General features: G+C 43.1%; 2 protein-coding genes across 2 annotated transcripts in view; one reads left to right on the top strand and one right to left on the bottom strand.

Annotated features, from left to right (window-relative positions):
• The first annotated feature begins 38,114 nt into the window (after positions 1-38,114).
• Positions 38,115-111,301, top strand: PLA2G4A (phospholipase A2 group IVA). Its single transcript, XM_075286696.1, has 18 exons — positions 38,115-38,144; positions 55,293-55,397; positions 59,235-59,316; positions 60,518-60,666; positions 65,834-65,947; positions 66,374-66,411; positions 68,694-68,838; positions 69,821-69,957; positions 74,384-74,606; positions 79,865-79,979; positions 85,032-85,169; positions 87,657-87,746; positions 89,251-89,316; positions 104,220-104,462; positions 106,858-107,042; positions 108,243-108,438; positions 108,831-108,988; positions 111,032-111,301. Exons 2-18 carry the CDS (start codon positions 55,365-55,367, stop codon positions 111,152-111,154), a joined length of 2,235 nt encoding a protein of 744 aa, XP_075142797.1. The 5' UTR covers positions 38,115-38,144; positions 55,293-55,364; the 3' UTR covers positions 111,155-111,301.
• A 31,179-nt stretch (positions 111,302-142,480) lies between these two features.
• Positions 142,481-144,179, bottom strand: part of LOC142218171 (flavin-containing monooxygenase 5-like) — a 23,326-nt gene continuing 21,627 nt past the window's right edge. Inside the window, exon 9 of the mRNA XM_075286703.1 lies at positions 142,481-143,392. Within this exon, the coding sequence (XP_075142804.1) occupies positions 143,038-143,392 (355 nt within the window). The 3' untranslated portion in view covers positions 142,481-143,037. The remainder of the gene's footprint in view (positions 143,393-144,179) is intronic.

The raw sequence follows: 144,179 nt of genomic DNA, 5'->3' as shown, positions 1-144,179 counted from the left end.
GCTTTTAATCCTTTAACTACTTGCAAAATTAAAAATATGGCACTAAATGAAAGATTCATTGGAAAAAAAAGTAATTTTTACGTCCCAATGTTAATAAAATCTGTGAAACAGATGTGAGGCCAAAATGCTCACTCTACCCCTAGAAAAATTATATGAGGGGTGTAGTTTCCAAAATGGGGTCACTTTTAGGGGGTTTCCACTGTATTGATACTTTAGGGGCTCTGCAAATGTGACATGTCACCTGAAAAATATTCCAGCTAAATCTGCCCTTCAAAAGCCAAATAGCCCTCTTTCCATTCTGAGCCCCACCATGTTCCCATACAGGAGATTATGACCACATATAGGGTATTGCCATGTTCAGAAGAAATTGTGTAACAAACGTGGGGGGCTTTTAATCCTTTAACTACTTGCAAAATTAAAAATATGGTGCCAAATGGACAATTCATTGGAAAAAAAAAGTAATTTTTCATTTTTACGTCCCAATGTTAATAAAATCTGTGAAACAGCTATGAGGCCAAAATGCTCACTAAACCCCTAGATAAATTCTATGAGGGGTGTAGTTTCCAAAATGGGGTCACTTTTAGCAAGCGCTGTGCAGTTAAAGCACACAGACCCCATAGACTATAATGGGGTCCGTGCGCTTTAACTGCACAGCACTCCTCCTAAACACTCTCCTCCTGCTATTCGTGGACTTGGTGACTCTCCTTTAGTCGAATAGTGGTTTCCCCTGAAACAAGCATTTTTTCCATAGACTATGATGGGATTCGATATTCGATCGAGTAGTCGAATATTGAGGCTCTACTCAAAACGAATATTGAATCTCGAATATTTCACTGTTCGCTCATCTCTATTTAGCAACAATCTGATCAATAACAGAAATTGTCCATAGATGGACAGCTAGAAATGCATACAGTAAGACATTAACCCTGTCATAAAAACATGCCCTATTACAGTTAGTTTCAGTTTTTATTGGTGTTATTTCTCACAAAGTAACGTCCCTTTCCTAATAGGTCACACCTCTTTCTCATAAAGAAATTTAAGTGTCTAAAAACTGTCTAAGGCTGGATTCACACAGGGTTTTTTGGCCCGGATTTTGATGCGGAATCCGCCTCAGAATCTGCCTCAAAAACCACCTCCCATTGACTTCAATGGGAGCTGTTCACTTCCTTTTTCCTGCTCACGAAAAAAAGAAGCGAGCTGCCCTTTCCTGCCACGGATTCCGCAGCTGAATCAGCCACGAGCGTCCAGGGTGCGACACTCCCTCCCGATAGGCCCATTCATTTGGGCCTAATCCAGAGTGGAATGCCGCGACAGTCGTGGCTAGCTGTGGGAGGTTTTTTGGTCCACGTAAAAATCCGGGCCAAAAAAAATCCTTCTGAACCCAGCCTTAGGCCTCACACAGCGGGCAGCAGAAACAAAGTATTGCGGAAAGAACCTCTGTGGACTTTCTGTTTCAATTACACCTATAGGGAAACTGCCAGCATTTCTGTAGGTATAGCTTATATGCTGTGATATCCAAATACAGTTTTAGAAATTGCAGCATGTCTGTAGTACTTATTTTTTCACCTTGTAGTGACTGTAAAATGCTGCGTTTACGACACGTGGCGCCCCAGCCTAAAACACTTTAAAAAAAATGTGGCTTCTGGCATGATAGACAGTTTTTGGAGCAGTGAATAATGCCAGAATGCTGTTGCATTTTGCTTCATAAATCCCCATTGTATATATTTTTTTGTTATTATTTTATGTAGCAGTCACTTTTGTGTGTGAATGACATGTTATTTATATTGTGCGGGAACATACCACTACAGTGATAACCAATTTAGGGCTAGTTCACACGGGGACATGGACGCTGATTTTGACAGCTGATTTCGCGGCCAAATCAGCCTCCATAAAATGTAGCCCTATGTGAATTGCTAGCTTTTTTTTTTCTGCTAGCTTTTTTTATTGCTAGCTTTTTTTGCTAGCAGAAAAAGAAGCAACATGACCTTTCTTCAGGCGTTTAACGCCTGAAAAAATGAATAGGAGTCTATGGGGCACTGAAAAAACTGCTAGCGGTTTTTGGTCGCTTATTTTTGCAGCTGTTTTGGCAAAAACAGCGACTGAAACCGCTAGCGGTTTTTTTATCATGTACTTTTTGTAATGCAAAAAAAAAAAAGCTTAAAAAAAACAGTGACTGAAAAAGCGTCAAAAACAGTGTCAAAAACAGCATCCAATGCAAAAAACAGTGTGCAAAAAAAGCGACGCTGAAAAATCAGTGACAAAATCAGCTAGGCTTTTTTCATGTGTGAACTAAGCCTTAGGTGGTTTTCTTTATGTTTTACACATAAGCACACATGGAAACCTATAAATACAAATATGGCTACATACAGTATATAAAAACACATACATATATAGACACAACTACATATATAACAGCAACACACATGGATGTCATAAAGTTAATAACTAACCTAAATAGATTTCAGTAAGACGATACAATATAAAAACATTGGCTTCCATTTGGCTTTAAAGAACTGTCATGGCTTTAGAGAACGAGGATTTCCTAAGCAGTTGAAACACGTAGAAGATAACAGTAATTCCACAAGATATACCAGTTGTTTCCCATGGAAAAAATGACATCTGAACTTGGAAGCATTGGAAGGGTTTTATTATCAGGGTCTGAATTCCTGTTTCGTTGTGTTTCATGTTCTTTCTGTTAAAGTAATTATGAGATCATACTCTCTAATCTTGCTCATACACCTAAAATACATTCCTGAGTGTTTGCTGTAATGAAGCTTCAGGGTAGGCTCTGCCACTAAAGTGTTAAAACATCCTATGAATGCAGCAGTTTACACAATGATCCATTTTCATCTTAACTTTTAAAGGTAATTAAACTATTGCACAAAATAGACCTTTAACCTTCTCCAGCTAAAGGCCAGTTGTCAGCGAGTGTTTTGGTGCAATTCCTTGACATATATTCTAGATTGTCTTCCTGCCCAAGGCCAGAATTCTTTTACATTTACCTTACAATTAAAGCTATTACTATGGTACATTGCGTATCATTGCTTGTACATTGCGTCTAAGTTCCATTAGTACAAATAAAACTACAATGGATGTCAACACTTAGTTTCCCCACTGTGGGACTATTAAAGGATTATCTTATCTTAAAGAGGACCTTTCACCACTTCCACCAATTCAACTTCTTGACTTGGCGGTCTGGTCTTTGGTGTAGACTTCTACTGCAAATTAAGCGAAATGGTCAATAATGGTCAGGGGATACTTGTAGCCTTGGAGAGACCCTCCCCCAAGGTAAGGTGATCCATTGAGAACAACAGGGGCAGGCTTCTGATCAGCACCATTGAAAGGCCAGCCAGGCAGTGTTCTGTAATTCCGAATGATAATATTACTATGGAAGCCAGGTGAAAATCATTTTAGGCCCAAAGTGTTCCCACTTTTCATATATCCACCTCAGCCAACCATATCTGCCACATAGATTCTAGTTCTGTAGTCAGCTGCACCTGGTGGCGTAGGCACTTGTCATATACAAACACTTGGTCTTGCCACTGCCTATCCCCCCTATGGAACACAATGTTTGCAATGTTGTGTCACCTGACATTGCAGTGTTCATTGTGTCACTTCAGCAATCTGTGGATCTGAAACTTGCTGTACTCATCATTTTTCATCTGCCCAAGGCTCCAGGAAGTCCTCCCACATGGGTTGTTACTTACTGACACATTACTTTCATAGCCTGAGCATAGTCTGAGATTTTGTCAACCTCACACTTCTTATCTGTAATCCTGCTGATCGCCTGTACAGGTCCTCCAACAATATTTTTTCATTGGGAATATTGCAACCTACCATTAAACTCATTGCATCTTAAATAAGTAATTTCTGAGGTGGACCATCCAGCACTGCTCTAGCTCCTCTGCACCTAGCAGTTTAGAGATGCCTGTATTGTCTGTGAGCAGTGATCACTGTACCTGCCAAGATATTCAAAAACTTCTCTGTCACCATCAACACTAGTACTAGCACCTCCATCATAATTGGCCTATAATTATCTGGGTTTCAGCAACTCCCCAATCCTTTGCATAGGATTAAGCATAACAAGGGGTACAGATGTTCAGTCACACTGTAGCAGAGAAGATGTGATGGCATGATGAGCACCCCATTTAAAAAGCCAAGCTAGAATAGCTGTATCATGTTTTTAAAGTTTTCCTGTCTGATATCATATTAAGAATTTTATGAGTTCAGCTAAAGATTGAGATAATTTTATCAGTCCAACATATTTATGAGCTAAACTCAATCTCTGTCCACTTAGCTTAATTACAGCTCCCTATTTTACTGAACAGTGTGACATTTTTTATTAAAGGATGTCATCAGATTACACCATAGAAACTGCACACATCGTTACATAGATTTCTTAGACCTGATGAAAATTGTATATCTAGTTTGAATATTCATGTCAGAAAAGCTGTGTAATACTATTTAAAATGTTTCTTGCCCGATAGTAAAATGAACATTTTATGAGTCCTGATAAAAAGTGAGAGGTCTTGTCCAGTGTATTCATGTGCTAAATTCTGGCTGGGCTTCCATAACACCTCTGCAGTGCCATAGGCTGGTCCCTCCATGCCACATTGATGCTGTCATTCATGCAAAAGAAGCCCCGACTAAGTGTTGAGGGCATTTACTGTACATATTTTCATTTGGCCAACATTTTTGTGTTAAATATTTTTTTAATTAAATTATTCTAATTTTCTGAGATAATGACTTTTGGGTTTTCCTTGGCTGTAAGCCATAATCATCCATATTAACAGAAATAAACACGTGAAAAGGTTCACTCTCTTTGTAATGGCTCACTATAATATTTTTAATATTTTTAATATTTTTTTTAATATTTTTACTTTTTCAATTGAATTACTAAAAAAAATTATAAAAAACAAAAACTTGAGAGTCTTCAGTAGTTGATACCTTTTTTAATGGCTAACTAATAATGATGACAGATTACACTGTTTCGAAGCTCTCGGCTTTTTCTTCAGGTATATCTAAAAACAATTTCTGAAGGATGCATATTTATGTACAAGAGGACACTCAGGAATAGAATTTTAGGAGGGAGGGAGGAAGAAGGTTATTGGTTATTGCTACATAAACAATTCATCATTTTGCAATGTTATTATCAGTTCAGAGAATGTCTTTTATGGTTTTCTCAGTTCAGTGATTTCTGCAGGATGCCATGAACTCATGTGACAGATTCATCCCTTTCTGGAGAGTGTCAAACAAGGTCATCCATCTCTGTTTCCATGATTTAAAATTCACTCTTAAAACCAAAATTTTCATGCCATTGGTGAAATGATCTTAATTGCAGAAATGTTTTGACAAGGGAAGGTCCGTTCATTGTTCTCTAATTGTATGGCGATGTGAGTTCATCCACATTCTAAGCTTCTGGCCCGTCTCTCCAACATACAAATTTTCAGTGGAATACGGTGCATATTATTAAATACACTACATTAGGTGTTTTACAGGTGAACATACCTAGGATTGTATATTCCCTGTTAGACTTTGGTACCTCTAGCCTGTCAGTGGTCAAAATGTGAGGGCAGATTTTCCACTTTTTCTGTCTGCATGGAAATGTTCCTGTGTTAGTTGTAGGTGACAGTGAGCTGCTAATCACCATATTCCTGAGATTAAGTGGCTGTCTATAGCACAGGAGAGGGGGATCAGGAAATATGGATTTTAGATGTTTGTCTTTTTGCAGTAGTGGATATAGTTTGCGTGTAATTCCTCTCAGCATCTCCAGGTGTGGGTTATATGTGACGACCAGGGGCACCTGATTGTTTTCCTGTTTGGTATTGTATTTTAATAACTCTGATCTTGGTATTCTGGTGGCCCTGGTGATTTGGTTTTCAATTGTTCTTGAGTGGTAACCCTGCCCCAAGAATGTGTTTTGAGGCCCCCAAGGTGTTTGTCTCTATCTGCAGGATCTGAACATATGCGATAGTATCTGATAGCCTACCTGTGGACAATGGAGTTCTTTATGTGTTTCGGATGAAAGGTATCCCATATTAGGTAGGGCGGTCAATTGGTTTCCGATACAGTGATGTCTCAATTTTGTTGTCCTGTATCTTGATGACTGTGTCCAGGAAATTTATTTCAGAGAAGGAGTAATTCAGCGTCAGGTTGATCGTGAGATGGAACTGGTTGAATTGTTCATGGAAGGTTTTCAGCTGTTCCTCAGACCCGGTCCAAATGATTAGGATATCGTCAATGAAGCGATAGTAGGCCCGAGGCCTGGTGGATCAGGTGGATAGGAAGTCACTCTCAAGCTTGGCAATGAAAAGATTAGCACAATGTGGCACCATTTTGCTCCCCATTGCGGTGCCGGTCTGCTGTAGATAGATGCAGTCACCAAAAGAAAAGTAATTGTGGGTGAGGATGAATTTTGTGAGTTTCACCACCGATTCAGTGTTCATACCTCGCTTTTCCATGAAAAACTGGCAGGCATTTACACCATCTGGATATCCTCACTCCATAGGGAGAGACCACCATATAGGTGTGTGGAGTCTTATTAAGCCATGAGCGTTCCACTGCAAAGGAACATGGGAAGAATATGCAAATCTGACTTCCATGATGTAATTAGGATGTCAGTGCCTCAAGTGTGCACACCAATAGAGGGTGCTGACTGAGAATGTGCAAGTCTAACTTCCATGATGTAATTAGGAAGACAGAGTCTCTCACTATGGAATGACGACATCCCCTTAACCCTGTCTTCTAAGCCTCTCACCTCTGCCAGGTCAGTCCTCTCTACGCCAAGCTGATAAGATGCAAATACATCGAAATGGCTGTCCTTGGCTGAGAAGACTGTATCTGATACAATCCCAACATCATTGTAAACAAAGGCCTCTGAGAAGGTCGGCATGATGTTAAAGGGAACACCCTCTATAGGCGTGTTTGACTGAGACTCTGTCTTCCTAATTACATCATGGAAGACAGACTTGCACATTCTCAGTCAGTGCCCTCTATTGGTGTGCACACTTGAGGAACTGACATCCTAATTACAATATGGAAGTCAGATTTGCATACTCTTCCCATAGTATTTATCAGTACAAAAAATATAAACCATGACTCAAGGTAACATAGGTAAGATGAAGGCTGTTGTGGTTCAGATAAGACTAATTTTGTTCCCTTTTTTCCTTAGTTGATTTTACAGAGGTGATTCACTTTAGCTGACATCTATAACCGAAAGTCACCTCAACGACTTTAAGGCTGAGACCACACATTATGGAAAAGCTGCTTTTTTTGCAGATTTTTTTTTTTTTTTTTTGAGCCAAAGCCAAGAATGGCTTCAGAAGGAATGAAAATATAAAGGAACCAGTTATACTTCTCCCTCCCCCTAAATCCACTTCAAGCTTTGGCTGAAAAAGAAGACCACAACACAGAAATATTCGCAACAAAAACACTACTTGGGGCCTCAACCTAAAAATGAATTGTCAGCTATTATCCATTGAGCTATGTATAAAAAAAGAAGCGGCTCTCCCTCACATTTCATAGGTTCATACCTTGAAAATGCCTTCTTCTGAGAGCATGGTAACTTTATTTGCTCCTGTGAACATTGTTTCGTAAAAAAGCCAAAAAAAAGAGAAAAAAAATTATACTAGCATATAATTACTAAATGCACAAACATATCAACAGCAATCACAATTTATGATGTCCAATGTAAACTATAATGTAAAAATATAGCATTTTCTTTTTATCGAGCTACTCTATATTTGACTACAAGGACTATTCAATTAAGTTCAGAGTTCGGCTGGGGGGGGGGGGGCAAAACTGTATAATCCTATGGCAAAGCAGGGAGCTGATAGAGCTCTGCCATAGAGGACCGACGGCCATTCACTGCATCATGGCACCTGGGCCAGTCCTTTAGGGAGAAACTTTGGCTGCTCCATTCATCATGGGATCGTGGTATGGTGAGTAAAAGGTTTTCTGGTAAAGGAAAGGGGATCGTATAAGGGAGCAAACTATTATTTATGGGGGGGCTATTATTTATAGTGGAGGAACTGTTAAATATAGGGGGGCTATTCTAATGGAGAACTATTATATACAATATACAATATTTCTTTTTTACCTTCAGGTGCATACCGTATATGAAAAGATTTTTGGGGTTACCCACTCTAGAGCAAGCAATGTACAACTGTCCATGTGAAAAACGTAGGCTCTCCAAATTAATGCCGGCTACTTTAAGTGATTGACCTTTTGCTTTGTTTAGGATAAGTTCACACGGGGGTTTTTTGGACCGGAACCTGAGGTGGTCCAAAATACGGGTAGCTGCAACTGGATGCTGGTCGCGCACTCTGGATTAGGCCCAAATGAATGAGGGAAGGGAAGGGAATGTCTTCAGGCGGATGCCGCGAGCTGAAACGGCCTGAAGAATGAACATCTCGCTTCTTTTTCCAGGAGCCGGAACAAAACGGGAGCCGTCGTATTGGTCAGGATTTTGAGGCGATACGGCCTCAAAATCCTGACCAAAAAACCCTCTGTGAACTCACCCTTAGGCCGGGGCCCCACGGACCGGAAATGCCGCAAATTGCCCGCGGCAGAAACGCCGCGGGAAAAATCGCGGAGTTTTACAGTACTTGCAAAGTGGATGGGACTCATGCGAATCCCATCCCCACTTTGCTGAAAAAATCACAGCGCAGACTCCGTTTTGAAAATCGCAGCATGTCAATTATATCTACGGAAATGCTGGCAGCTTCCCCGTAGATATAATTGTAACAGAAAGTCTAAGAAGGAAAACTCAGTGAAATTTCTGTTCTAAGCGCTGCGGGAAAAACCGCGATGCATGCACGTTGCAGTTGTTACTGCAGCGCTTTTGTGCTGCGTTTCTAGCCCATGCTTTAAAGTCATAGCAAATGCAAGACAGATTGGGAACTGCAGACACTTAAAATTGAAGGGCATGTTGCTTGGAAGCAATACCTGACACTGATAAGAGATATAATAGGAGGAATAGTAAATACAGTGCAGCCCTCACACAGGGTCCATTCACACGGAGGAAAATGACGCTGTATTTGGTGCTGAATTTTCAGAGCTGAAAAAGAGCCTCCCATTGATTTCAATGGGTTTGGCTAGCTTTAGCTTTTTTTTCCACTCGCGTAATTTTCTGCTAGCTGAAAATTCAGCAACAAATACAGCTCCATTTTCCTTTTTTGGCACTGATTTTGACGCTGAATCCACATCAGAATCCACGTGCAAAAAACACCTCCCCATACAGTTCTATGGGTTCCACTTGCTTTTATTTTTCCACTTGCAGAAAAAAAGCTTCCTTCAGGCGGATTCCGCCTGCAAAAACCAATGCAGTCAATGGGTGGTGTAAAATCCACGTTGGGGATTTGGGCGCAGAATTGGCAAAAACAGCACGGAAAAAAACGCTAGCGTTTTTTTTCAGGGTCCATGCATTGTGCTGAAGGAAAGAAAAAAAAAAAAGACTCAAAAAATGCTCCAAAAACCACTTAAAAAACATTTCTTAATTCCTGAAGCGATAAAAAACTCAGTTCTAGCAGAAAAACCCCCCCATTGAAGTCAATGTGAGGCTTTTTTTTCAGCGCTAAAATTCCACACCAGATTCCTCACCATTTTCCTCCATGTGAATTGATCCATACTATGACCTGAAGGAGTTGGCATCTCAGTAATGAAAACCCCCTCACAGGCAGACTTGTGTAGTTGCCCATAGCAACCAATCACAGCGCAGCTTTCACTTTATCTCAGTAGCTTCATTGATGAAAGCTCCCTGTATAGTAAGCAATAATGACAATCTTACTATCAGGCAAATTCCTCCTGACCAATATGGCTGCTCAGTAAGACTGCTTGCACACTACAGGATTTTTCACGGGTCTCTGGGCTGTGGATTCTGCAGCTCCATAGCTGCAAAATTCACAGCTTTGTGCACAAAGAAGTCTATGGAACTGCAAAATCCATGGCCTGGAGGCCCGTGAAAAATACTATAGTGTGCAAGCAGCCATTAAGGATACCAGACGTGTTTTGTCAGTGCATGCGTGTGAAAGTGTATGTGTGTGTGTGTGTGTGTGTGTGTGTGTGTGCACATGTGTTTGGTCCGTGTATGCATGTGATAATTGGGTATGTATGCGTGTGTGCATACACATGTGTGGTCCATGTATATATATGCATGTATGTGCGCATGTTATCCATGAATTTGAATTGTGTGTGGGCATAAAGGGGATGGTTTATACTGTTTAGGGTCAGAAAGGTGGCATTATTACGGGGCGTTCACACTCGCGCCCGTGTCCGCCTGCCGGGTCTCCGTCCTATTCACCAGAGAAACTGCACAGGGGACGGCTTCCCAGCAGTCATTTTTAAAACTCATTGATTTGAATGGGCTTTAAAAGCAAACCAGCGGTGTCCATACGCAGCCTCTCCATGGGCAAAATTTTTTTGGCCGGACACAAAGTCGGACATGCAGGACTTTTGTCCGGCCAAAAAAAAATGGTTCCCTGTGGACAGGCTGTGAATGGACACCGCTGGTTTGCTTTTAAAACCCATTCAAATCAAAGGGTTTTAAAACTGAGCGCCGGGAAGCCGTCCCCTGTGCAGTTTCTCTGGTGAATAGGACGGAGACCCGGCAGGCGGACACGGGCGCAAGTGTGAACGCCCTCTCAAAGGAGCTGCCACTGGAAATATGGTGGAATTGCTGGTATATCAATTGTGTGTGGGCATAAGGGAGGTGGTTTATACTGTTTAGGGGGCAGAAAGGGACATTATTAAAGGGGCTACCACCTGGAAATATGGCTGCATTGCTGGTATATCAGCACTTGGGGCCACACTTTTAATTATGCCCAGGCCACAGTTTGTCTAAAAGTGGCCTTGCATTGGTTTTTACCTATAGTTGCCCAATGCATTGCATGACCCTCATCTGTATATTGATGCAGTGCAAAGAGGCTGAGTTGCAATACATTAAATGGGATGCTTGCAGCAGCATGGCCAGCATTGTGATCACTGAATAAAAGAGTTATTTAAGTTTACTGGAGAAGGGCCAAGATCATATTGTAACATTTTGTAGATAAAAGGTAGGTCAAGCCAAGTATAAAACAAACTATTTGAGCAACTCTGTGTAGGTGTGCTGAGTTATGCAGCGGCGATGGTTATTTTAAGTATACTGGTTTGCCAACATTTTCCTACAAGGGCATTTCATCTTACACCAGCTCATTTGCTGAACAAAAAATGAATAGCATTTGATATTTTAGATGACGGAGGCATGACTATGATGGGAATACACGGCTCATGGCTAGCAGGAGGTGTGGAAACTGGGGAACACCGCTGTGCTACACTGTTTCTGTAACACCCACAAAAGTAAATAGGAGCTAGGGAAAGAAAATTGTGAGCACTGTGCAGATTGTGAGTTACAGACACAGTATAGCTCACTGTGCTACACTGTTTACATAACACCCCTATGGGACTTATAGTAACAGCGTAGAACATCTACAATCAGGTATTTTCTGTAACTCTCAACAGCCTCAGGTGGCGGAAGATACGGATGTTCTTAGTTCAACCATGAAAGGCTGACATGAGAATATCCCTTTAAGAATCATGAAGATTATAATTGCTATCAGTGGCGTAACTACCACCATAGCAGCAGAGGCAGCTGCCACAGGGCCCGGGACATTAGGGGCCCAGTGACAGCTGCTACCGCTGCTATCATTATTCTCGGAGGTCTTTTCGGACCTCCGAGTATAACGATCGGGCCCCCCTGTTGGTGGAATACTTTCCACCAACAGGGGGCCCCGAATCTGCAGCAACAGCTGACACACAGGAGCAGGGGTGAACCTGGGCTTTCTGCCGCCTGAAGCAGCGTCAGAAAGCCGCTTCCCCCCCCCTGAGAAGGGGCGGAGCTGAGGGGGTGGGGTCGCAAGAAAGGATGGGGCCGAGATAAAGGGGCGGGGTCGATCGGAAAGGGGGCGTGGCCGAGCGGAGCAAGCGGCGTTCGCAGGCAGAGAGCAAGCAGGGAGAGGACCTGCTCTCTGCCTGAGTGTGAGGGGCGGCCGCTGGAGTAGCACTGCGTCCAGCAGGGCCGCCCCAATACACCGCTCGTTTCCCGTGTCGGGCTTGTCCTGGACTGGCTTAGGTCAGCAAAAATGCCGCCCTCCCGAGGCCCTGGCATAGCGCTGCCTGAAGCGGTCGCTTCAGGTCGCCTCATGGGAGGTGCGCGCTGCACAGGAGCTGCAGGTCTGGCTCCTCTCAGCGCTTCAGGACGTCCCCCTCTCTCCCCCCTCCCTTTCTCTGCCTGTCCTCTGCCCACCAATGAGAGGGCTGAGGAGAGCCCAGGAGGCGGGGCTTATCCCTGCCGAGCTCCTGCTGTCCTGCAAGAGAAGAAGAGGAAGAAGCTGCTCCAGGAAAATGAAACTAAAGATACACAGGTACATACTGGGGTTACTATACTTATTAATATCAGGCATTTGGGGGGATTACTTTTTTTTTTAGTAACTCCATGTGCCTCATATTAATAGCAGTTAACCCCATCATGTCCCTCACATTAACCCCTGTGTGCCTCACCATAAGAGTTACTGATATGTGAGACATACAGGGGTAATAATAATGAAGATACTTTATTATTACCTCCATGTCTCTCACATATCAGTAACTCTTATGGTGAGGCACACAGGGGTTAATGTGAGGGAGATGATGGGGTTAACTGCTATTAATATGAGGCACATGGAGTTACTAAATTGTAATGCACATGACCAGATTTTTTATCCACAATTGTCCTGGTATAGCGGTCAGCGGGTGACGTGACAGTATTTAGTCCTGTAGGCGCCACTAAGGGACATAATACTGTGTGCAGGGGCCACTATTGGGTATAATACTGTGTGCAGTGGCCACTATTGGGTATAATACTGTGTGCAGGGGCCTCTAAGGGACATAATACTGTGTGCAGAGTCCACTATTGTTCATAATAGAACGCGCAGGAATGCGTAGGAGGGACTCGGTCGAGATCTTCGGTGTCGGGGTGGGGGCCCCATGTCAAAAGTTCGCCACGGGGCCCCGCCATTCCTAGTTACGCCACTGATTGCTATATAGTATGTGTCCAGTGGAGAATACTAATGGAAACATGTTAGGTGCATCTACTGTGAACTGTAAATCCAATAAAATTTTACAGGCTTACCGGTATAAAAAATACCATAGTCACAAGATATATGCTTTATTTATTCAGACACTGGTCAATAGAGACAAACAAATCGATTCGTCATGAACCGATTTTGTTTCAAAATTTAAAAAAAGTTTTGAATTCCAGTGAATTTGCAACTTTTCAGATTTCTTTCAGGTCAATCTCTTAAAATGTGGTTTTCATTTTACAGATCAGAACGAGAGAGAAAAGGAGGGTCATGTGCCCCTGGCCCTGGCTGACTGTCCTTTAATGCTCAGTGAATCTCAAGGGAATACAAAAAACCCAACTATGAAAGCTGTAATTTTGTGGGGATAGAGATGGCAGAGACATCACATCAGAGGTCAGACAAAGAGAGAAAGTAAACAAAACACAATACAGCGGAGATGATTAGTTTATTTCATAGTGAGAAGAGCTAAATTATATTTAAAGGGTTTGTCCAGGATAAAAACTAATCCCTACACTAATGTAACCCCCTCCCCCCTCCTACTTTCTAAATAACATAACTTATCAAAAATTTATATTTACCCATGTCAGTAAGAGGGGTTAATGTGGAAGTTACATAGCAGGAAGCTGAACCAAGTAAACAAATGCAGAAGATACCAGGAGCTCCCAAAGCTACCCAGAAATCACTCTAAACACAAATTCATAGAATGTGATTTTAGGGAGAGAGATAAGAGTCTTAGTACAGTAAAATCACTGGGTAAGGCCAGGATAGCTATTGGTGCCAGTGCGCTGCATCACAATTCTTACATTCAAGCAGCTTTTTTCCAAGTGACAACTGATACACATAATTGTCTTCTTTCCTATGGATGCAAATGCAAGTCAGCATTTTACATCAGCGTTTTACACTTCATCTCAGGCTTTTGTAACGCAGATGGCACACAAAATTACTGTATTTCCTGCCACAAGTCAGCATTTAACACCAACTGTTACTACCTAAGGGGCAATTCACAGGGAGTAAACACTGATTATGGCAAAATACACGTGTAACAATCAGACTCCCATTGACTTCAATGCCATTTTTTACACGTGGGGGGGGGGGTGTATGCATTGATGCATCCCAACCTTACATACATCAGCAAAGGGATATGTACAGTTTGGACAACCAAGTTCAGCTATACCTGGATTGTATCTTTTCTCGGGCAGATATCCTGAGTCAGGATCCCATGGACTTCTTGTTCGGCAGATTAGACCAGGGACAGTTATTGGCCCTGTTTGCCATCAAGGTACTGTCTTGTCCACCTTTCAGTATACTGTCAAAGAGAGTATCCAGTATGGCAGCTCACATTCTCAGAGCACAGCATATAAAACTGGAAAACATCTGTGAAAATGAATCAGTATTGGACCGTCTGGATTTTCACACACCTCCAACTGATGCCAGTGGTGCTAAGAGGGAAGAACAGTGAATTATTTCTCACCAGCCAATGTTTGCCTATCCTACTACTTCTATCAAAAGGACCTGGCTTGCCCTCTTCTGCTTTTTGTTATGTTTTTTTTTGTTGTTGTGGTTTTTAAATAGGCTGTTACCTGCTGGGTAACAGCTCAAGTCAGGACATAACGTGCAGCATCCCCTAGAGCAGGGGTAGGCAACCCTTGGCACTCCAGTTGTTGTAAAACTACAACTCCCAGCATGCATACTTGCTCTGCTGTTCATGGAACTCCCATGGAAGTGAATGGAGCATGTTGGGAGTTGTAGTTTTGCAGCAGCTGGAGTGCCGAAGGTTGCTGAACCCTGCCCTAGAGGCCTGTATGGGCGAAGGCACTATATTGTATGCAGGCCTATAATGGGGCCGTTACTGTATGGGGCCTGTAATAGGGAACTTTTTTTATGGGGACTGTAGGTGAGTAAACACATTAGATAGTGTAGGCTACTTTCACACAATCTGTTTTGCAGGCTATAAAAAAATGTTGCACAACTAAGTGTTTTTCTGATTTTTCATCTGTGTGCCATTCATGGATACAAGTAATAGGAGCTATGTAGCATCTCACCAAAACCACCACTATGCAGTGGATGTGGATGCTCCTCATTCCTATAACTTGTATAGAAGTACGGGTGCACACACCACCTATCCATAAGCAGCTTCTGGCACCCAGGAGCTGCTAGAACAAATGATTTGCTGACCCCAACAATACTAGGACATGCCCCCCCCCCCCATTTATAGATTTAAAAAATCCCTTATTTGGCCCTAACATAGTACACAATCCCTTTTTTTGGCCCCCACACAGTACATGACCAACTTTTTTTGGACCTTACTTAGTATACGATCCCCCTCTTATTTCCCTTTTTTGCTCCCCTTTGTTGTAGCCCCAACAGTATATGACCCTTGTTTTAGCCCCCTACATCATTGGATAATTTTTTTTGCTCCCACATAATATATGACCACCTTTTTTGCCTCCCCTACAGTATATGCCCCCCCCCCCCCCCCCCGCCCTCCTTTTTTGTCCCCTTCCCATAGTATATGACTTCTGTCTGGCCTGGACAGGCGCGTAGATAGGTGAGTAAAAATTATTGGCTGCCACCTGTTGCAAAAATACATTAAGTAGCAGCCTATTAAAAAAAGACTGCCGTCCCCGTTTCAGGCCTCATGGAAGATGCGTAACAAACCCGTTTAATTTACCGTATATACTCGAGTATAAGCCGACCCAAATATAAGCCGAGGCCCCTAATTTTACCACAAAAAAACTGGGAAAACTTATTGACTCAAGTATAAGCCGAGGGGGGAAATACAGCAGCTTCTGGAAAATTTCAAAAATTAAAATGGTCAGAGTTTTTGGGTGCAGTATTTGCTGGGTGCTGAGGAAGGGGATGGGGTGTTTTGGTTGTCTGTCCGTCTGCCCCTTCCCTGAGCTTTAGGATTGAGGTTTTTTTCCCTCATTTGGAATTCAGCCTGGCTGAATATGGGGGATCTCCAGTGCTCCTATTAACCCCTTCCCGATAGAACAGGAGCACTGCAGATACCTATATTCAGTAGACCGGGCACTTTCAGACACAGGGATACCTAATGTGTTTGTGTTTCACAGTCATTTTCTACTTGTATATGTATTCTAGGGAAAGGAGGGATTTACAACTTTTATTTACTTTATTTTTTATTATATTTTTTTAAAGCTTTTTTTTCACTATTGTATGGGAGATTCTATACATTACTATTGCAGCTGTTTATAGACCCCTCCTCCACCAAAAAAAATAAAAAAAATTATTTTTTTTTTTTTTTTTTGCTTGACTCAAGTATAAGCCGAGGGGGGCTTTTTCAGCACAAAAACTGTGCTAAAAAATTTGGCTTATACTCGAGTATATACGGTAATCGGTATATCTATAAATATTGTAAAAAACTAGAGCAGCAATGACTCTGCAGAGAATGAGGAATGCAGTAGAAGAAAATAATAAATGTGGTCAACATGTAGTAACAATGAGCCTGCATGATGCTGCTATTACAAAGCCTATGACACTTTCATAAATGTTAGAAATTCCTTTTCCTCCATGTCATATAGCTTGGTTTATCTAATCATAAATATGCTGTTACAGCAGGGGTATTGCTGAAGTAATGATTCTTGTTCATATTGTTATCATTCATGCTTGATCGTTTGACTTTCATACAGTGTGTTTCATATATGTAGTTTTGCAGCTGGTGCATAGACATTGATATTGTGGTTGCTGGTGCAATGCAATGCAATTGCAATGCTGGTGCATAGACATTGATATTGTGTGCAGGGCTCTTTCAGTAGTTTTCTCCCATAATTCTCTGTTTCTGTTACTCCTCCCTTCTTGTTGCATCTTCTTCCTGGATATGTGTTATTCAGTCTGTACCACTGAGCAACCATCTTGTATAGCTCAGAAAGGAATTGTGTTTTGACCGTATGGCATATCATCTCTCAAGGTAAAGACAAATAAACTACCTGAAGCAACTCCATTGCATCTCTCCACATGCAACCTGGGAACGCTGGGAATGAAATGTCAGCGCGTTCTGCTATCTGCCATTAGCTTACATACGGGAATTACAATCTCACATCTTCAGAGATTTCTCTAACATGCATCTGTGGCAGAATAATAAACATACAATGATCGCAGGTAGGGAAAGCATTGCACCATAACATGAATCTGCAGAGATTCACTGTTAGTCATGTCACAGTAGGCACAAAATGGATCTATTTCTGCAGTCATGACCACATAAGAGACCCAAAGGTCATACTTTTAGATGGGGAAATTTCAAACCCAAAAGACAAGGCAAAGAATACCAAATCCATGTTTATTAAAAAATAGAATCACTGTTTTATTTTTTTATTTTTTTCAGTCAAACTAAAATGATAAAGGCAGTGGTAAATGATATGGTTACGTGTTGTCTGAGCTGGCGAAATCGTGGATGTCAATGAAATAGGAGTTTACTTTTACAGTACAAAAATTGTATGTGCTAAAGAGGAACAGAAAGCTGCCACATTGTTGCTCCAGCATTATAGGCTGTGAAATGCTAAAAAAGAAATGCGTTGTCAACAACAGAAGGGAGTTACAATTAACTTCCATTTAAAGAATGTACATACAGTGAAGGAAACGATTGATTTTGGAAGTTTGCTCACTGACAAAAACCATGAACAGTCTATAATTTTAAGGATAGGTTCATTTTAACAGTGAGAGATGTAATATCAAAAATAAAATCCAGAAATAAAATCTAGAAAATTGTAAAAAAAAATTATAAATGTATTTGCATTTTGCAGAGAGAAATAAGTATTTGATCCCTCTGGCAAACAAGACTTAATACTTGGTGGCAAAACCCTTGTTGGTGCGCACAGCAGTCAGACGTTATTACGGTTCTGTGTGTATATATATAAAAATAATAATTAAAACAAACAAAACCGCTAAACTGCAGAACACTTCAGCGAGGTCCACAAGCCCAGATGGGCAGCCGTATGCCTGAATATGAACCATCAGTTAAACTGCACTGGCAGTGATGTTGTGCGGCACCAATGTGAACAGGCTGCAAGAGACTCTCTCCAGTTAACTTCACTAGGAAAGCGTGCCTGTGTATAGCAGTTTGAGTGAAGCCAAATGAAGCCTTGCAAAAAGCACCTGCTAATTACAGCAGAGGAACCAGGCCTTAGCATATGCTTCACTCTGCTACACAATCAAGACTGCCAGGGGTTAACTTCACTCCTGGTCAGTAACACAAAGAACTCCTTAACTCGCTAGGAGCTGCAATGCAATTAGACAGTGAATAGGTTTTACTTATTCCCACTGGCAGAGCCAAGGAATCCTAACTTGGTCCCTAGACAGCTCCTACCATTCACAGGAACCTAACCTCTTGTCTCAAAGTATTTCCAGTCAAAGTGTGAGCACTGGGCAGGTGTTGTCTCACACTATATAAAGGCTAGTCCCCGCCCAACAGGGGCGGTGGCATGATGTCACCGATCATGCTCAGTATGGCAAAAATGGGACTTAGTCTCTAAATGTCTGAGCATGCTCAGTGGGCCAAAAGCTGGACTTAGACTCCAGACACCTCACTGCACAACGCCGAGGGCGAGGTTTGGATTGGCCCGCAGGTGGCGCTATGCACTGGATGGGAAGCCTGCGGGACCCCATCTTAACAGACGTTTAATAACAGACAAAAATGGACAGTAAAGGATCCATTAAATAGATCTGCTAAAAATACATAAAATAGCGGACACAAAACCATCAGTTAAGATCCTTCCTTTGTTATTTTTCACCCCATTTTTTGTGTTTATTTGGTAGCCATAACACCAAATGACGACAGAAAGAATATAAAAGCTCATTCTGGAGCAATCTTTGGAGAGGAGAGTATTGTCTCTGTGTTCCAGTTCTACTTGTGTTGCTGCTGTCATTTTTGAAAATGATTCCTTCACTCTTTGCTTTTTGATCAGGCTGATTTCCAGACTGATTGCCATCTTTAACCCCTTCCCGACATCTGCCATACTAGTACAGCGGATGTCGGGTGTTTAAACTATGGCGGCAGACACCATGCGCTAATGCCACCATACAGACACATTGCACTAATGCCCGCGGTCAGAGCCCACACTGATTGTGGGCATCAACCCTTCTGGCGCCTCGGTCAAATCTGAATGAGGCGCCATTTTCCCAGTGGCGTGTGGGCGTTGCCATTTTGCCAGTGATTCCCGGCCTCTGCAGCAAGCTCTGGGGCGGACGTCATGTTGGCATGACAGCCGGGAGCCTTGTAAAGGCTCTCTGGCCTGTCTGCAATGCTTTTCTTTTGCAGGCCTGCAAAAGAAATGACAATTTTTTTGCAATGCATTGCATTAGTGATCAGACCTCTTGGGGTTCAAGACCCTTAGGGGGTCTAATAAATGTAAAAATAAAAATGGTAAACAAATACAAAAAATTCAAAAGTATTAAAAATTCAAATCACCCCCTTTCCCTAGAACACATATAAAAGTACTTAAATACTGTGAAACACCTACACATTAGGTATCCCCATGTCTGAAAACACCCAGTCTACAAATCTATAGAAATATTTTATCTATACGGTAAACGCTGCAGCAGGAAAAATAGTCAAAAGTGCCAAACCGTTGTTTTTTCACAGTTTTTCCTCTGATAAAAATTGAATCAAAATTGATCACAGTAATAGCAATATCCAAAAATGGCAGAAGTAAAAAGTACACACAGCCCCGCAAAAAAAGACGCTATATACAACCCTGTATACGGAAGTATAAAACAGTTACGGGTGTCAGAAGATGACGACTTTTAGAAAAAAAATTTTTGACAGAGTTTTGCATTTTTGTTAAAGGTTTAAAATGTAAATAAAACCATATAAGTTTGGTAACTTTGGAATCGAACCAAAACATAGAATACAGGTGCATGTCATTTTGTCTGCACAGTGAACGCCGTAAAAACGAATCCCATATGAAAATCGCACAAATGCACTTTTTCCTCAAATACACCCCATTCTGAATTTTTTTCCAGCTTCCCAGTACATTTTACAGAATAATTAATGGTAGAATCATCAAGAAAAATTTGTCCCGTAAACATTAAGACCTGAAATGGCTCTGAGAGCAGAGAAATAAAAAAGTTATGGGGTTTGAAAGGGGGAGAGTCAAAAACAAAAAATTAAAATTGAAAAATGCCCACGGCGGGAAGGGGTTAAAAATCTGTCATCCACTGTAATAGTATAGAAGATGTCGGGAAGGGGATAATGTTAAAAAAATATAGTTCTCATCTGTCATAAGTTCATTATTAGAGATGAGCGAACAGTGTTCTATCGAACTCATGTTCGATCGGATATTAGGCTGTTCGGCATGTTCGAATCGAATCGAACACCGCGTGGTAAAGTGCGCCATTACTCGATTCCCCTCCCACCTTCCCTGGCGCCTTTTTTGCTCCAATAACAGCGCAGGGTAGGTGGGACAGGAACTACGACACCGGTGACGTTGAAAAAAGTAGGCAAAACCCATTGGCTGCCGAATACATGTGACCTCTAATTTAAAAGAACAGCGCCGCCCAGGTTCGCGTCATTCTGAGCTTGCAATTCACCGAGGACGGAGGTTTCCGTCCAGCTAGCTAGGGCTTAGATTCTGGGTAGGCAGGGACAGGCTAGGATAGGAAGGAGAAGACAACCAACAGCTCTTGTAAGAGCTAAATTCCAGGGAGAAGCTTGTCAGTGTAACGTGGCACTGACGGGCTCAATCGCCGCAACCCAGCTTTCCCAGGATCCTGAATGGAATACACTGTCAGTGTATTCCCGTATACCCGATATATACCCCGATACCCGTTCCAACGGTGTGCCCCCCCACCTTCACCCCAGAAATACCCTGCAAGTCCCCTAGCAATAGAATTGGGGCTATATACACCCACAATTTTTACTACTGGTATACAGTGCCATTGTCTGACTGGGAATTCAAAGAATATATTGGGAATACAAATACCCTCATTTCTTGCTACTGCCATATAGTGCCAGTGTCTGACTGGGAATTCAAAGAATATATTGGGGTTACGTGCACCCACAATTTTTACTACTGGTATACAGTGCCATTGTCTGACTGGGAATTCAAAGAATATATTGGGAATACAAATACCCTCATTTCTTGCTACTGCCATATAGTGCCAGTTTCTGACTGGTAATTCAAAGAATATATTGGGGTTACGTGCACCCACAATTTTTACTACTGGTATACAGTGCCATTGTCTGACTGGGAATTCAAAGAATATATTGGGAATACAAATACCCTCATTTCTTGCTACTGCCATATAGTGCCAGTGTCTGACTGGGAATTCAAAGAATATATTGGGGTTACGTGCACCCACAATTTTTACTACTGGTATACAGTGCCATTGTCTGACTGGGAATTCAAAGAATATATTGGGGTTATAAATACCCTCATTTCTTGCTACTGCCATATAGTGCCAGTTTCTGACTGGTAATTCAAAGAATATATTGGGGTTACGTGCACCCACAATTTTTACTACTGGTATACAGTGCCATTGTCTGACTGGGAATTCAAAGAGTATATTGGGAATACAAATACCCTCATTTCTTGCTACTGCCATATAGTGCCAGTTTCTGACTGGTAATTCAAAGAATATATTGGGGTTACGTGCACCCACAATTTTTACTACTGGTATACAGTGCCATTGTCTGACTGGGAATTCAAAGAATATATTGGGGTTATAAATACCCTCATTTCTTGCTACTGCCATATAGTGCCAGTTTCTGACTGGTAATTCAAAGAATATATTGGGGTTACGTGCACCCACAATTTTTACTACTGGTATACAGTGCCATTGTCTGACTGGGAATTCAAAGAATATATTGGGGTTATAAATACCCTCATTTCTTGCTACTGCCATATAGTGCCAGTTTCTGACTGGTAATTCAAAGAATATATTGGGGTTACGTGCACCCACAATTTTTACTACTGGTATACAGTGCCATTGTCTGACTGGGAATTCAAAGAGTATATTGGGAATACAAATACCCTCATTTCTTGCTACTGCCATATAGTGCCAGTTTCTGACTGGGAATTCAAAGAATATATTGGGGTTACGTGCACCCACAATTTTTACTACTGGTATACAGTGCCATTGTCTGACTGGGAATTCAAAGAATATATTGGGGTTATAAATACCCTCATTTCTTGCTACTGCCATATAGTGCCAGTTTCTGACTGGTAATTCAAAGAATATATTGGGGTTACGTGCACCCACAATTTTTACTACTGGTATACAGTGCCATTGTCTGACTGGGAATTCAAAGAGTATATTGGGAATACAAATACCCTCATTTCTTGCTACTGCCATATAGTGCCAGTTTCTGACTGGGAATTCAAAGAATATATTGGGGTTACGTGCACCCACAATTTTTACTACTGGTATACAGTGCCATTGTCTGACTGGGAATTCAAAGAATATATTGGGGTTATAAATACCCTCATTTCTTGCTACTGCCATATAGTGCCAGTTTCTGACTGGTAATTCAAAGAATATATTGGGGTTACGTGCACCCACAATTTTTACTACTGGTATACAGTGCCATTGTCTGACTGGGAATTCAAAGAGTATATTGGGAATACAAATACCCTCATTTCTTGCTACTGCCATATAGTGCCAGTTTCTGACTGGGAATTCAAAGAATATATTGGGGTTACGTGCACCCACAATTTTTACTACTGGTATACAGTGCCATTGTCTGACTGGGAATTCAAAGAATATATTGGGGTTATAAATACCCTCATTTCTTGCTACTGCCATATAGTGCCAGTTTCTGACTGGTAATTCAAAGAATATATTGGGGTTACGTGCACCCACAATTTTTACTACTGGTATACAGTGCCATTGTCTGACTGGGAATTCAAAGAGTATATTGGGAATACAAATACCCTCATTTCTTGCTACTGCCATATAGTGCCAGTTTCTGACTGGGAATTCAAAGAATATATTGGGGTTACGTGCACCCACAATTTTTACTACTGGTATACAGTGCCATTGTCTGACTGGGAATTCAAAGAATATATTGGGGTTATAAATACCCTCATTTCTTGCTACTGCCATATAGTGCCAGTTTCTGACTGGTAATTCAAAGAATATATTGGGGTTACGTGCACCCACAATTTTTACTACTGGTATACAGTGCCATTGTCTGACTGGGAATTCAAAGAGTATATTGGGAATACAAATACCCTCATTTCTTGCTACTGCCATATAGTGCCAGTTTCTGACTGGGAATTCAAAGAATATATTGGGGTTACGTGCACCCACAATTTTTACTACTGGTATACAGTGCCATTGTCTGACTGGGAATTCAAAGAATATATTGGGGTTATAAATACCCTCATTTCTTGCTACTGCCATATAGTGCCAGTTTCTGACTGGTAATTCAAAGAATATATTGGGGTTACGTGCACCCACAATTTTTACTACTGGTATACAGTGCCATTGTCTGACTGGGAATTCAAAGAGTATATTGGGAATACAAATACCCTCATTTCTTGCTACTGCCATATAGTGCCAGTTTCTGACTGGGAATTCAAAGAATATATTGGGGTTACGTGCACCCACAATTTTTACTACTGGTATACAGTGCCATTGTCTGACTGGGAATTCAAAGAGTATATTGGGAATACAAATACCCTCATTTCTTGCTACTGCCATATAGTGCCAGTTTCTGACTGGGAATTCAAAGAATATATTGGGGTTACGTGCACCCACAATTTTTACTACTGGTATACAGTGCCATTGTCTGACTGGGAATTTAAAGAGTATATTGGGAATACAAATACCCTCATTTCTTGCTACTGCCATATAGTGCCAGTGTCTGACTGGGAATTCAAAGAATATATTGGGGTTACGTGCACCCACAATTTTTACTACTGGTATACAGTGCCATTGTCTGACTGGGAATTTAAAGAGTATATTGGGAATACAAATACCCTCATTTCTTGCTACTGCCATATAGTGCCAGTTTCTGACTGGGAATTCAAAGAATATATTGGGGTTACGTGCACCCACAATTTTTACTACTGGTATACAGTGCCATTGTCTGACTGGGAATTCAAAGAATATATTGGGGTTATAAATACCCTCATTTCTTGCTACTGCCATATAGTGCCAGTTTCTGACTGGTAATTCAAAGAATATATTGGGGTTACGTGCACCCACAATTTTTACTACTGGTATACAGTGCCAATTTCTAACTAGGAATTCAAAATGCGCAAGGCTCCCGGAAAGGGACGTGGACGAGGCCGTGGGCGAGGTCGGGGGAATGGTTCTGGGGAGCAAGGTAGCAGTGAAGCCACAGGGCGTCCCGTGCCTACTCCTGTGGGGCAGCAAGCATTGCGCCACTCCACAGTGCCAGGGTTGCTTGCCACATTAACTAAACTGCAGGGTACAAACCTTAGTAGGCCCGAGAACCAGGAACAGGTCTTGCAATGGCTGTCAGAGAACGCTTACAGCACATTGTCCAGCAGCCAGTCAGACTCTGCCTCCTCTCCTCCTATTACCCAACAGTCTTGTCTTCCTTCCTCCCAAAATTCCGAAGCTTTACAGAACAATAACCCAAACTGTCCCTGCTCCCCAGAGCTGTTCTCCGCTCCTTTCATTGTCCCTCAACCTGCCTCTCCACGTCACGATTCCACGAACCTAACAGAGGAGCATCTGTGTCCAGATGCTCAAACACTAGAGTCTCCTCCATCTCCGTTCGATTTGGTGGTGGATGACCAGCAACCCACCCTCATCGACGATGATGTGACGCAGTTGCCGTCAGGGCATCCAGTTGACCGGCGCATTGTGCGGGAGGAGGAGATGAGACAGGAGTTGGAAGAGGAAGTGGTGGATGATGAGGACACTGACCCGACCTGGACAGGGGGGATGTCAAGCGGGGAAAGTAGTGTGGATGTTGAGGCAGGTGCAGCACCAAAAAGGGTAGCTAGAGGCAGAGGCAGAGGTCAGCAGCTTAGGCGAAGCCAGGCCACACCCGGAATCTCCCAAGATGTTCCAGTTCGTACCCAGCCCCGAAAAACTCCCACCTCGAGGGCACGTTTCTCGAAGGTGTGGAGTTTTTTCAAGGAATGCGCCGAGGACAGATATAGTGTTGTCTGCACAATTTGCCTCTCGAAATTGATTAGGGGCTCTGAGAAGAGCAACCTGTCCACCACTTCAATGCGCCGTCATTTGGAATCCAAGCACTGGAATCAGTGGCAGGCAGCAACGGCAGGACAAAGGCCGCCTGCCGTTCACGCCACTGCCACTGTCTCTGCCACTGCCTCTGCCTCTGCCACTGCCACTGCTGACTGTGCTGGCGATGCACTCCAGAGGACGAGCCAGGACACCACTTCATCTGCCTCCGCCACTTTGTTGACTTCTACCTCATCCTCCCCTGGTCCTGTCTTATCTCCTTCTCCTGCACCATCAAAGGCACCATCAGGCGTTTCTTTACAACAACCCACCATCTCTCAGACATTGGAGCGGCGGCAGAAATACACTGCTAACCACCCACACGCGCAAGCCTTGAACGCCAACATCGCTAAACTGCTGGCCCAGGAGATGTTGGCGTTCCGGCTTGTTGAAACTCCCGCCTTCCTGGACCTGATGGCAACTGCGGCACCTCGCTATGCCGTCCCTAGCCGTCACTACTTCTCCCGGTGTGCCGTCCCCGCCTTGCACCAGCACGTGTCACTCAACATCAGGCGGGCCCTTAGTTCCGCGCTTTGCACAAAGGTCCACTTGACCACCGACGCGTGGACAAGTGCATGCGGACAGGGACGCTACATTTCACTGACGGCACACTGGGTGAATGTAGTTGAGGCTGGGACTGCTTCCCAAACTGGCCCGGTGTACCTCGTCTCCCCGCCTAACATTCCTGGCAGGGACACGAGAAGAACACCCCCCTCCTCCTCCTCCTCTACCGCCTCCTCCTCCGCCACCGCCTCCTCCTCCGCCACCGCCTCCTCCTCCGCTGTTAGATTGACCCCAGCTACGAGTTGGAAACGTTGCAGCACTGGCGTTGGTAGACGTCAGCAGGCTGTGCTGAAGCTGATCAGCTTGGGGGACAGACAGCACACTGCCTCCGAGGTGAGGGATGCCCTCCTCGATGAGACGGCAATATGGTTTGAGCCGCTGCACCTGGGCCCAGGCATGGTCGTTTGTGATAACGGCCGGAACCTGGTAGCAGCTCTGGAGCTTGCCGGACTCCAACATGTTCCATGCCTGGCCCACGTCTTCAACCTAGTGGTGCAACGTTTCCTAAAGAGCTACCCCAATGTTCCAGAGCTACTGGTGAAAGTGCGGCGCATGTGCGCCCACTTTCGCAAGTCGACAGTAGCCGCTGCTAGCTTAAAATCTCTCCAGCAACGCCTGCATGTGCCACAACACCGGCTTTTGTGCGACGTCCCCACACGCTGGAACTCAACGTTTCAGATGTTGAATAGAGTGGTTGAGCAGCAGAGACCTTTGATGGAATACCAGCTACAAAACCCTAGGGTGCCACAAAGTCAGCTGCCTCAGTTTCACATCCATGAGTGGCCATGGATGAGAGACCTTTGTGACATCCTACGGGTCTTTGAGGAGTCCACAAGGAGGGTGAGCTCTGAGGATGCGATGGTGAGCCTTACAATCCCGCTCTTGTGTGTTCTGAGAGAATCCCTGATTGACATCAGGGATAACTCAGATCACACAGAGGAGTTAGGGATAGCATCCGATCCGTCACAGCTGGAGAGTAGGTCCACACATCTGTCCGCTTCACTGCGTTTAATGGAGGAGGAGGAGGAGGAGGAAGAAGAGTTGTCCGATGATGTGATGGTGATACAGGAGGCTTCCGGGCAACTTCGAATCGTCCCATTGTTGCAGCGCGGATGGGTAGACATGGAGGATGAGGAGGAAATGGAGATTGAACTTTCCGGTGGGGCCAGAGGAGTCATGCCAACTAACACTGTGGCAGACATGGCTGAGTTCATGTTGGGGTGCTTTACAACCGACAAGCGTATTGTCAAAATCATGGAGGACAACCAGTACTGGATCTTTGCTATCCTTGACCCCCGGTATAAAAACAACATCTCGTCTTTTATTCCGGTAGAGGGGAGGGCCAATCGCATCAATGCTTGCCACAGGCAATTGGTGCAGAATATGATGGAGATGTTTCCAGCATGTGACGTTGGCGGCAGGGAGGGCAGTTCCTCCAGTAGGCAACCAAGTTCTCACCGGTCCACACAAACGAGGGGCACACTGTCTAAGGTCTGGGACACCTTGATGGCACCCCCTCGCCAAAGTGCCGCCACGGAGGGTCCTAGTGTCACCAGGCGTGAGAAGTATAGGCGCATGTTGCGGGAATACCTTTCCGACCACAGCCCTGTCCTCTCCGACCCCTCTGCGCCCTACACGTATTGGGTGTCGAAGTTGGACCTGTGGCTTGAACTTGCCCTATATGCCTTGGAGGTGCTGTCCTGTCCTGCCGCCAGCGTCCTATCTGAGAGGGTGTTCAGTGCAGCCGGTGGCATCATCACTGACAAGCGCACCCGTCTGTCAGCTGAGAGTGCCGACCGGCTCACTTTGATAAAAATGAACCACCACTGGGTAGAGCCGTCATTTTTGTGCCCACCTGTGTAAAGCACCCCAACATGAAACTCCATGTCTGTACTCAACCTCTCCAATTCCTCCGCATCCTCATACTCATCCACCATAAGCGTTGCACAATTCTGCTAATACTAGGCTCCCTCCACCCTGATTTCCCCCAACTCTGCTGGTTAGAGGCTCCCTCCACCCTGATTTCCACCAACTCTGCTGGTTAGAGGCTCCCTCCACCCTGCTTTCCCACAACTCTGCTGGTTAGAGGCTCCTTCCACCATGAATTTGCCAAAACTGGGCTGTTTAGAGGCTCCCTCCACCATGAATTGGTCCAAACTGGGCTGGTTAGAGGCTCCCTCCACCATTAATTGGTCCAAACTGGGCTGGTTAGAGGCTCCCTCCACCATGAATTTGCCCAAACTGGGCTGTTTAGAGGCTCCCTCCACCATGAATTTGCCCAAACTGGGCTGTTAAGAGGCTCCCTCCACCATGAATTGGTCCAAACTGGGTTTTTTAGAGGCTCCCTCCACCATGAATTGGTCCAAACTGGGCTGGTTAGAGGCTCCCTCCACCATGAATTGATCCAAACTGGGGTGGTTAGAGGCTCCCTCCACCATTAATTGGTCCAAACTGGGCTGGTTAGAGGCTCCCTCCACCATTAATTGGTCCAAACTGGGCTGGTTAGAGGCTCCCTCCACCATGAATTTGCCCAAACTGGGCTGTTTAGAGGCTCCCTCCACCATGAATTTGCCCAAACTGGGCTGGTTAGAGGCTCCCTCCACCATGAATTGGTCCAAACGGGTTTTTAGAGGCTCCCTTCACCATGAATTGGTCCAAACTTGGCTGTTTAGAGGCTCCCTCCACCATGAATTGGTCCAAACTGGGGTGGTTAGAGGCTCCCTCCACCATTAATTGGTCCAAACTGGGCTGGTTAGAGGCTCCCTCCACCATTAATTGGTCCAAACTGGGCTGGTTAGAGGCTCCCTCCACCATGAATTGGTCCAAACTGGGGTTTTTAGAGGCTCCCTCCACCATGAATTGGTCCAAACTTGGCTGTTTAGAGGCTCCCTCCACCATTAATTGGTCCAAACTGGGCTGGTTAGAGGCTCCCTCCACCATGAATTGGTCCAAACTGGGTTTTTTAGAGGCTCCCTCCACCATGAATTTGCCCAAACTGGGCTGTTTAGAGGCTCCCTCCACCATGAATTGGTCCAAACTGGGTTTTTTAGAGGCTCCCTCCACCATGAATTGGTCCAAACTGGGCTGGTTAGAGGCTCCCTCCACCATGAATTGGTCCAAACTGGGGTGGTTAGAGGCTCCCTCCACCATTAATTGGTCCAAACTGGGCTGGTTAGAGGCTCCCTCCACCATGAATTGGTCCAAACTGGGCTGGTTAGAGGCTCCCTCCACCATTAATTGGTCCAAACTGGGCTGGTTAGAGGCTCCCTCCACCATGAATTTGCCCAAACTGGGCTGTTTAGAGGCTCCCTCCACCATGAATTTGCCCAAACTGGGCTGGTTAGAGGCTCCCTCCACCATGAATTGGTCCAAACTGGGGTTTTTAGAGGCTCCCTCCACCATGAATTGGTCCAAACTTGGCTGTTTAGAGGCTCCCTCCACCATTAATTGGTCCAAACTGGGCTGGTTAGAGGCTCCCTCCACCATGAATTGGTCCAAACTGGGTTTTTTAGAGGCTCCATCCACCATGAATTTGCCCAAACTGGGCTGTTTAGAGGCTCCCTCCACCATGAATTGGTCCAAACTGGGGTGGTTAGAGGCTCCCTCCACCATTAATTGGTCCAAACTGGGCTGGTTAGAGGCTCCCTCCACCATTAATTGGTCCAAACTGGGCTGGTTAGAGGCTCCCTCCACCATTAATTGGTCCAAACTGGGCTGGTTAGAGGCTCCCTCCACCATGAATTTGCCCAAACTGGGCTGTTTAGAGGCTCCCTCCACCATGAATTTGCCCAAACTGGGCTGGTTAGAGGCTCCCTCCACCATGAATTGGTCCAAACGGGTTTTTAGAGGCTCCCTTCACCATGAATTGGTCCAAACTGGGGTGGTTAGAGGCTCCCTCCACCATTAATTGGTCCAAACTGGGCTGGTTAGAGGCTCCCTCCACCATTAATTGGTCCAAACTGGGCTGGTTAGAGGCTCCCTCCACCATGAATTGGTCCAAACTGGGGTTTTTAGAGGCTCCCTCCACCATGAATTGGTCCAAACTTGGCTGTTTAGAGGCTCCCTCCACCATTAATTGGTCCAAACTGGGCTGGTTAGAGGCTCCCTCCACCATGAATTGGTCCAAACTGGGTTTTTTAGAGGCTCCCTCCACCATGAATTTGCCCAAACTGGGCTGTTTAGAGGCTCCCTCCACCATGAATTGGTCCAAACTGGGTTTTTTAGAGGCTCCCTCCACCATGAATTGGTCCAAACTGGGCTGGTTAGAGGCTCCCTCCACCATGAATTGGTCCAAACTGGGGTGGTTAGAGGCTCCCTCCACCATTAATTGGTCCAAACTGGGCTGGTTAGAGGCTCCCTCCACCATGAATTGGTCCAAACTGGGTTTTTTAGAGGCTCCATCCACCATGAATTTGCCCAAACTGGGCTGTTTAGAGGCTCCCTCCACCATGAATTGGTCCAAACTGGGGTGGTTAGAGGCTCCCTCCACCATTAATTGGTCCAAACTGGGCTGGTTAGAGGCTCCCTCCACCATTAATTGGTCCAAACTGGGCTGGTTAGAGGCTCCCTCCACCATGAATTGGTCCAAACTGGGGTTTTTAGAGGCTTCCTCCACCATGAATTGGTCCAAACTTGGCTGTTTAGAGGCTCCCTCCACCATTAATTGGTCCAAACTGGGCTGGTTAGAGGCTCCCTCCACCATGAATTGGTCCAAACTGGGTTTTTTAGAGGCTCCCTCCACCATGAATTTGCCCAAACTGGGCTGTTTAGAGGCTCCCTCCACCATGAATTGGTCCAAACTGGGGTGGTTAGAGGCTCCCTCCACCATTAATTGGTCCAAACTGGGCTGGTTAGAGGCTCCCTCCACCATTAATTGGTCCAAACTGGGCTGGTTAGAGGCTCCCTCCACCATGAATTGGTCCAAACTGGGGTTTTTAGAGGCTCCCTCCACCATGAATTGGTCCAAACTTGGCTGTTTAGAGGCTCCCTCCACCATTAATTGGTCCAAACTGGGCTGGTTAGAGGCTCCCTCCACCATGAATTGGTCCAAACTGGGTTTTTTAGAGGCTCCCTCCACCATGAATTTGCCCAAACTGGGCTGTTTAGAGGCTCCCTCCACCATGAATTGGTCCAAACTGGGTTTTTTAGAGGCTCCCTCCACCATGAATTGGTCCAAACTGGGCTGGTTAGAGGCTCCCTCCACCATGAATTGGTCCAAACTGGGGTGGTTAGAGGCTCCCTCCACCATTAATTGGTCCAAACTGGGCTGGTTAGAGGCTCCCTCCACCATTAATTGGTCCAAACTGGGCTGGTTAGAGGCTCCCTCCACCATTAATTGGTCCAAACTGGGCTGGTTAGAGGCTCCCTCCACCATGAATTTGCCCAAACTGGGCTGTTTAGAGGCTCCCTCCACCATGAATTTGCCCAAACTGGGCTGGTTAGAGGCTCCCTCCACCATGAATTGGTCCAAACTGGGGTTTTTAGAGGCTCCCTCCACCATGAATTGGTCCAAACTTGGCTGTTTAGAGGCTCCCTCCACCATTAATTGGTCCAAACTGGGCTGGTTAGAGGCTCCCTCCACCATGAATTGGTCCAAACTGGGTTTTTAGAGGCTCCCTCCACCATGAATTTGCCCAAACTGGGCTGTTTAGAGGCTCCCTCCACCATGAATTGGTCCAAACTGGGGTGGTTAGAGGCTCCCTCCACCATTAATTGGTCCAAACTGGGCTGGTTAGAGGCTCCCTCCACCATTAATTGGTCCAAACTGGGCTGGTTAGAGGCTCCCTCCACCATGAATTTGCCCAAACTGGGCTGGTTAGAGGCTCCCTCCACCATGAATTGGTCCAAACTGGGTTTTTTAGAGGCTCCCTCCACCATGAATTTGCCCAAACTGGGCTGGTTAGAGGCTCCCTCCACCATGAATTGGTCCAAACTGGGGTTTTTAGAGGCTCCCTCCACCATGAATTTGCCCAAACTGGGCTGTTTAGAGGCTCCCTCCACCATGAATTGGTCCAAACTGGGTTTTTTAGAGGCTCCCTCCACCATGAATTGGTCCAAACTGGGGTGGTTAGAGGCTCCCTCCACCATTAATTGGTCCAAACTGGGCTGGTTAGAGGCTCCCTCCACCATTAATTGGTCCAAACTGGGCTGGTTAGAGGCTCCCTCCACCATGAATTGGTCCAAACTGGGGTTTTTAGAGGCTCCCTCCACCATGAATTGGTCCAAACTTGGCTGTTTAGAGGCTCCCTCCACCATTAATTGGTCCAAACTGGGCTGGTTAGAGGCTCCCTCCACCATGAATTGGTCCAAACTGGGTTTTTTAGAGGCTCCCTCCACCATGAATTTGCCCAAACTGGGCTGTTTAGAGGCTCCCTCCACCATGAATTGGTCCAAACTGGGTTTTTTAGAGGCTCCCTACACCATGAATTGGTCCAAACTGGGCTGGTTAGAGGCTCCCTCCACCATGAATTGGTCCAAACTGGGGTGGTTAGAGGCTCCCTCCACCATTAATTGGTCCAAACTGGGCTGGTTAGAGGCTCCCTCCACCATGAATTGGTCCAAACTGGGCTGGTTAGAGGCTCCCTCCACCATTAATTGGTCCAAACTGGGCTGGTTAGAGGCTCCCTCCACCATGAATTTGCCCAAACTGGGCTGTTTAGAGGCTCCCTCCACCATGAATTTGCCCAAACTGGGCTGGTTAGAGGCTCCCTCCACCATGAATTGGTCCAAACTGGGGTTTTTAGAGGCTCCCTCCACCATGAATTGGTCCAAACTTGGCTGTTTAGAGGCTCCCTCCACCATTAATTGGTCCAAACTGGGCTGGTTAGAGGCTCCCTCCACCATGAATTGGTCCAAACTGGGTTTTTTAGAGGCTCCCTCCACCATGAATTTGCCCAAACTGGGCTGTTTAGAGGCTCCCTCCACCATGAATTGGTCCAAACTGGGTTTTTTAGAGGCTCCCTCCACCATGAATTGGTCCAAACTGGGCTGGTTAGAGGCTCCCTCCACCATGAATTGGTCCAAACTGGGGTGGTTAGAGGCTCCCTCCACCATTAATTGGTCCAAACTGGGCTGGTTAGAGGCTCCCTCCACCATTAATTGGTCCAAACTGGGCTGGTTAGAGGCTCCCTCCACCATTAATTGGTCCAAACTGGGCTGGTTAGAGGCTCCCTCCACCATGAATTTGCCCAAACTGGGCTGTTTAGAGGCTCCCTCCACCATGAATTTGCCCAAACTGGGCTGGTTAGAGGCTTTCTCCACCATGAATTGGTCCAAACTGGGGTTTTTAGAGGCTCCCTCCACCATGAATTGGTCCAAACTTGGCTGTTTAGAGGCTCCCTCCACCATTAATTGGTCCAAACTGGGCTGGTTAGAGGCTCCCTCCACCATGAATTGGTCCAAACTGGGTTTTTTAGAGGCTCCCTCCACCATGAATTTGCCCAAACTGGGCTGTTTAGAGGCTCCCTCCACCATGAATTGGTCCAAACTGGGGTGGTTAGAGGCTCCCTCCACCATTAATTGGTCCAAACTGGGCTGGTTAGAGGCTCCCTCCACCATTAATTGGTCCAAACTGGGCTGGTTAGAGGCTCCCTCCACCATGAATTTGCCCAAACTGGGCTGGTTAGAGGCTCCCTCCACCATGAATTGGTCCAAACTGGGTTTTTTAGAGGCTCCCTCCACCATGAATTTGCCCAAACTGGGCTGGTTAGAGGCTCCCTCCACCATGAATTGGTCCAAACTGGGGTTTTTAGAGGCTCCCTCCACCATGAATTTGCCCAAACTGGGCTGTTTAGAGGCTCCCTCCACCATGAATTGGTCCAAACTGGGTTTTTTAGAGGCTCCCTCCACCATGAATTGGTCCAAACTGGGGTGGTTAGAGGCTCCCTCCACCATGAATTGGTCCAAACTGGGGTGGTTAGAGGCTCCCTCCACCATTAATTGGTCCAAACTGGGCTGGTTAGAGGCTCCCTCCACCATTAATTGGTCCAAACTGGGCTGGTTAGAGGCTCCCTCCACCATGAATTTGCCCAAACTGGGCTGTTTAGAGGCTCCCTCCACCATGAATTTGCCCAAACTGGGCTGGTTAGAGGCTCCCTCCACCATGAATTGGTCCAAACTGGGGTTTTTAGAGGCTCCCTCCACCATGAATTGGTCCAAACTTGGCTGTTTAGAGGCTCCCTCCACCATTAATTGGTCCAAACTGGGCTGGTTAGAGGCTCCCTCCACCATGAATTGGTCCAAACTGGGTTTTTTAGAGGCTCCCTCCACCATGAATTTGCCCAAACTGGGCTGTTTAGAGGCTCCCTCCACCATGAATTGGTCCAAACTGGGGTGGTTAGAGGCTCCCTCCACCATTAATTGGTCCAAACTGGGCTGGTTAGAGGCTCCCTCCACCATTAATTGGTCCAAACTGGGCTGGTTAGAGGCTCCCTCCACCATGAATTTGCCCAAACTGGGCTGGTTAGAGGCTCCCTCCACCATGAATTGGTCCAAACTGGGTTTTTTAGAGGCTCCCTCCACCATGAATTTGCCCAAACTGGGCTGGTTAGAGGCTCCCTCCACCATGAATTGGTCCAAACTGGGGTTTTTAGAGGCTCCCTCCACCATGAATTTGCCCAAACTCTGCTGGTTAGAGGCTCAATCCACCCTGATTTTCAAAACAAATGTTGGTGCCAACCTCAACTTACTACAAGGGCCAAATTCACTGCTGGTGACAAGCTCTCCTCACTGCAAGTGCCAAATACACATGTTTCAAGGTGTTTTCCTACTGTCAGAGAGGTGGTATTGAGTGTGTAAAGTGTGTAGTTGTTAGGCTGTGATGTTGGGGTAATAGAGGGTCTTTGGTGTGTTAGATGCCCCCAGACATGCTTCCCCTGCTGTCCCAGTGTCATTCCAGAGGTGTTGGCATCATTTCCTGGGGTGTCATAGTGGACTTGGTGACCCTCCAGACACGGATTTGGGTTTCCCCCTTAACGAGTATCTGTTCCCCATAGACTATAATGGGGTTCGAAACCCGTTCGAACACACGAACATTGAGCGGCTGTTCGAATCGAATTTCGAACCTCGAACATTTTAGTGTTCGCTCATCTCTATTCATTATTATGAATGGAGCCATAAGTCCTGCATTCTGCATTAAGGGCCTGTGACGGATTTTATGAAAACAGATGTTAATGGATAACAGAACAAATTCCATTAAAACTAAGAGGTTGTTGATGGATCTGTTAGACCCGCTTCACATCTGTTTTCGGGGATTCCATTCCCCTAACCACATGAAATATGGAAACCACTTGAAGCCCATTATAGTCTAAGGGGTCTGCAGGTTTCCTTAGGTAAGTGTTTTTTTATGCAGATAGGTTTCTGCTGGGGGGGGGGGAGTACTCAAGCAGACCCCCGAAATGGAAACCCGAACTGGGCCTTTAGTGTCCATTGTTAACATTTTCCTATGGATGCTAATAATAGACACTAACAACGGTAATGGGAATACTGCATTAGAGGAAAGCTCTGAACCAGAATAATAATGTATTATAAAAATAATCAAACAGAATGTTTGACCACAAAATGATGTGACAGTAAAATAGAAGATTAATTTTAAAATTCCAAAAATGTTTACCTTTCAACAATAATCATTTTAACATCAAAGTAACAATCCCCCAAAAAACATCTATACTATGATCGATTGTAAAGAAGGCAATCCTCTGGTCCTCAGCTTGTCATGTGACCAGCGTTCAGATTATCCAACTGATGCTGCATATTGTGTGTGGACAGATCAGTTTTCTATTCATTCCCATATGACTGATATCAAGCATCTCTTAGGAATGAATAGAGAATCTGACCTCCTGTAACACCATAAGACACTATGCTAGTTGGACAGTTTGATTGCCGGTCACATGACATAGAATATACTAGAATGCAGTGGATAATTTGCGAGGACATGTGAATGAAGTCATAGCATGCAACTTTTTTTTTTTTTTTCATAAAATGTAGATTGTGAGCCCCACATAGAGCTCACAATGTACATATTTCCCTATCAGTATGTCTTTTTTTTGGAATATGGGATGGAAATCCACGCAAACACGGGGAGAAGATACAAACTCCTTGCAGATGGTTTTTTGTCCTTGGCAGGATTTGAACGCCAGGACCCAGTGCTGCAAGGCTGCAGTGCTAACCACTGAGCCACCATCTGGCCCCATATCATGCAACTTTTTAACAAGTTAGATAATATGTATAATATAATATAATTTTAGATTGTAACGCCTTAGGTGAAATCTCCTGTACATGCCAACGAGGGCAAGTTTCCACTGGTAGGCACATAAATTGCAGAACTTAATGCTGCCTCACCCAGCTTTCAAAAATAAAAGGAAGTTTTGCCAAAATCTCAATGCAATCTGATTCTTCCCATTAAGAAATGCCAATTTACTGTAAACTGGTTTGTTGACTGGAAAGTATTTGTCTACTAATACCATGTAAGGTAATAGAAAAACAAACAAAACAAAACAGTGGAATAGGAGCAATCTAAAAAATATAATATTTTATTGATGCCAAAACGTTTTTTGTTTTTTTTAAAAAAATTATAACTACTATATAATAACAACATGTATTGTTTAAAAACAACATGCCAGATAACAAAGCCTATATACAGAAACTCTACGTTTTGCTGTCCACTTGAAAAATCGGACATCTTTGTGAACGGACACTTAAGGACAGACATGGACTGTAAAAGAATGCACATGATGTCCCATTAAATCAATGCAAAATGTACGGACACAGCTCAGTTAGTTGCGTGGACATTAGCATCGGACACTAGCTGTCAGACACCGACACTAGTGTGAACGCCCCCTAATTCATATATCAAACCTATAGCCTACAAATTGAACAGTGTTGAGGAATATGTTGTTGCTATATAAATAAAATATATTATTATTATTGGCAAAAATCAATATTAACAATAATTGCATATTTATTGCAATTTTTTAAGCATTTTTCATTGCATTTTTGCAGAGTTTTCCCCTGCACCAATTATACCTATACATACAACTCCAGTGTTATTGCAGCTATAATTGTCATGCTGCGATTTAAAAAAAAATGCGACTTTTCTGCTACAGATTTTTTTGCAGGTACTATAAAACACAAGAGTTGTATGCTGCAATATTTGCATTTTTGCAATGTGGGCCCCTGGCCTAAGGCTAAGACCCCACATGGTGTCGCTCAGCAAAAGGCGCTGCGGGAAATACCACGGCGGGAATGCATTGTGGTTCTTCCCGTAGCGCTGAAGTCAGAAAGTTTGCAGAGCTTTCCTCTGTGTACTTTCTGTTTCAATTATACCTACGAAGAAACCGCCAGCGTTTCCGTAGATATAATTGATATGCTGCAATTTCCAAAACTGCATTGGTTTTGGAAATCTCGGGGTATCTTCAGTGCAGATTTTACCGCAAAGTGAGCATGGGATTCACTAGAATCCCATCTGCTTTGCTCGGACTGTAAAACACCACAATTTTTTTCTGCAGTGGGCAAATCGTGGTGTTTACGCCATGTGGGGCCACGGCCTAAAGTGTTTTTTTCTGTATAAAATTAACAAAACATAAAAACTATAAATTATAATTGCCTATGTATTGTTGTAATAGTACTGATCCACAGAATACAGATATCACGTTATTTATGTTGTACAGTTAAAAAGTGACATTAAAAATAACAAATGCCAGAATCGGCATTAATAAAAGTTAATAGGTACCCCAAAATGATTGAAAAATAAAAGTTGCCTTATGAAAAAACACTCCTGAAACAGCGACATTGATGGGGGGGGGTGAAAAAAAATTATACATTTGCAAAGTGCTGCGGTATACAGTATGTTAGCGCTGTATAAATAAAATGCATATTATTATTATTAATAATAATAATAATAATAACTTTCAGAAGATGGTAATAATAATAATAAAAAATGGCAGTGTTGTTAATGGGTTAAATTAAAAAAAATGGATTGATGATATATAGCAAAGATGATGTTGCCATAATAATATATCCTAGATTAAATGACTCATCTCTATCTGGATCATGGACATAGAATAGCTGCCTGGGTGTCTTCTGTACATCACAATGTACTGCACAAGCCTCTGACCAGCAGCCTGTCACAATGAATCACATAGCTGCCAGTAAGGGGAGCTCTTGCACGTAGACTCACAACTCCTAAAAACACAGATAAAGTTGTTGAAACTTTCCTTTGAGTTGTTGCAAGGCATGCTGGGAGTTGTAGTTTGAAGTGCAACTTCCCTGCCTGGCACTTTATCCGCAGAGAGAGAGAGAAGACTGCAGGTGAGTGGACTGAGGGTTATTGTCTCCATCACTTGTGTAGATTTGGTGCAGTGTAAGGTATGGTGTGCTTGTGGGCAGCTTCACTGCTGTGCTTTGCACTGACCTAAGTTCTGACTGTACTTAGGAAGTCTTCAGGCAGCTTCTCATCACTCCTTGAGCTGCACTTCCTTCATAAAGTGTCTGTTTATGTAGCCGCTCTTGTTTCCTTCATGTAGTGAGGGCAGGCTGGCTAGCTGATAGACTAGTAACACTTCTATACATTAGGCAGCTGGTAACAGAGTATCCATTGGAAAGTTTCCTGTCTGACTACAGCCGGGCGCTCACATACTGGCTAGCCATCATTTATCTGCAGCTTCTGCTTTTCCTGCTGCTTTCTCGTATGACTTTCTCTTAGCCATTATAGTTACACATATAGTTGTACTTATATGTAAACCTTGCGAGTAAGTAGGCAAAGCAGGGCGAATGTTTTGTGGTGGATTTTATTGCGAAACCTAATATATAGTATGTATAATGCTCCATTCATGTTGGCTTGCAGGGTAAACCCTGTACGGGTTCATTTATCAAAATGTATCAGCCAGGTGGTATAACATACACTCAACAGTGGGGTGGGGGCCAGGCCAAATTTAGAACTTTTATTGTGAGCATGTTGCAATATTTTTGATTAAAACTGGTATTTAAAAAAAAAAAAAAAAAAAAAAGCCAATGAGTTTGGAACAATAATATTTACACAGAAAGAAATGTATTATAACGGTAGATTTATCTAAACCATAGACAGACTGTATAAAGTAATCTCTATAAAGAAGACCTTTCATGTCCTCAGGCACATGCGGTTTTATACACCGCTAGAAAGCCGATAGTGCACTGAATTTAGCGTGTTGGCTTTCCCGTTATGTGCCCTGAGAGAACAGATATTGGTGCATTTACTGATCACTCTTCACTATCAGAAGGGCATTCCTGACAGTCTAGCTGGGCTGTGAGGATGCCCCCCAGATAGTGCTTGTCCGTAACTCTGTACTGTCAGAGGGGGCATTGTTTACTAGCCAGCGTTCCACACAGCTTAGCATTGTCGCTGGGTGGTAAGGAATGCCCCCTCTGACAGTACAGCGCTATGGACGAGTACTGTCTTTAACACTATTGTCTACTACAATCTAGCAAAGATACAGCACTATTCACACCATGTTTATATCCAGGTACATAGCGTGTCATTTATCAGTGACAGCCCCTGTGACTCCAGAACTGAGTGCAGTTATAACTGCTTTTGTTACATGGTGTCGACAATTGTCTGCGATGCATCGCGTTTTTTACTGCAGCACTTTTCACATCAGCGTCAATTATTCCTGTAGGGATAATTGATGTGCTGCGTTTTTCAAAGCAGCAACAGTTTTGGAAATCGCAGCGTGTCGGCTGTGCATATTTTTCCACTTCGCTTGAATCCCATCCACTTTGCAGTGACTGTAAAACGCCGAGGTTTACGCCACGTGGAGCCACAACCTTTCACATTCTTTGGACGGTATTTTTCACAGACAGTACCCTACTCCAGTAATATGCAGAAGACACTTGTGGTTGATCCAATTATTTTAATTTTTTTTCAAACTTAATTTCCTATTCTTTCTATGTCTCTGGGTCCATGAAAAACGAAAGATGGGTGTCGTTTGTTTGGATTTTTTTTGTAGTTATTTAATGAACCTATGATGCATCACATTTTTTTACATGGACCCACAGCATGAAAATACCGACAACTTTAAAACAGAATTGTCAGACGCCGCTGCGTTCACACTGGGACTGTATGGTGAGGAGTTTTTTGGAGGAGGAATTTGAGTCAGTTTTCTGACCAAATAAACTCTGTGTAAACGCAGCCGCGTCCGACAATTCTGTTTTTTTTCTGGGGCTCCACATAGCGAGTCACAGAAAAAAAAAAAAAAAAAACGTTTTGGAAAATACTATGGCAGGAACGCACCACTTTAAGGCTGGCAATGTGTATTATTGCCAAACATTTTGACTTTAGTTTCTTCTGTTCAAATGATATTGTTTCAGAAATATTGTACGGTCTACTCAGGTGCAATTTTGTAAACTTAAAGGGGTTATACTACAATAGTATATATTCTCTGCACATAGAATATAGCATAAATAGCTCATAGGTGGCGGTCTGACCACTGAGTACCCCTCCCCCCAACAATTCTGAGATTAGGCGATGCTTTCCACCTGTTTTGAATTCAGACTTCAGACCACATTGATGCTGAATGTAAGCATTCCCTGGCAGGATGGGATACATAAACTCTTCCTTTCAGTTTAATGGTAGCACTGTAGTTAGCAATTGTATATGCCTTGTGTTGCTATTGAAATAGAAAGTTAATGGTGTCCCACACAAGATATTGTTTGTGGTGCTTTGTGGTAGGATTCTCCAACCCGATCAATGTCTAGAAGAAAACCACAGCACACACAGCATTCAATGCAGATATGAAGTAACTTATTTGGCTCAACAGATCTTCAGCATTTCAGAAGACCTCCACCACTATCGCCCATATAGATAGGAATCAATGATAAATATTAGACCTTCTGCAAGACAAATCTGATACTCTTGGTATATGTTGGGAAAGATCCCTTCAGTATTGGTGCTGGTGGAAATATCTGTGTGTGTGATTGTTTTACTGAAATGTTGAAGTTCTGTTGGGCAAAATAGACTGGGATGAACCTTGGGATGAATTTGCCGGTACGTCCACTCCAAGGATGATTGTCAACTTTCTTGAATGCTGTAATGGTGTGCTATACAGGCACTTTTTATCTGGTCTTGTAACGGTTCACACAGCTGTATTTATTTGTGTAGTATGGGGATTCGTCCAGGTAGATGCTTGTAGCAGTGCAGGAAACAGGGACACAGACACTGGGTTGCACAGGAGTTCAGGCTTTATTCACTTGTAGTGCATACACTAATGCACAAATAACAAAAACAAACACCTTCTCGGCTGAGAGCTGACTTAAACATAGGAACACTTTTCCCTGACTATACAGGAGACTGGCTACCAGTCTCCCACCTTGGCAACAACAACGGGTGTCACAGTACCTGCTCTGTAGGTTTGGTATGGAGAGATCAGCTCTGTCAGTATGGTACCACACTCCTAGTCCTCACACTCAGACTGTTATTAGGGCCTGATTAGTCAGCTGACCTCCCTGGTGTGAACCTTTACTATACACCCTTTAGGTGCCTGGCTGGAATGTACCTGTCTTCCCAGACCACACGCTTCACTCTCTCACAGCAGTTATAGTAACCTTTTTCATAAAAAAAAAAATAAAAAATGGCTGCTCCACTGTATAGCAATGCTACTTTCAATATTCCCCCTGCTACATTAGGTGTAACTCCCTCCACCTCACTCCTATTCTGTGAATTGATTTATTACTCTGTAATGTCTCATTTTGTCTGTACCCCACGATTTGTAAAGTTTAGCAGAATACGTTGGAGCTATAAGAAATATATATAATAATTATTATTACTATTGTATACCGTCTGTGACCATTCATATTTAAAGAGGTTGTCTGGGCTAAATATTATTTACTATTTAGGCTGGGGGGAATAAAAAAAACAAACAAAAAAAACATACTCCAATGTCCTTTCAGGGCGGTCTGGTTGGCTGCCTTCTTGTTCATGAATTCCTGACAGGGTGTGATGTTCCGAATCCGTTGCGGCCAATCAGGGCCTCAGGAGAAATCGGGGATGTCACAGGTGATGATGTCTTCAGTTGTCTTCTTCTGGCCGTTGTGTGACCTTAGCTGTCATGTGAGGCCAGTACTTCACCGGAAGGCAATGGAGCTGCAGCACGAGACTGTGTGGGGATTCACCGGAGCAGCAGGGACAAGTGAATATGGTTTTCTTTTATTTTTTTTCACCTCCCCAGCCTAATTTAGAGATAAATTTTTAGGCCAGACAACCCCTTTAATTATTGAAGGCTATCACAGGCAAGCCTGGCCTTCAGAAGGCTCCTAGCTGTATGCTAAGGGAAAGTCTCCTGTGATCTCCCTATGAGGTAGCCGTTCTGTTATCAAATATAAAAGTGAAAGTAACCTATCAGATGCCATGATAAATGCCTATGGTTAGAGACATCTCTGATCATGGGCACTACCGCCAAGTCACTTCAGAGAACAGTGGCTATGGCACCTGCTCAGCTCCTTAGCAGGTGCATACTTAAATCCCCAACATCTGCCATAAAAGTATGGCGCACGTTATCAAGGGGTTAAAGCTTTGCTCTATGTATCAAGATTTATGATGTGTTTGCACCTATTTTCAAGGTTTTTATTCAAGACTCCTCACTTCGGTGCCAGGAAAGCGGGTGTGGTTTATCTGTGGTAACGGTTTCCAATTTCCTTGAGGTAAATTTGTTTCCAGATGCATTATGGATCTTGTGCATAAAAATGCACATAAGAAAAAGAGGCAGGCAACTAAAAAAGGTCAAAAGACAATAATAATTCCCTCAAGTTTTTCTATTGTCAGATGTTTTCAGAAAGGTGCATTTCTACTTTCAAAATTCTGTTGTCTCACGGCCGATCTAACATGAGGCATGGACAGAAGTGCGGCCCACTGGACAGAACAGTTACTGAAGCAACAATATAACGCCTGGAGAATCTTGTACATTGATCTTCATTGCTTAGAATGGGACCTGTGTATGGTTTCCGCAGCAGCTGTATCGCCCCAATGTGTGCCCCTGTCTCTCCATGAATAATAAAATGGTAGAAAGGAATCAAAGAAGCAATTCAGACTTTAGAAGGTTATTGCAGACCAGCTTTATTGCTGTTAAGGGGCTTTATATTTTCTATTACATTTGTGTTGAGAACTTTCCATTCTGCTGGAATTCTAATGTGGAAAGACATTTGCTATCGCACAATGGCAATTCTTACACCAATCTTAATTGATTCCCTGACAGGCACAGGTCTAACCAGGGTTACTAAGGGTCTGGTCTTAATAAATGTGTCCCAAAGAAAAAAAAGTGGCAAAAAAGTTATACCAGTGAGTAGTTTTTTTTTTTTTTTTTTTTTTTTTTTAATGCTTTAACAGGTTTTCTATTAGTTAAAATAATTAAAATGCTTAATTGCATCTCTGTTGAATATTCTATGTTATACAAAGCTCAATATATAATAACTATACTTCTGCTACCAGAAAATATTTTTTCTTCTGTTCTTTCTGTATCAAATCACTTTCCTACCTATGGGTTTTACGTGAATACTCCCAACAGTGGAAGGTTCACTAAGGCTATTAATCTCTAAGTTGGTACATCAACATTCTTTACTAATTGTGATATGTGTCATTGTTTCAATCAAAGGGAGTCTATCATTACAAAAATTACTTTTTGAACTAATGGCATGTTGAAATAGCCTATCTTCCATTCTCCTTTTTTCCCCGCCATTTCTGTAGAAATCTGTTTATTGCAATATGCAAATTATGCTCAGGGAGTGTTCTCCCTGTGCTCCAAGCACACCTGCATCATAACCTCTCAGCGCTCCTTAGTTAATTCTATTCACTCCCCTCTTCATTTTCTGTTCTGCCTTGTGTAGGCATCTGGTGCTGTGCTATACGGGTATAAAATCTCACACATGCGCAGTCGGCTCTGCCTCTTCGAGTTCAGGCAAAGCCATCTGTGCATGCTCAGTCCGCCATGACCAGCGTGAACATGGAGAGGGGCGTGAACAGAATTAACTAAGGGTCAGTGAGAGGTTATGACGTGGGTGTGCTTGGAGCAGAGGGGGAACGCCCCCTGTGATCCCTGAGCATAACTTGCATATCACAATAAACAGATTTTTACAGAAATGTCAGGGAGAAGAAGAGAATGGGAGGTAGGAGTAAAATAGCTATTAAAGCCTATTCCAATGTACCATTAGTTCAAAAGGTGCTTTTCTAATGATAGACTCCCTTTAAAGGGGTATTCCTATGTCGCATACTCACCAGTCTTCGATGCTGTAAATTCTTCTTTCTTTCGGCTTTGTTGCGTCATTGGTGGGCGGGGTTACATATGCAAAGCCAGCGGTGAGAAGACGCCGCTTCTATGCCGCTGGCCCTGCATGTGAGCTCCCGATGCTTAGGCATCGGACGTACAGCCATCACAATGCAATTTAGACCCGGCATCTGCTGTAATAGAGAGGCGGATGCCGGGGAGTGTAGACGCCGGCACAGGTGCCTGCAACATCGCTACGCTCCTGCCCTGCATGAAGCCAGCAGCGGCAGGAGCGATGCTGCTATTCCGGAGGGGGGGGGGGGCGGAGGAGCGGAATAGCTGCATTTCGGCCCAGCGCCATTTAGAAGTCTCATCCCACCCGACCTTAAGTTGATCTAGGACAGACGCCATATAGTATTTTTTAACATCCGGGACACCCGCACCCCCATGGGACCAAGGGCGCGTCATCACCTTAAGTCGGACTCTGGATCTCTTACCCTCCCAAATATAGTTGGAAAGAATAGACTGAAGCCTGGTAAAATATGAGTCAGGGAGGGGGATAGCGACTGTACGGAATATATACAAGATTAAAGGTAACACCATCATTTTGACAATAGCAATTCTGCTGGCCCAGGACAACATCGGCTGTGAGAAAGAGGCAAGAAGGGAAGTAACTTTGGTCAGAAGGGGAGTGTAATTGGCAGAGAACAGGTCAGAACTAGGGGCCGTCAGGGAGATGCCAAGATAAGTTATACGGGAGTCGTTCCATTGGTAGGGGAATTGGGAACTGAGATCCCGTCTCAACGAGGGGGGGATGAGAACAGGCAATATCTGTGATTTGGAGGAATTTACCTTATAATAAGAAACTTTACCAAATCCCTCTAGGACCGCCGTAGCAGCACTCAGGGAGGAACCAGGAGAAGTCAGGGCTAGTATGACATCGTCAGCATATAGACCGATTTTATGCTGCTGGCGACCCACAGTAATACCCTCAATATTTCCCGCCGACCGAATGGACTCCGCCAGAGGCTCCATCACAAGCGCAAAGATAATAGGGGAAAGAGGGCACCCCTGGCGGGTACCATTCGAGATCCGAAAGGGGTCAGACAGGAAGCCCGATGAGAGCACACGAGCCGACGGGTGGGAGTACAGAGCCAGAATAGCAGATTTAAAAACTGACCCCATACCAAACTTATCCAAAAGGCTGTCTAAGTAACCCCAGTGGACCCTATCAAAAGCCTTCTCAGCATCCAAAGCCAGAAGCAAAGAAGGCGTACCATCCCTTTCGGCTTTCTGAACAAGGTCTATAAACCTCCGTGTGCCGTCAGGAGCCTGCCTACCAAACACAAAACCTACCTGGTCAGGACTAACTAACTGGGGGAGTAGGAGGAGCAACCGCTCAGCAAGGATTTTAGCGTACAGTTTGATATCCGTGTTCAGGAGGGAAATAGGTCTAAAATTAGCCGGGATAGTGGGAGATTTGCCGGGTTTAGGGATGGTCACTATAGTAGCCGACAACATTTCCTCTGGAAAGCATTGTTCCTCCGCCGCCTTTCTGAACACAGCTAAAAGATAAGGGGACAAAATATCTGCGTATTTCCTGTAGTAGATCCCAGAAAAGCCGTCAGGGCCAGGGGATTTCAGCGGTTTTAGTGAGGCTATAGCCTCCGTAACTTCAAATAAGGTGATAGGCGAAGCTAGGGAGGCAGACTGCGCAGGGGAAAGGCGGGGCAGGGCCACAGAATCTAAGAACCTATCAATTTCTTCCTTAGATGGTTGGTACGTCTGGGGATCATCCCTAAGATTGTATAACGACTTATAATATAAACGAAACTGCTCTGCAATAAGGCGGGGGTCAATTACCTTAGTACCCGAGGCATCCACGAGGTGGGCAATACGGGTTTTGGGGCGCGACTGCTTGATTTTTCTGGCCAAAAAGGCACTAGCCCTACTACTGTGCACACAGGCCTGACATTGAAACCGCTTAAAAGCTAAGTCCTGCTGACAAGCCAGAAGGCCCTGCAATCGGAGCTGACATTGCCTAATCTCCGCAGAGACAGTGGGAGTAGGGTTAAGCTTATTAATCGCGGAGAGGGAGGATAGGGAGCGAAGTGCGGCATCTATGTCTTTAGACCGTTCCTTTTTGGCCCTCGCGCACGCCTGAATAAGTATCCCTCGCATATATGCCTTATGGGCATTCCAGAGCACATGAGGGTCTGACACGGAGGGGGAGTTGAGGGAAAAATATTCCCTCAGGGCCTCACGGAGGTGCTCGCCATAGGAGGGGTGATCTAGGATATACTCATTCAAACGCCACTGAGTAGGCATAGCAGTGGAAAACTTCTCATGCAAAGAGAGGGACACCGGAGCATGATCAGTCCAGGTGATCAGCCCAATAGCCGTAGATTCCGCCTGCATCAACCCAATTTTATCTGTAAGAAAGAAGTCAATACGGGAGTAAGAGGAGGACGAAGAAGAAAAATAACTATAATCTCGTTCCCCACCATGTTGACAACGCCAGACATCATAAAGGCCCTGATCAATCAAAGAGGAAGACAATATAGGGGAGCATCTCTTGGGGTTGGAGGAGTCTAGAGAATTATCAACTAAACAGTTAAAATCCCCCCCAATGATCAACATACCAGTAGCAAAAGTCCGAATCTTGGAGAGCACAGATTTCCAATACTGCGCCTGCGAACGATTCGGGAGATAAACAGTCACTAAAGTATACTTAACATTATTAATAAGGCAATTAAGCCCCAAAAACCGACCCCCGGGATCAACCAAAGTGGATTCAAGGGAAAAAGCCACTGAATCCCGCACAGCAATAAGAACACCCTTACGCTTAGCATTGCAAGACGCCTGATACATATGAGGGAAAGAGGGATTAGAAAACTTAGGACTCTTACCAACACAAAAATGAGTCTCCTGGAGAAAGAGCACATCACAGCAAAGGCGACGGGCCTCTCTCCAGACAGAACTCCGTTTACAGGGGCTATTCAAACCCCTAACATTAAGCGAAGAGATACGGAGTACCATAGTGTCAGATGAAAGAAAAATGGCAGAAGACCCAGGTGGCTACACAGGAAAACTAGGATGCATAAAGTATGTGTGAACAGGCATGGTAGGCATACGACATTCCAGGTATGAAACAAGAACAAAGAATGCAAACATAACAGCATAGTGTCAAAAAACACCGAATAACCAAGAGTAATCAGCTGGGGGGGGAGAAAAAACAGGTCAGTAACACTCAGCGAGAGTGAGTATTAGAAAGGCACACAGGTCACCTAAAACAAAGGATAAAGTCATAACATTAGGCAAGGCGAGTCAGTCCGCCGAGGCGGCTAACCGATTCACTTCACAGTCCATTCCTTAGTAAGATGGGAGGGCCGCGCTGAGGATTCAGGAACAGATGAGTGAGAGTCAGCAGGGGCAAGCTTCCACTTACAGAGGAGGGACATGCCCGCCTCCACATCAGGGACGGAATGGAAAACCCCATTGCGGGGAATCAACAGCTTGGTAGGGAAGCCCCAACGATACCGCATGCCCTGGTCTCTGAGGATCTTGGTGATGGGAGCCAGTTCACGTCTAGCCTGCATAGTAGCTGCGGATAAATCGGGGAACAGGGAAATGGATGCAAACGGAGCTGGTAAGGTGCCACATTTCCTGGCTTCCGCTAGAATCGAGTCCTTAACTTGATAGAAGTGGACCCTCGTTAACACATCTCTCGGGACATCCACAGGAGCAGAGTTCGCTTTAGGATTACGATGTGTCCGATCCAGGGCGAGCTCCAGCTCAGTAAGTCGCGGGAGAATTTTCTTAAAGAGACGCTGAACATAGGCCATCAAGTCCTCCGATGCCACATCCTCAGGGACACCACGGATCTTAATATTATTGCGTCTAGACCGATCCTCAGCGTCAGCAGCTTTAATTTTGAGCCATCTGACCTCCGCTTCCAGGGTGTTGTGAGCGTCAACCAAATCATTATGAGCAGTCGAAAATTCCTCCATTTTATTCTCAAGATGGTCAGTCCGCTCTCCCAAAGCATCGATATCCTGCCGCAGTTTGTCCACCGCAGAGGAGACAGTCTTGTTAATCCCCGCCTGCAGAAGAACAAGCATCCCTTTCAAGGTATCACACGTCACAGGGTCCGAGGAGGCCGGGAAATCAGAAATGTACAAGATCAGAAGTAGCATCAGAAGCAGGTAGGACATCAGCGACCCGTTTACACACTGGCTCCTTGCCGGACGGAGAACCCTGAGGAGACACAACAAAACTTCTCTTACCGCCATCAGCCAGGAGGGGGAGACGATCAGCTGAGAGAGAGCCCTCTGCAGGCAATGAGTTCATCAGTTCAGACCGTGGAGGCGACTTCGCCGGAGAGCGGGAACCCGTTGGTGAAGATGGCAGCGAATGCGACATGGTGCTCGAGAAGAAGTCAGAAAGCTTCCTGGGAGTTTTAGAGGAGGATGGTTTCTTCCGAGGCATAGTAAAAACAACAAGAAAGATCAGGGATGCAACCGAAGCTGGTAAGGCAGGAGGGCAAGTCCATGCGACAGGGACAAAGTTCGCGGAGTAATGCAGGAGGTCAGACAGCAGCAAAATCCAACAGGGCGGTAGGGGTCATATAACAAGAAGCCTAACAATCAGCTGAGAGCCGCCAGAGGTGACACTGTTAATGAATTAATCCAACATGGTGAGATAAGTGGCCAGCAGTGGGGACACACAGGCAATTGAAAGTCCACGGGAGCCCAATGTGAGGAGCCCCCCCTGGTGGTGGAGTAGGGGCTCTGCACTCACAGAGGGCTCAACCAGAATATGCAGGGAGCAGGCCAAGTAATATATAAAGTCCAGTCCAGGTGGCAGGTGAGGAGCCCCCCCTGATGGTGGTGTAGGGGCTCAGCACTCACCCAAAGAAACAACACTCAGGCAGGAAAGCGGGAAACAATATCCAGAAAAGTCCAGGGGGAAGGAGAGGAGCCCCCCTGATGGTAGTGTAGGGGCTCAACACTCTCCCAGCCCCCCTGAAGCCGCAGAGCACTAGCGCTTCACAAAATGGCCGCCGCCACTGCCAGTCCCAATGTAGCAAAATACAGGCCGCACAGCAGGTTCCCCACAGGTTAGGAGCAGACACCGGAGGTATTACACAGGGGACCAGAAGAAGCGACGCTCACCTCCACACAGCAGCCGTTGCCAAAGCGCAGGGAATAAGGACTGAAGCCGGCCGCCGCGATCAACAGGAAGGGACCGAAAGTGAAGATGGCGCCGCGGGACAGGCTGGTGAGTAGGCCGCAGAGCCTCCGAGGCCAAAGGATCCGGGCTGGAGCTGAAATGGAGATTCAAGACGCACCTCCAGGGTCCAGGAACACACCGCCGGGCGCCACCGACCAGAATCAGGCAAGTAGGAGATAGATGCCGAAAGGAGAAGGCCGCAGATGCCGGGAGCTCCGGCAGATGCGTCCTCTCTCCTTGCCGGCTAGCCACGCCCCCCTTGGCTGCACTTTTTTAGTACGCGTGATAACTTTTTATGGTCTTTGTCCTTTTTATTTTTTGTCAGCTAACACTTCTGCTTCCACTTCATTGTGTTAAATAGACTTTTGTTTTGCATCAAATCTTTTTTTTTTTTAAATTTCACTTTCCATATTGTAATAGTTATTGCTACAGTCTTTAGCATAAATGCTGACTATGAGATCTACTTGTCCTTCCTGTAAAATTATATATAGCCCAATTACAATGTAAAAATAATCCCACAAGAAAATTTTACTATTTTTAACACACAAAGTAAATGTAAGTAAACGTGTTGGTTCATATACACACCAAGAATTTTCAGAATTTCATTAACCTTTATCAAGAATTTGAGTGACTCTCTTATCTTAATCTTGACCTTCCAGTGCTGGCATGTTAGCATTATATCCTATAAATTTTCACTGCATTAAAGGGAGTCTAACACTTTCCTCAAGAATATCCAGCTATTGCCACCATTTTACAGAATGCATTGCAGTGATAAAAAACAACAACATTCCTTTGTTATGTATATGTTTTGTAGATTTTGAGATTAACTTTGAAGTCTTATGCGAATGAGGCAGTTGATGCACTGGGGATGGGCCTTCATCACTCTTTTGCCACTGAAATCCCTGCCAATCCTGCACAGTGGGAGATGTGTGTATTTTAATATAAATCAGTAAATTTTATTTTATTTTTTTTATCGTCTTTCAAGGCAGGATTTGATCTCCCATTGCTAAGATATCACCCATCCTATGCAAAAAGCCAGATCAGTGGTCCTATGGAGCTGAAGCCACCTACCCTTCCCATGCACCAACTGCTCTATAGTGCTGTAGTAGTAGCTGAATATGTGCGGTGGAGGTGGTAGACTCCCTTTAAATACTTCCATCGCTTCCATCACAAATATATTTGTACCATAAATTGTGGAGATTTTCATAATCAACAGAATTAGTAGCAGTGAATCCTCCTAAGATGGTGTAATGGTTTATCAAGTAAGAAGCCTTATATAATAGACCGCTTTTATCGGACTTGTGATGTCTGTGTTAATCATGGACCGCCCAAGACCATGTCTATTTTTGAGTCATGTGAAAACATGAGATTTTTTTTTTAATTTTTGGGTCATCCATGCGATCCACAAAACGCACCAAAAATGTTTTTCGATGTGTGGCAAGCAGTCTTTATGTTATTGGAGTGGTGCGTGCTCATACCATTTGTTTCCCTTTTAAAGAATGCCTGTCATACCCTTTCTCATGTAAACATCTAGCACTAACTTAATTGTTGATACAGATTATATACTATGACCTTGAACCACCTATATACAAATAACTAGTTAGGTTTCCAATTGGCTCTTGACAGCCTCATTTTGTCAAAGCGGATTCTTTCTCCAGTGCTTCACAGCCCCTCTCCTTGTGGCTCGCAATGACTGAAATAGAAAGCATGGTTCTACTCTAAGAGACTTGTTTGACACTGTCTAACCAGCATAGCAAGTGTCAGACCAGCTTCTCCTGTTCTAGATCACAGTCCAACACAGCAAGGAAAGGTAAATCCTGGTCTTGTTATGATAAACCAGTTTGAGACTGTTTGTATTGATAGAACAGTGTTTAACCTGTAGGCAGCAATGTCCCTACGGCCAGAGGAAATTGTCAACTCCAAGATAGCAGTGCTGAAGTTAATTTGCATACACGTCTCCAAATGTATTGTCAAAGTTAGGGCATCAAAGTGACTGAGTGACCATAGGAAGAATATGCAAATCCGCCTTCCATGATGTAATTAGGAAGACAGTTGCTGCCTCATTGTTGCAAACCAATAGAGGGCGCTCACTGGAATGTGCAAGCCTGTCTTAAGACAGGATTCCAGTGAAATAACCCAATAATGGCTGCTCCCTTTAGCCTCATGCCCGACCTTCCAAGAGGCCTTTGTTTAGCAATGACGCTGGGATTATTACCAGGTTATAGTCTCTCAATCGAGGACAGCTGTTTCGATCTGGTTGGATCTCATCAGCCCGATGTAGAGCGGACTATAACCTGGTAGAGGTGAGAGGCTTAGACAGGGTTCGGGGGATATTGTCACTCCTTAGGGAGAGACCACCATATAGGTGTGTGGAGACTTGTTAAGCCTTTAGCACTCCACTTTGCAAGGAACTATGGGAAGAATATGCAAATCCGCCTTCCATGATGTAATTAGGAAGACAGTTGCTGCCTCATTGTTGCAAACCAATAGAGGGCGCTCACTGGAATGTGCAAGCCTGTCTTAAGACAGGATTCCAGTGAAATAACCCAATAATGGCTGCTCCCTTTAGCCTCATGCCCGACCTTCCAAGAGGCCTTTGTTTAGCAATGACGCTGGGATTATTACCAGGTTATAGTCTCTCAATCGAAGGACAGCTGTTTCGATCTGGTTGGATCTCATCAGCCCGATGTAGAGAGGACTATAACCTGGCGTCATTGCTAAACAAAGGCCTCTTGGAAGGTCGGGCATGAGGCTAAAGGGAGCAGCCATTATTGGGTTATTTCACTGGAATCCTGTCTTAAGACAGGCTTGCACATTCCAGTGAGCGCCCTCTATTGGTTTGCAACAATGAGGCAGCAACTGTCTTCCTAATTACATCATGGAAGGCGGATTTGCATATTCTTCCCATAGTTCCTTGCAAAGTGGAGTGCTAAAGGCTTAACAAGTCTCCACACACCTATATGGTGGTCTCTCCCTAAGGAGTGACAATATCCCCCGAACCCTGAGTGACCATAGATAGACACAAGTGAGCTAGTTAGCATATCACTCTGTGTTAATTTATCACAAAATTTCTGTTTTTTTTTTTTTTTGTTTTGTTTTTTGTTCTTTAATGAAGAATTTAGATGACCTGTCATTGTGTTTGATCAGTTCTTTGGGACTGCTTCTTGGCTGGCAAGCTAAACACATCCAGTATTTGCAATTTTATTTTTGCGATAAGATTCATCTTAATGTATCCCAGGTGTAAACAAGAAAAATTAGGAGAGGAATATTTCACACTAATTTAACCTTCCATGGTGGTGAGGGGGAGTAGAGGGGTCACAAACATGACATTATACTGTGTAGGAGGGCACTGAGCTTTATACTCTGTGGGTGAGTATTATACTGTGTGTGGGGAGGCAGGAATTATGGGACTTTAGTGCCCCCCCCCCCCCATTACACACACACACACACACACACACACAGTACAATGCCTCATCTGTTACTTCCAAACATATAATTATAATGGACCATAGGTGCCAGTATAATGCTCTATAGTGCCCCCCACACACACACACACACACTCACAGAATAATTCTCCATTACTCTCCCCACACAGTGTCCATTCTTTATGAGAGCACTCAAGCATTACAGTAACAACAGTAAGAATGAATATAATGAAATGGGCAGGAGGCAGGGATCTGTGAAGCTGGCAGCGGATCATGTATCCCTGCTGTATAGTGGCCATGTAGCATTACTACAGCTCTTCTCCAATTGAAGTGAGTAGGGGCTGAGCTGTGCAGTTTGTCCATTATACCAGTGTACATCCAGTGTACTGAGCCATGTGTTTCCTGCTCCTTACACTATATAGTGCTGAACCTGGCAGCTGTCCTACACAGATGACTCTAGGGTGGATGTCAGGTGTCGGCCCACCAATGAGCAGATAATGACAACCCAGCCTAATGTCAAGACGTGTACAGCCAAGAGGACATCTGTAGATGACTAGTATATATTAGTAAAAAAGATTTTTTTAAAATTATGCATCGCTATATATTTATTTTACATTTACATAACCCTTTTAAATGTTGGGTGATCATAACTGACAGCGCCTTTTAGTCAATATTTTTGCCATTGTAATATGCTGTCCCAGGAAATGGGAGCAAATTGTCAGATATGATTACATCTGCACTAATAGCCATACAGTATATGTGCTGAGAATTCACCTCAAGCTAACACTATATAGTATCGATAGTTTCAGGATGTTTCCTGTTTTCAGATTCCAGATTCTCTGATGTATCAGCTTGAAATTCTTGAAATACATTGTTAATGTGTCTGCAATACATAGAAGCCCAGGGTTTCCCGTGGGGAACATTATGGATATTGTGCAATGAGAGTGAGAAAACCACTAAATCCTTGCAAAATGCCTATATGTGAATATGTGGGAGCATCTGAGTATGGCATGGGGTGGATTATATTTTTAAGCTGAAAAACGATTGTCATTTGCCACCCATTCCTACAATTGTCTAAAATGTGATGAGGGTCAGGGGTTGGTTGTGTTGACCACCTATTAATCTTTTCATCCGTAAACTGTTTTTACTATTATAGAAACAAGTAATTTACGGTAAATAGTAATAAAATATTTTGCGGTCAGATGAGTTGTCAGTTGTTCGCTGACTGAACATCATAGAACAATATATACAGAGTATTGTTGTAGGTTATTTTTGCATATTCTTGGAATCTTTGGGAATAATCCGATTCTATACTTTTTCTTTATTTTTCAGTCCATGTAATTATTTTTGTTTTGGAAAGCAGACTAAGATCTTGGTATGAGTAAGAAGACTGTCTGCATAGTTCTTTTGTGTAATAGGTTATGCGGAAAGGTGGTGTCACAGTATGTGTCAGTTCCTGGACACTTGATCTATTTTTCAACTGTATTAATCGACTATTCCATATTAAACCAACAATCTGCTTTGTTGTTTGTGTATTTCACATTTTTCACTAAAATATTTGTAAAACTTTGTAATGTGGAATATATGAAAGACTGTCCAACTGCGTCTATCCTTAACTGATCTTCAATCTGGATAAAGTGGTTTTCCTATGAATTCAAGTTATCAGACCCCCAATGATCATTAAAATGGAGAGGCTTTTGTCCCCCATTCTGAATGGAGCAGTGGTAGGGCAGCATGCACTAACCACTCCATTTCAACGGGAGTGTCGAAGTTGGCCAAAGTACAAGTGGTTAAATGCCCGTGATCGGAGTCCTCTTTGATCACGGGCAATGCTTCCAGGTCCCCCAGCATAAAACTGTTTCAGATGGCCACCATATTTAGTCACATGCACAAGGATGTCACTGTACATCCTGGTGCATCTAAAAGTTATCACAAGTATAGTAGGTTTACTATGTCATTAACTGCCCTAACAACAGCATATAAGTGGTTGAGGCTGAGTTCACGTCTGTCCTGGAGTTTCCATTGGACACTCCATGTAGAAACCAACAGAAATTGGCAAAGATAAAACTATTCTTTCCTCTGGTTTCAGTATAAAAACAACGGACATTGTTGGATCCCATTATAGTCTATGGGGTCCGCAGGTAACTTCTGTTTTAGTGGTCTGACTCTCCGTCATTTGGGCCCCCAGTGGACCAAAACAACTGAAAGCCGCATTCAGATGTGAACCTAGCCTTAGAGGAGATCAACACTACTTTCATGTGATATTACCGTGTGCTAGTAAACACCGGTCAGGCTGTACAGGAAGTGAACAAACACTTAGTGGCTTCACACATGGGACAGAAACCTCAAAGTATTCTAAAAATAATTTATTTAAATAAAAACTGGACGTCTTGTGCCCCACATCTTTAGGATATTTTGATCCAACAGGAAAGTTCAGGGAGTAAGCATGTATATTGACTAGAAAGCATACAGACACACATTCTGTAATGGTGCCATGCAGTCTCATGTCTAACTTGCTGTCAGCATCTCTCTCGCTACTTGGAATAAATATATGTTCTATCTTATTTATTTAGGATTCACATCACAAAGCCATTATAGAAGAAAATAAAAACGCTGCGTAACGCTGTGGTCACAATTTCCTTCTCATGGCATCCATAGATCCCTATCAGTTTATAATAGTAAGTATGTCTCTCTTGGTTTTTGCCTTTAGTATTCTTCCATGCAGCAATACAAAACCGTGATAAAAAAAAAAAAAAAAAAAGAATCAGAAAAGAAAACTGTGAAGCACCAGAGGAATACACAGAATGCCTGCTAAAAATATGTGAAAAACCTTTTATAAAAAAACATTAGGTACATGTAGCAACTGAACTGGTAAGCTCACATAGAAAATGTCGGCGTTGCTTTGTAAATCTACAGCTAATAAAAATGAAAAAAAATGAAGGTATGAGACATTGTACACAAGGAGAACATGTACTTAGATGCTTTGGTGCACACATGGTCTTTCAAGATTCATTTACAGTCATGTTTCTCATTTTTATTCACGAGTATTTCTTAGCATTTGGGCCAGAAAAGCATCTCAGAAGCTGAAATAATTTGTATTTTTAAAACTGTATATGTTTTGCTCAATTCAGTTCACAACTTAAGACAACCTCACCTCACGCAACCTAGACCTTATCTTATCTTCAGTAGAGGTGGGTGAACCTCAGAAGATTTGTTTCAATGAATATTCATGAGGTTCAGCCATCGGGTTCATTCTGAACCAAGCTTGGTTGGCACAAACTGTAAGTGCTGCTGTTATAGTCTGGGATCTCTTCTGACACTAGAATCTAGTAAGTGGAGGCTCAGGGGAGGTGAGTAAGTATAATAAACAGCTCTGCTCACCTTGCCTCTCCTCTCCTGCGCATCATGGCGGTGTCCGGCGCTCATGTCTCTTTGACCCAGGGTCATGTCACCTGTGTGTCCTATGTGACTGCTGAGGCCCAGAAGCTGGAAAAGGACTCTCTGGTGACAGACTCTTACAACCTGTCAGTAGGAAACTCAGTATCAAACAAGCTGCAGTGCATTGTCTGAGACATGGACAGCACTTATGGCTTGTAAATGGTGAGGGCTAAAGAAAAAACTCTGCCTGAAACAGTGGAGTGACTATTAAAGAGGCTCTATCATTCGAAAAGTCATTTTTATCTAATCACATCCTTGCATAGCTTTTAGAAAGTCTATTCCGCACATACCTTTAGTATGTAAATTGCCCCAGTAAATTTTGAATGTCTATTTTTATTCATCTGCTAATTAGCTTCTCCGTGCACTGTCTTCTGTATATACAGCACAGGCTGCTGCTTACTCCTCCTCCCTGCTCTCTCACACAGACGCATATCACACAGCTGACGCTAGGTTCACACCTGCGTTCTTCTTTCCGTTCTGTGCTTTCCATCTTCTGCATGCCAGAAGACGGAAAGCACAAACCGGGTCCGGCCGTGAGCGGCAGTGAGCGTTTTATGCTCTCCGCCGCAAAACCGGATTTTTTTATCCGGACACAGAGTACTGCATGTCCGACTCTGTGTCTGGATTATAAAACCCGGTTTCGCGGCGGAGAGCGCAAAACGCTCACCGCCGCTCACGGCCGGACATCTCTCTCACCCATTCAAATGAATGGGTGAGAGAGACTCCTGCAGGTTTCCGTCTCCTGCCTCTGTTTTAGGCAGGAAACGGAAACCTGCAGTACGGAGAGGGCGACGCAGATGTGAACGAGCCCTTAGAGAGGAGAGCTGGCTGACAACTTCCTGTGCACGCTGGAGGCTAATTAGCATATCAATAAAAACTGACTTATTCAAAATCTACTGAGGCAATTTACAAAAGGTAGGTGTGGAATAGCCTTTCTAAAGGCTATGCAAGGATGTGATTAGTTAAAAATGACTTTTGCCAATGATAGAGCCCCTTTACATGCTGCAAAGAGCTGGACTTAATGGAGGTGCTGAAAGGTTCTCTTCAATTAAATTTGTAGACAAATAAAAATGAATCATTTTTAAAAATGTAAAAAAAAACACCTTTTCTGAGCTTTAAAGAGTTTCTCTAGACCTCTTAGTGATGACAGTCTTTTATCTTGAGAGGTTGCCAATGGATATGGAATAGAATATCCATTGGCAAATTGGTAAATATTCTATTGGCAATAGAATATCCATTGGCATTTGACAAAAAATCAGTTAGGTGGATTCACAACTGGCTTAATGATCGGGCACAACGAGTAATACTAAATGGCTACACATCGAACTGGAAGAAAGTCAAAAGCGGGGTGCCGCAGGGCTCTGTTCTGGGCCCAGTACTTTTTAATATCTTTATAAATGATCTGGACGATGGAATTATTGGGGAACTCATAAAATTTGCAGATGATACGAAGATAGGAGGAATAGCCAACACTAGAGAGGAGAGAGAGTGTATTCAAAAGGACTTAGACACACTGGAACAATGGGCTGAGACGAACAAAATGGTATTTAACAGGGACAAATGCAAAGTTCTACATCTGGGTAACAGAAATGTAAAAAACATATATAGTATGGGAGGAATAGAACTAAGTGATAGCATAGGGGAAAAGGACTTGGGCATAATAGTAGATCACAAATTCAACATGAGCCAACAGTGCGGTGCTGCTGCAAAAAAGGCTAATAAAATTCTGGGATGTATTAAGACAAGCATTGAATCTAGATCAAGAGAGGTCATTATTCCGCTGTACTCTTCCCTGGTCAGACCACACCTGGAATACTGTGTACAGTTCTGGGCGCCTCAATTCAAGAAAGACATTGATATATTGGAGCAAGTCCAGAGAAGAGCAACCAAAATGGTGGAAGGTCTGCAAACCATGTCCTATGAGGAGCGGCTAAAAGAATTGGGATTGTTTAGTTTGCAGAAGAGAAGGCTGAGGGGAGATTTAATAGCAGTCTACAAATATCTGAAAGGTAGTCACAGTGCAGAGGGATCTACCCTATTCTCATTAGCACAAGGAAGTACAAGAAGCAATGGGATGAAACTAAAGGGAAAGAGATACAGATTAGACATTAGGAAAAACTTTCTGACAGTGAGGGTAGTGAGAGAGTGGAATAGGCTGCCACGGGAGGTGGTGGGCGCTCCATCAATGGAAATCTTCAAACGGAAACTGGATAAACATATGCTGGGATGATTTAGGAAAACCTGCACTCGCAGGGGGTTGGACCCGATGGCCCTTGAGGTCCCTTCCAACTCTACCATAAGAATAAGAATAGATGGATGAACGCAGAGCTTTCTATAATCTGACACTTACGGCCTTGGTACTCTAGGTTCACACTGTCTATAGTTCACAACACAACCACTAGGTGGCTGAAAATACAAAAATTAGACATGATGTGAGTAGCAGAAAAATATTATATGAACAAAAAAAGCTGGTCACTTCATTTACTCATCTAGATTTACGTTGAGTGAAGCTGAAAAATTACGGAAGGACAAATGTAAATATCCTAAGCATCTAGAAGGTAGTATAAATCGTCTATCAGTAATGTCATCTTTGGGCGCTGGCTGTCTTGGCCACTGTTCAGGTGAGCTGCGTTGGAGGTTCTGCGTATGATAGTAGGCAGGCACCTTCTGGTTGACCAGTAGCAAAGTTTAGGACTGTCTAAGATAATTTGTGTGGCTAAACTTTAGACATGTTTGGTAAATCTGGTCCTTTGCGTTTTTCTTTTCCTCTGATAGTCCTCTAGAGGAATATTCCAATCCTTTCGTCGGAGGGATGTTTCCTAAGATGGTCTGCACTGGTTGTACAGTATCAGAGTTTCTAAGAATATGCCCACTTGACAAGGCACCAAGCTGTTTTTGTTTACTTCCAGGAGGATTAACTGAGCAGTGATATGATGTAGAGTTCTAAGAGAATTCTTATTTTATAGAGAATGCAAATAATATATAATAACATACTGTAGAAGGACATTGGTAAAAGAACAACTATATGTCTTGTAATTTATCGAATCTGATGTTTTAACAATTCTCTTCCCCCACAGGTTGAACATCAATATTCACACAGATTTACAGTAAATGTCCTGAGAGCCACTAATGTTACCAAAGGAACCTTTGGTGATATGCGTAAGTAAGGTTTATGTACTTGTGCCTCCAATAAATACCGCTCCTATCAACATTCACCATGGACACTGCTGCTTGACATAAAGCTCTTATGATTTTTACATTTGTTTTACAGTAGTATGTCTATCTAAACACTTAATCATCATCAATTTTTTTTTTCTTTTTGAACTTTTTTTATCTTTTTATGCAATCGATCCAGACTGCATAAACAAATAAAAAGAAGGATCCAGATAGTTGCGTAACTTGGAAAGGAAGGGCCCAAAGGCGAACATTTGACAGTATTATGCCCCATAGTGGCCCCTGCACAAAGTATTATGCCCCATTGTGGACTGCCCATGAACAATTATACTACTCTGGAATATACCCAGACTCTGGCTCCCCTGGGTATACCGGGGTATAATTTCAGAACCCAGAGTATAATGATTGACAACCCAGGGGAAGATACAAACCTAGAAAACACTGTTACTTACCTCTCCTGGGCTCCTCTCTCCCCGCTGATGTCGGCCATCTTCAATGATGGAAGAAACCTCACTTGAGTTAGATTTGCGTCCTTATGCATCACAACGCAAGCCCAGCTCAAGTGATGTATCTTCAATCATTGAAGATGGCCAACAACAGTGGGGAGTGCGGTACATGTGAGGTCTGTGACGATACTATGTAGGCCTGAAGCGTTCCAGAGCCAGTAGAGGTAAGTAACAGTGCTGTTTATGTTCCTTCACCTCTCCTAGCCCTCCGATCATTATACGTGGGAGAGGGGGGACCCTCAAGTATAATCATGGCAGTGTTTGTGGGGTTCGCAGGCCAGTGACCTTGTTTAATGATCCTGGCTTCTGCTCACAGCCACCTCCGCAAAAGGGGAAGCGCTGGCAGCCGTGAGCACAATCAAGGATTAATATGTAAATAGTTAACTCCATCAGGTAACTGTTTATTAAAAAAAAAATCTGTAGCGGCTACCGCCAGGCCCCCTAATGGCCTGGGCCCTATGGCGGGAGCTACCTCTTATACCCCGGTGTACCTAGGGGATCCAGAGTCAACTTATTAAACTGAGATAGTTGTAACCATTTTTTTTTGCAAATGATGGGGTGTCCATGACCTCCATACTTTTACTTATGTACAAACACTAGTGTAAAGTAAGCCTAAGAATATACAGCTACACTTAATGCACATACAGAAATACTTTGATCTTTATTCTTTTATCTTACAGTTGACACACCTGATCCTTATGTGGAACTTTATATTGCGTTAGCTCCAGATGGCAGAAAGAGAACCAAACATCTAAACAATGACATTAATCCCGTTTGGGACGAGTCTTTTGAATTTATTTTGGATCCAAACCAGGACAATGTTTTGGAGGTATGGAAAATGTTCTGTCTTAACAGATAATTCCACTTTAAAAGGTTGCACATGGCTCAGCTACTCTTGTATGGAACCTGCATGTTTCTGCATGCAACCATTAAACCTCTGAAAGAGTTGGTGTTGGTAGGAGCTGTCAATTCCAGAACTAACTAATGGAAACCCTACCTAGTATATTTTAAAACAGGATCTGGATATTGCATCTGGCACCTGCAGATCTGTTTGTCATATTGAAAATCTGATTCATATTAACTTGGGGGATCAGATATCTTGCAATTTGGTTTGATGAGTCTGTGATTAATTTGTGAGTCTATTGATTTGGGTCTGTTTTATGTTATAATTACCTTGACTCTAGCCTACATGTTATATCTCATTTATCTTATACTGTTTTTGTTATATTTTAAATCGATTTCTTTTCTTCAAGCACAAAGCTAAGTATATAGTCTGTAAAGCTCTGTTCACATTTGGGTTAGTTATTTTCTTATTAAGGGCGTTCCAATGAGAGATGCTCTAAATATTCAGTAGCTGTGTGTCTCTCCTCTGGGACACACAGCTATCTGTAAAACTTGCCGAAAATGTCTTGCATTGCTACTGTTATGTATGATAGTGAGACGTGCTGTATTTAATGGTGTGATATATAACCTCTCTGCACCAATTTCAGCTTTTTTAAACAGCCAGACGTGGCCAAGATGAAAACTAAAATATTATTTTTGTACAAGCCTTTGTATGTGAAAGCATCTATCTCATGCTCACACAAATTCTCTATTTTCAGCTCTGTTTTGTAAAGGTCTGTGCCTATAGTAGAAGATACATGTGTGGGGGTGTAAGCCACCCCCTTTTACAATGTGACTGACTCCCGCTCAGCATAGGATAATGTGCAGTTTTGTTCTGAGCATAAAGTGTCCACTGAACATTTACTTCTCTTTCTAATGTAAATGTGATGACTCTCCTGCTGACTCATGGCCCAACTTTCCTCTTTGGAATTTTCTGGATAGATGCAAGTACAATTATTCCCCCGAAAGCGTAAAACTACATTTCTTCTTTTGGCTGTTTAGCAGGCGGTTCCATTCTCGGGTCCTAAGGTACATCCTTCTCACACTGTGGCCTTATGTACCATGGGCTGGAAAATCTCCCTTTTAAAAGGAACTTTTCACACACTTTTTGGAGATCTCAGTCAGTCCTGTCCAGGATTTGTGTACATCTGTTTTAACTGCCTATCTGCGGTATCTGACGTGTCAGTCTGGGGTTTGAACCCTGGGATTTACACAAAAGGTAGTGAAACGAAAGCACAGTATGAGCATGGAAGAGTGAGACCCAGAAGAGCTGAGTGCTGCCGCTGTACGAGCAGGGACATTGGTTCGTGCTTTCTTTTGTTTAAAACTCCAAATGTTTTTTGAGAAGATGGTTAACTGTGTCCTGTGAAGTGCCTTTAACTGCAGTAAAGTGCCTGGTGAAAACTGTGACCTGCGAGTTGAATGCATGCTTCTTTGTCCTACCCTGTTTCCCCCTTTGGTTGGGCGGACATAACAGGTGGCACGGTGTTTGTGCCAGGACCATAGACATCACTGAGGAGGGTTCCTTTAAATAATCCAGAAGGTAAAGTAGCTAAGTAAGAGGCTTCTACTCTGATGGTCTTAGCCTTTCTGTCTCTTACATGGTCACAAGTGTATTTAGATGATTGACATGTACAATAACAATAAACTTCATGATGAAATGATGGCTCAGTGAAGCCTCTTCCAGTAGTAACAACTGAGTACTATGGGTTCCAGGCACTCTTCATGACATAATCCCTGTAAATAGAAGAGATGATAAATAGAGATGAGTGAACAATAAAATATTCGTTATTCGTTTCAAATAGCCGCTCAATATTCGACTATTTGATCGAATATCGAACCCTATTATAGTCTATGGGGAAAATGCTTCGTTTCAGGAGAACCCACCATTCGACTCAGGAGGATCACCAAGTCCACTATGACACCCCAGGAAATGATGCCAACACCTCTGCAATGCAACTGGGACAGCAGGGGAAGCATGTATGGGGGCATCTAATAAGCCCAAGTCACGGTTTTACCCCACCATCACAGCCTATCAACTACACACTTTCCACACTCAAAAAACCTCTATCAAAGTGGGAAAATACCTGGAAACCTTCTTTCTTACCCAATTGGATGGACAGAAACCCAAATTCAAGCTAAAGAAACATTAACAAGCACCCCTTTAAATCACGTTGCCCATGACAACCACAGATGGAATAGACAATGGGAAATCCAACATTACCCACCCTGAACTGTCATTGTGGATGTGTGTGTGATGTGGTAAGACCTTCCAAAATTCACTTTTTCTGGCCCTTAATGTGAGCCCTTCCAAATTAAGTTAGAGGCCCTTAAGCTGAGCTACCAGCATAGATTGAGGCCCTTGAGGTGACTTCAGCCTCTTACCAGTAGAGTTTTAGGCCCTCAGAGTGAGTAGAGCCTTGCACCATCAGAGTTTTTGGCCCTTGGAGTGAGTAGAGTCTTTAAAAAGCTGTGTTTTTGGCACTTGCAGTGAGTAGAGCCTTGCAGCGGCAGTGTTTTTGGCCCTTGGAGTGAGTTGAGCCTCTAACCAGCAAAGTTTGGGGGAATGAGGGTGGATTGACACTCTAACCAGCAGAGTTGGGGGCAATCAGGGTGGATTGAGACTCTAACCAGCAGAGTTGGGGGGAAATCAGGGTGGATTGAGCCTAGTAGGAACAGAATTGTGCAACGCTGATGGTGCAGGAGGAGGAGGAGGAATTGTAGAGATTGAGCACACACATGAAACTTCATGTCGGGGTGCTTGACACAGGTGGACATGAAAATGATGGGTCTATCTAGTGGCTTTTTAATTTTGATCAGTGTCAGCCGGTCAGCTCTGACAGCCAGCTGCACTTATCCGTAATTATGCCACTGGCTGCGCTAAAGACCCTTTTCGAAAGCACGCTGGCGGCAGGGCAGGAAAGACCTCCAATGCGTACAGCGCAAGTTCCAGCCACAAATCCAACTTGGAGACCCAATAAGTATAGGGCACAGAGGGATCGGAGAGGACAGGGCTGGGGTCGGACAGGTACTCCTGCAACATGCGCCTATACTTCTACCTCCTGGTGACACTAGGCCCCTCAGTGGTGGTAGTTTGGCTAGTGGGTGCCATTAACGTGTCCCAGACCTTGGAGAGTGTGCCCCTGCCGGGTGTGGACCGGATGGAAGTTGTTCACCTGTTGGAGGAACTGTCTTGTGTGCCGCCAACGAGAGTTGATGGAAACATCTCCATCATATTCTGCACCAGTTGCTTGTGGCAATGACTCATGCGACTGGCCCTACCCTCTACCGGAATAAAATTACAAACATTATTTTTATACCGGGGGTCGAGGATTGCAAAAATCCAGTAGTCGTTGCTCTCCAGGATTTTGACAATGCGTTTGTCAGTTGAAAAGCACTCCAACGTGTATTCAGCCATGTGTGCCAGAGTGTTACTTGGCATGACTTGGCTGCCCCCACCGGAATGGTCACTCTCCATTTCCTCCTCCTCCTCCATTTCGCCCCATCTGTGCTGCAGCAATGGGACGCACTGAACTTCCCCGCTAGCCTCCTGTGTGACAATGAGATCTGCCACTTCATCATACTCCTCCTCTTCCTCCCTCAATATACGCTGTGAAGCAGACAGGAGTGTGCCCTGACTATCCTGCTGGGATGGTTCTGCTCCTATGCTCGACTCCTCAGCGTACAATGCGTTATCCCTGATGGCGATGAGGGATTCTCACATCACACACAGGAGCGGGATTGTGACACTCATGAGTGCGTCGTCACAGCTGACCCTCACGGTTGACTCCTCAAAGACACGCAAGATCTCGCATAAATCTGCAATCCATGGCCACTCATGGTGCAGAAACTGCAGGAGCTGACTCTGAGGAACCCTTGGGTTTTGGAGATGGTACTCCATCAAGGGTCTCTGCTGCTCACACACTCTACTCAACATGTGGTATGTCGAGTTCCAGTGTGTGTGGAAGTCGCACATCAGCCGGTGTTCTGGCAGATGGAGACCATTGCTGGAATCTTCGGAGGCTAGCAGCAGCTACTTTAGACTTGCGAAAGTGGGCGCACAAGCGCTGCACTTTCACCAGTAGCTCGGGTAAATTGGGGTACATTTTTAAAAACCGTTGCACCACTAAATTGAACACGTGGGCCAGGCATGGAACGTGTTGGAGGTTGGCAAGCTCCAGAGCCGCTACCAGGTTCCGGCCGTTATCACACACGACCATGCCTGCGCCCAGGTGCAGCGGCGAAAACCATGTTGACGTCTCATCGAGGAGGGCATCCCTCACCTCAGAGGCAGTGTGCTGTCTGTCCCCCAAGTTGATGAGCTTCAGCACGACCTGCTGACCTCTCCTCACGCCAGTGCTGCAGCGTTTCCAGCAGGTAGCTGGGGTCAATTTGATAGCGATGTGGATTCCTGCTATTTTTGGGGAGGACACCCCTAATAAAAGCTGATTGGAACGTATATAGCAAGAAGTAACTGCTGTGGATTCCTGCTATTTTTTGGGGGGACACCCCTAACAAAAGCTGGTTTGCAGGTATATAGCAACAAGTAACTGTTCTGTATCCCTGTTTTCCACCATCCGTGGAAAGCTGGACTCCTCTCCCTGCAGTGTATAGCTCTGAGAAGAGCTGTTATTGTTCTTCAGTTTTTCCCTGCCTATCTGAAGCTAATGCCTATCTAGCCCTCAGCAGATATGTTTCTCTCCCTATCTCTGACCGCAAATCTGGCGAATATGGCGGCAGCCATTCTTATAAATGGGAGGTCACATGTTTTCGGCAGCCAATGGGTTTTTTCAATTTTTTTTCAATGCCTCCATTGTTGTAGTTCCTGTCCCACCTCCCCTGCACAGTTATTGGTGCAAAAAACACGCAAGGGAAGGTGGGAGGGGATACGAATTTTTACTGCGTATGCCGCCTGGTATTCAATTGGGAACGAATACCTCGAACGGACTGATATTCGATCGAATACCTGTTCCATCGAACGGTATTTGCTCATCTCTAATGATAAACCATTTGCACTATTTATTTTCTTAACCTTTTCTTTTACCTTTTCTTCTTTCTTCTCACATGTACATGTTGTGGAAGTTTTGATACATGAAGACCAAATTGTTTCATAGGTGACCTTAATGGATGCCAATTATGTGATGGATGAGACTTTGGGCTCTACAACTTTCAATATCACATCACTGAAGCCTGGAGAGAAAAAGGAAGTTCCCTTCATCTTTAATAAGGTAACAAACATGATATAAAAATGTGCAGGACTTTATCTTCCTTTAAAAATATTAACAGGACGGGGAAAAGCTTCGGTCTTATTTTTAATATTAGAGTGGATAGTGACAGATGCAAATTGAGGCTAGGGTCACACCTGCCCTAGGGTCACACCTGTGGCTGTCTGAGAGTCTGTCTACTAAAACTGTGGCTACCCACTGACCCCATGGACTGAAACCGGCTGAGAGATGAGTCCTCAATCCTCCAATTTTCAGAGGTTACTGTGGCAGAGACTCTGATGCAGATGTGAACCTAGCTGTAGACTGCTCCATAAACGTTTGCATTTATAATGTACATTTTGCTTTTGCATGATCATATGCAAATAGTAACATTGTAATATTAATGATTTGATCATTTTATGTGGTTTATACAGTTCTATCTTCTCTTAGGTTACAACGGTTTTCCTAGGATTCTCACTAGAAGAATGGTATGTACCATGAAATTATATTCATATAATTTTAGAACTTTTTATAGTTATAGTTTATAATTAGTATTATATGTAATTCTAAAATTAATTTCATGTTTTGTCATACAGGCATGCTATCTTTTGAGCAATTTTTTCTTTACCTTTTGCCTTTTCTTAAAGGGGTTTTCTCATCTCAGGGTTTCATCTGCCATTCTGTCTCTTCTCCCCTCCTCTTCCTGGTTTTCAGCCCAGTTCAGCAGTGTGCTCTGTACTTGATTCTAAATTGTGGATTTATATATATAAACATAAGCGGCAATGCTAAAGAAACTGTTCTAGGGCTGAAAAACCTACAGAGAGAGAAAAGAAAATATGTGTGAGCAGGAACAGGGACTCTGCAGGAGGAGACATAATGAGCGCTATTTGGCAAAGAGTGCAATAGCTAAAGCAACGTATTGGGTTAAACACTTCCAACAGTTTATGCCACAAGTGTGAATTTGATCCTGGAGATGGGAATACCCCTTTAAAGGGATTCTACCATTAAAAACCTTTAGAAAGGCTATTCGTCTCTTACCTTTAGATGGGATCTCCGCTGCACCGCTCCTTGGAAATACCGGTTTTTACCGGTATGTAAATTTTCGGGCCCCAGCGCTGAAAATGCGATGAGGGCGTCCCCACTGCTGCTCGAGAACAGGATCCTGCACCGCCTCTATCTTCTGCTAGATCCTCCCCTTCTTTCTTCATCGGCGTCAGCTCTGACACTAGTAGAGCCAACTGCGCATGCGCGGCCATAGTTCCGAGGCCGAAATTGCGCGCATGTGCAGTCGGCTCTACTAGTGTCAGAGTTGACAGAGGTGACGCAGCCGAAGAAAGAAGGGGAGGATCCAGCAGAAGATAGAGGTGGTGCAGGATCCTGTTCTCAAGCAGCAGTGGGGACGCCCTCATCGTATTTTCAGTGCTGGGGCCCGCCCCCATCGCTGTCAGAGAACTAATTTACATACCGTTAAAAACCGGTATTACTAAGGAACAGCGCGGCGGAGATCCCATCTAAAGGTAAGAGACGAATAGCCTTTCTAAAGGCTATTCCGACATGTTATCCACAGAAAAAAGGTCTTTAATGGTAGAATCCCTTTAACTTTTGAGATACAATATCTTCAAAATATTTTCTCACTCGTTTGTACTTTTTTGTTAAACTCAGTAATTTGTAACAGAGTAACATTATAGTTGAAAAAAGGTACAGGTCCATCTTGTCCAACTTGTAATCCTACAGTATTGTATTATATGATAAGAGCACTCAGATGTGTAACTCAAATCGACCATCTGTGGCAATGAATTCTATAGCTTTATTACTCTTAAAGGGATTCTACCACTAAAACACATTTTTTTTTCTAGTTAACACGTCGGAATAGCCTTTAGAAAGGCTATTCGTCTCCTACCTTTGGATGGGCTCTCTGCCGCGCCGTTCGTTCAAAATACCGGTTTGTACCGGTATGCTAATGAGTTCTCTCGCAGCGATGGGGGCGTCCCCCATCGCAGGAGCAGCGATGGGGGCGTCCCCATTGCAGCTCGAAAACCGACCGCAGCGCCGCCTCTATGGTCTTCTGTATCCTCCCCTTGCTTCTTCAGCGTCCTGTCGGAGGCCTGCGCAGTACGCTCTGTTCGGCGAAGATTGCCGAACGTACTGCGCATGCGCGAAATTGCAGTATCCGCACTATGGCTGGAACCGCAATTTCGCGCATGCGCAGTGCGTTCGGCAATCTTCGCCGAACAGAGCGTACTGCGCAGGCCCCCGACAGGACGCTGAAGAAGCAAGGGGAGGATACAGAAGACCATAGAGGCGGCGCTGCGGTCGGTTTTCGAGCTGCAATGGGGACGCCCCCATCGCTGCTCCTGCGATGGGGGACGCCCCCATCGCTGCGAGAGAACTCATTAGCATACTGGTACAAACCGGTATTTTGAACGAACGGCGCGGCGGAGAGCCCATCCAAAGGTAGGAGACGAATAGCCTTTCTAAAGGCTATTCCGACGTGTTAACTAGAAAAAAATGTGTTTTAGTGGTAGAATCCCTTTAAAATAGAGAATCCCCCATCGGTAATGATGGCGAAGAGTTTTCCTCTAGATATAGAGAATGTCCCTTGTTGTCTAGATATCAAGCGTTTCAGTATTAATAACTCCTTCACTCATAATTACCAAACTTGAAAGGACAATTCTTTATGCTTGTAGGCTTCACTACCTTATTCATGCAGGTTTTAAACTTTAAATAACAAAATTGTATTTAATTATTATTATTTTTATTTTGGATACAGTTCGTCCACTGATCTGAGGTTTAGCATGGCTCTGTGCGATCAAGAAAAATTTTTCCGGCAGAAACGAAAACACATAGTTATCAATGGCATAAAGAAACTGTTGGGTCCTGAACAGAGTAAAGATTTGTATACCACTTCAAAAGATGTAGGTTGTCCTAATTGGTCCACTATAGTAATATATATGTAAACTTTCCAAATATGCCAAAAACATACACTCACATTTAAATAAGTGTTTTAACAATGTGTATCGACAAATAAGAGTATACACTTTTTCTCTATTGTTTGGTAGTGTTTATTTTCCTTCTTAGACTGTGCACTAATTTTCTGATTTTAATTTTTTTTAAATTGTAGATTGTGAGCCCCATACCCATATAGGGCTCACAATGTACATTTTTCCTATCAGTACATCTTTGGAGTATGGGAGGAAATCCACACAAACTGGGAGAACATCCAAACTCCTTGCAGATGTTGTTCTTGGCAGGATTTGAACCCAGGACTCCAGCGCTGTAAGACTACAGTGCTAACCACTGAGGCACCATGCTGCCCCTTTCTGATATGAATTTTATTCTAGAAATGTGTATTAAAATAATGTCTTTTTAGCATGAATTTGACTGGTATGCATACAAATTTAGAAAAGTTTAACATGGGTACAAAGAACAGCCACTATATTATGGTTAGCTTTTGTGTAAAGAGGCCACAACACTCTTCTGAGTTCTGGTTGCAGAAGATTGTCATCAATTGAAAATCCAGAATTTTATTTTTATATTTTTTTTTTAATTCTACTTTGATAACCTGCTACTCTGCGATATTCTGTGACAGAAAACCACAAAAGCCATTGAAATCTGTTAAAGAAGTCGAGTTCACACCATAGTATACTTTGTTAGGTTACACTTTATATGACTCTTTAATGCTGTCTGCCGAACTTAGTGTGGGCAGAACCTCAGAGTCTATATCAGGATGGTTAGACGTGGCTACACGTAGTTGATCACGTCAGATATCTTTGTAATGGCATGAGACAGCTTGACCGATAGTAATATCTTGGATTATAAAATAATCCCTTATGAAAACATTTACAAGCCTTCTTTTTATTGCTAGTACAGATCATTCTACTATTTCCTCTTTACTAGGTACCGGTAATTGCAGTTCTTGGCTCTGGAGGCGGATTCCGTGCCATGGTTGGCTTTTCTGGAGTGATGAAAGCTTTATTTGAATCCGGTGTTCTGGACTGTGTTACATATATTGCTGGTTTATCTGGATCAACCTGGTAATGGCTTCTTTTTAGAATATTTTATGGTTCAATATTAATATAATAATAATAATAATCCAGCATAAAAGAAACATTCAGGGGTGGTGTATAATTAAAGAACAGTTTAAAAAAGTTGTACTCTCTTACTCCCAACCCACCATATGTGTGGTGCGACCCCTGTTCTCTCTGATCCTGGGACTGCCCCATTCACTTGCCTTATCAGTCACATGTGCAGTACTGTTGACACATTAGTAGTGACATCACCGATACTGAACTAGTGACTCCTGAGGCCACTGATTGACCATATTGAGCCTAGGCACTTCTGGCCTGGCTGGTAGGGTTGAGCCGATCTTGAAATTTCAGGATCGTTTTTAAAATCCGAGTTCCGATCATTTTCCATTCAATTCCAATCCCAAGTCAATGGGATTTTTTTAATAATCGAAGATCGGATTTTAAAAATGATCCTATTCACTACACAGCATGGAGTGCAAAAATTGTTTAAATTTTTGGACTCCACACTGTGTAGTGATTAAAAAAAATCCTCCCTGGTGTCCGCCTACCTGCACAGACCCCCTGCCTCTCCCAGTTCTTCTAGGTCTGGTCTGGTTTTGGTCTCTCCTTCACAGGCCTTCAGAAAGCCGCCACCCCCCTAGCCTAGTGTTAGAGATGCTAGGAGTAGGCGGGGCTTGTTGTGGCTTAGGACAGTGTGGGCGGGGAGACGTAAGTGATGCACTCACATCTCCCCTCCCAGAACCCACACGCACTCTTCTAAGCCACAAGCGCTGCCTTCTCCCAGCATCTCTCAGCATCTTGGGAGACTGGGGGGAGGGGGGCGCAGGGCGCTCTGAAGGTATGTGAAGGAGAGAGTCCCGGACCAGAAGAGGGCAGCGGCAGTACTTCTGTGCAGGTAAGTTGAGCGAAGTTCGTGAGTAGATACTACTGTACATTGACTTGTCTAGTAGATAGTAGAAGTCAATGTACAGTAGTATCTATCTACTTGCGAACTTGCCTCGTCGTCCTCACAGCAGCACAGCACACAGTGATTTACCGCAGCCTGCCACTCTTCTGCTTCAGCTGAGTATACGGTAAAACAGGGATGAAGCAGGAGAGTGGCAGGCTGCGGTAAATCCATAGGAATGAATGGACGCAGCTGGCATGCAGGGGGTTAAGCGGCCGCATCCATTCATTCCTATGGGTGCTAGGCTTTTCCCACAATGATTAGCCAGTAGCCAAGCATTGTGGGAAATAACCTGCGATCTCGATCCCGCCCAAAATGATCGGGATCGGAATTCCAATCGCGATTGTGAAACTTACTCGATTGCCGATTGGAATCCGAACATTTCCGATCCAGGAACGGAGGCTCACTACCCAAACAGTGTTTTTACAATCTGCTGACACCCCTGGGCTTTCTATTTAATGCTGGAAAACCTGTTTAACAGAATAATTATGTAGTGTGTGTGTGTGTGTGTGTGTATGTGTGTATGTGTGTGTATGTATGTATGTATGTATGTATGTATGTATATATATATATATATATATATATATATATATATATATAATGTTTACACACACGTGTATTTAATGACTTAGACAAAATACTTTTGATGATACAATTACATCTATTGTCATATTACTGTATGTATTATACTGCTTAAACCAGGATGTTTCAGGATCATGTCTTAATGAATTACAACTATTATACTACAAAGTATTTGAACAGTGGCAGAAAAAATGGCTTATTAATACTTTATATATGTCCTAGCTCCAGCCAATCGAATATAAAATCAAAGCAATATGTGGGTGTATTACCAATCCTTTAGCTTGCTAAGACTGTTAGACAAATTTAGCTGAAAATGTACAATTTTGTTCACTTTGAAAAATGTCACATCTAGTCAATGACCAAACTGGTGGCATCCAGTTTTACTTTCTCTTGCTTGTCTCTACTAACGTGTTTATTAACATTTTTTATTTTTGAAAATTTGAAATTTTACAAATGTAATTTCTAAATTACAAAATATGAACAAAAATAATATAAAGATAACAGACTATCTGTAAATGACATCATGTCTCTTTAACATATTGACTAGTATTTTTTTTTAGTAAATTTCAGTAACTGTATACATCTTGAAGCTGCTAAATTGCACTGTTCTTGGTAAGCCAAGAGCTCATTTGCATATTGAATTAAAAGTTGATAACTCAACAACAGAGTCACATTTTTCACTAGGGGAGAACAGAGGTTAGGGTCTCCTGAACATGCTGGCTTCTGTTGACAGATTTTCTTTGTCATTCTTGACATCTTCCACATAGCTTTACTTTATAGCAGAAGCCATCATGTTACATTGGATCTGTCATGTAATGATTCAGATAAGCAACTGACAAATTGTATGTTTGCAAAGGCTTCTGTCAATACCAATTTTTTTGGGGGGGGAAAGGGTAGTGATGTATACTCTGTTTTTACAGTCAGAATTAAAGTAATCCTCAAGAAAACCCTCAACACTTGTTAAGCAGGACCGGTCAGCTCTCCTAACATGATTGTTTTAGTAGATGTTTGCATAAAATAAAATTCTCAAGTCTGTTAATGTGGAAAACTTCTGTGTTATCCCTTCTGGAAATGAATGGCAGCTTGATATTACCATTCCATTATTTAATGGCTACACAGTGTCAGGGCTGCAAAGTGCTAGAATGGGTAGGGATATGCCTATTTCACAGCCTCTAGAAAGTGTTTTTTAGTTATATCTGAAGAAGAAGCTCAGAGGAAAGCTTCGAAACGTCATATTCTGTCATCATTATGAGTTAGCCATTAAAAAAGGTATCACCTACTGAAGACTTGCAAAGTTTTTTTTGTTTTTTATATTTTATTTCACAAGGGGAATGGTAACACCCAGTTGTTACTTTACATTTCCAGAAGGAGTAACAGAAGAGAACAGAACAGCAGTTTGAAGAAGAGACGCTCCAGAATTGTTATTTACAAAGACCCCATATTTTTAGATCAAACATACCCCCCACTTATCATCTGATCTGGATGCCGGAAGCAGTGTACAGGGTATACAGCTGGAAGCAGCTCTGCTCCTGTTCAAGTAAATTAAATCAGACCGGCACCTACATTACAGAGCTGTACACTGGAGGATTGCAGCTTTGCTCCTATTCATTTATAAAGGATCACTGCTACTTCTTCCATATTTCCTGTATAAAGCTTCCAGCTGTAAGATCGCTACACTTCTAGGCCAAGATGTCAGCATTGCTCAAAGTTGCATGTCCCTAAGTTTGGGAGAACTATGACTAGCTGAGATGTAGCAGGAGATGTGCAGAAATGAACATCTGTATGGATGGACCGTCTAATTAGAATAATGCGAGTAATGAGCAGTTCCATAATGCAAGTGAAATTGGACGTCACGTCCCAAGCCTAGGGCGACAGAATATCGTGACATAAACCATTGGAAGCCATTTGCACAATATTAGGCTATGAGGCAGATGTCTAGTTACAGGTGTGCCATTGACCTCACGCCACTGCACCCAAAGCTATTGTGGTGCATAACAAGATGGCAGTGAGTCCCTTTGGTCTGTGAAGAAATGATAGCCAGTGATTGGTCTGGAAACCACTTGGACAAAACCATAAAGAGGCCTTCACTAGGAAACTTCACATGGGCACAACTTTCGGGATTATTGTCTGGGTTGGTGTAATATGGAATCCGGGTTGCTCTAGACTTAATTTCAGGTACACAAACAGCTTCATAGTGTAGTGTACCTGAAGCAGTAGTGTAGCCTACGTGGCTAATTGTGCTACAGTGGCATGTAGAGTCTCAGGACGTGTCTCCCTACAAGCACATCTGGGACTCTATTGGTTGGCAATTTCTTAAGGAGCTACCAAGAACCAATCATTGGCATGCCCAAGTGTATTCAGTATGGTATAACATTCCTCAGACAACCAATAATAATTGATAGCATTGCAAGGTGTGTAAGTACATGTATTCCTGTGTGTGGACCTCATACTCTTTACTGAATAAATGTTTTGTTTCCATTTTTATCATTTGCATATCATTAACATGTCTATCAATCCTGTAATTTCCATAATTCCAAACATATGTTGTTGTTTTTTTATCATGGTGTTACAGTTCCACTGTTGAGGAGCGTGTATATTCTATTACTGCTTGAGAAATACATTTACATATTATAGGATCCTTGATATAGATGTGAACATATTGTTCCTTTGGTGCTTTTGTACTGTTTTTTTTTCCAGAAACCTCATCACTGGTCAAAAGGTTATGGTATTGTATCCTCGCCTTATTTACTGTAACATGAGGCTGTGTTGCAATGAACAAAACTGGAAAGGAAAGATTTTTTAGATTTCTAACATATAGTCCTTTTACGTAGATTCCCTCTGTAAGTTGCGTAAAAATGTTGTGTTACACATGTTTTACACCTTGTCCACCACATTGTATTACAGGTACATGTCAACACTTTACTCTAATCCTGAATTTCCAAGGAAGGGTCCAAAGGAAATCAATAAAGAGCTCATGCACAATGTCAGTTACAGCCCCCTGCTTTTATTAACGCCCCAGAAAATCAAACGCTATGTTGAAGCTTTATGGAAAAAGAAGAGTGCTGGACAGCCTGTGACATTCACTGATGTATTTTCCATGCTTATTGGGGAGACACTTATCCAAGATGTAAGATCTTCCTTTGTTTTTCCTCTCTTTCTGCGTTTCCTATTTAATACCATTGAGATTTTCCTGGAATTTAGCATTCATACTTTCACAAATTACTGTTAACAGATGGAAAGGAATGTTCTGCCTGTGTTGGATCACCATTCACATAGAAACCTGTAACCGTATTGAGGAATGCATAGATATAACCTTATACTTTCCAGGAATTTATCAAAAAATGGCCGGGTGCATCGTGATGTGTCACTGACTTATAACCGTATAGTAATGGTTTTAAGCCTTAATTTTTTTTATTTATTTATTTTAATTCTATGTGCATCTTATGTTGGTGCCAAACTTACAGTTGCCGAATCTGTGACATTTGTCGTCTTACCATAAAAAAAAAAAAAAAAAAAAAAAATGCAAATAAGAAAAATGGGTATGATCTAGAGAGATGCCGTTCTACAGTCCCCTGACTGCCTTTCCTTGTTCTTTCCTCCTTCCTAGAAGTATATTGTACAGGGGATCAAGCAATTCCAGGTTTATATCCCTTGTGGGACGGTTGCTGGGCATTAATGCTGCAGAGCAATGTTAGATGTAATAGAAATTTTGCCCAGTCATTGTGAATGTTTCCTAACTGTATTTAACATATTCCAAATATAGATACATGGCATGTTCAGCAAACAGGAAATGTAATGACAAGTCAAACGTCATTGTAAAGGAAATGTTTTTATGATTGCAAAGGCTATAGTAATAGTAAGTGTGGGGGGGGGGAGAAACTAAAAAAAAAAAAAAAAAAAAAAAAGTAAATGAGTGGTTTCATGCACAGTATTAGTATTTTTTGTTTTGGAACACCACTGTGGTTTTTTGGGCCAAAATTAGACATGGTACTAAAAGGAATGGGAAATGTTCTTTTTTGCACTGGTCGCATAGGATGTTTTTTGAACAGCATTATTTTTTTTTTTTTTTTTTTTTTTTTGAGTTGGTATCCCTCTGCTTTCATGAATGCATTGCAAAGGTTGAAAGCCGCAGTGAAAACCAGTAACATAAATGATGCAGGTTAAAAACCCCAGAAGTCTGGGGCATTATCATACAGGCCCAAAGCCTTATGGTAGCAGTAGCAGGCTATTACCACTACCACAGGCTTTGGGCCTATATGGTAATATCCCAGACCATGTGACATCTGGGATATTACCATATAGGCCAGAAGCCGGGCAGGATTAAAATCTGATCCCGGAGAGGTGAGTAAAACTGTTTATTTTCTCTCACCATCCCTGGGGCTCCGATTATTATACTTGGGGGTCTCAAAAGACCCCCGAGTATAATAATAGCGGCAGTGGGATCGCGGCTGGGGCTCGGGCCTACTCACTGCTGGCCTCCGTGGCCTATAGTATAAGGTGACGCGGGGGTCGGCAGTGAGCAGGCCCAGGGACAAACAAACATTAAGTTCTCATACTTACCGACCTCGCGCTGCTGCTCATCTTCTCCCGCGGCTGCTCCTGCGTCTCAGCGTAGGGCTCGTGATGACGCCGTCTGTGCTGAGACGCAGTAAGACGTCATCAACATACGCCGGGTGCGGGCCTGAGCTAATGTGGCCACGTCACCCAGCGTGTGTTGTAGCCGGGGGAGGGGGCTGTGACTGGAGCGGAGGTCCGCTACAGTGAGTCAATACGGTCGAGTCAATTACCGTATTGACTCCAGTGGTAATTTCACTGGTCCGCAGTAAAAGACATCTGTGGGAGGCTGCTAGAACAGTGCTGCTGCCGATAGGTGGTCGGTGAGGCAGCGCTGTCTCCAGGGCTGCCTTAAGATGTTTCCAAGGCAGAGAAGATGCTCTGGAGACATCTTGGGGCAGTCCTGGAGGCAGCGCTGCCTCAACATTCACCTATCACTGCTCCAGCGGCCTCCCACAGAGGTCTTTCACTGCGGACCAGTCATGTGACATTTTCAATTACCGTATTGACACGAGTATAAGCCGAGGCACACTTTTTCAGCACAAAAACTGTGCTGAAAATCTCGGCTTATACTCGAGTATATACAGTATCTCTGCCGCATAGTTCTTGGGTTAAAAAAGCACCAGGGAAGGTGGGAGGGGCAGTAAAAATTAGATTTTTTTTTTTACACCAAGAACTATGTGGGCGAGGTATTCGATCAAATATACTCGCTCATCTCTACTTATAATATTTGAACAATTTTTAATTACCGTATTTTTCGGACTATAAGACGCACTTTTTTTCCCCCCAAATTTGGGGGGAAAAGAAGGGTGCGTCTTATAGTCTGAATGTGGCGCCTGGCATCCGCTGTAATAGAGAGGCGGAAGCCGGCAAGTGATAGACGCCATTACAGGTGCCGGGGCCTGCAACATCGCTGCGCTCCTCTGCCCTGCATGAAGCCAGCAGCGGGAGGAGTGATGCTGCTATTCCGCTCCTCCGTCCTCCCGCCGCTGGCTTCATGCAGGGCAGGGCAGCGATGTCTCAGGCCCCGGCATCTATCCCTCCCCGGCATCCGCCTCTCTAGTACAGCGGATGCCGGGTCAGTATCAGCGGCCCCTTCTCCCCCGGGGCCGGTCCCCACCGGCCCTGTACCTGTAAAGTTGCAGGCCGGCTCCTGCGCGGCGATATCGCAGGAGCCGACCTGTTCGGGTGACAGCCGGGAGCCTAATTAGGCTCCCAGGCCTGTCACTGCTATATATTAGTATTGCGGCTGGGTCTATGACCAGCCGTAATACTAATACACAGAATGTCCCATAGACGGCAATACAGTTGTATTGCCGTCTATGGGACTTGCAATCAAGTGACCGCAGGTTCAAGCCCCGGGGGGGGGGGGGGATAAAATAGTAAAAAAAAAAAAAAAAAGCTTTAAAAATATATAATAAAAATATGAAATAAATAAAAGTTCTAAATCACCTCCTGTCCCTAGAATATATATATAAAAGTAGAAAATCATATATCATAAACCACCGGTTTTTTTTTTCAATAAAAGGTGATCTAAGAAATAGATATTCCCCAAAATGGTATAACTAAAAAGTACTTCTGGACCCGCAAAAAAAAACACTCTATGCATCCTCGTACAGCTGCAGGGTCACCTGTCAATGTGGCCTTGCAGCTGTTGCAAAACTACAACTCCCATACATTAAATATTTTACCAGTTTTTGCTTCAAAATTTTTTTCCCCTATTTTCCTCCTCTAAAACCTGCGTGCGTCTTATAGTCCGAAAAATACGGTAGTTGTAAAATAGAAAGGTCATCTATTTCCTCTTATATGAAGATCAAGAAAAATGTTTGTGTTTCTCTTAACATAACAGTTAAAATCTAAATTTCAATTTTATGGACAGATATGAAGGGTAAATCATTTTATTGGGGTTATCAGGTTTCTAGAATTGATGATTGATGGCGCACCCTTAGATACCATGAGCCGTGCTGCCATAGAAACTGTAGCGGCGAGTGTAGTTATTGTAGTCCCGTAGATTTCAATGTAAGCATTTCCAAGGGCCATGCTGTCTTGATACAGGTGATCTGCAGGGATGTCCCAGTTGAGAGTATGCCTCCCATAAAACCATTTTCACAGATCATCGATTTTATAGTCTCAGTGAAGAACATCTTTGGAAAGAACCGACCACCGTGAAAATGCAGCCTAATCTACTGGCATCATGATTAATATTATTGTTGTGGAGTTGTTTGTTTATTTATTTATTTTTTAAATTTAAGATTACGCCAATCCTGTGATATACTGCTCATTGTGGGTTTAGGAGTCCAGTGGGTGTAGTGAATGAATGAATGCATGAATGCTTTTGTTACATGAGCATGGGGATTTGCTCATGTCAGTTGCTGATTAGAACCTCCCACTGGACTCCTAAGGCCTGAATAAAGAGGGATTTCAATCAATACAGTATAATGTGTACTGATTTATTTCTACAATGGCTTTGTATATCAACCTACTTAGCTCCTCCTGCTCCATAGTATGAAGTGACAGGTTCCTTGTACGCTACAGGTACAAGTATATGAATTATTCATACATTTTGTTTAAATGCTATGAAACAAAAGTTAAACATTTCTGGGCAGTTCTTATGCATACACACTGAGGCATTACATCTCTAAAGGGCCATTAGGGGAACAAGAAGAGGAAGTTAAAGCATGTTAAAGTACAGTATGAATAACTCTTTGTTTCCAAGTGAATCACACGGTTAATGATTCATAACCGTTAGAACAATAGCAGTGAATGGGCTGATACTCAACCAAAGCTCCAGGCATTGGCAAAATAGGCAGGGAGATAAACATGGAGTATTAACCTGGAACTGAGCTAAATGGTGTAAATATATTTAATATATATTTAGCCTTGCAACACTGGAGTCCTAGGATTGAATCCAACAAAGAGCAACATTTGTAAGGCGTTTGTATACTCTCCTCATGTTTGCCTGGGTTTCCTTCCCATACTCCAAAGACATATAGGGGACTGATAGGAGAACTTCCACTAAGAGCCCTATGTGGGACAGTGATTGGCAATGTCTGTTAAGTGCTGCAGAATATGTCAGCACTAAACAAATAAGGCAAATAAATACATAAGTAAACTTGGGCAAATCTCAAATAACCCTCATGTGAAATACAGTGAATACAAGACACAGTGAATTTGACATCTTTATTAAAAACGATGCTTCATTTGCACTAAATTGTCACTGCATTTATATCCTTTTGCCATATGTGGTAGAAATAGCAATGAGGATTTTACATCAGCTATATCCATCCATAAACCTAAAACTTCACGGAGACTCCTTATAAAAGGGATGAAATCCCAGGGAGCAAATCTGGGAAAACCCTGGGCCGACTGGAAGATATACCAGTATCTATATGTCATTTTACTTGCGACCTGGGCGTATTCTGTGCCACATCTCAAAAAGGAGACCATCATACAGTTTGCCCCTGTCACTATGGTGTAACTTCTTAGAATTTCTGTTGCTCACTCCACATGTCTTACTTCTGGCTGCAGACTCTCAAGTGTTGTCAAGTATGTTGTAGACCCTGATTCACCAGATGCCAACGGACTATCGGGCTATACTTTTGTGTTATAGTGTGGAATAGCATTTTGCCAAAAGTTTACATGCAGTACGAGGTTTTGAGTTTTTCTGTTTTCAGGTTTTTTGGGGTTTTTTTTGTTTTTTTTGGGTGATGTGTCTCAGGCATCCATTTGGGGAGGGGGGGGGGGGTAAATGCTCTTCACCCTGCTCTTCCACTGACTCTTGTCTGTATTTCAGGTGACTATTTTGTAATTATTATTTTTTCCTAATAACAGAGAATGAGCAGCAAGTTGAGTAACATGAAAGAAAAAATAGGTGATGGTCAGTGTCCAATGCCATTATTTACTTGTCTTCATGTCAAGCCAGATGTGTCAGAGCTTATGTTTGCTGGTAAGTTTTCTTGATTATAATATTACTGGCATATGCAAACCCCATTTGTAGGAGATGTGTACATAAGGGGTCTCAAACAGGGGTCTCCTTGCTTCTGCCAGCTAGATAGGCGGAAGCAAGGAGAATAGAACCCACGACCTGGTTCTGGAGCTTTGAGATTATAGGCCATAAACCTGCAGCCTACAAGCACTGGGCAGCTTCAGTGTATGTACTTACCTCTCCTCTCCCTGGCTGGTGCCACCTGCTCTATTCCCCTGTTTTGGGTGCACTGCTATGATGTATGTGCGAACGAAGCAGCGGAAAAGTGAACAACCTGGAGAAGTGAGGTAAATACTGGGTCTACTGCTGAGGGTGACATTACAATGTGTGGGGCCATTCTGGGGAGACATTAAAGTGTATGGGACCACTCAGGATGAATATTAAACTATACAGGGCCACTACTTGGGTTATATAACAATACATTTGTTTTGTATAGAAACTGAAAGGCATGCAGACTTTCAACTTCAAATGTTTTCATGCCTGGCCAAGTTTCGGACCACTGCCGTGCATGATAAAATTAAGCGTATTGTTATGTCGCTGAGAAGAGAATAATGTTGGTTGTGGATACAGCAGTATTTCTACCCTATGATTATTTGACAGTGGAGACTATTCATGCTGACTTATTTGTTAATGCTTAGATGCAAATCTTTAATACAACCATAGTGAGTCATTGTCATATTAGACTTTGGCTATATACTGCAGGCAGTTGTATCTGCGATGACTGATAATAGCTAACCATATACTATCTCAGATTAACCCTTTCTGTGAGTGGGTTTTGCATCTCTGGTGGTTAGGACAATTTTTACACTTTTGAAATTTATAAATAAAGTTTAAATTACAAAACAAAAATAAAGTATACTAACCTAAAGTGCACTAAGTGGGCACCTTGTTGAAATGCCACTCAGCACTTTATATCTACAAGTATCTTCATACATTCTGGTGCAGGATAATGTTGTTAGTGGCTAAATGTGACTCAAGCAGAGCATGGCCTTTATAAAGATGCTATTGAATAATTGCTATACACAGCCAATTACAGATAGTTGTGTTGTTTTTTTTTGTTTTTTTTTATTTTGCAATTTATAATTTGCAAGAAAAATACATACTCAAGCAGACCCTTATGCAAACAAAAAGAATAATCCAATCCAAAAAAACCCCTCTAAGATGTGAGTTTACACATATTATAAGTATCTGTGCATTAAATAAACTCCAAAACTCCAGGAATGTTCTGACCAATTTTTGCATACAAATTGAATTTGGAATTTTATATAAATGTTGCCTTCTTTAACTTGAATCTGATGAAACTCATGCGTTCTTGACTACTGAAAGTGTGCCTGTAGTTTGTTTACTTTTTGTATAGGCAATTGTGTGTGTACATGATGACTGAAAACTTTCTGGGGAACCTGTCAAGTTTTTTTTTTTTTTTTTTTTTTTTTCTGCCATAAACTGGCCCCATCATGTATAGGATCAAGTAGTTCCCTTTCCGCTAGTGTCCTTCTGTAATCTTTCTATTGCTGGAAAGTGAAGTTATACATATTTGAAAGCATTAAAAGTTCTATGAAAACTACCTAACTAGTTATGGTGGACGGGGTAAAGTTTCCCACTGTGTGGAAGTGCACTGTGGAGCATATAATGGTGTATGGGGGCCACTGTGGAACATATAATGCTGTGTGGGGTCCCGTAACTGTCACTATCAAGAATTTGCTGTAGGGATGTGTAGGGGTCCCTAGGACAAAAGTTTGCACTGGGATCCACAAGACTTTAGTTGCGCCACTGGGTAGGATGCCCACTGAACTTGGCAGTGTTCATAGCAGTTACTGCATCATAGTCAGTTATGATGTAGTGACCCCCTGAAGAGTCCAATAGCTACAGTAATGATCTGATAATGTTATGTTACATGAGTGACGAGAACATAATACTGTAGTACATCTTAAAGATGGGTTAGGCTCAGGAGCTGTGCCAATGCCAACAGGAAAGGATGTCAGTTGTAACACACATCATCACAAGTATTAAATAAATGTAAAAAAATAACTGTTTTACTTTTTTTTTTTTTTTTTTGCAGAATAATAAAATAGCCACTATAAATAAATAAGAGAACTCAACAGAATTTAGCTGTTTTTGATCACATTGCCTGCAAAAAATGAACACGTATAACCCCAAAAAAATGACATATGTACCCAAAAAAACAAGCCCTCACACAGCTCCTCAAATATGGTGCCATTAAAACATTATTATTGGCAAATAAGTTATTTTATTGTGTTAAAATAGGTCACCATAAAAATCCAATATAAATTTGATATCACTTTTAATCGTACTGATTGGCAAAATAAAGGTAGCATGTTATTTATGATGCCCAATGCACCATGCATTTTTTTTTTTTTTACTGCAATGCCAAACTATTGCAGTTTTTATTTTTTATTTTTGTAGATTATGAGCCCAATATGGGGATCACAATGTACATTTATTTTCCTATCAGTATATCTTTGTAGAATGGGAGGAAATCCAAGCAAACACTGGGAGAACATACAAACTCCTTGCAGATGTTGTTCCTGACGAGATTCGAACCCAGGACTCCAGTGCTGCCAGGTTGCAGTGCTAACCACTGAGCCACCGTGTTGCCCCAACCATGAAAAATTTTGAACAGAAAAAAAAATGGCAAAATTGACACCCCACAAAGAAAGAGTTAATAAAATTTGATCTGAAGCTAAATGTTTCCTACAATGATGCAACAGAAAAGTACAACTTGTTGCATAAAAAAAAAAGCAATGCTTTCTGGGCCGTGTTATACCATGTTTGTGTCACCCATCTTTTATTGTTATTGTAGAAATTTTTACTAAACACTATGGTGGGGAAAAAATTTTTTAAAAAGTACCCACATTCCAGAGTATAAACTCTTGTAAATTTGTGTATTTTTTTTAAATTAAAAATTACACCTTAAATCAAAATTTCATGAAGATGTTTAGTGCCATTTTGATCTGATGCTGTCTACTTTTTAGGAAATTTTTTTTACATTGTAATTTGAGTTTTATTTGTATACCTCAAATGTTTGAAAACTGTCCTAATGCAAAATGTCCAAAAAGTACAGGCATCAAAATGGTTAAAGGTTATGAGGAGCTTCTGCAAGTGTTGCATCTTCTTCGGTGTTTTGCATGGGTCCGTCTGCAAGCCATTGACTTAGCAGTGGTGCTGCAGCATGTTACAGCCCTTGTCTTGTTTACATGAATGGGACAAAACTGCAATACCCTTCACCACCGCTACTAAGAAAATTCAGGGCTTGTTCACACGGGGAAAGAGGGGGCGGATCAAAATCTGTCCCCTCACATTCTTTTTTTTTTTTTTCTGCTAGTGTTTTTTTTTTTGTGCTAGCAGAAAAAAGAAGCGATATCGCCTTTCTTCAGGCGGATTCCGCCTCAGGAAAACAATAAAAGTCAATGGGAGGCAGAAAAACCTCTAGTGTTTTTTTGGCGCGTTTTTGGCAAAAACAGCATCATAAAACGCCAGGCCTTTTTTTCCAGGTCCAATCACTGTGCTGGAGGAAAAAACCTGAAACAAAAAACACTCCAAAAACTGTCTCATGTCAAAAAATGCTCTAAAAAAGCTTCCTAATTACTGACGTGGATTTTTTTCCTGGGTCAAATTCCTCCACCACCCTAACACGTGTGAACTAGCCCTTATTGTACAGAATGGCCCCCTAGTGGCAGGAAAAGTTACCCTTTACAAAGTTATTCAATCTAGCTTTACAGTATAAGCTCCAGATGATTTCAGTGCACCTATCTTTTTACAATAATTTCTGCTTTTAGACCTAACAATCTTCCGGCATACCTATTGTAGCAAATGACGTACTTGCTTTGCTAAGTTTAGACAAGTGGAATCTGTTAAATTGTCTTGCTTTGCCACCCTGTCACTGGCCCTGTTTACGTATTAAAGCTTTTGAAGAACTTCCATTAAAAATCTATTATCCCATAAATGTCTCTTTGGAATCTGACCTAGGCCATTAGTCCTTGACTGCGTTTACTTGGACTTCATTCACTCTAAGACGTAAGCAGGAAACCGATCATAATTATAATGTAGGAGTTGTTGAATAATTTCTGAAAACCTTTTAGTTCTGACGTATTAAGCAAATGATTGCAAATCTAGGAGTATGTAGCCTAGTAAGTGTCTGACTAAACGCCCAATAAAAAGTAGCTATATACTGTGACTGGTTATAAATTCATTTGCTTGCTCCTTGTAGAAGTTCTGCTGACTATATCTACGCAACTCTTGCACCACAAGTGTGATTTCTAATAATGTTTAGTATATTACAGTATATTACATGATGTACCTGGTGTTGGATTGATATTAATATATACAGTATACAACTATATGTATATTCCCAAACACTATCTAATCCTACACAAATAAGTAGATATGGAAGGGTTATTTAAAGGTCCACTTATATGGAACCCAATGAACTCTATTAATTAAATGGGGTCTGTTAGTTTCCATTATGTGATGGATCTGTCACAGTTTGAGCATTATTTAGGTATTTCTTAGGCTTAATTTTTTTTTTTTTTTTTGTTCATGCAAAATTATAGCACAAAATCAAATGAAAACCTTCAGCCAAAAATAAAGCAAACATTAGAACCATACCTAAAACTTATGTGTGTAGATCTCTATTGTTGTGTATATAGCTTTTAAATCTTTTAAAACAAGGTTCAAGCCACCAATTTTTTTTTTTTAATTTTTTTTAAATGCAGGAAAACCTATATTTGTACAATGACGTGTCATAGAGTTCTTATAACTTACGGTACATGATATGAAATTTCTGTTCACTCACTTTTCAAAGAGCCCTTTGAAATGCTAGTGATGCCAGGTCCCATGTTATCTGTGCACTTACACATCTACAGTTTGGGAGACGCGCCATTTTGCTTTCCTCTGTAGCGTGCAGAAAGATGAGAGGCTCCAGTAGACATTAAGGAGATTATATTACAATACTGTTACTGCAACCATTACAGATTCTGTCTTCTTCCCTTGCAGATTGGGTGGAATTTACCCCTTATGAGATAGGAATGGCAAAGTACGGCACATTCATGTCCCCAGAGCTTTTTGGGAGCAAGTTTTATATGGGTACTGTAATAAAGAAATATGATGAATATCCACTGCATTTTTTAATGGGTAAGTAAAGCATAATAATAATAATGTTAGTATAATTTAGGATAATGATATATTACATGTAAATTTACAATACAAATATATAAATTAAACTACATGATAGTGATGTACAAAAAGTGGCCTCCTCATCAACTTCTCCCACAATAGATGTCATATTTACCGGCCTAAAGTTTTAGACCAGTTTTAAAATATTGCCATTGCATTTGCCAATAGAGAAGAATGCATGTATTGGATATGCCTATATCTTACCTTCCTCCACCACTACACTCAGCTTTTTGACAGTGCACATTTTCAGTGATGGTGATGGTTGCCAGTAATTCTCTCAATCTAGAGATTTGCTGCCATTGTCTTTTACACATTCTTTTTCTACATAATTCTTTTATGTTATGTTACTGCCTTCTTGCTTTAAAATATTAAATGCTTTCTATTTATGGATCATATTGCACTTACCATTTTTTTAGTTAGCCACACTGCTTTTTTTTGTTACTGTTTCCAACATGTTTATTCCCATAAGATTTTATATATTTTTTTACATCTTGTATTTAGGATGTTTTGGAAAATGTCCTATTTAGCTTGTGTTTTCTCTTAGCAGGTGAATATTTGGCTTTTCTGAAGTTTTATGGATTTATTTTTTGCCAACACTGTACTAAACCTCTCATTAAAATACACACAAAAAACTCATTACATTGTGATCGCTATCGTCTAGTTGACCCCTGACCACCTCCTTTGAAAATCTATTAGGTCTCTTTGTCAAAGTTAGGTTCAGTTGAGAAAGATAATTGAGTTTTTATTACTGACAAAAACCTGTTCCATTTGTTGGATCTGCAGGTTTCTTCCACCTAGTTTATTCCCAAGTACTGTAGTTGAAGGTCCCCATTAATAACTTTGTTTTGCTGGTATATAGGAAACCATTTAGGGTTAGTTCACACGTGAATAACGCGTGGCTTATTTTGGCACCGGAAAAAAAAGCTTCCTAATTAGGAAGCTTTTTTTTGGACTTTGCCAAACTTTTCTTGGAGTTTTTTTTTTTTTTTTTTTGTAAAAACAGCTTTAAAAAAAAGCCAGGCTGTTTTCCCCTCTTGTAAAGTGAATGGGCTGAAAAAAACACATTGTGGTTTTTTTTTCCGCACGGTTTTAGGACACCATATATAAGTTTTTCTCAGAGGTCATCATGTAGGACAGGCTTTAGTCCTACCCCTTTTGTAAATAGACTATAACACTGTTCGTTAATAGTCCAGTCATAGCTAGACCCCAGCCATAACTCACTTATCCCCATCCCCTTTTCCAACATTGAGTAATAATACCTCCATCTTGTTGGTGTTTACAAGAAAGTTGTTGCAGTTTTCCTAGAATGCAAATCCCTACTACCTACACCAGGTCCTTGCCTTCAGTTGAAGTCCCTGAAATAATTTTTAAGAACCTTCCACCTATCTCCTGACTCTTTATTTGTGCCAGTGAGCACCATGACTGCGTGATCCTCACCAGCTCCTCACCTATAAACGCAGTCTGTGATGTGACTAACTGGAGTGCCAGGAAGACAAAAAAAATAAAAATTCTGGTGTTTGTGCCAAATTGCCATGTCCGTTTTGCTGGTAATTGAATCTACACTACCAGCTCCTGTCTGACACGCTCTGCACTCGTATTCCCCTCTTTATTAGGAAGTATCTTACAACAGCAGGATTACCCCTACAATGACATCCACTCTCATTTGCCACCATAACAAATCTTGTTGGGGTGTGCCAGTTTTTCACTTTTATTCATTGGGAGAAACCTCTTTCAATAAATATGTAAATGAGGGAGTTGTGGTGCATTGGGGAGCATTTCTTCATGCATGTCTGTGCTGCCCTATGCAGTGGGTATCAATGCATTCACTCTTATGATATGATGCACCCAATCTAGTGAAATAATGCACAGCACTGCTTCTTTACCCAGCTTAAGTGGAATCTCCATGTGCAAGATTTTGCACCATTGCATGGATCATGTCATAGCAGGAATTAACTCACTATGTAAGATAGCACAGCCCAGAGAGTAAGGGTTTGTGAATGGCAGGAGTGCTGCAAAGGGACCTGAAGGCCCGCCTCTCTAGCACCCTCATTTGCATATTAATTCAAAGTTTCTTAAATTCTGTAGAGCTGAAAGTCAGTACAAAGGTGTGCAATCTGTTCTGTAATGCAGTGGTGACTGGTCATAATCTTCTATTAAGTATATTAAAGTATTGATTATCTTGTCTCCCTATCACTGGCCGTGCGGTAACATAGAAAACCATGTGGTCAGCAATATCGAGAAACCACTAATCAAGAGTAAAGGAACCAGTGGACCCCTCCTGGAGGGTGGCTGCCCCACTGTATTGTATATTAAGAGGGTTATTTTACAGTTAAACACTGCCAGTTCTATACTCCATTAGAGTTTTACAGTTCATTGTGTAGGATTATAGATGTATCTGGTGCCGACCTACACTATAATATTTGGGTGTGATTCTATTTCTTTTAGGTGTCTGGGGTAGTGCATTTTCAATATTGTTCAACAGAGTTCTTGGTGTCTCCAACCAAAGCAAAGGTTCCACTATGGAAGAAGAACTAGGTAACCACAGTACAATAATTTGTTCATGTTGGGCTGCAAAATTCTAAAAATCAGTTTTGCATTTATAGAGAATACACACTCAAGAATTATATATAGCATGCTTTCTGTGTAGTGATCCCTGGTATCTAGAGTGGGTTATCCAGCTTCCAAAAAAAAATTCTACAAATACATCCATAGCAGTCAGCTGTTCTTAGCGGCTGATACACAGAGAATGGAGTAGGAAGCAGACATCTATGTTCTCTGTGTAGTGGCTGAACTGAGTAATTGCAGGTTAGCTCCCGACTCAAGGGAATAGGAGCAAATTTGCAGTACCCTTTAATGCTAAATTTCCTGATAGTCTAAGGTGGTGAAGAGGTTCATACCAACATTCCTGGTGTTCTAGTGTAGAAAAAGGGTCAATGGTAACTTACAAGGAGGTTTCTAGTAGTGATAGGGTAAATACCAACATCCATAATAATGTCATATAGTTAAAGGGGTTTTTCAGGCTTTCAATGACTGTCCTTGGGGAATATCATATCAGTAGGGGTGGACACGCAGCACCCCTACCAATCAGCTATTCTCGGGAACCACTGGTGCCAGAACTACAGTGCTCATAGAGCCAGAAGCAGACACCATGTAGTGGCTGTGCTGGGGTACTGCAGGTCTGTTGCTATTTACTTGTTATTATTGAAATGGACCATTTGTGGTTATAGTTCCTCTTTTAGTAACTTGCATAAGGATGTCCTACAGCTTAAGATAAAGATAAAGAAAGATCAGAGTTGAGTTAGGCTTCTGGTTTAAGGAACAAGTGCACAATATCATGGATAACATATCAATGCCACCACTCAAGACAGTTTGAGCTGGAAAATAGGAAATGCTGTATGACTGTATACTCTGTTGTCTGCAGATATTATAGGTGCCAGATAACAAGCACTTAGACGGGGCCTTCATAGGTGACCATGTTTCAAATAGTCAAATGAGTTTCTGGGGATTCTAGGAAGAAATCATGAATATTTGACATGAAAGTGGCAGATCATTGCCTGTAGGCCAAAAGGTGGAGTGTCACATGCATAGATCTAAATTGCAGAGCCTCGTATAAAGCGTCTCCTTAATTGTGGCATACTAACTACAAAATCTGTGACTGGTCAACTGATATTTGCCATATGTGGATTACGCTAGGTTCACACTAGTGTTTTGCACTCTGTTCTTTGGGTCTGCTTGGGGACCTGAAGAATGGAAACCTAATCTGCTTAAAAAGTGACTATCCGGACCCCATAGACTATAATAGAGTCCACCAGGTTTCCAGTATTTTTCTCTCCGCATTGTTCAAGCGGAGTGGGGGATGGAAATCCCCATTGGAGAGCGAGCACTAGTGTGAGCTTAGACTGACACATTGTGCAATTTATTTGTAAATAAAGCTACAGTAGGTTTTATGCTGCAGCTGTTGTATAAGTACTGAAGTTTTTCTCTAGTGCCAACCCAGTATAGTAACACTATGAAAATGTTTTATGTCTTCTCCTACTAGAAAACCTTAAACCAAAGCACATAGTTGACAACGATGACAGTGACGATGAACAGCAAGAACCAAAAGGTAACATGTCTTTCATTCTCTTCAAACTTAATTTTTAAACATAAATTGTTCCTTTTGGGTGTGGATTAAGACTACCGTAGGCCCTTAGCTTTATGAAGTTTGTGGGTGCTCCACCAGCGTACATGTTGTCAGGGCCTTTTAAATGGGCCTACTGGGACTTAAAGGGAGTCTATCATGAGAAAAACACATTTTTAACTACTCTAGCTCTATTCCTTTTTTTTTTCCCTGCAATTTTTGATAAAATCCATTTCCTCTGTTAAGCAAATTACGATCCTGGAGCATTGGGTGTGTTCCCCCTGTGTTCTGAGCACCCCTGCATCATAACCTTCCGCTACCCCTTAGCTGATTGTGTTCACTCCCCTCTTCCTCTTCTCTGGATCTTCTGCCTTTCAAAGGCATCGGTATTAGAGATGAGCGAACAGTGTTCTATCGAACTCATGTTCGATCGGATATTAGGCTGTTCGGCATGTTCGAATCGAATCGAACACCGCGTGGTAAAGTGCGCCATTACTCGATTCCCCTCCCACCTTCCCTGGCGCCTTTTTTGCTCCAATAACAGCGCAGGGTAGGTGGGACAGGAACTACGACACCGGTGACGTTGAGAAAAGTAGGCAAAACCCATTGGCTGCCGAAAACATGTGACCTCTAATTTAAAAGAACAGCGCCGCCCAGGTTCGCGTCATTCTGAGCTTGCAATTCACCGAGGACGGAGGTTTCCGTCCAGCTAGCTAGGGCTTAGATTCTGGGTAGGCAGGGACAGGCTAGGATAGGAAGGAGAAGACAACCAACAGCTCTTGTAAGAGCTAAATTCCAGGGAGAAGCTTGTCAGTGTAACGTGGCACTGACGGGCTCAATCGCCGCAACCCAGCTTTCCCAGGATCCTGAATGGAATACACTGTCAGTGTATTCCCGTATACCCGATATATACCCCGATACCCGTTCCAACGGTGTGCCCCCCCACCTTCACCCCAGAAATACCCTGCAAGTCCCCTAGCAATAGAATTGGGGCTATATACACCCACAATTTTTACTACTGGTATACAGTGCCATTGTCTGACTGGGAATTCAAAGAATATATTGGGAATACAAATACCCTCATTTCTTGCTACTGCCATATAGTGCCAGTGTCTGACTGGTAATTCAAAGAATATATTGGGGTTACGTGCACCCACAATTTTTACTACTGGTATACAGTGCCATTGTCTGACTGGGAATTCAAAGAATATATTGGGAATACAAATACCCTCATTTCTTGCTACTGCCATATAGTGCCAGTTTCTGACTGGTAATTCAAAGAATATATTGGGGTTACGTGCACCCACAATTTTTACTACTGGTATACAGTGCCATTGTCTGACTGGGAATTCAAAGAATATATTGGGAATACAAATACCCTCATTTCTTGCTACTGCCATATAGTGCCAGTGTCTGACTGGTAATTCAAAGAATATATTGGGGTTACGTGCACCCACAATTTTTACTACTGGTATACAGTGCCATTGTCTGACTGGGAATTCAAAGAATATATTGGGAATACAAATACCCTCATTTCTTGCTACTGCCATATAGTGCCAGTTTCTGACTGGTAATTCAAAGAATATATTGGGGTTACGTGCACCCACAATTTTTACTACTGGTATACAGTGCCATTGTCTGACTGGGAATTCAAAGAATATATTGGGGTTATAAATACCCTCATTTCTTGCTACTGCCATATAGTGCCAGTTTCTGACTGGTAATTCAAAGAATATATTGGGGTTACGTGCACCCACAATTTTTACTACTGGTATACAGTGCCATTGTCTGACTGGGAATTCAAAGAATATATTGGGGTTATAAATACCCTCATTTCTTGCTACTGCCATATAGTGCCAGTTTCTGACTGGTAATTCAAAGAATATATTGGGGTTACGTGCACCCACAATTTTTACTACTGGTATACAGTGCCATTGTCTGACTGGGAATTCAAAGAATATATTGGGAATACAAATACCCTCATTTCTTGCTACTGCCATATAGTGCCAGTGTCTGACTTGGAATTCAAAGAATATATTGGGGTTACGTGCACCCACAATTTTTACTACTGGTATACAGTGCCATTGTCTGACTGGGAATTCAAAGAATATATTGGGAATACAAATACCCTCATTTCTTGCTACTGCCATATAGTGCCAGTGTCTGACTGGGAATTCAAAGAATATATTGGGGTTACGTGCACCCACAATTTTTACTACTGGTATACAGGGCCATTGTCTGACTGGGAATTCAAAGAATATATTGGGAATACAAATACCCTCATTTCTTGCTACTGCCATATAGTGCCAGTGTCTGACTGGGAATTCAAAGAATATATTGGGGTTACGTGCACCCACAATTTTTACTACTGGTATACAGTGCCATTGTCTGACTGGGAATTCAAAGAATATATTGGGAATACAAATACCCTCATTTCTTGCTACTGCCATATAGTGCCAGTGTCTGACTGGGAATTCAAAGAATATATTGGGGTTACGTGCACCCACAATTTTTACTACTGGTATACAGTGCCATTGTCTGACTGGGAATTCAAAGAATATATTGGGGTTACGTGCACCCACAATTTTTACTACTGGTATACAGTGCCATTTTCTGACTGGGAATTCAAAGAATATATTGGGGTTATAAATACCCTCATTTCTTGCTACTGCCATATAGTGCCAGTTTCTGACTGGTAATTCAAAGAATATATTGGGGTTACGTGCACCCACAATTTTTACTACTGGTATACAGTGCCATTGTCTGACTGGGAATTCAAAGAATATATTGGGAATACAAATACCCTCATTTCTTGCTACTGCCATATAGTGCCAGTGTCTGACTGGGAATTCAAAGAATATATTGGGGTTACGTGCACCCACAATTTTTACTACTGGTATACAGTGCCATTGTCTGACTGGGAATTCAAAGAATATATTGGGGTTATAAATACCCTCATTTCTTGCTACTGCCATATAGTGCCAGTTTCTGACTGGTAATTCAAAGAATATATTGGGGTTACGTGCACCCACAATTTTTACTACTGGTATACAGTGCCATTGTCTGACTGGGAATTCAAAGAATATATTGGGAATACAAATACCCTCATTTCTTGCTACTGCCATATAGTGCCAGTGTCTGACTGGGAATTCAAAGAATATATTGGGGTTACGTGCACCCACAATTTTTACTACTGGTATACAGTGCCATTGTCTGACTGGGAATTCAAAGAATATATTGGGAATACAAATACCCTCATTTCTTGCTACTGCCATATAGTGCCAGTGTCTGACTGGGAATTCAAAGAATATATTGGGGTTACGTGCACCCACAATTTTTACTACTGGTATACAGTGCCATTGTCTGACTGGGAATTCAAAGAATATATTGGGAATACAAATACCCTCATTTCTTGCTACTGCCATATAGTGCCAGTGTCTGACTGGTAATTCAAAGAATATATTGGGGTTACGTGCACCCACAATTTTTACTACTGGTATACAGTGCCATTGTCTGACTGGGAATTCAAAGAATATATTGGGAATACAAATACCCTCATTTCTTGCTACTGCCATATAGTGCCAGTGTCTGACTGGGAATTCAAAGAATATATTGGGGTTATAAATACCCTCATTTCTTGCTACTGCCATATAGTGCCAGTTTCTGACTGGTAATTCAAAGAATATATTGGGGTTACGTGCACCCACAATTTTTACTACTGGTATACAGTGCCATTGTCTGACTGGGAATTCAAAGAATATATTGGGAATACAAATACCCTCATTTCTTGCTACTGCCATATAGTGCCAGTGTCTGACTGGGAATTCAAAGAATATATTGGGAATACAAATACCCTCATTTCTTGCTACTGCCATATAGTGCCAGTGTCTGACTGGGAATTCAAAGAATATATTGGGGTTACGTGCACCCACAATTTTTACTACTGGTATACAGTGCCAATTTCTAACTAGGAATTCAAAATGCGCAAGGCTCCCGGAAAGGGACGTGGACGAGGCCGTGGGCGAGGTCGGGGGAATGGTTCTGGGGAGCAAGGTAGCAGTGAAGCCACAGGGCGTCCCGTGCCTACTCCTGTGGGGCAGCAAGCATTGCGCCACTCCACAGTGCCAGGGTTGCTTGCCACATTAACTAAACTGCAGGGTACAAACCTTAGTAGGCCCGAGAACCAGGAACAGGTCTTGCAATGGCTGTCAGAGAACGCTTACAGCACATTGTCCAGCAGCCAGTCAGACTCTGCCTCCTCTACTCCTATTACCCAACAGTCTTGTCTTCCTTCCTCCCAAAATTCCGAAGCTTTACAGAACAATAACCCAAACTGTCCCTGCTCCCCAGAGCTGTTCTCCGCTCCTTTCATTGTCCCTCAACCTGCCTCTCCACGTCACGATTCCACGAACCTAACAGAGGAGCATCTGTGTCCAGATGCTCAAACACTAGAGTCTCCTCCATCTCCATTCGATTTGGTGGTGGATGACCAGCAACCCACCCTCATCGACGATGATGTGACGCAGTTGCCGTCAGGGCATCCAGTTGACCGGCGCATTGTGCGGGAGGAGGAGATGAGACAGGAGTTGGAAGAGGAAGTGGTGGATGATGAGGACACTGACCCGACCTGGACAGGGGGGATGTCAAGCGGGGAAAGTAGTGTGGATGTTGAGGCAGGTGCAGCACCAAAAAGGGTAGCTAGAGGCAGAGGCAGAGGTCAGCAGCTTAGGCGAAGCCAGGCCACACCCGGAATCTCCCAAGATGTTCCAGTTCGTACCCAGCCCCGAAAAACTCCCACCTCGAGGGCACGTTTCTCGAAGGTGTGGAGTTTTTTCAAGGAATGCGCTGAGGACAGATATAGTGTTGTCTGCACAATTTGCCTCTCGAAATTGATTAGGGGCTCTGAGAAGAGCAACCTGTCCACCACTTCAATGCGCCGTCATTTGGAATCCAAGCACTGGAATCAGTGGCAGGCAGCAACGGCAGGACAAAGGCCGCCTGCCGTTCACGCCACTGCCACTGCCTCTGCCTCTGCCACTGCCACTGCTGACTGTGCTGGCGATGCACTCCAGAGGACGAGCCAGGACACCACTTCATCTGCCTCCGCCACTTTGTTGACTTCTACCTCATCCTCCCCTGGTCCTGTCTTATCTCCTTCTCCTGCACCATCAAAGGCACCATCAGGCGTTTCTTTACAACAACCCACCATCTCTCAGACATTGGAGCGGCGGCAGAAATACACTGCTAACCACCCACACGCGCAAGCCTTGAACGCCAACATCGCTAAACTGCTGGCCCAGGAGATGTTGGCGTTCCGGCTTGTTGAAACTCCCGCCTTCCTGGACCTGATGGCAACTGCGGCACCTCGCTATGCCGTCCCTAGCCGTCACTACTTCTCCCGGTGTGCCGTCCCCGCCTTGCACCAGCACGTGTCACTCAACATCAGGCGGGCCCTTAGTTCCGCGCTTTGCACAAAGGTCCACTTGACCACCGACGCGTGGACAAGTGCATGCGGACAGGGACGCTACATTTCACTGACGGCACACTGGGTGAATGTAGTTGAGGCTGGGACTGCTTCCCAAACTGGCCCGGTGTACCTCGTCTCCCCGCCTAACATTCCTGGCAGGGACACGAGAAGAACACCCCCCTCCTCCTCCTCCTCTACCGCCTCCTCCTCCGCCACCACCTCCTCCTCCGCCACCGCCTCCTCCTCCGCTGTTAGATTGACCCCAGCTACGAGTTGGAAACGTTGCAGCACTGGCGTTGGTAGACGTCAGCAGGCTGTGCTGAAGCTGATCAGCTTGGGGGACAGACAGCACACTGCCTCCGAGGTGAGGGATGCCCTCCTCGATGAGACGGCAATATGGTTTGAGCCGCTGCACCTGGGCCCAGGCATGGTCGTTTGTGATAACGGCCGGAACCTGGTAGCAGCTCTGGAGCTTGCCGGACTCCAACATGTTCCATGCCTGGCCCACGTCTTCAACCTAGTGGTGCAACGTTTCCTAAAGAGCTACCCCAATGTTCCAGAGCTACTGGTGAAAGTGCGGCGCATGTGCGCCCACTTTCGCAAGTCGACAGTAGCCGCTGCTAGCTTAAAATCTCTCCAGCAACGCCTGCATGTGCCACAACACCGGCTTTTGTGCGACGTCCCCACACGCTGGAACTCAACGTTTCAGATGTTGAATAGAGTGGTTGAGCAGCAGAGACCTTTGATGGAATACCAGCTACAAAACCCTAGGGTGCCACAAAGTCAGCTGCCTCAGTTTCACATCCATGAGTGGCCATGGATGAGAGACCTTTGTGACATCCTACGGGTCTTTGAGGAGTCCACAAGGAGGGTGAGCTCTGAGGATGCGATGGTGAGCCTTACAATCCCGCTCTTGTGTGTTCTGAGAGTTCTGAGAGAATCCCTGATTGACATCAGGGATAACTCAGATCACACAGAGGAGTTAGGGATAGCATCCGATCCGTCACAGCTGGAGAGTAGGTCCACACATCTGTCCGCTTCACTGCGTTTAATGGAGGAGGAGGAGGAGGAGGAAGAAGAGTTGTCCGATGATGTGATGGTGATACAGGAGGCTTCCGGGCAACTTCGAATCGTCCCATTGTTGCAGCGCGGATGGGTAGACATGGAGGATGAGGAGGAAATGGAGATTGAACTTTCCGGTGGGGCCAGAGGAGTCATGCCAACTAACACTGTGGCAGACATGGCTGAGTTCATGTTGGGGTGCTTTACAACCGACAAGCGTATTGTCAAAATCATGGAGGACAACCAGTACTGGATCTTTGCTATCCTTGACCCCCGGTATAAAAACAACATCTCGTCTTTTATTCCGGTAGAGGGGAGGGCCAATCGCATCAATGCTTGCCACAGGCAATTGGTGCAGAATATGATGGAGATGTTTCCAGCATGTGACGTTGGCGGCAGGGAGGGCAGTTCCTCCAGTAGGCAACCAAGTTCTCACCGGTCCACACAAACGAGGGGCACACTGTCTAAGGTCTGGGACACCTTGATGGCACCCCCTCGCCAAAGTGCCGCCACGGAGGGTCCTAGTGTCACCAGGCGTGAGAAGTATAGGCGCATGTTGCGGGAATACCTTTCCGACCACAGCCCTGTCCTCTCCGACCCCTCTGCGCCCTACACGTATTGGGTGTCGAAGTTGGACCTGTGGCTTGAACTTGCCCTATATGCCTTGGAGGTGCTGTCCTGTCCTGCCGCCAGCGTCCTATCTGAGAGGGTGTTCAGTGCAGCCGGTGGCATCATCACTGACAAGCGCACCCGTCTGTCAGCTGAGAGTGCCGACCGGCTCACTTTGATAAAAATGAACCACCACTGGATAGAGCCTTCATTTTTGTGCCCACCTGTGTAAAGCACCCCAACATGAAACTCCATGTCTGTACTCAACCTCTCCAATTCCTCCGCATCCTCATACTCATCCACCATAAGCGTTGCACAATTCTGCTAATACTAGGCTCCCTCCAACATGATTTCCCCCAACTCTGCTGGTTAGAGGCTCCCTCCACCCTGATTTCCACCAACTCTGCTGGTTAGAGGCTCCCTCCACCCTGCTTTCCCACAACTCTGCTGGTTAGAGGCTCCCTCCACCATGAATTTGCCCAAACTGGGCTGTTTAGAGGCTCCCTCCACCATGAATTGGTCCAAACTGGGTTTTTTAGAGGCTCCCTCCACCATGAATTGGTCCAAACTGGGCTGTTTAGAGGCTCCCTCCACCATGAATTTGCCCAAACTGGGCTGGTTAGAGGCTCCCTCCACCATGAATTGGTCCAAACTGGGGTTTTTAGAGGCTCCCTCCACCATGAATTGGTCCAAACTTGGCTGTTTAGAGGCTCCCTCCACCATGAATTGGTCCAAACTGGGGTGGTTAGAGGCTCCCTCCACCATTAATTGGTCCAAACTGGGCTGGTTAGAGGCTCCCTCCACCATTAATTGGTCCAAACTGGGCTGGTTAGAGGCTCCCTCCACCATGAATTGGTCCAAACTGGGGTTTTTAGAGGCTCCCTCCACCATGAATTGGTCCAAACTGGGCTGTTTAGCGGCTCCCTCCACCATTAATTGGTCCAAACTGGGCTGGTTAGAGGCTCCCTCCACCATGAATTTGCCCAAACTGGGCTGGTTAGAGGCTCCCTCCACCATGAATTGGTCCAAACTGGGGTTTTTAGAGGCTCCCTCCACCATGAATTGGTCCAAACTTGGCTGTTTAGAGGCTCCCTCCACCATTAATTGGTCCAAACTGGGCTGGTTAGAGGCTCCCTCCACCATGAATTGGTCCAAACTGGGTTTTTTAGAGGCTCCCTCCACCATGAATTTGCCCAAACTGGGCTGTTTAGAGGCTCCCTCCACCATGAATTGGTCCAAACTGGGCTGGTTAGAGGCTCCCTCCACCATGAATTTCCCAAAACTTGGCTGTTTAGAGGCTCCCTCCACCATTAATTGGTCCAAACTGGGCTGGTTAGAGGCTCCCTCCACCATGAATTTGCCCAAACTGGGCTGTTTAGAGGCTCCCTCCACCATGAATTTGCCCAAACTGGGCTGTTTAGAGGCTCCCTCCACCATGAATTGGTCCAAACTGGGTTTTTTAGAGGCTCCCTCCACCATGAATTGGTCCAAACTGGGCTGTTTAGAGGCTCCCTCCACCATGAATTTGCCCAAACTGGGCTGTTTAGCGCCTCCCTCCACCATTAATTGGTCCAAACTGGGCTGGTTAGAGGCTCCCTCCACCATGAATTGGTCCAAACTGGGCTGGTTAGAGGCTCCCTCCACCATGAATTTCCCAAAACTTGGCTGTTTAGAGGCTCCCTCCACCATGAATTGGTCCAAACTGGGCTGGTTAGAGGCTCCCTCCACCATGAATTTGCCCAAACTGGGCTGTTTAGAGGCTCCCTCCACCATGAATTGGTCCAAACTGGGTTTTTTAGAGGCTCCCTCCACCATGAATTGGTCCAAACTGGGCTGTTTAGAGGCTCCCTCCACCATGAATTTGCCCAAACTGGGCTGGTTAGAGGCTCCCTCCACCATGAATTGGTCCAAACTGGGCTGGTTAGAGGCTCCCTCCACCATGAATTTGCCCAAACTGGGCTGTTTAGAGGCTCCCTCCACCATGAATTGGTCCAAACTGGGTTTTTTAGAGGCTCCCTCCACCATGAATTGGTCCAAACTGGGCTGTTTAGAGGCTCCCTCCACCATGAATTTGCCCAAACTGGGCTGGTTAGAGGCTCCCTCCACCATTAATTGGTCCAAACTGGGCTGGTTAGAGGCTCCCTCCACCATGAATTTGCCCAAACTGGGCTGTTTAGAGGCTCCCTCCACCATGAATTTGCCCAAACTGGGCTGTTTAGAGGCTCCCTCCACCATGAATTTGCCCAAACTGGGCTGGTTAGAGGCTCCCTCCACCATGAATTGGTCCAAACTGGGTTTTTTAGAGGCTCCCTCCACCATGAATTTGCCCAAACTGGGCTGGTTAGAGGCTCCCTCCACCATGAATTTGCCCAAACTGGGCTGGTTAGAGGCTCCCTCCACCATGAATTGGTCCAAACTGGGGTTTTTAGAGGCTCCCTCCACCATGAATTGGTCCAAACTTGGCTGTTTAGAGGCTCCCTCCACCATTAATTGGTCCAAACTGGGCTGGTTAGAGGCTCCCTCCACCATGAATCGGTCCAAACTGGGTTTTTTAGAGGCTCCCTCCACCATGAATTGGTCCAAACTGGGGTTTTTAGAGGCTCCCTCCACCATGAATTGGTCCAAACTGGGCTGTTTAGCGGCTCCCTCCACCATTAATTGGTCCAAACTGGGCTGGTTAGAGGCTCCCTCCACCATGAATTTGCCCAAACTGGGCTGGTTAGAGGCTCCCTCCACCATGAATTGGTCCAAACTGGGGTTTTTAGAGGCTCCCTCCACCATGAATTGGTCCAAACTTGGCTGTTTAGAGGCTCCCTCCACCATTAATTGGTCCAAACTGGGCTGGTTAGAGGCTCCCTCCACCATGAATTTGCCCAAACTGGGCTGGTTAGAGGCTCCCTCCACCATGAATTTCCCAAAACTTGGCTGTTTAGAGGCTCCCTCCACCATGAATTGGTCCAAACTGGGCTGGTTAGAGGCTCCCTCCACCATGAATTTGCCCAAACTGGGCTGTTTAGAGGCTCCCTCCACCATGAATTGGTCCAAACTGGGTTTTTTAGAGGCTCCCTCCACCATGAATTGGTCCAAACTGGGCTGTTTAGAGGCTCCCTCCACCATGAATTTGCCCAAACTGGGCTGGTTAGAGGCTCCCTCCACCATTAATTGGTCCAAACTGGGCTGGTTAGAGGCTCCCTCCACCATGAATTTGCCCAAACTGGGCTGTTTAGAGGCTCCCTCCACCATGAATTGGTCCAAACTGGGTTTTTTAGAGGCTCCCTCCACCATGAATTGGTCCAAACTGGGCTGTTTAGAGGCTCCCTCCACCATGAATTTGCCCAAACTGGGCTGGTTAGAGGCTCCCTCCACCATTAATTGGTCCAAACTGGGCTGGTTAGAGGCTCCCTCCACCATGAATTTGCCCAAACTGGGCTGTTTAGAGGCTCCCTCCACCATGAATTTGCCCAAACTGGGCTGTTTAGAGGCTCCCTCCACCATGAATTTGCCCAAACTGGGCTGGTTAGAGGCTCCCTCCACCATGAATTGGTCCAAACTGGGTTTTTTAGAGGCTCCCTCCACCATGAATTTGCCCAAACTGGGCTGGTTAGAGGCTCCCTCCACCATGAATTGGTCCAAACTGGGCTGTTTAGAGGCTCCCTCCACCATGAATTTGCCCAAACTGGGCTGGTTAGAGGCTCCCTCCACCATGAATTGGTCCAAACTGGGGTTTTTAGAGGCTCCCTCCACCATGAATTGGTCCAAACTTGGCTGTTTAGAGGCTCCCTCCACCATTAATTGGTCCAAACTGGGCTGGTTAGAGGCTCCCTCCACCATGAATCGGTCCAAACTGGGTTTTTTAGAGGCTCCCTCCACCATGAATTGGTCCAAACTGGGGTTTTTAGAGGCTCCCTCCACCATGAATTGGTCCAAACTGGGCTGCTTAGCGGCTCCCTCCACCATTAATTGGTCCAAACTGGGCTGGTTAGAGGCTCCCTCCACCATGAATGTGCCCAAACTGGGCTGTTTAGAGGCTCCCTCCACCATGAATTTGCCCAAACTGGGCTGGTTAGAGGCTCCCTCCACCATGAATTGGTCCAAACTGGGGTTTTTAGAGGCTCCCTCCACCATGAATTGGTCCAAACTTGGCTGTTTAGAGGCTCCCTCCACCATTAATTGGTCCAAACTGGGCTGGTTAGAGGCTCCCTCCACCATGAATTTGCCCAAACTGGGCTGTTTAGAGGCTCCCTCCACCATGAATTGGTCCAAACTGGGCTGGTTAGAGGCTCCCTCCACCATGAATTTCCCAAAACTTGGCTGTTTAGAGGCTCCCTCCACCATGAATTGGTCCAAACTGGGCTGGTTAGAGGCTCCCTCCACCATGAATTTGCCCAAACTGGGCTGTTTAGAGGCTCCCTCCACCATGAATTGGTCCAAACTGGGTTTTTTAGAGGCTCCCTCCACCATGAATTGGTCCAAACTGGGCTGTTTAGAGGCTCCCTCCACCATGAATTTGCCCAAACTGGGCTGGTTAGAGGCTCCCTCCACCATTAATTGGTCCAAACTGGGCTGGTTAGAGGCTCCCTCCACCATGAATTTGCCCAAACTGGGCTGTTTAGAGGCTCCCTCCACCATGAATTTGCCCAAACTGGGCTGTTTAGAGGCTCCCTCCACCATGAATTTGCCCAAACTGGGCTGGTTAGAGGCTCCCTCCACCATGAATTGGTCCAAACTGGGTTTTTTAGAGGCTCCCTCCACCATGAATTTGCCCAAACTGGGCTGGTTAGAGGCTCCCTCCACCATGAATTGGTCCAAACTGGGCTGTTTAGAGGCTCCCTCCACCATGAATTTGCCCAAACTGGGCTGGTTAGAGGCTCCCTCCACCATGAATTGGTCCAAACTGGGGTTTTTAGAGGCTCCCTCCACCATGAATTGGTCCAAACTTGGCTGTTTAGAGGCTCCCTCCACCATTAATTGGTCCAAACTGGGCTGGTTAGAGGCTCCCTCCACCATGAATCGGTCCAAACTGGGTTTTTTAGAGGCTCCCTCCACCATGAATTGGTCCAAACTGGGGTTTTTAGAGGCTCCCTCCACCATGAATTGGTCCAAACTGGGCTGTTTAGCGGCTCCCTCCACCATTAATTGGTCCAAACTGGGCTGGTTAGAGGCTCCCTCCACCATGAATTTCCCAAAACTGGGCTGTTTAGAGGCTCCCTCCACCATTAATTGGTCCAAACTGGGCTGGTTAGAGGCTCCCTCCACCATGAATTTGCCCAAACTGGGCTGTTTAGAGGCTCCCTCCACCATGAATTTGCCCAAACTGGGCTGTTTAGAGGCTCCCTCCACCATGAATTGGTCCAAACTGGGTTTTTTAGAGGCTCCCTCCACCATGAATTGGTCCAAACTGGGCTGTTTAGAGGCTCCCTCCACCATGAATTTGCCCAAACTGGGCTGTTTAGCGGCTCCCTCCACCATTAATTGGTCCAAACTGGGCTGGTTAGAGGCTCCCTCCACCATGAATTTGCCCAAACTGGGCTGTTTAGAGGCTCCCTCCACCATGAATTGGTCCAAACTGGGCTGGTTAGAGGCTCCCTCCACCATGAATTGGTCCAAACTGGGCTGGTTAGAGGCTCCCTCCACCATGAATTTGCCCAAACTGGGCTGTTTAGAGGCTCCCTCCACCATGAATTGGTCCAAACTGGGTTTTTTAGAGGCTCCCTCCACCATGAATTGGTCCAAACTGGGCTGTTTAGAGGCTCCCTCCACCATGAATTTGCCCAAACTGGGCTGGTTAGAGGCTCCCTCCACCATGAATTGGTCCAAACTGGGCTGGTTAGAGGCTCCCTCCACCATGAATTTGCCCAAACTGGGCTGTTTAGAGGCTCCCTCCACCATGAATTTGCCCAAACTGGGCTGGTTAGAGGCTCCCTCCACCATGAATTGGTCCAAACTGGGTTTTTTAGAGGCTCCCTCCACCATGAATTTGCCCACACTGGGCTGGTTAGAGGCTCCCTCCACCATGAATTGGTCCAAACTGGGGTTTTTAGAGGCTCCCTCCACCATGAATTTGCCCAAACTGGGGTGTTTAGAGGCTCCCTCCACCATGAATTTGCCCAAACTCTGCTGGTTAGAGGCTCAATCCACCCTGATTTTCAAAACAAATGTTGGTGCCAACCTCAACTTACTACAAGGGCCAAATTCACTGCTGGTGACAAGCTCTCCTCACTGCAAGTGCCAAATACACATGTTTCAAGGTGTTTTCCTACTGTCCTACTGTCAGGTGTTTTCCTACGGTCCAAACCCCAGTTTGGACCAATTCATGGTGGAGGGAGCCTCTAAAAAACCCAGTTTGGACCGATTCATGGTGGAGGGAGCCTCTAACCAGCCCAGTTTGGACCAATTAATGGTGGAGGGAGCCTCTAAACAGCCAAGTTTGGACCAATTCATGGTGGAGGGAGCCTCTAAAAACCCCAGTTTGGACCAATTCATGGTGGAGGGAGCCTCTAACCAGCCCAGTTTGGGCAAATTCATGGTGGAGGGAGCCTCTAAACAGCCCAGTTTGGACCAATTCATGGTGGAGGGAGCCTCTAACCAGCCCAGTTTGGGCAAATTCATGGTGGAGGGAGCCTCTAAAAAACCCAGTTTGGACCAATTCATGGTGGAGGGAGCCTCTAACCAGCCCAGTTTGGGCAAATTCATGGTGGAGGGAGCCTCTAAACAGCCCAGTTTGGGCAAATTCATGGTGGAGGGAGCCTCTAACCAGCCCAGTTTGGGCAAATTCATGGTGGAGGGAGCCTCTAAACAGCCCAGTATTGAGTGTGTAAAGTGTGTAGTTGTTAGGCTGTGATGTTGGGGTAATAGAGGGTCTTTGGTGTGTTAGATGCCCCCAGACATGCTTCCCCTGCTGTCCCAGTGTCATTCCAGAGGTGTTGGCATCATTTCCTGTGGTGTCATAGTGGACTTGGTGACCCTCCAGACACGGATTTGGGTTTCCCCCTTAACGAGTATCTGTTCCCCATAGACTATAATGGGGTTCGAAACCCGTTCGAACACACGAACATTGAGCGGCTGTTCGAATCGAATTTCGAACCTCGAACATTTTAGTGTTCGCTCATCTCTAATCGGTATGCCTAGTTCTCCAGCAAACTACTACATGAGTGGCTTGTGCAGCAGACCACTGCAAAATGGTGGCCCGGGCATGCGCAGTCGGCTCTGCACGAACCTGAAGTGGCAGAGCCCATTGTGCATGTGTGATATTTGATATCCATACAGCACTGCGTCCGATGCCTGCGAAAGGCGGAAGATCCGAAGAAGAGTGAAGTGAACACAATTAGCTAAGGGGTGGCAAAAAGTTATGATGCAGGAAAGGGGGGCCTCGGAGAATAATTTGCATAACAGAATAAAGTGTTTTGGTTTTTTTATCAGAAACAGCTGGGAGAAGAAAAGAATGGAAGGTAGGAGTATGAAAGCCTTTTAAAAGGCTATTCCAATGTGCCATTAGTTCAAAAGGTGTTTTTCTATTGAGTAAGTACTGTTAGAAGCTATGAGCTGGCTGCAGAGGGCGCCCCTCATTTATGAAGTAGTGTGTGCCTTGTCATACATGAGGCGCACCCTCCATCCGCATTGGAATAATGGAGATTAGCGTTGATAATGCCAGTCCTCTTTTATTTTCCCAAATATATTGGTACAAATAAGCTTTTGCCTTGGATTGTTGCCATTACCAAGATATGTTACTACTTACTTTTGTCTCATTTAGGTAGTGAAAATACTGAAGCTGAAGAGGAATATCAACGGAACAGTCAAGCAAGCTGGGTGCAACGCATGTTGATGGCTTTAGTTAGTGACACTGCCTTATTCAACACACGGGAAGGAAGAGCTGGCAAAGTGCACAACTTTATGCTGGGGTTAAACCTAAATACGTCATATCCTTTGTCACCTTTAGCACATTTGGCTACCCAGGAATCTCTGGATGATGATGAGACTGATCTTGCAGTTGCAGGTAGCTATATATCCTAATACCTTATCCGTCTCTCTTCTTTCCCTTGTTAACTTATTTTGGCCTAAAGTAAGCACTTTGTTGTATGTCCACCCTAAAGTAGCAGCAGCAGCAATGTGAACAATGAACTACTGGAATATGCATGAGGGACTTGAAATGTGATTGGGAAGCTTGACAATGCGTTTGTTTAATCCATTAGAATGAAACGGAATTTCACAACTTTGCAACAGATTTGTGTTATAAAAAGTTGCACATTATGGTGCCTACCATGGCAAACAGGAGCCATATAGTCAATTTTCTTTCTTTAAGACAGCCCAAGATACACCAGACTAATACAGAGACTTAGTCTTCTTAATAAATTTGGTACATTTTACTCTGATGAGCTTCAGTTCAAGACTTGCATATAAAACTCTGATCTTCATAAATTTCATGCTCTGATTGGCTGCTATAGGCAGCAACCATTAGGTGGTTTGTAGAAATGAGGCCCAGTATTTGTATCTGAGATATTAAAAGCTATAAGTAAACGGTATTTTATTAAAGTATATTATAAGGCCTATGTCCCAAAGCATATTTATCCTTTTCATAGGATAGAGGATAAATAGCTGATTTGTGGGGTCTGACCACTGAGAATCCATTGACGCTGAGAAGCCAGGCTGAATGTGAGCTTGCTCCTGCTGGACGGAACACATCCTGCGCCCAGTCATTTCAATGGTAGCACCATAAATAGACAAATGCTGTACTTATTCTCTATGGATAGATGATAAATAGTCTATGAGGCATAACCCCTTTTATAGGATATTTATTTCTCATTTATAAAATAAAAGTATAGTATGTGGCCCTGACACAGTGTACACTCCCCTGCTACACAGTGTATTAGTTTCTGCAGTGCAGTTTAGCAGCAAAGCTAACAACAAGATAAATAATAAAATCTTTTTTTTGGGCCTTTTCATTTACTTTGAGGGATAACCCCATGTATTAATGTAACGGGACCCATGCTCATCATGAGTGAGCCTTGTTTTTATCGTTTAAACAGCAATGGTCCCATCCAACTACTGTATATTCAGGTGAGTGAGACTGTGTTGTAGTTCTCTGTATAAAAGATGCCCAAAAACATCCCTGTACAGTAAAAATCTATGAAGGGCCAGCAGTGCTCAACTAGTTTTGAGGATTGTGAGGGTTCAGTCAATGACCATATACTGATCAGTGAGTAATGGTAGGTCTTAGCTCTAGGCCAACAATTGCTTTAAGTCTTTATAATCTACATCAGACCAAGCGAAGATCACTCCGCACAGAAAACTAATGATTATGACTATGAAGTCTTCCTTCTTTCTTCTTCTGTTCCTTAGCTGCTATGGACTCCTAGTATATCTTCTCTTCTCAGCATATGTGTGTCTACGTCTGTAATATATTACTGTGTATTATCCTGTATCTATATTGCTATGCTGCTGTAACATGCTGAAATTTCCCCACTGTGGGACTATTAAAGGATTATCTTATCTTATCTTATAACCATACTTGTGCCACCCTAACAAATGGAGAATGTGCAGTGCATGAATAGTTTCTTTTTGGAGGAATCACTTTAGAAAAATCCTCATTCCAGTGTACATACTACTTAAGAACTGCTTCTAATGCTGCACACTGTCCTATACAATAGAAGGAATTATTTTATACTGCATATAAGTGGATCAGTATGTATTCTACACATATGATGGACACAGGGCCGTAACTAGCAAAGAATGGGCCCCATAGCAAACTATAAAGACTCCAGAGTATAATAATAGCAGTTTGTTTGGATATGTTTTGAACGAAACTACCAGGCATACCTCGTGAGATGAATCTCGCAAAGTTCACCTAAAAAATACCAAGCACCATAGCCCTATTTACAGATCGCCTGCTCCAGCCCATTCTTCCCCTTCAGCCTTCAAGGAGGGACCTTGAATTCCATATCTTGCTATTCTTAGCGATATCCTGATGCTGTTCAGGATGTCAAAGCTAAACCTTAACATTCGACCATCTTTTTTTTTTTTTTTTTTAAGCAAATTTTCCAATTGAGGAATTTAATGCATACCCCCAAGCTAAAAAATAAATTTAATTTTAGTGTGGTGGTAACATGAAGCGTACACATGAGTTACTACTAAAAAAAAATCTATACAATCTACTACAATGTGAGTGACAATGCTCTTTGGAGAGCTAGTGATGGATGATGGTACTCAGGGATGTCAGGCAAGGAAAGCAGCTTAATATACGGTGACGGGAACTTATTTAATTAATAAGATATATAATAATTTTTTCTTAGACTGTACTAATTATTTAATAAAGCGTTTTTGTAATCGGAGGATCGTTTATTCATGCAACAATGGTTATAGCTATTAACAAAATAGTTTTCATTTCATTACAGATCCTGATGAATTTGAATACATATATGAGCCACTGGATGTGAAAAGCAAGAAAATACACATAGTAGACAGTGGTTTGACATTTAATCTTCCGTATCCGCTAATACTAAGGCCTCAGCGAGGAGTAGATCTCATCATTTCATTCGATTTTTCTGCAAGACCAAGTGATTCCAGCCCCCCTTTCAAGGTAATAAATGATGTGAACAGTTGATGCAAGTATGTATTTAGTTCAGGTTCTAGTTTACATGTTAATTTTTTAATCACGGTTGACAGCGCTGCACCTCCCATGAGGCAACCTGAAGCGAGCGCTTCAGGCGGCGCTATGTCAGGACCCCAGGGAGGGCGGCATTTTTGATTTACCCAAGCCAGTCCAGGACAAGCTGTCCTGGACTGGCTTAGCACTGAGCAGTGGTTTGGGGAGGCCACTGGAGCAGCGCTGCTCCAGCAGCCTCCCCACACACTCAGGCAGAGAGCGGGTCATCTCCGTGCCTGCTCTCTGCCTGCGAACGGCGCTAAGCCCCGCCCCCTTCGCTCCGCCATGCCCCCTTCGCTTGGCCATGCCCCTTCGCTCCGCCCCCTCCCAGGGGGGCGGCTTTCTGTAGTTCGCCTCGGGCAGCGAAAGGGGTAGGTTCACCCCTGACGGTTGAGGTTTCATTTAGGTTTAAAGTACTACTAGGAATTTTTTTCCCGTCTCTGTAAAATTAGAAAAGGATTGAAGTGACCTCGGATTCGCTTACACATGAATATGTAAAATACTAGGTGTCTTCCTTTTTTGATTTTCATATTTGCAACTAGTTTCAGAATGCCCCAGCTTCCCAAACCAAAAAAAAATATTCCCTTGCTGTGTCTTTTTCTACTTGCTTACACCTATTTTGTCCTTTTATTTTATCTTAATTCTGGACGGTAACTGTGACGTAACTTGTCCTATCTGGATTATTTTATAAAGTGAATTTAATTGATTATACTCACTACATTACAGTGGAAAAGGGGGAAAAGATGACAATGTTGCATTTCATTTTCTAATTTGCGTACATTTTTAGAATTATTTTTTTATAACATATGACAGCCAACCAAAGAGGTAGTAGCTCCATTTGATGCCAAGGAAGGCTAGTATTCTGCAATTTTACTATAGACTCGTTAGTATAAGGAAAGTGTTTGTTTTTGCCATTAAAAAAGGTATCAACTACTGAAGACTCTATAGACACATTGACGAGACTATTTCCTCTGTGTTAGGATAACAGGGTTACATTTCATAATCATTACGTCTCGTGAGCAATGTTCTTGGTGAAGGGCGACATATTTTATGTATGATAGCGATCTCTGTTATAGAGAACTTTTGACTTTTTCATGGAATTTTAAAGATCTAAACTGTTTATCCCTACTCCAGGAACTCCTACTCGCTGAAAAGTGGGCACGTATGAATAAGCTGCCGTTTCCAAAGATAGACCCACACGTCTTTGACAGAGAAGGGTTGAAGGAATGTTACGTATTTCGACCTAAGAACCCATCAGTTGAGAAAGACTGTCCCACTGTCATTCATTTTGTTTTAGCTAACATTGAGTTTCGAAAATTCAAAGCTCCAGGTAAGTTCATTGAAAGGATTCAAAGTCACTTCGAAGTACAAGTAACTTACGGTTTATGTACTAAATTTCAAGCATGTCACATGAGTGATAGCAATACAGGAGTATTGCTTAGTAATACAAAATACATTTCTCCTCTGCTTCTATCCCATTAGCTAACACCTCCATCATAACATCCATCATATAGTGTCAGGGTTAGTAAAACAAATGTCTGGAAAATTAAAAAAAAAAAAAAAAAAACAACTTAACCATTTTGAAATCTGTCTGGGTCTTTTATCATATCATACAATGATGGATATACTGTATCTGCTGATTTAGGTTGCACCATAGAACTTACAATCCAATTTTATTGTGATATTTATGTAATATGATTTTCTTTCTATATACTATATCAGGTGTCCCCAGAGAAACTGCTGAAGAGAGGGATTTTGCAGATTTTGACATTTTCGATGACCCTGAAAGTCCTTTTTCAACATTTAATTTCCAGTACTCAAATGAAGCATTTAAAAGGCTACATGATCTCATGGAGTTCAACACCCTCAACAACATAAATGTACGTATATCATGTAAACATATGGTTTGTTGGACTTCTTCAAATTCATAGTACAATGTTTATGATGGGCAGGACTGGGTGGATTTGCTGTTGCATGATAATCGTGCCTCCAGTTTCCTATACATGATTACATGATGTAAGACTATTTCCAGTCAATCCTCCCTGCCCCCTGTGCTGTAGGCTGGAATTGTGCATAGTGTACAGTCTGCTTTTTTGCCCTGCCCATCTCCTCTAGTTCTCCAGCATCCTACACAGTACCACTACTCATACCTCCCAACCGTCCTGCATTCTGTGGGACATTTCCGTATTCCGGGTTGTGTCCTCCAGTCCCGGTCCATGGGAGGTATGTCCTGGTTTCAACTCCTCTGCGTCCTCCAACACAGATGAGTTGAATACACTGGTGAATGAAGCAGGAGCTGTTCGAAGACAATACCTGCTTCACCGCTGAGCTCCGACCCTGGACGCGATGTGATGACGTCATTCATGATGTGCCTACAGCTCTATGACTGAGACTGCACACAGAGCGGCAGGGGAGCCAGGAAAGGTGAGTATCAGTGTTTTGTATATTAAACTTTAAGGGAAAATTGAGGGGGAATATGATGAAGAGGGGACATGAAACTAGGGGCAGATTGAGAAGGGTATTAAACTGGTGACAGATGAATGGTGGGACATAAAACTGGGGGCAGAGATGGAGGAGGAACATTAAACTTGGGGGAGATAAAGGGGAGCATGAAACGACGGGCAGATGGAGGGGGGAACATGAAACTGGGGGCAGAGATGGAGGAGGGGGCATGAAACTGGGGGGATATTAAGGGGAAAATTAAACTAGAAACACCTGGATGGGAGATTAAGCAATGGAGGTCACTGTAGGAGGACATTAAACTTTGGGAGTAGCTGGAGGGGACCTGTCTCCCTCTTGTTGCCCCCAGATTACAGTCTCCCTCTAGCTACCCCTACAGTTTAATGTCCCCTTCCAGCTGCTTCAGTTTAATGTCCCCCCTCTACTTGCCCCCAGTTTAATGTCCCGCTCCACCTCCAACTACCCCCACTGTTAATGTTCCCTTCCAGCTGCCCCAGTTTCATGTCCCTGTCTAGTTTCCCCCAGTTTCAACTAGGGCATCAGGAGAGGGACTTAATACTGTGGGGCAGTTGGAAGGGAACATTATAATATGGGGACATATAATGTACGAGTGACTATAGGAGCATTATACTGTGTGGGGGCACCTGGAAAAATGGATGAGAATGGGCGGAGTCTGTATATAAGAATGTAAAATGGGTGGAGCTAAATTTGCTGTGGCACTGCACATTTTGTCCCTCTTTCTGTTTTTCGAAAGTTGGGAGGTATGCCACTACTCATTGCAGAAAGTGATTTCTAAAATAAAGATGCTGAAGTGTTAATTTAAAAAAAAAACAACGAAGATGTGTCATGGAATGGGGTAAACCTGAAGAATATTGCGATTGTCTTAGGTAATGGTTGAAATGATTTCATGTGGCTGCTTAGAGGTAATAATTGTTTGCTCGGTTGGGGGCCCCACTGCTTGGCCACCACCAATCACAAGTAGGTGATACTGAGCCCCCAACTTCTCCTTACAATATAACTACAGGAGGAGTTTGAATGAAGTTATGGTCATACATACACATGCCTCTCCATTCAATAGTGAAAGACAGTGAAAAGTTAGACTAGACAGTCTTAAACTGTACCAAATTTGTCAGTGTGTCTAATACTAGATGAGAAATCAGGCATATTCCTAGGCTGTCTAGTCTAAGTTTACTCCATTCATCAATTGGCTTAGATTGTGAAAAAAAAATGCTTCAAAATCGTGGTGCACTATGCTGCATGTCCCTGGGAAGTTGCAAATGTGTCTCTATTGTTTGACAGTTTATTTTTGGTGCCAACTACACCAGATTTTTGGCACATTTTGCTTAGTAAATCTCCAATGTGTATGCAACCAACTGAAAGAGATGAGTGCTGGACTGTGGATTGGTGACAAATATCCTCTGAAAGACAATCACCTTAATGTATACATCCCTATTATCTTGCAGGTGATAAAGGAAGCGATTCATGAAAGCATTGAGTACAGAAGGCAGCATCCGTCACGGTGTTCAGTGTCGCTCAGTGATGTGGAAGCTCGGAAATTCTTTAACAAGGGCAAACAGCAAAGCTGAAATGTCCAACATAGGCCAGGTTCACTCTAGTGCTGGTCTCTCTGTTGTTCAGATCCACATGGGGACCCCTCCAATGGAGAGCCTGTCCACTAAAAAGCGGTTACATGCAGATCCCACAGACTATAAAGTCCTCTGTGCAGGACTTTTCTCTCCGACGATTTTAGGTAGAATCTGCGGCGGAGACTCTTAAGCAGATGTGAACCTGGCAATAGCATGATGGTACAAATCCAACAGTTGAACATGAAACAAGATTTATATTTACCTATTGGATTTTGAGATTGTGAATTTTTTTACGGTGGCATTCTATTGCTGCATATTATTTTGAAATATAGTATGATAGTATAAATTGAGGTGGATTATGTTGTATGCAGTATAAATCATTGTTTATCAGCAGATCTACATTATCTCGTTACTGCATCTTGTTTTTGTATTGCAAATAAGTAGATATCAATTATTAAAAAAACAAATATCCCTTTCACACAATATCATGTGCAATGAATCTTGTCTCATTCCAGAGCTTATGTAACTCAGATTCTGAATTATCTTCTAAGACTGTTTTGTACATAGCATGAGGGTACTCATTTCCTTTCCAAGTCTCACCACTAACTGTATTGGTATCAGTATATCTGATATCCTGATTGTGCTGCTTCCTGACATACCGTTCACTTAGACCTAAAAAAGAAGTTGTGTTCAATATTGTTCCATTTTTCTGCATGAATGTAAAGGGAATCCAGTGCAGGGTGAGCTGAGCTTGATATGTAGATTGCCATATAGTTTTGCAGGTTTTTTGTATATTCTATTTGGTTATATATTCTCTTCCTGTGTTTGGAAGCCGTCATCTAGTCATGGGGGCGACCTATTGGTGATTGACAGCCTTGCATACTATGACTAGATGACTGTGCCCACAGAGTTGGCTGTCAATCACTGATAGGATCGCCTCATGATTCAAGTATTATACCTCAGTTAACTCCTCCTGCTGTAAAAAATGCTACTTGTGGATTGCAGAGTTTTTTCATATGACAGGATCCCTTTAAAGGAAACCTGTCACTCAGACATGATTTTTTTTTTCTAAGTACCAAGTCGGAATAGCCTTAAGAAAGGCTATTCGTCTCCTACCTTTCGTCGTCTTCTCGACGCTGCCATTCGCCTACAATCCCGGTTCTTGTTGGTATGCTAATGAGCTCTCTTTCAGCACTGGGGGCGGGCCCTAGTGCTCAGACAGCACTGGGGGTGTCCCCAATGCTGCGAGAGAACTCTCTCCAGCACCGCCTCCTCTTCTACAGCAGTGTCATCTTCAGCCTCTTCTTCCAGTGGTGGCTTGCAACTTCTAAGGCCTCGGGCCTTGGGCAGAGCAGACTGCGCATGCCCAAAGGCCATGAGAAAATGGCCACTTCCAATACTGTGCAAGCGACCATTTTCTCGTGGTCTGTGGGCATGCGCAGTCTGCTCTGCCCAAGGTCCGAGGACTTAGAAGTAACAAGCCACCGCCGGAAGAAGAGGCTGAAGATGACGCTGCTGGAGAGAGTTCTCTCGCAGCATTGGGGACATCCCCAGTGCTGTTTGAGCGCTGGGGCCAGCCCCCAGTGCAGCGAGAGCATTCATTAGCATACTGACAAGAATCGGGATTGTAGGTGAAAAGCGTCGCGGAGAAGACGACGAAAGGTAGGAGACTAATAGCCTTTCTTAAGGCTATTCCTATGTGGTACTTAGAAAAAAAATCATGTCTGAGTGATAGGATCCCTTTAACAATGAATCTTTGCCTTTGACCGAGAAAATTGCAGCTAAATGTCCCTCTTCTCTATATTCTATTAACTGTTACTGACAGATGGACTAGGAAAGGGTTTCTGAACATTTAGACTAAAGCCCCACATCGTTGCGGGGAAAAAACGCGGCAGCAACACATCACGGTTCTTCCCACAGTGCTTTAGACAGAAAGTTCAGAGGTTTCCAGTTTCAATTATACCTATGGGGAAACACCAGCATTTCTGTAGGTATAATTAACATACTGCAATTTCCAAAAAAAAAGCACAGCACTGTTTTTTGTGGGCAAATTGCGGCATTTACGTCCCATGGGGCCCCGACCTTAGAGATCCGGCAGGTGGGAAAAGTGGAATGCAGGCTTTGGTAAGACGAGGAAGATGCAGAATTTTCTAAGATATCAGAAACTTTCATACATACACATGTATAACTGATAAATGCAAAAACAAATACACTTTAATGTTTACCTAGACTCTAATGAACAATTCCATACAGAATAATAAAAACTCAATTACCATCATTTTATTCTTTGTGATGATAAACACTGACTTGGTGTAATTCTGCGGTACATTATATTCTCTTGGGGCAGAAAACTATGTTACTGTACTAACTGTTGAATGGTAAAATGTTAGAAATATTACCCTATGACAAAAAATACTAATTTCCTACAAAACCAATTCTATGTAGTAATGTCATAAATGTATGCTATATGTACTCACAAATCATATCTTCATATCTTCACACCTTCACTTTGCTAAATATTTCCCCTGCTACTAATAGGGTTTCATGTATTTATAACAAATGACTGATTTTATATAATATATATATATATATATATATATATATATATATATATATATATAAAATGAGCTTTCTGCTCTCTTGCCGCACTGGGGGCGTCCCTAATGCTGCGAGGGAACTCTCTCCAGCGCCGCCACCTTCTTCCGGCGGTTGCTTGTAACTTCTAGGGCCTTGGGCAGAGCAGACTGCGCATGCCCATAGGCCACGAGAAAATGGCCGCTTCCAATACTGTGCAAGCGGCCAAAAAAAAATGTATACACATTTTAGCAGCTGATAACTCAATTATTTATTCTTTCTTTACAGACTGAAGAAAGGAAATTTATTCTAAAATGGGTTAATGGGTTCAGTCTGTAAAGAAAGAATAAATAATTGAGTTATCAGCTGCTAAAATGTGCATACATTTTTTTGGGACACCCTGTATATAAGTTGGATTAGTGTAGGGTAGATATCTTTACTATTTTTACTGTTATTTACATCCCAGTTAGCTGTTACGTTACTATGTAATACCTAATAATCTGCAATTATTTTCTAACTTCTTGTTCTTACAGAGATATACTGTATTTGTACTGAATATTTAAACCTCAACATGTATTTTGAATATTAAATTTTTGGAAATTCAATAATCTTGAAGGTTTTCTTATTGGTGATAGTTACTGTTTTTGTCATTCTATGGTGGTTTCCAAAATGGAAAAAAAAAAATTGAATGAAAGGTTATTTTTAAATTGCTAGGGTTTGCCATATAGACAGGACAAGATCTAGCCTGTAGGCACATAGCATTTGGCACTTTGTCATACCTTGAAGGATTGCCATTCTGGAGGCCAGAGACTAGAGAGAGGCCAACCTCATGAGATTCAACTCAATAATATTCGTGAGGTTTGACCTCTCCAGTTCATTGTGGGAGAAACTTATCCAACACGAACAGGAAGTACTATTAACCCTATAAGGATGCTGTCTCTTTTGACCTTCAAGACGCTGCCCAATTTTTCAAATCAGACTTGTCATTTTATGTGACTATAACTTTGGAATGCTTTTATTTCTCCCTGTGATTCTAATTTTCCTAAAAATTCTTAATTTTTCATGACTTTTTTTTTTTTTTTCAATGTAGATTGTGAGCCCCACATAGAGCTCACAATGTCCATTTTTTTTACCTATCAGTATGTCTTTGGAATATGGGATGGAAATCCATGCAAACACGGGAAGAACATACAAACTCCTTGCAGATGGTTTTTTGCCCTTGGTGGGATTTGGACACCAGGACTCCAGCGCTGCAAGGCTGCAGTGCTAACCAATGAGCCACCGTGTGGCCCCTTCATGACATTTTTTGTTGCTAAAAAAAACTCATTTTGGTGGCCTAAACATTACAAACCCTCCCATATCACCCCCTTTAAAAACTGCACCCTTCAAAATATTCAAAACACTATTTAGAAAGTTTAACCCTTTAGGATTTTAACAAGAATTAAAGTCAACAAACAATACCTAAACTGCTTATCTAAGACTTCCTGCCTACGCTAAACTATTAATTGGGGGGGGGGGAGAGTAATTAGGAAGGGTTTGGGGGGGGTTGTCTTTTTTTATCACTCTGCACTGCAGTCCTTCTCTCTCTGACCAATCTAACACAGAGGGAGAAGATACAAAATTATAAGCAGCTTCAAGTCCTGATGTGTAATTTCAGCAGTAGGGCTGCGCAGCAGAACGGGATGGTAATGTGCAGTTGTATAACAGCCCTTAAATTAAGGGGCGCAGGCACAGGGATCAGCTCTGCAGCCTGTTAGTTTATATAAGCTGGTTGGGAAGAGGTTCCTATAGTCTGGTATCTGTTCAGTTTATTCTTTGCAATGAGTTTTATTTCTAGATGGTACCATTTTTTCTGTTAATAAAACTACTATTTTATTTTTTTAGGATAAGTTATGGTTTATTGGTAACATTTCCTAATATTGCAACTTTTTGATTACTTTTTCTTGGGGGGGGGGGGAGATAACCAAAGCACATTAATTTGCTTAGGGCTAGTTCACACGGGGTTCTGCGTGTACACATCCCGTCGCGGCTTTCCGCTCCGGATTAGGCCCAAATAAATGGCCCTAGTCTAGAACATGGTGTTGCAAGGCAGACGTCCGCGGTTGAATCAGCCATGGAATCCGCCTAAAGAAAGGGCAGCTCGGAAATGACCGTCTCTCATTGATTTCAATGGGAGGCGGGGGTTTTTAGCAGGATTTTGATGCAGACTAGCCCTTAATGTTTATTTTTGTTTTGTTTTAGGCATTCACCATACAGGATAAAAGACATTATTTTTAAATAGTACAAACTTATATGCACATATCAATAATTATTTTTTTTCTCCTTTTTTTTACCTGTATTAAAAGGGGGTTACATCCCCTTTTTCATATACCGTAGAACATGGCACATAGTCTTCCTTTCTGTAATAGAGAAAGGCAAACATGAGTCTACTGATGTCAACCTCTGCCTGGAGTCTTGAGTGGTTGAAGGGGGGATGCTTTTGCTTCCTAACCATCCAGATGCCATGATTGCTATTGAACAAGCTGCTGGAGCCAGAACCTGGAAGCCATGTAGCCTCTTACAGAATTGTGCTGCATTATTACAGCACTGAGCATTTCTTTCAGAATCTGTTCCACATCTGTCAATAGGTGGTGTCTGGTACTGCAGATTAGATCTACTGAAGGATTGGGGCTGAGCTGCAATACCACTTACAACCTGTGGATAGGTGTGGCGATGTTATAGAAAGAAAGCAGCCATGTTTGATAATACTGGACAAAAATATTAAGTTCTTGGCTTTTACCTTAACAATATTTTCTTTATTGTAAAATAGATGATTGCTAACCCTTGACGTTGTACATGAATTTACTATGTCTGAATAATCGCTCTCTTCAGGCTCTTGACGTTACTGACGTGTCATCTGCTATTTTTAGACAACTACGTAGTTTGTATGGTTTTAAATTCACTTAGTGTAATATGTAGCTTAAATGAGACTGTATGACCCACACGTTCCCCCACATTCTAGAGAGTGTGTAATCTTGGTATATGACTTACTGATTTGGATCTCCGTATAAAATGAGTAATAACCAGAAAATGAAGGTTTTTTTGCTTTTTTCTTCTTGGCAGACTACAAGAATGATGCGTCCTCCATTAGGGGTTTAGAGGTTAAGTTGTACTTCAAAGCCATACATGATGCCAAAACATTCTTTAACCAGCTTATTAAGCATAAAACTAAAGTTCAGATTATGTTGCCATCTTTCACTATTAGGTATTTGACAAATAGTTCACAATGTTAAAATTAATATTTTTATTGCTGGTATGTAAGTGATCATTTTTATTCAACTCTATGCAGCTCTTAAAGCAGGAAATCTTGGTCCCTAAGGTTGCAATATTTTCAACATATTGTTGAACATGTTGTAGAACCATGTTTAATAGGGCCACATGTTGCTATTCAGCCCAGACGTCACTGGAAAAATACCTGTAGAGTAAAACGTGAGATTTTGTAGTTTGTAGATCCAGCTGGTGGAGACTATTTCGCAGACACATCCACTGACTGTTACTGACCTATCCCTGTTACCTTTAGCTTCACGCTGACAACTGTGGTTCTTCTGTCTACAACAGGGGTGCCCAAAATTTTAACAAGGTGGGACAGATTTGGTGAAGTCAAAATGTTTGGGGCCGACCATTCAGCCTCACAGCGTAAATGCAGCATCAAAAACCCTGGCATTTTACAGTAACTGCAAAATGGATGGGATTCTGACTAACTCCATCCACACTTTGCAGAAAAGTATCCACAACGGACATGCAATGATTTCAAAAACTGTCACGTTTTTGTAATTCTCAGCATGTCAATTACAAAAATGCTGGCAGTTTCCGTATAGGTATAATTGAAGCAGAAAGTCCTCAGAGGAAAATTCTGTAGAATTTCTCTGAATAGCACTGTGGGGAAAATCGTGATGTTTTGCACCACGGTTTTTCCCGCAGCACTTTTAAACCTTTAAATAGAGCTTTTTACGTCCTCATAGATGTATGGTATTATATACTGCTAGAAAACAGTGGCCCCTTCTCCCTCTCCCGATAGCAGTATGAGGTCATTACTCCTGTCTGCTCCCCAGTCCTGCCCTGTCTCCCTGCTCTGCGTGCACTGTTGTGATGTCATGTGCGCCCAAGGAGAAAGAAGCGAGAGGCACCAGAGAGCAGACAGGTGGCCTGCGGCCTACAAGCTCAACCAGCAACAAAACCCGGGTCGACACCAGGATGCATTCACTTTCCATTCCCCGATCCTGTTTGTGGCCTCTGCTTCCCTCTTCAGCACTCAATGGGACCAGTGCACGTCATATTGCAATGAAATAATTATATGGCTCATGGGTAACCCAGTGGATAAAGAAGGAAGAGGAGGCCACGAGCAGAGGCAAGGGGTGGGGGAGAAGTTAGATGGGATTTTTCTGACCGCTCTGCAGAGCAATCCTCCTCTCTCTCTGACTAATCTGAAGGAGAGGGAGAAGATACAAAGTTCCAAGGTACAAGCAGCATCAGGTCCTGATGTGTAGTTTCAGTACCAGGGTTGTATGACAGAACGGGATGGCAATGTGCAGTTATATGAGAGCCCTAAAATTAACATGCTGCAGGCACAAGAATCAGCTCTGCAGCCTGTTCATTTATGTGTGCGGGTTGAGAAGAGGTTACTATACTCCGGCGTCTGTTAAATTTATTCTTTAAATAATCCTTTAATAATCCCACCATGGGGAAATTCAGTGACATCCACAACTTTTTTTTTTTTCTGAAGGACAAGTTGTAGTTTTACTGGTACCATTTCCGGATATGTGCAACTTTTTGATTACATTAAAAAAACCTGTCTCCATCCACAGTGCAGTGGCTCCTCAATGCCTCTTTCAGTGGAAGTCCTCGCCTCACATGACCACTGAGACCAATCAGCGGCTTAAGTAAAGTAAGAGGTTTCCTTTCCTTAAATCCATCACTAGACTTTGTCTAGCTGTCAGCGGCCTGAGTGCAGCCCCAGTTAAGTCAATGACGCATCGCATAAAGCCACCGCTACAAATTCTACTGATTTTGAGTAGCACAGCTCCAGGTAATGTTGGGGTCCAGGTTGGCAGACCTGCACAGATCTAATAAAGATGGCCGATTTTAAGGATAGGCCATCAATATTAGAAAGTGGAAAACCTAAGAGTTAATTCAATGAACTGCAAACACACACGAGTTAATATAAAATTACATTTTTGTTTCTCTTGTCTTTTCACCTCAACAAATCAACACTCTGCTGAGTGAAGGAGTGATCTCCTTCCAAATACAAAAGGGTTATTTTTTTTTGTTTGGATTTTTTTTGTGCTATTATAGCTATTAGTGTTCTGGCACTCTGTGTAACATGTACTTCCTCCAAGGATATTCACCTGACACCACCGTATAGCAGAGCAGATTATAATAATAAGCATAACTCTCTTTTATGCATGTCACTGTGTGGATTTGGAGAAAAATAAGAAAGGGAGTTGGTGCACTGGAGGCGGGCCTTCAGCCCTGGGAGCTCTGATCTTGCTGCTCAAGTATGATGGGGAGAATCAACTCTCCCTGAATAGGGTGCACCAATTTCCTCATTGACATAAGACTTTAAAGTTGTTTTTCTCTAAATCTAAAAAAGTCACATAACTAATGTATGTTGTTTATTACCATAATGCGCACTGTAGCACTGTGGGAACTATGAGGATGCTTGGGGGAGGGGGTAGACTCCATTTAATCTGACAGACCTGGTTTAACTGAAATTAAATGTTTTAAAGAAGTAAAGGAAATGTTTCTGTACAAGGTTGACTTTCACACGGCCTTTTTCCTGTTCCCTTTTGTGTGTGTTTTGATTTCTCAGCAGTTGAGAAAATACATTATGCAATGGTGCAGAATAAGTGCTAAAGTGTCAATTGATCTAAATCTGTAAAAAAAAATAATACAGGAGGTTATTTGTGCACATATTTGTTCCTACTGCAAATACCGGATTATCCATTATATGTATCTGCTACTATACATATTGGCATTTTCAATGGAAATTTTGGGCCAATAAAGTGTGTGTATGTAGAATATATATATACAGTATATACTGTGTATGTATGTATATATATATATATATATATGTATATATATATATATATATATATATATATTATTTATTTATTTTATTTTTTTTCAGTAGCAGCAATGGTGCAGACCCAACCTGTAAGAAAAAGGGACATAAACACTGTAATAAGCAGGTTTATAGTAAAAAAAAAAAAAAAAAAAAAGTAAAATAAATGACAGCCTTAAAGGGGTATTCCCATAACTCTTGTTCTGCAGCCTGAAGGCTCTGTACTCTCTTCACTTCCTGGATTTCTCGCACATTGGTGGGCGGGGTTTCACTTGCTCTGCTATCTGCTATGATCCACAGTATGACGCTGATGTGGAAACTGATGTAGCAGAGCTGGATTTGAGTCAGCTTGCATTACATACTGAGGTAATGGACTCCTCATCTAAGCCCCTATCAGCCAAATTCAATTAAATCGGCTGATAAGTGGAAAAAGCTGAAGATAGACAGCACAGTAATTCCGGAGCTCTCACCTCCCCCTCCCCTATATGAGGATCTCTGTTGCTTGTCAGCCCCTCCCTCCCCCCCCCTGAGAGCAGGCAGCTACCTCACTTGACAAATGAGCAGATAATCCCAAGGGCCAGTGTCAACAATGAAGTGAATAAATTAAGATAGCGGCCAAACAAAGCAGTTTTGATAAAGCAATGTATTTAGGAAAAGTCTTATATCCACATAAACTAGCAGTATAGATAGGATCCTTGTTATGGGACAACCCATTCAACTTCAGGCAAGAACAGTGTCAAAAATCCCTACTAGTCTGAGCACTCACTAGACAATAAGCACTAACTGCACATGTGGCTCACTATCAATCACATGAATCAACAACAAAATGCAACACAGTCTTACCAGATTCACAGTGTCAGGACAGACCCAGGCACTTCCTCTCACTCCAGGATCTGCAGCCTTTTATAGTAATGAGCCCTGGACCAGCACACCTGGGCTGAGGCCTACTCAAGACCTGCCCTGGAAAAAACATATATCAGAAACCTGGCGAGATATACTGTGACTCCAGCACTCTGCGCATCACCTTTCCACTCTGGACCCAAAAACGCAGTTCTTTTAATAATCATGTCTTTAGTTTAAGCAGGATAAGACAAGCTGAGTTACCTAGTTTACTGGCAAACCTATGGCTTGTTTATACGTACCTTTGCTGTTTTCAAGTCTGATCCCTTGAGAGAACCCTGGATAAGTACAATACAGGGGAACCAGTCCTGAACCATAAAGTGAAATACCTACTGCCGTAAAAAGTTTTGTATTTTACTGTGCGCAAACCCATCCGGTGAGTATAAAGTTGGCTATAAATCATGACTTTTCTCTGACACAACAATACTTCACAGGTAGTGCATATTTTCGTTTTTTATTTGAGCAATACAGAAAAATAATAATAAGCATATAATAATAGATTGACTATATGCATGTCTCCAGCACATTTGTTTAACTGTCAGCCATTGTAATATTTCTATTTCACATCGTATATGCTGACAAATACATGTAATGAAAATTACATACTGTCCTTGGTGAGCTCCATGTATGGAGGACAACTCCCATCCCATGTATGAGACCGTAACAGCTCTTGTTAGTACTGTCAGTGACCGACTGTTCCACCCCAAGTGTCAGAAGGAGCACTATCGGATGTACTTCCTCCCAACCACATGGTCAGGCTGTATAAGCAACACCAGGCTAAGTATAGAGCACTCCGCACAGAGAACTAAATGATCCTGAAGTTTTTATTTTTCTTTGTTATGGCTCTTAGTATCTTTATTGTCTTCTATTCTGAGCTTTGTATGTTTTTCTTGGACTATTATTGTATTATCTATGCTGCTGTAACACACTAAATTTCCCCATAGAAGTACGATTTTTCTTAAAAAATACGACTGTAAAACATAAATGCATCTACTAATATATCCAGACAAATTACTAAAGATAATATTGACTTGTGAAATCTCAGATCTTAGTGAAAGTTTATTCTGCATGTTTGAGAAAGAATGTTATTTTTAAAATTGTGCAATCCGGTGGTCATATCTGACTAATGGATTTGTTTCAAGAGAGATACATACTTGCTCCAGCCATTGTTAAACAGTCCCATAGATAATGAAAAATGTTTCCCAACAAATACCCTAATAAATGAAGAGGAATAATAATAATAATTAATTAATTGATCATCTTTATCTGCTCTATACTGTGGTTGAACAAAGGGGATTACTCTCCAACTGCTAGCAAGAGAGACCAAATATTCGGTGATGAGCTAAAACCCATAAGTCTGTAAATAAAGTAATCACATCCATTAGTTAATATATAAAATCATATAGCTGATTTATTTTTGTGTGTATATGTACTTTTTTCCAAGAAGGCGCCGCATGACTGGCAGCCTCGATACAAAGCTCCAAGCTGAGAGCAATCTTTATCTTTCCTTTTCACTCTTTCTCTCTGTATCTTCAAAAATCCTCTACTCAAGCAAACTAGCACTATGAATTAGCAGCTATAAATCGAATGGAAGACCCTGTGGAGTATTTTTTTTTTCCTTTTGTTTCTATTGTTAAAGCATGGACAAGACTCAAGACCTGATCAGCTGGAATTTCCTGTGTGGACATGTGCCTTTTACCATCCCTCCACAAGCTAAGGACAGCATGGTCACCATGAGGCAGACAAAGCATGGAGGAGATATCTGCATGGAAGTGCAGACGTCTTTCAAGGAGATGATTTTTGGCGTTTATTGCTGATGTGTGAAGATGCCTGTGGCTGACTGATATTTCTTTCTTTTACTGTGGACATGTGGGACTCTGTTACAGCCTGGGAACCTACCATCACCCACCTACCCCACGAGTTTATGGAAGTTTGGCAAGAGAGCAGCACCCTGTCTACCTGGATGGTGTCAGACTTCTTTGGGCAGTAGAACACAGTGGTAAGAAGAAAGGAGGAGGAGGGCTTGTGATGAAGGACATTTGGGGCATTTTTTGTGGTTAAGGAACAATAGCGCTGATGCAAGATACCGAACTATCAGCTGTGAGCAGGAGATCTCACTACCTACCAAAGGAACTACCACATGTTATCGTGATAGCTGCAAATGTCCCTCACCTCTGCAAAAAACATTTCTGCCTGTTATATCTACATGCTGTGACCCCTCCTCGTGTCCTCCAACCACGGTTGGGCTGTATTATCAACATCACTTCACACAGAGAACTAAATGATCCTGCAGTGTGTCTGTGTTTCTTTCTTTTTAGTTGCTATGATTCCTAGGATTTCTCTATCTGCCATGTGCTTGTATGTGTTTCTCTCTCGCTATATACTACTGTACCATCCATGAAACTGTATCACTGAAATTTCCCCATTGTGGGACTATTAAAGGATTATCTTATCCTATCTCTTATCTTATATATGTGTATATCAGAGACAGTAACATGATGTTAGGTACAAACAGGTTTATTTGGAAAAACAGTAAAATAAATAAACCTTTACTTCAGGTACAGAATAAGTGCTCGTTCACATCTGCGCCCTACATCTCCGTTTTGCAGGTTTCCGTTTCCTGCCTGAAACTGGGCAGGAAACGGAAACCTACAGGCATTTTTCAAACCCATTCATTTGAATGGGTTGGAAAAATGTCCGACCGTGAATGCCGATGAGCGTTTTGTGCTCTGCGATTATTTTTTTTTTAACTGGATACAAAGTCAGACATGCAGGACTTTGTGTCCAGTTAAAAAAAAAATAAATAAAAATGTTTTGCCGCGGACATCATAAAACAGTCTGACAGGTTTCCGTCTTCTGTTTGCAGAAGACGGAAACCTGAGAACGGAGACCGAGGCACAGGTGTGAAACCAGCGTAAGCAAAACTAAAATACAGCCTTCAGGAAAAACTATCAAACAAAACCCGGCTCGTCTGAGCACTAACGAAACAGTAAAAAGCTAACTATACGTGTGGCTTACTATCAACCACATGAACAAACAAAATAGCACAATATGGTCTCACCAGACTCTCAGTATTTCAGGACAGACCCAGGTGCCTCCTCTCACTCCCTGGATCTGCCCTGGAGTGCAGGCTCTGCAGCCTTTTTCTGGCCCAGTAACGAGCCTAGGACCCACACCTGGGCTGAGGCCTACACAAGACCCGCACTGCACCACACGTCAGACACCTGGGGCAGATATACCATGATTTCAGCACTCTGCCTGTCACGTTCTCACAATATATATATTAAATATACATACGCACCTTACAGTCATGATTTATTTTATTTTGTCGTCATATTGGTAATTGTCCAGAATATAAAACACGTTATCAAAAATAAACAAAAAATAATCATTCTGAAGGTTCTAAAACAAATGGGTTGTTATACACAGAGAGACCCCAATGGATCAGTAGATGGCATTTAATATATCTAACAGTGACATTTTTAAATTTGTTTCAACAATGTGGATTCTAGCACACAAGTAGAGATAATTTTAGAGGATGGTTATAGTATATAAAAGTAAACTGGTAAATCTGTATTCTATCCCAACGTGAGGCACTGGATAAGACATGACACAGAATATATTTTCACTGTGTTGTTTGTCTGCAAATCTATGCGGCAAAACCCACAGTTTTTTTCTGTTATCTATGGATGAGGTTTGTAAAACCCATAGACATGCATGGTTCTTTTATACTATAACAAATCTTTTGTGAACATATCAGACCAAATATTAGTGACAATTCTACCACAAACCAAGTTTGGCAATTTTGTTAACAGTTTTGTTAAAGTCTTGCAAATGTAAGGGGTTAATGTAGAGTGTAACCGTGTTGTTATGTTATGTGCCTTTGTAAAGGTTTGACAATTGCAAGGGTTTAAATGGAGCGCCCTAAGATTAAAGTGTGCCTAGCAGCTTGTAGCCAGCACGTAAGAAGGCGGAAGAAGAGCGTTAGCTCTGATGATTCATCTGGGGATCAGAGTTAATAGTATAGTTTTTTTGGGGGGGGTTTACACTTTGGTGGGAGATTTAATTTTATCATGGGACAATAATATAAAGGGACATTATTAACAGGGTTATTTGGGATTTTTGTTCTTTAGGGTTCATTACATGGCATTATTTGGTGGATTATCCTTAGGATAGGCCATAAATATCTAATTGGCAGGGGGCTGACATTTGCCCCCACATGGTTTAGCCACTTTGGGTTGCTTCCTGGTCCTTCACTATACAGCGCATCGAGCTGGAAACTGATGTTTTGTTCACTTTTTAGTCATCATCCGGCATTACTATATCACAGGTCCCATTGACATCAACAGGAACTGTGATTCAGTAATGCGCTGGGTCACTATATAATGTACGGAGCTATCTTCTTCTGGCTCCTTACTCAATATAGCACAGTAATCGGAAACTTCCCCAAATGGCTGATCCATGCAGGGGCCAACTGTCAACCACCACCCCCACAAATCAGATATTTATGCCCTATTTGAAGGATAGTCCCTAACAAACAAACAACAACAACAAAAAAAACTCAAGGCAATTTAACATAAGTGGAACTTTATGGGGCAATATTTATGTAAGCATCAGGGGCACAGTTACTACAAGGGCGTATTATTAATGTTTGGAGAATTGGGTAGTATTAATTTAACTCCTTCCCGCCGCGGGCATTTTTCGTTTTTCGTTTTCTGTTTTTGACTTCCCTCCTTCCAAAGCCCGTAACTTTTTATTTTTCCGCTCTGAGCCATGTGAATGTTTGTGGGACACATTGTTCTTCATGATAGTACTATTGATTACTCTGTACTGGGAAGCTGGAAAAAAATTCTGAATGGGGTGGATTTGAAGGTGGATTTCACTGCGCAGCCAAAATAACATGTCACCTTAATTCTATGTTTCAGTACATTTCCGAAGATACCAAATTTTATGGTTTTATTTACATTTTAACCTTTTAACAAAAATCCAAACGTGCCAAAGAATTCTTTTTTTTTCTAAAAGTCACCATATTCTGACACCTGTAACTTTTTTTTTATACTTCAGTGTACAGGGATACAAAGGGTGTATTTTTTTGCAGGACCAGGTGTACTTTTTAGTTATACTGGGAATTGTTATTGCTTTGATCAAGTTTTGTTCAAATTTATATCAAAGGTAAAACAGTTTAAAGAAAACAAAAAAAAAAACGGCGGTTTGGCACTTTTGACTTACTGTATTTTTCGGACAAATTTGGGGGGAAAAGAAGGGTGCGTCTTATAGGCCGAATGTGGCGCCTGGCACCCGCTCTAATAGAGAGGCGGAAGCCGGCAAGTGATAGAAGCTATTACAGGTGCCGGGGCCTGAGACATCGCTGCCCTGCCCTGCATGAAGCCAGCAGCGGGAGGACTGATGCTATTCCGCTCCTCCGTCCCCCCGCCGCTGGCTTCATGCAGGGCAGGGCAGCGATGTCTCAGGCCCCGGCGTCTATCCCTCCCCGGCATCCGCCTCTCTAGTACAGCGGATGCCGGGTCAATATCAGCTGCCCCTTCTCCCCCGGGGCCGGTCCCCACCGGCCCCGTACCTGTAAAGTTGCAGGCCGGCTCCTGCGTGGCGATATCGCAGGAGCCGACCTGTTCGGGTGACAGCCAGGAGCCTAATGAGGCTCCCCGGCCTGTCACGGCTATATTAGTATTGCGGCTGGTCTCTATGACCAGCCGTAATACTAATAGACAGAATGTCCCATAGACGGCAATACAGTTGTATTGCCGTCTATGGGACTTGCGATCAAGTGACCGCAGGTTCAAGCCCCGGGGGGGGGGGAATAAAATAGTAAAAAAAAAAAAAAAAAGCTTTAAAAATATATAATAAAAATATGAAATAAATAAAAGTTCTAAATCACCTCCTATCCCTAGAATATACAGTCCTATGAAAAAGTTTGGGCACCCCTATTAATCTTAATCATTTTTAGTTCTAAATATTTTGGTGTTTGCAACAGCCATTTCAGTTTGATATATCTAATAACTGATGGACATAGTAATATTTCAGGATTGAAATGAGGTTTATTGTACTAACAGAAAATGCGCAATATGCATTAAACCAAAATTTGACCGGTGCAAAAATATGGGCACCTCAACAGAAAAGTGACATTAATATTTAGTACATCCTCCTTTTGCAAAGATAACAGCCTCTAGTCGCTTCCTGTAGCTTTTAATCAGTTCCTGGATCCTGGATGAAGGTATTTTGGACCATTTCTTTCTACAAAACAATTCAAGTTCAGTTAAGTTTGATGGTCGCCGAACATGGACAGCCCGCTCTCAAATGATCTGAAAACAAAGATTGTTCAACATAGTTGTTCAGGGGAAGGATACAAAATGTTGTCTCAGAGATTTAACCTGTCAGTTTCCACTGTGAGGAACATAGTAAGGAAATGGAAGAGCACAGGGACAGTTCTTGTTAAGCCCAGAAGTGGCAGGCCAAGAAAAATATCAGAAAGGCAGAGAAGAAGAATGGTGAGAACAGTCAAGGACAATCCACAAACCACCTCCAAAGAGCTGCAGCATCATCTTGCTGCAGATGGTGTCACTGTGCATCGGTCAACAATACAGCGCACTTTGCACAAATAGAAGTTGTATGGGAGAGTGATGAGAAAGAAGCCGTTTCTGCACGTACGCCACAAATAGAGTTGCCTGAGGTATGAAAAAGCACATTTGGACAAGGCAGCTTCATTTTGGAAACAAAAATTGAGTTGTTTGGTTATAAAAAAAGGCGTTGTGCATGGCGTCCAAAAAGAAACAGCATTCCAAGAAAAACACATGCTACCCACTGTAAAATTTGGTGGAGGTTCCATCATGCTTTGGGGCTGTGTGGCCAATGCCGGCATCGGGAATCTTGTTAAAGTTGAGAGTCGCATGGATTCCACTCAGTATCAGCAGATTCTTGAGAATAATGTTCAAGAATCAGTGACGAAGTTGAAGTTACGCCGGGGATGGATATTTCAGCAAGACAATGATCCAAAACACCGCTCCAAATCCTCAGGCATTCATGCAGAGGAACAATTACAATGTTCTGGAATGGCCATCCCAGTCCCCAGACCTGAATATCATTGAACATCTGTGGGATGATTTGAAGCGGGCTGTCCATGCTCGGCGACCATCTAACTTAACTGAACTTGAATTGTTTGTCCAAAATACCTTTATCCAGGATCCAGGAACTGATTAAAAGCTACAGGAAGTGACTAGAGGCTGTTATCTTTGCAAAAGGAGGATCTACTAAATATTAATGTCACTTTTCTGTTGAGGTGCCCATACTTTTGCACCGGTCAAATTTTGGTTTAATGCATATTGCACATTTTCTGTTAGTACAATAAACCTCATTTCAATCCTGAAATATTACTGTGTCCATCAGTTATTAGATATATCAAACTGAAATGGCTGCTGCAAACACCAAAATATTTAGAACTAAAAATGATTAAGATTAATAGGGGTGCCCAAACTTTTTCATAGGACTGTATATATAAAAGTAGAAAATCATATATCATAAACCACTGGGTTTTTTTTCAATAAAAGGTGATCTAAGCAATAGATATTCCCCAAAATGGTATAACTAAAAAGTACTTCTGGACCCGCAAAAAAAAAACACTCTATGCATCCCCGTACAGCTGCAGGGTCACCTGTCAATGTGGCCTTGCAGCTGTTGCAAAACTACAACTCCCATATATTAAATATTTTACCAGTTTTTGCTTCAAAATTTTTTTTTCCCTATTTTCCTCCTCTAAAACCTAGGTGCGTCTTATAGTCCGAAAAATACGGTATTTTCCTGCTGCGGTGTTTACCGTACAGGAAAAATATTTTTAAAGATTTTTAGACTGGGCATTTTCGGACATAATGATGCCTGATATGTACTGTATATTGCTCCCTTTACTGGTTCCCACACAGTATATTGCCGTCTTCTTTTAGGACCCCACATAGTTATTCTTAGATTCAATCTGACTTTTCCAAAACTTTTGGTCTCAGAAGAGTGGAATCACTGTAAGGTAGTAAACACAGATAACAGTATCCAAAATATAACAGTTGTTCCCCTCTACACACAGGCTTGTACTCACACTTTCCCTTTCTTGCTTTGTAATGCCTGACATTTCCAGCAGACTTTGTATCAGAGATTACTCATACATTGAATTTCCCCATGGTGGGACTATTAAAGGATTATCTTATTTTATCTTATTATGTTTATATGGAATACTAGCTTCTAGCTAGCTACTAAGCTAACATTTTACTTCTGAAAAATGTGCAATGTACAATTAAAAGCTATTGGAAGAACAAACAGTGACGAAAGAAAATATTATAATTCTCTTTGCTGTTAGTCATTGCAGTAACGCCCATTTATTCTATTCCAAATGTCCCATCTACAGTATAACACAAATAATATTCCAGCAGTGTCTATTACAGTAGTTACAGCTTGTAACCATTCTATTTTTATACAAGGATACGAGTATAATGTACATTATGGGGGCGTTCACACTACTGTATAGACTATTTTCTAAAAGTGTCCATTAAACAAAAAAAAAATACCAAACACAGACAGTAACTGATCCATAGATGTTTTTTTTAATGGATCCGTTAAACAAATCCGTTAAAAATACATGAAAAATGGACACAAAACCATCAATTTGTGTCCGTTTTTGTCCATTAAGTTTCAGTCAGTGTTTTGTGTTTATTTGATCGCCATAACACAGAATAACAAAAGGGAGAATATAAAAGCAAGAAGAAGAGCTGACAATTAAAGATTTTTAAATTTTTCTTTTTTTAATGTCTATTAGAGTTATTAATGGGTTAATAAATACACGCATATACCTTTAGCTGTGTTTTGACTGATTTCTGGGTGTCTCTGGGAGCTCCTGGTATCTCCTGCAGTTGGAAAAAAGCATCCCATTCATTTCTATGGGGAGCGCACATACGCCGGCTCCCATAGAAAGCAATGGGATCTGTTTTAAACGCCACTGATTTGGAACGTTTACACGTTCGGAATCAGCCAGCGTACACTCCGTGTGAAGGGGCCCACAAAGTGCTACTAAAAAAAACTTTTTAAGATAGATTTTACTCTTTGTTATGGTAATTTTTATTATGTATACTGTCGGGGGTGGGGCTAGAACTTTAATAAGGGTGTTTTTATTGCCAATTATTTAATTATTTTTAATTATTTCATTTAATTTTTTTTTTCTTCTTTTTTTTTTTTTTGTTAACATTGTGTCCCCATAAGGTCATAATAGACCTTTGGGGACATCTACCATATATACTCGAGTATAAGCTGACCCAAAAATAAGCCGAGGCCCCTAATTTTACCCCCCAAAACTGGTAAAACTTATTGGCTCGAGTATAAGCCGAGGGTGGGGAGGGGAAATGCAGCAGCTACTGGAAAATTTCAAAAATTAAAATGGCCGGAGTTTTTGGGTGCAGTAGATGCTGGGGAAGGGGAGGGGGTGTTTTGGTTGTCTGTCTGCCCCTTCCCTGAGCTTGAGGACTGTTTTTTTTTCCCCCACTTGAAATTCAGCCTGGCTGTATATAGGGTATCTGCAGTGCTCTTATTAACTCCTTCCTGATGGAATAGGAGCACTGCAGATACCCTATATTCACAGCCTGGCTGTAGTCAGGCTGAATTCCAAGTGGGGGGGAAAAAAAACCAGTCTCAGGGAAGGGGCAGTTAGATAACTTTTTTTTCCCACTATGGCGTTTACCATACAGGAAAATATTTTTATAGATTTGTAGAGCGGGCGTTTTTGGACACAGGGATACCTAACGTGTATGTTTCACAGTATTAACAGTATTAGTTATTATATGTGTTCTAGGGAAAGGGGGAGGATTTGAATTTTTAATACTTTATCTTTTAACACAGATACACGCACCCGGAACACAGATACACGCCGGGTGCGGGCCTGAAGTTATGTGGCCACGTCACCCCGCATGTGATAGAGCAGTTTGTGGGGGGGAGAAGGGGAAGGGGCAGTGTCTGCGTTCCGGGTTTGCTAGCAAAAGTACCATAAGAACTTCTGCAGTTTGAAATGAACAGCAGGAGCGTGGCGATGCTGTGACCTGGCACCGCCCCTGTGTCTGTATGCCAAGTCCAGATGCCGGGTTTGTAACTATGATATTGCTGAATTACCGTAATGACCCGAGTATAAGCTGAGGAGGACTTTTCCAGCACAAAAACTGTGCTGAAAAACTCGACTTATACTCGAGTATATACGGTAATCACTTTTTTTTTTTTTTTAAATGGGGAAGTTAATTTCCCCTTTAATTGGGCTTGCTAAATTTAGCCCCAGTTGCAGGAGCAATGCAGCCTCCTACTGATGTAACACATGCTGATCCTGGTGGATCCCGTGACCGCCGGGTCAGAGGGCAGCCGCATCATGGTAGCACCCATAGCAGTGTATCCAGCGATCATTTTGCTCTGTATATACAACTATCAGGAAGGCAGGGAAGGTAATAAACCTTCCCTGCCTTTTCTCTGGGAGCTCCAGCTGAAGTTACAAAAATTTGCTTGGATGTATTGGTACGTCCTTGCAGAACAAGGCAACCACCTCCTGGACGTAAAAACCCAATGGGTGGTACGGAAATGGCTAAAGATGGAGTCAGGGGATTATCCTCAGTGGTTAAAGTGTACATCAACACTTTACCCCTGAGGAGGCCGCCTCTGACACCATCTTTAAAAAAATCACGCCATCTTTGCCTCTGCTTGTGTTTTGTAAATGGTTTCTTCAATGATGAAGCCAGCGGAGGGACCCTCAGTGGTCAAAGTGTACGTCAACACTTTAACCAGGAGGAGGCCTCCCTTAACACTACCTTAAAAAAACAATAATAAAAAAAAACTGAATTTTTAATAAAATAACCTTTATTTACCTTTTTTATTGAATATCTTTTTTGTGTATAAACCATCATTTTTTTTTACATGAATAAACTTTTGAAAATAAATTTCCACGTGTATCCTCAGAGTTGTCTTGTCCTTCCTGAGCATGCTCAGAAAAAAAACGGACACAAAATAACAGATGGTTACTTTCTAAAGCATTAATGCCTACTTGACTTAGAGGATCCAGTAAGGCCTGTTCTTCTGACAGTGGGGAGATATCGGTGCTGAAGTTATCGGGCGCATACCAGAAAAGCCGATAGCTTTCTAGCTGTAAAAAATACTGCAAATCTACGTGGACGTGAAATTGCTCTTTAATTATGTATTGTGCACAATTTGTGTTGCTCTCACCTCTGTAGTAGTATACGTATTGTACATCTGAATATATATTTTGGTGTGGACTTTATTTGGTAACATAGACAGAAGTATTATGATTCTACCAATATTTGCTACAAGGCTATCCTAGGATCTAAAAAAATGCATTTAGCAACTAGTGCTTAAAACTTATGAATATTGCAGTATGTACAAATAGATTTGTGCTTCATAGCAAAAAAGGAACACAAGATTAAAAGTAAGATAAAGTACTGTATAGGAATGCTGCTTATCATAAACCGCATAACTCATAGTTATCTCTCTTCTCAGCTCAGCATACAACGTTCTGATAAACTAGATTTCCATGTTGCAAGTAATTTGATATGTATAGGAGCTTGCATGAAATGTAAATTGGAATTTTATGAATTCAGAAATAACTTTATCCACAAAACCGTTCAATGACATTGTCCAATTTCCTTTCTCTTTTACGGTCTACTAGTATTACCCGCGACTTCGTCCGCGCCGCCCTTAGTCCCTACCTAAGATGCATGTGTTTCACAGTATGTCATGAGTTTTGAATGTGTTCTAGGGAAAGTGGTGGTTTTTTTTTTTTTTTCCTAGGTTTTTATTTTTGGTCATTTTTCTTGTAAAGTTTGTTTCTGCATTTATTGCACTCTCTAGGGGTCTCGAACCCCAGGGTGTGAGATTAGTAATGCAATGCATTATAATGGTAATGCATTGTAATTAGAGATGAGCGAGTACTGTTCGGATCAGCCGATCCGAACAGCACGCTCCATAGAAATGAATGGATGCACCTGGTACTTCCACTTTGACGGCGGCCGGCCGCTTAACCCCCCGCGTGCCGGCTACATCCATTCATTTCTATGCGAGCGTGCTGTTCGGATTGGCTGATCCGAACAGTACTCGCTCATCTCTAATTGTAGTGCATAATACCGGCACTTCGATTGCAGAAGAAGTTGCCATTTTTTAAATGTAGATTGTGAGCCCCATATAGGGATCACAATGTACATTTTTTTCTATCAGTATGTCTTTGTAGAATGGGAGGAAATCCACGCAAACACGGGGAGAACATACAAACTCCTTGCAGATGTTGTTCTTGGCAGGATTCGAACCCAGGACGCCAGTGCTGCGCCCCCAGAAGTGCCGGTTTTATGCCATGCATTGCAGAATATTGGTGCTTCATAGGGTGCAATAGAAGCGGCAGTTTTATGCAATGCATTGCATAATACCAGCGCTTCTATTGCAAATTACGTAGCATAGGGTGCAATAGAAGCGCTGGTGTTATGCAATGCATAAACTGCAATAGAACCGTGGGATTGCCTCAGTGGTTTGTGAATAAGTCAGTTTTTATTCATATTCTAATTAGTCTGGTGCATGATACATCGTGCACTCCTCTCCTATTGTTTCCTATGGGAGGCTGCTGATGCTGCTGCTGATGATGCTGCTGCTGATAACTCAGCTTCCTGTTTGCCTCACACACATAGGAGATAATAGGAGAGAGGAGGCTGCTGGGAACTTCCTGTGCTGGCTGGAAGCTTATTAGCATATGAATAAAAACGGACTTATTCAGAGACCACTGAGGCAATTTACATACTAAAGGTAGGTGTGGAATAGACTTTCTAAAGTCTATGCAAGGATGTGATTAGTTAAAAATGACTTTTCCCAGTGATAGAGCCCCTTTAAAGACCGACAGGCCGGGGATCCTGCGCAAGGCTCCCAGCTGCCATAGCAATGTGACGCCGGTCCGGGTGTGGGCGCAGAGAAGGAACATAGCAGAGAAGGAATATTGCAGCGCCCACATGACCCAAAAGTAAATCCAGACATTAGTTATGACTTTTTGATTTTTCTGTTACTAAGCCATCCCATATGCAGAAAACTGTGGAGTACGGGGTTTCCTGACACCTTTCTATCACATAGAACGTGCAAAATGTGTTAAAACTAACTGGAGTATATTTAGCCAGCGTATGTAATCTGTGAGACTGGGTTTGTATGAGCAATCTTCTAGGAGCTTTGCGCCTCTACAAACAGGATATTCAGGATTAAAAACTCCTGAGATTTCCTTTTCTCCGACTAATGTTATGTACAGCAGTGTTAGCTGGAAATATCTCCATAGCAAAAGTAATAACAACAAGCAGTCTGTTTTATTTCACTTACCTTCTACTGATTTGGAAACGTGTTGTAGATCAAGTAATAGTGGATCAATATCGCCATCTACTGGCAATTCTAAACAGAGACAGCCCTGGGACAGAAGAACAGTCTGTGCCAAGGAGGAGAAAAGAAGCCCTGCTATCCAGGAGCGGTATTCTGGGACACACCTAGAAAAAGGTAATTGGGCCCAGAGGACTTCCTTATAACCAGCCCTTAGTATCATCTACGGGCTGAGGCTAGGCTCTACTACTACTACTACTACTTATTTGCTGGAGTACAAGGCTCTATCTAATGTTGCGGTCTGGACTTCCCTCGTCCCCAAGCCTGGATGAACCCAACAGTTGGGAGACTATTACTCACATCACGAACGTCTATATACTGAAAAAAAAAAAATCACACAAGTTTGTAGAAAAGACTGCATATGTATTGGTGCTCAATAAAACATGAAACAGCACTTGCTTGTGGCACAGTTTACTTAGGCGAATCTTCCAGTCACAAGTACCTTGGAGGCTCAGTTTCTTTCCTTATCCACTCATAGGGCACTCTGCTTACACTGGCAGAAGTGGCACCTGCCTTCACACCTTCCTTTAGACCTCAGTCCTTTCCACTGTGGTGACTATAATGGACTCCATCTTTCTCAATCTTTTATTAAAGTTATGAAGTTTTACAAAGACATCGGTTACAGAAATGTAAGAATTGTCAGGATGTGCAAAATGATGTATAAAATGACTATAGCGTGGACCTAACAGAAAAAAAATCAGGTAACAAATAGTAAGAGTCTGGCAGTTTTCCAAAATGAGCAAGGTTGTTTGTTATTTCATATTAACAATACTAAAAGTCTACGCAATTTCTTCTCAAAATAGTAAGGACTTTCCACCGACAGATTCCACACCTTCTGAAAGTGAGAGTAATGTCCATATACAAATAGTATTGCCCAATGCTTAGGGTGCCCCCAATGAAGGACCGATCCAGGAAAACCACGTTCTTGAAGCACTTGCATCTGTCACCTGTTTAATGTGGGAACTAGGGGAGTAGTGTTGGTTTGCTCCAATACTCTGTTCCATATTATTTTGTATTTCTTCTCTGGTTATGGAAAAGATGATTTCTATTCGTATTCATCTGAGCTAAGAGTACATCAGGGGAGTATTCTCCAGAAAATTTGTATATGTGGGCAGACCCAAAGGAAATGATAATGATCTGTTACCCTCTCCCCACACCGAGGGCACCCTGGGGTAGTATTAGCTCCCATTAGAAAACCACATTGCCATGTTATATAACCTCTATGAGCAATTTTTTGGGACATATCCTATCATTATACTGAACGGATGTATTTTAATGATTTAACTAATTTGGATACAATTGTTCAGGTGTTAAGTCTGTAACTATGTTAAGGTGTTTCCCACCCATTTTGTGAGACCCAAGGTAGATGATTCATAATTTGACTGTTGTCTCAAAAATAATTAATGACTTGAGATTTGTCGCGTAGTCATTGTGGAATTTAGTAGTGCCCTAGACAGTTTGTTATCTCCGTTCCTCTCACCCAGGGTCCAATCATGGTGGAGTAACTCTGTAGATGCATATAGTGAAATGGGTGTCTCCGCACAAATCAAAGTGTTTGCAAGCTTGATTAAATATAAGGATCCTCTTTCACAGAAGATGTCCAATATCAGCCACCATTCCAAGAACCCTGGTCCACCAGGTGTTGAGAACTAGGTGAAGCGTTCTATGTTGGAATACTAGATTCTAGCAACAAGTCTGATACAATCCTATTAATATTATAAATGTGAAAGTTTGTGAGTTTGTGGGTTTGTGTGTTTGGATGTTTGCATGTTCGGATGTTTGTTCCTCAATCGCGGAAAAACCGCTCCACCGATTTGGCTGAAATTTTCCACAAACATAGTCACTACACCCGATTAAATAATAGGCTACTTTTCGTCACAATAGCGCACATATGTTTGTACCAGGACCCCCACAAAACCCAAACTCACACCACCATCTCTGCAATCTCACACACTTTGGACCATAGCAAGCCACAAAATTCATATTGCCCTCTACAGCCTCGCCCCTAACCCCACACAATCACATATACATATACTTTACCACTTTGCCCCCCACCTTAACGATACTCCAGGAGGCGCTCTTTAACGCTCCGGAGCAGCCATGTTTGCCGACCCCCACCGCTCTGACAATCCGCGACACCCCCCAACCATGTCAATACCTCTAGGAGGTCTAATAAATGCAAAAAAAAAAAAAGTTTAAAAAAAGTAAAAAAAAATATAAAAAAAATAAAAAGGATTAAAAATTCAAATCACCCCCCTTTCCCTAGAACACATATAAAAGTAGTTAAAAACTGTGAAACACATACATGTTAGGTATCCCTACGTCCGAAATCGCCCGCTCTACAAAGCTATACAAATATTTTTCCTGTTCGGTAAATGCCGTAGCGGGAAAAATGGTCAAAAGTGACAAACCGCCATTTTTTCACTGTTTTGATTCTGATAAAAAATTGAATAAAAAGTGATCAAAGCAATAACATTTACTGAAAATGGTAGAACCACAAAGTACACCCGGTCCCGCAAAAAAGACGCCCTATACATCCCCGTACACGCACGTATAAAAAAGTTACGGCTGTCGGAATATGGCGACTTTTCAAAAAATAATTTTTTAACACAGTTTTGGATTTTTTTAAGGGGTCAAAATGTAAATAAAACCATATAAATTTGGTATCCCCGGAATCGTAACGAAACACAGAATACAGGGGACAGGTTATTTTGGTTGCACAGTGAATGCCGTAAAACCAAAGCCCGTAAGAATGTCGCAGAAATGCATTTTTTCTTCAAATCCACCCCATTCAGAATTTTTCCCCTGCTTCCCAGTACATTATATAGAATAAATAATGGTGGCATCATGAAGAAAAATTTGTCCCAGGAAAAATTAAGACCTCATATGGCTCTGGGAGCGGAGAAATAAAAAAGTTATGGGGTTTAGAAGGAGGGGAGTCAAAAACGAAAATCAAAAAATACCATCGGCGGGAAAGGGTTAACTTCAAATACTTCTGTCCCAAAGTCACTATGTAAAGTTTCTCACAACACCGTATAGCAGCTCAAATACAAAGTAACTTCAACACAAAAGTCTCACGTATTCTCTGATAACAGCAAAAACAAGATACAAAGTTACATTTCATATCCCATACCTTATACACACTACGAAAACCTTACCCGCGCCTGTATATATCCACTTCTACAATCACCGCAGACGAAGTCGCGGGTACCAGCTAGTGAGACATATAAGGATAAGGAAAATCATCTAAGGACATTTCACTTGATCTTTATAGCCATTAGAAGAGGGCTAGACCTCCCATTGAAGGTCAAGAATTGGAATTGGTAATCTGGTATAAATATTGAACAATGTGTATGTGATGTCTCCTATAAAAAGCCACAGGCAGAGAAATAGGCCCTCATGGCCTGCTCTTCTAAATTGGTGAAGGGTAGACAGGTGCTCTAACAAAAAAAAGCCTCCCCCCAGGACTTGATAGTATGTGAAATGGCAAGACATGGTCTTATCCATGGTGCCCTCAGTGTGGCCAGGTCTCCCTGCCTCCAGTGGGTCTCCGGTAAGAAAACTATGTCTATTTCTTAAGGTGGGTGACAACACTTTTACGATTCACAGGAGAATTTAGACCCAAGATTCAAAAGTCAGTAGGCGGCTCATGTGTGATTCATCCTATTAGTGTGGGACTGAGGTTCCTTGGGCCCACTAGAAAAAATGATTCATTAGTTCCTTGGGCCCACCAGAGTATTCTTTGGTACTCTGATGGGCCATTCAATACTGTATCCTACTCTCATTCTGGGCATCTTGGCTAAAGGAAGGTAATGGCAAGCAGGTGCCATTGGGATGTGTTTGGGGGAAAGGCAGGTAATGCAGCCCTCCAGCAGGTAATGGGCCCTATTTACTTATCGATCCTAGCTCCTGCTCATGGACACTGGCACTTCTGCTGAGGTGAGGGAACATGAAAAACACTGTTACTTACCTCTCCTATGCTCCGGAAGGCTTCAGGCCTACTTGGTGATGTCACATGGGCCAGGGCCTGCGTCCTTATGCGTTGCGTCCATCATTGAAGATGGTTGACATCACCGAAGAGTGCGCCGGAGCCAAGGAGAGGTATGTAACAATGTTTTTTATGTTTGTATCCTCCCCTGGGTCTCCCATTATTATACTCTGAGGTCTCAAAAGACTATGACTATGTGGGGCACAATACTGTGTGCAGGGACCACTATGGAGCATAATACTGTGTGCAGGAATGCGGAGGAAGGGTAGGTCGGTCAGTCGGGACTTTGGGGGGAGGGGTGCCATGTCAAAATTTTGCCACGGGGCCCTGCCATTCCTAGTTACGCCACTGGATCCAGGCTGTTACCGGCTGTAATAATCGCTATAAACTTACCAATCCATGATCCTGTCCACAGCAGCTTCCTCCACTTCCTCATGAACCAAATCAAACAACAAAAAGATGAGAGAGGAAAGGGGAAAGAAGGGGTAAGGGATAAAATCATAGGGAGCACCAGTTGATATTCTGAGGTAGAAAGGGTGCATGTCCACAAGGTGGCAATGTTGTGGCACAGACCAATACTCAGGACTCAGTAGAAGACGAATCTCCAAAGAGACCCAAGCAATTAGGTAGTCCACTCAGGCTAGGTTCACACCTGCGCTGGGTTTCCACAGGGGAAAACCGTTACCCACTCCTTTTTATAAGTGCATTTTTCTGTCATTTTCGAATGGAAACTGGGCAAACCCCACAAACAGAAAACCCAAACACAGGATAGGGTGTAAAAGAAAATTAGTCACTCTATACTTATCTGTCCTCAGCTGTCTCCAGGACGCAGCACTTAAGGAGCCCTGCAAAGTAATATTCCATTCAAAAAAACAAATATTCTAAATCAGTTTCCTAAACCCAAATAGCACTTCGCCCCGCTGCCCAAACAGCAGTTAATATCCACTTATATGACATTGTTATATGGGTTTTCCCAGGTACAACATTGTCATATATGTGGGTATACCTTGTATTTAGGGCTGTTGCGCTGTGCAGAAGGAAAGAGTATTATTTGATTTTTAGACATTGTTTGTTGGTTTGGTTTTTGCAGGCCATATTACATTTGCAGAGCCCCTGAGGTGTGAGTAAAGCGGAATCCTCCAGGAGGTGACCCCGTTTTGGAAATTACCTCCCCCAAATAATTTAGTAAGGGGTGTATTGAGGAATAGTTTTACAGATGTGAATGCACAGCAAATTGGGAAAGTGAATAAGTAGGCTGTAGGTACACTGGATACACCAGAATAGTGTAGTGCAATGGTATGTCTTATTGTAACACTCAGGAGGGCCATGGCTGGTATCACGGGCAATATATCAGATGTAGCCGGCTTTCAGGGGGTCCCTGGGTCCCAAATGTGCACAAAATCTCCTTTTTGATGTCCCTGACTACCCACCCCCACGTGATATCTGACAATGACAACAGACAACCAGGTCTCGGGGTAGTCATTGCTCTTTTACTAGCAGGACAAAGTAATACAAATTTACATATGGAGTAATTCTTCACATACAATACAGCGATCTTTGTAGGTAGTGTCCAATTAAGCAGGTGATAGAACTTGGAGCAGGAATGCTTTGGATAGTTTAATTAGTAGTTGCTTGGGTAGTTAAACTTGTATATACTTGTAAAGATGGCCTGTATCCAGGGGGTTAGTCCTCAACAAACTGGGTACACGTATGTAGGAGAGCAACTAGAAGTGCCAGCAGCGGGAGACCCTCGAATTCTGCCAGACTAGCTATGGGCTTCTTAAATATAGATTTGTCCAAAAGACTTACTTGAATAGAGAGCTACATGTAGAAGTCCCAGATGTATGGATAAAACAGGTCCGTAAACTTTAGTGCTTGTAGGCTTGGAGCTTCAGAGGAAAGTGTTCTTTGAGGAGAATCTTGAGTACAGAGGAAAAGACATCTCTGTTTGGAGTGCTCTGAGACTTGGCTGCCATTTTCAGCTTTCCATGTGCTGCTAGCTCCACATGTCTTGTCTAGATGTCCTCACACAAAAGAACAAGACAAAAGGTTGCCAACCCCCCTAGAGGGGGCTGTAACTCCTCCTCCTCCAGGCCAGTCAAGGGAGCTTGATTGGTCCTGAAGGTCACCTGATCATAATGGACACACCTTCACATTGGCAACTCAAATTACAATGGCAAGTATAGGCAGGTGTGGCTCACAAAAACATCCACAAGATGGCGCATTAATAGACCCCCTGTGTGCTGGCTCTGGTAATATATAGCAGGAATGAAGGGGAGGGAAACTCTTTACCTTATATGCAAATGTCCATACCATCTCGGTCTGCAAGGACTATTAAAGGGAATGGGACGAGCAGTACCGGGACATTACATTATTGCTTTAAGTTACAGTACTCCATGGCATGCTATTACATCATGATGCATTAAGGGGTTAATAATTGTTTCCTGTTAATGGCTGTTGGTGTGAGTGACCTTAAAACATGAGCTTTGCCATCATTAGGATGCCGGTACTGTGGCAACTATTAATTATAAATTCTGCTTCATATGTGACTGTTGTATATACAGCATGTATACTCCAGCAGTATTGGAGTTTTTCCTGAAAGAGTGCAACAGGTAGAAATTGGTATTACACCATATATGACCTGAATGACATTGACTATGAAGTATACTTTAGCAGTAGCACCGTAACAGCAAGTTACAACACGGCTTAGGGGCCCTGTTGCAGATACATTGCTGAATTCTCTTTAAAACCCATCACTGGCCAGGGGTGTACAAGGAAATCATGGAGCTAAATAGCAAAAGTTAGAATTGGGACCCTCTTCAAAAAAAGAAAAGAAAATATTGTAGGGTAATGTAGGACAGTGGTTGTAGCAGTAATGTGTTTTCTCTTGATAATTTCAAGCTACAGCAATTGCTACACTTGTGCTCTCACCTCTGCCTACAATGTCTACTAATCCAGTTTGCAGGCAGAATACAGGCAGCTACATTTCTACTAATCCAGTACACAGGCAGAATACAGGCAGCTACATTTCTACTAATCCAGTACACAGGCAGAATACAGGCAGCTACATTTTTCTGCTATTTCACTGTACACTAACTTGATATATTTCTTATTAATGTTAAAGGTCTCCTGACAGAGTAGTGGGGCATGTCTGACTGACTAGATCATAAACATCAGCAAATAAAGCGGGGAGGAATTATTTATCATACTTAGACTTTCAGACATCCATACCTCCCAACCGTCCCGATTTCCGCGGGACAGTCACGATTTGGGTGACATGTCCCGCGGTCCCGGTTGGAGGGAGGTATGTCCCGATTTCAACTCAGATCTGCGTCCAGAGGACGCAGATCTGAGTTGAACACATATGCGGCTGAAGGAAGGAGCTGACACAGGTCAGCTCCTCGCTTCGCCGCTGCCCGCGTCTCTCTCGCTGACACATGCGGCTGAAGCGAGGAGCTGACCTGTGTCAGCATCTCGCTTCGCTGCTGCCGCCGGCTCCTGGCTTGTAGACGCGATGTGACAAGCCAGGAGCCGGCGGCAGCGGCGAAGCAAGGAGCTGACATAGGTCAGCTCCTCGCTTCAGCCGCATGTGTCAGCGAGAGAGACACGCAGCGGCGACGCGAGCAGCTTCAGCCGCATGTGTCAGGGAGAGACGCGGGCAGCGGCGAAGCAAGGAGCTGACCTGTGTCAGCTCCTTCCTTCAGCCGCATGTGTCAGCGAGAGAGGCGGGCAGAAAGCGGCGAGGGAGCGGAGGAGAAGGTAAGTTTAATGTGGAGGTGGAACGTGAATCTGGGGGCAGATGAAGGAGAGGACGGTATGACAGTGGGGGCAGAGATGGAGAGGACGGCATGACACTGGGGGCAGAGATGTGGGGACATGAATCTGGGGGCAGAGATGGAGGAACATGAATCTGGGGCAGAGATGGAGGAACATGAATCTGGAGGCAGAGATGGAGAGGACATGAATCTGGGGGCAGATGAAGGGTGTATATGAAACTGGGGGAGAGATAGAGGGGGGACATATAATTTACGGGTGACTGTAGGAGGATTATACTGTGTGCGGGCACATGAAAAATTAACGAGTGGGTGGAGTCAACACAAAAATGGGCGGGGCACATTTTGTCCCTCTTTCGGTTTTTCAAAAGTTGGGAGGTATGGACATCTTAGACATACCCTGCCATGGTAGAAACATCACTGGGAACAACCCTGCATTGACAAGGTTTGGGTCATTGGTCTGGAACTTTCACACCATCCAAAACTCTCAAACCCTCCAAATGTCCACCGCGAGTTCTCTCATAAACGTCAATGATTAATAAAAGACAAACTGAGTATTGACGTAATGATTTTATTGAGTTATGATCATATTATAGTGTTAATACAATTTCCATGCAGATTTATATCATATTCTTTATAGCGATCACTTATAGAATATGTCTGTATTGAATTTATGCCGTCGCCATTGCTCCATTATGTGATAAAGGCAACTGTTCAATAATAAAATGATATAACGTGCACTTACTATTCATTTTAATAAAATGTGATAGCAATTGAATACAGCTCTATATTGAGAAACCACTTTTGCCCAAAATGTGGTCAGTTTTTTACTATAGTGTATGTATAATGAAATATATTTCCCTTTTCTTCAAGTCCTTCTCGTACTTCTGGACTTGAGGATTTGGTACTGGAAAATACTGGTAAATAATGAATAATGGTATAACTCTTAAAGGGAAGTAGAATGTAATTCAAGATGGCGGTTTACTTGGTCAGATAGAATTTTTCCATTTTAGCATGAAAACTATTGCAATACCATTTCTAGAACATAATAGTATCTCATGGGAGTACATTTATATCATGAAATGGTGAAGGCTCAGACAAAAAGAAACGTACCCTAAACACAAGCAAAATAAGCAGCTGCCATGATGGCAAAGATGGCTGCCAATTTTAGAAGGAATGTTATTGAAGATTTGCCTTCATTCATTTGGTCAGAGCAAATGCGAGTCTTGGTTGGTTTAATAATGCGTTCTCGCTGGGATAAAATAGCTTTCCTGGCTCCTGGCCACTTACCAGGCCCTGTCAGGCGATACTGGTAAGGTGTACAGGGCCCAAAAAATAACTCTGAAGCAAGTTTAGGGTCTGTAATCCAATACTGTAGGAAGTTGGGTTTAACACCAAACTGAGAAGCAATTTCATCCATGTATTCCATAAAGTCAACTTGTATTGTGTGTCTTGGGCTCTCAACATACCTTGAAAAAAAAAGTATTTTTTTAATTGGCAGAATGGGATAGAAATAAAATAAATAAAGCAGTATAAAATAAGCAGTACTGACCTCACCGGCCCCATTCGGTATTCCGTATGGGGAGTCCGCTTGGGGAGCCCCCAAATGGAATACCAAACACATTGACAAGCGGTGAGCTTATGAAAGCACACGGACCCCATAGACAATAATGGGGTCTTTGAGTTTTTCATGCGATATCCTGCAGACAGGAAAGTGGTTCATACCATGCGGACACTGCATGGAAAACACACGGACCCCTTTATAGTCTATGGGGTCCGGCTGCTTTCATAAGCTCACCACTCGGCAATGTGTTTGGTATTCCATTTGGGGGTCCCCAAGCAGACTTTGCAAACTGAATACCGAACGCAAATGTGAACCAGACCTTAGAGGCATAGAGTACTATAGTTCTATAAATAAAGTGGATCACAAAATGCAGGCGGTCTCTTGGTTAAAAATTAAAGGTCTTTATTCCAAAACACCCAGAAACAGGATAAAAAGAAAGTTGAATAAAATGCAAAAGCTGATACAAATATGCTGACCATGTGTTTCAGTTGGGCAAGTACATATTAGAATGTGTTAGCTTTATGTCAGAAGAGAAACACTTTGTATTTTACCTGTTTGCATTTTGAAATCAATAGATTTACTTTTCAACCATGTGAGAGACTGTGTGTACTACTGCTTGTAACCGGATTATGGGTGTACAGACTCACGTATGGAGCAAAGGACAAGGGGGTCACTTCAAAGAAACAGAACTT

This window comes from Leptodactylus fuscus, chromosome 9 (assembly GCF_031893055.1).
Source record: "Leptodactylus fuscus isolate aLepFus1 chromosome 9, aLepFus1.hap2, whole genome shotgun sequence".
NCBI lineage: Eukaryota > Metazoa > Chordata > Amphibia > Anura > Leptodactylidae > Leptodactylus > Leptodactylus fuscus.
Note: the sequence above shows the minus strand (reverse complement) of the source record. Positions and strands in the feature narration are given on the sequence as shown.

Coding starts and splice junctions, on each gene's coding strand:
- PLA2G4A (XM_075286696.1), top strand. CDS start 55,365: ATGGCATCCATAGATCCCTATCAGTTTATAATA. Junction 74,607..79,864: donor GGGAGACACTTATCCAAGAT/GTAAGATCTTCC, acceptor TCCTAATAACAG/AGAATGAGCAGCAAGTTGAG. Junction 79,980..85,031: donor GTCAGAGCTTATGTTTGCTG/GTAAGTTTTCTT, acceptor CTTCCCTTGCAG/ATTGGGTGGAATTTACCCCT.